At 38.2% G+C, this 144,179-nt stretch overlaps 1 protein-coding gene across 4 annotated transcripts; it reads right to left on the bottom strand.

Moving 5' to 3' along the window:
• Positions 1-41,019: 41,019 nt before the first annotated feature.
• Positions 41,020-127,558, bottom strand: ADAMTS20 (ADAM metallopeptidase with thrombospondin type 1 motif 20). Of its 4 annotated transcripts, none has more exons than XR_010438690.1 (39): positions 127,190-127,558; positions 126,533-126,879; positions 115,024-115,186; positions 111,654-111,913; positions 100,117-100,200; positions 99,284-99,408; positions 98,444-98,484; positions 98,033-98,138; positions 96,799-96,945; positions 96,014-96,155; positions 94,636-94,740; positions 87,734-87,879; positions 86,165-86,346; positions 85,932-86,068; positions 84,694-84,811; positions 81,039-81,134; positions 79,662-79,828; positions 79,423-79,552; positions 78,235-78,361; positions 77,494-77,704; positions 76,841-77,005; positions 75,996-76,160; positions 74,158-74,280; positions 73,202-73,309; positions 71,998-72,162; positions 71,483-71,770; positions 70,978-71,139; positions 69,356-69,532; positions 51,834-52,001; positions 50,474-50,647; positions 48,967-49,137; positions 48,092-48,292; positions 47,839-47,968; positions 47,590-47,684; positions 47,397-47,491; positions 46,861-46,994; positions 46,057-46,125; positions 43,258-43,362; positions 41,020-42,618 (listed from the first exon to the last, which is right to left on the bottom strand). XR_010438690.1 is itself a non-coding variant. In XM_064702576.1 (39 exons), the coding sequence occupies exons 1-38, from the start codon at positions 127,278-127,280 to the stop codon at positions 43,216-43,218; spliced, it is 5,685 nt and encodes a 1,894-aa protein (XP_064558646.1). In that variant the 5' UTR covers positions 127,281-127,558; the 3' UTR covers positions 41,020-42,618; positions 43,209-43,215. The 4 variants fall into 4 exon arrangements, 3 of the variants coding, with proteins under 3 accessions (XP_064558646.1, XP_064558645.1, XP_064558647.1); XM_064702576.1 differs by having other exon boundaries at positions 43,209-43,362; positions 46,057-46,148; XM_064702575.1 differs by having other exon boundaries at positions 46,057-46,148.
• Positions 127,559-144,179: the final 16,621 nt, after the last annotated feature.

Here is a 144,179-nt window from a genome sequence, read left to right as displayed (position 1 = left end):
ATATGCAGGTCTCTCACATCTCAGATAAGAGCTGTCCTCCTAGCTACAGATTCTTATGGGCATTGACCCAAGATAGTAATAATGAGTGCATAATTAATCCATACAAAATGAAAGAGGGACTACAACCTGCATAGCTACAGATTAGCAGTTTGGAGGAGGTAAATGGGAAGGACTAAAGGAAAAGGGGATTTGAACTTGAGTCCTGCTAAAGAAAGGACAGAAATCTAAATTTCTTTAACAGGAGATGATGATGATAGAAAAGATTTTTCTGTCTGCGTTTTATAAGAAAGTCTTGGCAAGAGGTCTAACCCCCTAGGACAGGCTGCACATCTGAAAAGCAGAAGTCTGTACTCAGAGATGTGACTCTCCAGAACCACCCTGTCCTCCACAGCATTTCAAGTCTCTAGGAAAGATGTCTACTCCCAGGTCAGCTTACTAAAGTTTGTGTGTTCTGTCTTTGATGCTAAATCCTCCTGTACTGTGTAATAGCCTGTGGGTCTAACTTAGTCTGTAAATTACAGTACAAGCAGAACATTTAACAGGAAGGTGCTGCCATAATTCAAATAATAAGGCTGAAATTTTCTTGAGGAACTATCCAAAACCATAATTTTACTCTTTTTCTTTTTAGTAAGAATGCCTGGTTTTCTAATACCAAAGACTAATTTATTTTCGAACTGGTGATGTTGACATAGTTCAATTTTCTAAATTGGCTTAAGGTGAAACCTGTAGCATGAATTCTCCCTTTACTCTAACCATTCAAAATACCATAGAACCGGCCCTACAAAACTGACCAGTCAGCAGCCAGGTTTAACCCCCGTGCAGAGGACTAGCAAAGCATAGTAGCAGTACTAAAGGATTTGTTATCAAAGACAGGTCATCTGTTCCTCAGCCAGCCTTTTTTCTCTGTTTCCTTCTACTGCAATATTGTCTCTCTCTTCAAAATATGATAAAGAAATAGAGTTAGAGCAGCAAGTCTCTATAAACTCATATCCTTTCTAGTCTAAAACAAGAACAACACTATTTTACTTTCCTTTTAGCTCAGCATAGCAGCCTCAGGCTCCAATACTTTGTCATGCTGTTCTGTAGCAGTCTAAATACTAGAAACCACAATTTTTTTAGAAATTATTTTAGAACTTGATCTTTATTTTAATAAGAGTATGGTTTTGTTCCTATTTTTCACATAAATCAACTGTTATGATTTCCAAGTTTAATATTATTTGGTATATTTATTTTTTCAAGTACCACAGTGAAAGCAGATCAGATATCAGAAACTGCATTTTGTTTCATCACCTTACAAATGCCAACTGTGCATATGGATGTTCCATAAGCTGTTATCACCAAAGCAATCATCTGTAATGGGTTGCCTTGTAAACACAAGTTGTGTGTATTTTTCTTTCTGAAGTCAGGTGAAGTTCTTTCATCTCAATTCAGATGTGATTTACTGTAAATAACTCTGATGTTGCTAAGAGACAAATTTCAAAACAAGTCCCGACTACAAAAGGATTAATATTAAAAACCTTAAATAGGTGTTCATAGTGTGTAGAACACACTTTAACACCCTTTGAAAAGGCCAAGTAACTTTTTATTTGTGGGAAGCTGACTTGCCAACACTGGCAGGTCAGAGGGCAGTGGGTCTGACAAGTTCCATACTGTACCTGTCACACACTCCAGGGATCCCTGCACTCCAGGAGCTGTTTCTCCATATGCCTCAGAGTGTGGGCTGCTCAAATCCAGAACACCGGTGCACTTGAGAGGCCTAGGGGAGGATCTTTCCTTACGTGTAAAAATTGCTTTGTCTTCAAAAGACAACGTTAATCTCACCATTAATGTGGAAGATAATTTGCTGCAACAAAGTTGTTTAACAGAAATATGGGAATCAGACACTGAAAATACATTGTAAGAGTCTGTCTGGTGCAAGGAGAAAAAGGACACTATAACTTCCAGATGGGGGCATTATATGTTGCTTTTTGGTAAATAATCTAAAACCAATCCTCCCTCATTTTAGCCCTTCTTCCTTTTCCCGTGTGTATGCAGCTTTGCCTGACCTGGGTAGGGAATAAGGAACCACCTTTTGCCTGCCTTAGGGTAACAATGTAGATGCTATTCAGGAAGAAACGAACAAGCTTGAACTCCTGAATAAGATGCGTAGTGGCACACTGATGGGAAAGACAAGAAAAAGATGAGTAAGCTCTCTAGGTGTCTGTGTGAGAGCCTTCAAGTGACAGGTGCTTTATCTAACACCATTCTAATATGTATCCATTCTGTTTTCTTGTACCCATTGAAGTATGATTGAGAAAGACACCTTAGCACTTATTCCTACATGCTAACTGCATGGATGCACTTTCACAAGACACTCCTTTTGATTTATCCAAAGGTGGTAGTTAGCTCCCATGAGAATGAAAAATTAACTTTTCACCAAGGATTTGAGAGGGGATTGAGGAAGCAGAGTGCTGAGAACCAAAGGAGGTTTCCTGAAATCAGGCTGTGGGCACTCAACAATCCTGATATGCCTCCATTCTTTTTGGAAGTTGTTGTTCATGTTGACCTAAATTGCAGAGGCAATTCACTTCACCCTGTTACTTTCTTTACAGATATAGAACTTGAACTTCTAAAAAGCAAACAGATATTTCAAATTTAGCATTTGTTAATACAAGTGTTGGGGCCAGGCAGATAATATGAACACTGACTGAGGGAGGGTGCAGCTGCAGCCAGGAGATCAGGGAAGACTTGGTTCCCTTGTTGTGAGAACAAACACATGATAAATGATGTACAGAAGATGAAGGGTTCAAAGTGATGAGAAGGAAAAAACTTACAAGAAAGATAAAAAGAGGAAGAATGGGAGGGTCAGACCGTGTTGCCACAATTTTAATTACACTGTCTATGGTAACAGTAAAATTAATTGGCAGTGCCTGCAATTAATGATGTTTGGATTGTCTTATGCCTAGAGACAGCGAAGCAGAGGAAGCAAAAGTGTGTGCAATTGTGGAGTGCTCAAATATCACTACAAAAAGTACCTGGAAATACATGAGAGGCCAGAAACATTCTCCACTTTTTACTATAGCAACAAACTTCATTTATAGTGTTCAAGTCAGCTGTGAAAAATGACAATTAAATTAACCCAAGTTAACAACATTGGACAGACCTTCCTGAGCTTTAACAAACTGGTGAGCAGGTACTTGCAGCCACAGTGATAGAGTGCTAACTACACTAAAATCTGGTGTATACTTTGGCAAGTGCTCCTCTACCATATGAAATGTTTAGGATGTTTTTGAATGAACAAGATTTCATGACAATCAGAATGAAACTAATTACATCTGTTTGATGGTAGGACCTACTTTAAGATAATTTGCAACAAGCTCCCTAGGGAAGTTCTCCCCTTTGAAGTGCTTCTTACTCCAGGGTTGCCTTTTGAAGTAGCTCCCCCTTCAGAGTGCTTTTGAAGTGCTACTTTTTCCTTTTTTAGGTCTTTGAGTTCTGCTTTGTTGCACCTTTCACATTGGAGGTTAACAGCTGAAGATCACTGGGTAGAAAGAGAGACTTTGATTTTGACCAGTTTCTCTCTCACACCATGCAGGAAGACCTGCCTTCATCTCCCCAGAAGCAACCAAACAGGGAGGATAGGAAAGCTATTCCTTCACCTCCTCACTGGCACCAGCTTCACATGTAAACTTGCCACCATCCAAACCAAGGTGCAGAAATGTCTCCAGCTATCTAAAATCACTGTTTTGCATGATTGCAGAAAAAACCCTTTTTTTTCTCTTTCCTTTCTCCCATCATCTTAGCTATCTGATTTTCTCCTCTTATTCCCTGTGGTATAGGTCTCCACCTGCCATGTGGAAAGCCCTTAGCTCTGAGTGAATTTGTGAAGCCACCAGCTATGAAGGATGTTTTGGAGACAACACTTTACTCTGGCAGTGAGACATTCTTTTCACTAGAAAGATATCAGCTCCCACACCTTCATCCTGACTTGAGGGTTTGGAAATGCTATGAACAGAGAGAAGGAAGCAAAGGTTTGAGGCTGCAGAAGGTTGTTAGGTCAGATAAGGCTGATATAAGCCTGAAATAAGGCTGTGTTTGGGATGTCTTTGCAGAAACACACGAGATCTATGAGTGACCTGAGAGGAGCCTCCCTATCCCTTCAAAGCACTCCATCACACTTCACTACATGCTGTGTACCATTCTGTGGGCACAGATTGAAACAGGGAAAATACAGGTTAGGTATTAGGGGAAATTCTTTACTCTGAGAGTGGTCAGACACTGGAACAGATTGACCTATGAGGGAGGGAGTGAATGTCCCAACCCTGGCAGTGTCCAAAGCCAGGCTGGACAAGGCCTTGGGCGACCTGGTCTAGTGGGAGGTCTCTCTGTCTATGGCAGCAGTGTTTCAGACTAGATGGCCTTTAAGGGCCATTCCAACCCCTTAATGTTCTGTGACTCAGTGATTCTATGCTGTGGCAGGAGCTCACAACATTTATGTTATTCTGCATGGGATATCCCATCAATCGTTATCCCAGCCTTTATGCTCCAGTGGTTTTGGTTTCCACAGTTTGGAAACCCTTTTTGTCTCCAGACGAGATGTCCTGGTGTGCAGTTTAGAAGCCCTCATCCACTCTCATCTCCCAGAGTAGCAACCAGCTGTGCAAACCGCTGCTTCCCTCCGTGACCAGACACAACCACCCCTGGCTGCCCCTGAAACTGGCCTGGGTCTGGGAGCACTTGGCTCTGCTGCTACCCCAAGGCCAGAGGAAACAGGATACTTTTGACATGGCCAGAGATATTTCCGAGGCAGAAATTGAAGGCAGTTCCTCATGGTTGTGGAACTCAGGAAAGCAAGGGTAGATAAGAAAGGCATAGATGCTATGTGGGGATAGATCTTGGGTAGCTGTCCCCTAAGGCATCACTTCCCTTCTTCTTCCCTCCAACCCCTACTGCAACCTCCTGAGCCATTTCTCCCTTCTCCTCTGCAGGGGCCCTGGTGTGTGGTACTGATCACCCCAGCCTCCACCCACACTGCTCTGAGGGAAAGGTCTCTTGTGCTGCCAGCAGAGAGGGGCAAGGTCAGCCATGGAATTGGACCAACACTGCTGACATCAGGCACTTTGCAACCTGGCCAGAAAACCAGTGTGGAATAGCAGTGCACTTCTTAAAGACAAACTGCTCTTTGAACAAGACAGCAAATTGACCACCTGTCAAAACAGCAAATGTTTTAGGGCTTCACTAATAACACCTTCCCCAAGTAATGTCGAGGATATGAAACTGGGCTCAGCAGTCTGGGCTGTAGGTGTAAGAACACGAAAAGCTGGCTGACGTTAATTTAAGAACACAGAGCTGTCTAAACCAGATTTTAACAACTTACAAAATGTTTTCATTTTAACAGGGTCATAATTGAAACAGAAACAAATGTGCCCCACGAGCGAAGCAATCCAAAAATGTGAGAATTGGTAATTTTTTTGGCTCTGCAGAGAAACCAGGTTAAATTAAATCAGCATAGCTGAAAATACTGAAACAAATGGTAAAGAGAAAGATTAAATATTATATAAAATGACATTAAATCAGTGGAAATTCCTCTGCAACACTGTCATTCTTGTTATTGTACTAGTAAAATAGTAATAATGAAAATGCCAAGGCCTTTGAAACACAGAAGGATGCTGACAACACCACACTCAGAACTGAGAATCTCCTAATTCATCTAGTCAGAGATCATAATTAGCATCAGTATAAAATTGTAGACAAGTTGTTATCTTTCTACCACCATAATGACTATTTATTAGGTATTTCTGTGGTTATGTCATAGAAAGTTTAATCATTAAAACTTCTATATTTAAACTGAAGCTTTAGTTTCATGTTGTTTTTCCTGGTACTAGTGTCAGTATGAGGAGATTTCCTCCCTGTCACTGTTACCGTCCCTGCCTTTATGCACTCTCACTAGGTTGAATGAAATGTTTGCAGGTCCACAAGAAAGTCAGTGAAGTAAACTGATGCTTTTGAGTTGGGGGTAGTCTGAAAAACATATCCCTGTGGCAGTGTCTCTCATCTCCAGGCTATGAATCCATAGCCTCAGAGATTATTCAACACTCTCCTTCAGCATTTGTCAGGCAGGGATACATGTGCGTAAAATGAATGAATTATCTATTGTCAGGGAAATTATAACACTTTCTGGGCCACCCAGGTTGAGGTAGAGTTTCAAAAGCATTTTTGCATATCAAAAGCTAACATTGAATCAAGCAGCTTTTCACTAGCAAGAAGATCATAAATTGATAGCCTAATTAAACCAATTATCGAGTCTTTAAGCTACAGGAAATTCCAGTGTGGCATTTACACTCTGTTGAATTCCCAGGGAAAGCATGAGTTCACCAAGCTTTGGCACAGTCCAGGGGGATGACATTGGAGGGATGAGACTGCTCAGGAGCAGGGCTGTAGGTGCCCCTGGGCTGGTGCCCAGCTTGCTGAGCAGAGGAAGGCAGGCTGTGCCACCCTGCATCCTGTGCCCACACCATCCATCCATCCCTGCTCCCTTCCGCTGCCCTGGCATCCGCAGGACATCCTGCCTAGCCAAAAGACCCAGCTACAACTCCAGACTACCCTTTACTGCCTTTCCTCCTTCTGGGATTCCTTTTCTGCTGTTTTAGTGAGCTAAATCAGCCTGTGAAAAGCTTAAGGAAGGTCCAGAGCTCATGCAAGAGATGAACAGATGAGTGGCCAGGGGCAGACATGGGGAGGGGGTATGTGAGGTGAGAGCTGCTCCTTGATTCTTTGTACCTGCTTTCCAAACCTAGAACACTTTTAAGAACTATTTCTAGCATAGCACAATGAAACTTGTTTTATTTTTTCACCTCAGCAGGATAACCAGTGAAATTCTGCAATGTCATCCTGCACCAGGAGCAATGTGCAAAGAGGAATCCTCTTAGGAGTGTAAGCCTTATGTACTCAGGAATTTTCCTGCCACTGAGCTGACAGGATCTCCTTAGAGGTCTCTGACACTGACAGCCAAATTGTGGGGAGCAGACCATCACTGAGATTGCTTAGACAAACTCAGAGGCATGAAATCAAATGATGGGAATGAGTAGCAACACTGAGCATAAGGATCTACCTACTCACTTGTGACACGACCTGGTCAGCTGTCACGTTGCCCAAAATGCTGCTGTTGGCCCCGTGCATGCTGTCCTTGGTGCTCCTAACACACGTGATGCTGCAGCAGTAACAGCAGGAGGAGGAAGGACTGCAAATCTTTCTGAATCACTCTAAGGGCCTCACCTTAGTTTCAGCCCGTCTGGGGTTAAGCACCAATTTCCTTGGCTTCCTCAGTCACTGAGCCATGGGCTCTTGCATTAACTGCTGAAGGGGCCTTGGGAGGCAGACCAGGCTAGAGATCTGCCAGAGGTGCCAAGGAGAAGGGATATTTCCTGCTGATTCTCACATGTATTCCCATCCTGCACCTTCAGGAGGTTTGCACTGCAACACAAAACAGAACAAAATTTGCTTTCTTCCTTTCACAATCACTGAAAGCTGAAACAAATTGAGGTCATCCCTTGGACTAAGCACTAGTTAAAGGCAGAGTTTCAAAGCCAAACAAAAAGGTTCTGGATCTTTTCCTGATGATGAAATTATTTGAATGTATGAATTTGAATTATTTCACAAAATGGTTGAAAATGTATTTGTTATTTGTCTCAAGATATTGTGAATCAGAGAGCTGCTGACACAGGCCCTGGGACACATCACTCACCCTGGCCATAAAAAGCTGCAGAACAAACAGCAGCACTCATAAAGCATATCCATTGGGCTCTGGCCAAGCAGTCAGTGACTGTGATAAGGGAGGTGGCTGAGTGGGAAAATTAGTTTGATTAACTTTATCAGCAGGAAGGTGAGGAGTGGAAAATCCCTAAGCAGGAGAACAAAGGGGCAGAGGTGATAGAGCAGCAGCTTGAAGAGCAAGGTGGCTTTGGGCAAAAAAGAGGAACAAAGCCTCCATGGAGAGGGCTTTCCTCCCCTCCACCACCAACCAAAGAAACAGGGAACTAGCTGGAGGAGATTTTCTCTGAGCTTCAGGGAAATGATCATGTGGAGGCTGGGGAGAAGGGTAGATAAAGGGAGATGAGGGTTAGTGGTCTTAGTTGGTTTTCAAAAATTTCATCTCTGGATTTTCCCAGACATGCCCACTTTCACTCTCTGCACAGAAACTTTGTCAGGAGAAAAGGTGAGCTTTTTGGCCTGTTAACCGTGTCTGGCCATGTAAAAAGAAGGACAAAGATATACTTATGAAATGCCAGGTGTCTGGCAAGTCCCAGAAACACGGCCATCACAAAGGGCAGATTGACGACACAGCACATAAAACATGGCACTGGGGTGTCCCAGACAGACTGAACTTCACAAGTAGGCTCTGTATGGTCACTCTGCACATGAGCTCACCACCAGCACAACTCATGCTCCAGAGTGTACAAGTATCATGTATTGTCCTAGCAGATGCTTATAGGCCATTTGAAAGGATGCTCCCGAAAGGTGCAGAATTCCAGGTGTTGAGATCTGTTTCTCCTGTGCAGTCTATGGTCAAGTTGAATTGTGCCAGAGTCCTTCAGAGAGCCTGGGTGCCATCCTTTATTTCAAATTGCTTCAAATATCAAATTTCTTTACACATCAAATCAGAAGTTAAACTACAAATTAAAACTCTAATGCTATTTCTTTGATAATTAATGTTTTTTTCTGTCAAGAGTGTTATGATGGAACTTGGGAATGAATAGAGTATTATGGTCCATTTTCATGAAGACTAAGAGCACAAAGACTGTGCCCATGAAGTATAAGAGAGAGGCTAAGAAAAACAAAAATAAATGGTGCCTCAGTGCACCTGCAAGCATGAGAGCACATAGCTTGAGCATTCTCTCAGCAGACAGCAGGCTGACAGATAATTAGGAGGGGAAATTGTGTTACAGCTTAGCTAATTGCTTTTCATCAAGAAACATTAAATATCTCTTCCAACATGTGAGGAGAGTGAAGCATAGGACAGGGAACAAACTCCTCCAAGGTGACCCACTAAGTGAGATAAGAATAGATTCCTCATTCCAAATTCTCACACAGACTGACCTGCAAAAATCCATCCCTTGTGCAGTCACCTTAGCAAGGCTAAGGACACATCACCGTCACTGTGGGGAGCTAAAGGTTCAAGAGCACTTGAAAGACAGTGCTGTGACTATTGAGGCATCAGGCTCATGGGCTTTTTCAGACATCGCTGTGGAAAAGGAGATCTCAAGATAATCATGATTAAAACACGAATGGACTGTAGTGCACCAGCAAAAGAAATAAATAGCAGCATATGGAACAAATGCACTGGAGAGCATGACCTTCTCTTATGATGACTTAACCTGCTCCAGGGAAAAGTGTGGCACTGTCCAAGGCAAGCTGCTGCTCTGGCAGATGTGCTCTTTCTCAAAAAACACTTTTCCCAGACAGATTGCCCTTCTGAGGAGGATACTGGTTTGTTATGTGGTCAGTGATGCTGCTAGTTTTCAGCCAGTTGTCAGGAAAACGTTCTTGTCTTTCAGCTTGTACAAATGACCACAGCATTGCAGCCACTTGATTTCAGTACTTTTGAAAAGACATTTCACCCTGAGTAGTTCTCAACTGGCCATGCACATCCATTCCGGCTTGCATGGTGTTCTCCAAAGAGAGCTTTTTCCTGCATAGTTCTGGTTATACAGGATAATAAATTCTGTGCTCTGCCACCACTGAGGGTGAATCCTGGCTTTGGGTTCAGAAAGTTGCAGATAATTGGCACAAAGGGGATATAAAAAAGCAGTAAAATCAAGAACACATTCAGGACTAGGATGAAAACTAGCAAGACACAGCAAGCAGCAAGCCAGAGAAATATAGATGGACATGGTGCAGTTTACATCTCTGTGGCTCCTGAATTGTATGAAGACATCTAGAGTACACATAGTTACTCTCTGGTTTTGACAAAAGGAGCATTAGAGGAATGTAAAGACAGCAGAGGATTGTAAAGGAAAGTCCCAGGCTGGATCTTAAAGAGAACAAGGAGAGGAGAATGACAGAGACAAATCAGAATAGTAGAAGACTGGGTGAAGCTGGGGCCTCCATCAGCTCACAGGAGAAGGAGATGGGGTTTGCAGGCTCATACTGCTCATCAGATGTGGTGTGCACTGATCTGCAGCTCTGATCTCTTTGTGTAAATGGGTTGCTCAGAGAGGATGTGAGCACTCTCTGCAGAGGGAGCGAGATCATTTATTCCTGCAATGTCACTGCATGACACCACAAGGATAGTGTTCCTGCCTCTTGGCAATACCATTCTGCTATCAAACATCATAAATTTTTTTGATGAAGGGCAAGATATTAAGTGTGTGGAGCTTAGCTAGAAATGCATTAGAAGTATATGGGCGGTGTTCCCTCTTCCTGAGTTCTTTCCTGGGATGCCTGTGTAAACTTTCCTGGTGTCAGCTTTCCTGCAACCTTACGGTATCTTAGCAGCAAAATAAAATATTGTGGAGTGACTTCATTCATTGCCTTTTACCTCTGGGAGTCTACAGTGAATTTCTCTCAAGTCTCAAGATGGTGAATAGATGGATGGAGAACAGGTGTACTAAACTCACCCTGTTCTCCTTTATGTGCTTTATCCTAGAGCTGAAAGTGTTCAGCTTGGAGCTGTATGTCAACATCTCAAACCACGAAAATCTGACAGTCTGGGAATCACACACGCTCCCAGAGTAATTGGTTAGCCATGGTGATTATGCATGTGCTGTGGCTGGCAAAGGGACTTACAGGGACAGACTTTGGGAAGCACAGATGATTTTCTAGGAACCTCTCAAATGTACAGGATTTTGTTTCGGGTAGCAGAGCTGGTGCTGAAGTAGGAAATAATTTTAATGATAGCATTGTCTTCTGAGACTGTTCAAATAGTGAGTCCAGAGCCTTGGCCAATGCTCCACTTGAATGACTCTGGTTTTGTCCAGGTGAGTGCACAGTTAGGAATAAAGTCTTACCAAGAAGGATGGAAAAAATTATTTTAAAGTAGTTATTTCAACCTTTTTCAATAATCTTCATTCTTGTGCAAAACCAAATGCATTAGCATAAAGCACTGGCACTTTCCACATTGACTCTTTCAGCTTTGCGCTGGGCTGAAATAGATACAACTGAAAGAGTTTTCGGAGAAAATTTCTGCCCCATGGCTACTATTGGTGTCCAGGCTGCACATGGGAAGTTCTCCTGGACAGGCTGGAATTTTGCTGATGCTTGGCTCCTGCTTGCTTAGCAGGCACCATGAAAGTGGGGGCAGAGTTGAAGTTCAGAGGTTGAGGAGTTTGTTTGACTTCAAATCAGCAGCTAAGATGGGGCTTAACCAAGACTGTGGGCATCCCTTTAGCATCCTTTAGGGCTCTACAAATAAGTCATTAACAGGGATTTGTGTGAGAGAGTTGGGCTCTTGCAAATGGAAATGGAAATAAATATCTGTAAATAAATTTTGGCCAAATGCAAAGTAACACAACAGAGCTCAGAAAACCCTGCTTAGAGATGATCTGTTTGTTTTCTTCCCTAAAAATTATAGGAGATGCAATGAGACCTTTAGAGAGGTCTAAGGTTTAAGGCTACATTTCCTAAATGTAGCCTTAAAACAACTGTATGTGAATTAAAAGAGGTCTGTACCTTCACAGTGGGCCAGCTCTTGCCTGACTGACAGTGAACAAGCTGTGTGGCTCTGCAGGGGTAGGAAAACAAGGATTACTCTAAGTCTTCAAGATCAGCTCAATCTTCAGTATAGATGAGAGAAGTCTGTTCTGATCTTGCTCAGTTGATCATCAGGGCAGAGAAGTCACACACGTTTTTCATCCTGAAATTGAACTGACTGTAGGGATGCATTCTATTTGAGGACGGGCAGAAAGCCATCACCCTTGTGGTATTAGAGACCTCTAAATAAATTTATGTGTCTAGATAAATAATTTAGGTTCTAGATAAAATAATTTAGAGATTTACCTAGAGTAAAACCATCTGCTCATGTCTGATAAGGTCAAACACATTTGCCTCATCAATTTGGACAGTATATTTTTTGAAGAAGCACACAAAAATTTCATTTAGAACTAGCTGCATTTAATGTAAGACCTAATTACTTACTTAAAATTTTTAAACGGGAGCACTTGTATTGAGTAATATTTTGAATGTTAATTTTCAAGAAAGCTGAACTGATATGACAGCATTGCAGTTGTGCAAAAAGGAAGATGGTTAAAAATAGATGTAGCACTGTATCTGTAAATAAAAGCCATGTGCTTGCCACCTCCATGTCCAGCATGACTGTGCCAGTGCAACCACATCATTTCAATGCCAGATGGTCTGTGCAAGCACATGCTTGTGCTGAATGAGGACTAGAGCCCCAGAGGTAAGGGAATCCCAGAGATGAGGGTGGGAATTGCACTGCAAGAAGTTGGGAGGAGCGCTTTGTGCAGGGAAGGTGCCGCTGGGAGAGCAGAGATCAGCTACTGGTGGAGACCAAAGGTGGTCACACAGAGGTGGGGAAGGCAGTGCTCACCTACCTCAGGCAAGGTCTGTCTGGGAAAAGGATGACTGGAACTCAGGTCCTGGGGTTTTACTGTCTGTTCCCATGGTAGCTCCTCCATGCGCCTCGGGCCTTACACACCTTTGGTATGTAAAACTCTCCGTGGAGGTGGCTCAGTGTCTCACAAGACAAGACTAGGCTTTGTCCAGCATCAAAAACCACCACACCATCCTCCCTTTCTACTACAAGAGCTAACAGTTATTTCTTGCTTCACAGCACTCCTAAGTAATTAAATTTTTTAGCACATATCCACATGCTACCATCAAGAATGTTCATATACATGTAGAAACATATGCAGATGGAATTGTGTTCATTACAGTGTTTGGATGGTATGCTCTTTTGATGGGAAAACTACTTGACTTCAGTTTTATTTTCATGTTTCCTTCTCTTATTGCTCACTGTTCAGGACATGCCAAAGCCACCGCACTGTTTAAAATACTAAAGAGTTGCATGTCATATCTAATGATCTAGTTAATGATCTAACAAATAGATAATTAAAAAACCTTACTGTACACATTTGTGTTAAGGAGATGGAAATTGCAATCACCATCATTTTCATTTTCTGTTTTGTCTGAACTGAACGTATTCCACCTCCTCCCTCCTCCTCTTTAAACACCAAAGGAAAAAAAAAAAAACACATCTCCTTGTGTTTCTCAAAAGTCCCAATACAGAGAGTAAGGGAAGTTAGCTTCTGGTCAAAATCAGCTTAAAAGATTTATGTCACCAAATATATAAAGAGGGATCTTGGGGCAAGAAAATGATGAGTTGTAGGAAAGTGTTGGTTGTAAGAAAGTGTTAACACATTTATTATAGCTCTAGGGAAAGGTGTATTTTACATTCTTATCAGACCAGCTGTTAGACTACAAAGGCACTAAATTTTGCAACTGGGTTTGAACACCCAGACAGAGTCACATGATTGACGCAATGCTGAGATGATCAGATATATTTTTTAACTATCAAATGCCTTGTTACATTAGACACAAGACTGAGGACTGTGGTCATTATGGCCTACACACAACAGTGGTATTTCGGCTTGTATTAATTTTGTTTTCAAAGATACAGCTGTTGTAGGAAATATTTTGAATTTTTAGTACCATCTGGTGTGCTGAAAGAAGAAGAAATGCTTTAAACTTGGCATAAATTCATTTTGTAAGTGGGTAATATTGGTGCTTTGAGAAAGGGGCTGTCAGAGCAGGAGATGAGAGGAGTTGTTGTTTATTGGGGCTGTTTTCATTGCTCTATTGCACTACAAACCCTACCCCACCTCAATTAAAACAAACATGTTTATGGCTCTTACAGGGTCCTCAAAATGACTTGTCATTGCTAACTACATTTGCATGAAGCCTTTTTTTTCAGGGTTCAGGATTTAGCTATCTTGGGAAATGACAGACATTGGGATTGCAGAAGGCAGCAAATGGAGAAAGCTGAGACTTTACACTGAGGCAATTTTAGCAGCCTCCCCATAAGATGAATTTCATGGCCCCTCTGTGGTGCCTGTACCTCTATTTGCCTCTTCAAATTGTCAAGGCAAGCAAAAATCTTACTGCTTTAACTCCTTTTGCTGTGCAGATAACTGATAGCCAGATTTACCTTTGCCATATAATTAGATCAGAGAGACATAAATGAGCATCTGCAGGAATGTTGGATGCGTGTCTCTGTGCAGTGTCTCCAACCCAGAGGAATCTCCTGTGGGGATAACTTGGCTCAGAGGAGGAGCAGCAGCCCTGATGCAAGAGCACATTTCCACATGGGAGCCCTGAACTCTGCATTCACAGACTCTCCAGGGAAACTATGAACATTAAGACAATATTATAACCACAGAAACTGAAGACAACAAAAGTTAAGTAATTTGTTCCAGGGCAAAAAAATGAGATGAAAAGTCCCACGTGCAAATATTTTCATGCAGTCTTCAAAATCCTTTTGAGCAAAACACAGACCTCAGTTTCCAGGTGATTAAATCTCAGTGGACATCAAATTGAGTGAACATTATAAGTGTCAGTTCAGTGAGGGAGATTTGGCAGCTGCATGCTGGCAGGGTTGCATAAATCCATAAGTTTTGGGGTAAGTTGCTATAAACTCATGGAGATCAGTTTGATCTTGCAGCTCCACCATGGGCAGCATGTCTGCCTGTGTTAGGGGACACTCAGAAGCCACATCACCCAGAGCAAGGGGAGTTGCTGAGATCTGACTGTTTCTTTGTAAAAAAAACCACAACAACTTTAAACCAAAAACAAAAAAAAAAAAAAATACCCTCAATGAACAGTTTTTGAGAGTCATGCAAAAATTAAGTCAGTCTTTCTCCTTTTCTCTTTCTTTCTCTTTCTTTCTTTCTTTCTTTCTTTCTTTCTTTCTTTCTTTCTTTCTTTCTTTCTTTCTTTCTTTCTTTCTTTCTTTCTTTCTTTCTTTCTTTCTTTCTTTCTTTCTTTCTTTCTTTCTTTCTTTCTTTCTTTCTTTCTTTCTTTCTTTCTTTCTTTCTTTCTTTCTTTCTTTCTTTCTTTCTTTCTTTCTTTCTTTCTTTCCATAAACTACTGGTTTTGTATAATATCACCTTGTTGCACCATTAATCTTGCTAAAATATTAATTTTTTTTTCTGAAATACTACTGGACCCTGTTAGCATCATCTCTTGGTATTCCACGAGGGATTCTTTGTGCAGACAACTGGTTTCCTGAGACCAGACTTAACATCCTGCCTCTCTGTGGGATACTTTCTCCTTCACCAATACTGGGCTGTAATTTAACTTTATTGAGTCTACAGTTCAGAGGAGCTTCAACACTTAAACATATATTTTGTTTTCATTTCTATTCCCCTCCTTCACAAAGCCACACCTTGGAAACACATCTTTCTCACACAAATTGCTATAGTGGGGGAAGAGATGTTTTGACTACCATTTCTAATAAACATTTCAACTGGATGGTCTTTCTATCAGTGTTCAGTAATTTAAAGACTATCCAAATGATAGTCGGAGTGGAAGTCATGCCCCAGAAAACAGGGCTGAGGCTCATCATAATTATCTCTCCTTGGAAAAATACTTGGTCTTGCTCTGGCATTTTGTAGCAGCAGGAGACCATCTTATGATGCTCTGCCCTTCCACCAGCATTATCACTTAATTCCCTTCTTTTTGAAGGTTTTTATAGGGATTGGTGCAGCTGTTTTTCATCAGTCTCTTCTTATTAGAATTTCTAAGAATCCTGATTAATTTAAAGCCTGTTTCAACTGCTGCTTAAGGAGATTGAACATTTTGGCCTGCTTTCACAATAGCATTTAAAACATTGTGTGCAGTATTACAAATTTCCTTTTGTTGTTTTTGTGCAAATATATTCATAAACACATTGCTAATGGAGAAATTTGTCTTATTCTCAGGGGCTTAATTTTTTATTTCCTCTTTCCCATCTTTTGATTTCTTAAAATGTGTCTAATTTGCAGGATAGGACAAAACCATGAGGAAATAAATTTAAGCTCTGAGAGGACAGTTGCACACCTAATGCTGAAGATTGAGTAAAGCTAAAGAGCAGATCCATTGCCGTAGCTTGTAGGACCTTCCATGGTTCTTCTCCAGCTGGTTGACTGTGAGTTTTCAGGGATTTAACCTGAAGAAATTCTTAGGGGAAAAGGTTTCTACTTCACCAAATAGTCATTTAGGTGTCCTGTAAAGGACTTAAACACCTTTTTGTGTTGCTTCACTGCTGAAGATATTTTGCTCTCTCTTCTTGAAAATTGCTGTGGCTCTATTTGTTGCTGTAGCTGAAACCAAGCCTGAGGAATTGTAGTCTCAGGGCTTCCATCTCCCAGGACTTGAACTTGAGCAGGCTGACTGTGCTCTGAAAACCTCCTTCTGTCACTCTTGAGCCAAAAGGAGATGGGCATGGCACCATGAGAGAGGTTGCCAGAGGCTGAGAGCCGTGAGAGCACAGAGAGCCATTGGAGCACAGAGAGCCATGAGAACACGGCTGCAGTGAGTCATGGGCTCCCAGGGAAGGCTGGACAAGGAAGATGCTGTGCTGCACCTGCCTTTCTGGGAGCTTGTCAAGCATACACTGCTAAAATCTGGCCAAACTAGAGGGTCTTGGCACCAAGAACATCCCTCTGCTTCTGCGGGGTTGGAATACCAGAGGATGGTGCCTTGAAGACTAGCAAGGCAGTGGATGAGTGAAAATGTCAAAGAAACATCTCAGCAAGTGCTGAAGAGATCTAAGAAAGCTAATTGCCTGGAAGCAGGGACATAAATCCTAAAATATGCCTGTCTGTAGGTTACAAGTATTTCTAAAATATCTTTTTTTTTTTTAAATGGCAACTAACTGTCCTTAAAATACCCAAACAAATTAAAGACGTTATTTTGTTGATTTCCAGCAGGCAGTTACAGGGATAAGGAAAGTAATTTCCCTATGGAATCTAAAGACTTTTGGTTTGGTCCTGTTTTAGTTTCTTAACCTCACCCCTTAGATATGTTTCAGCAGATGCAAATTCTCTTCTCCAGAAATCCTCCTGATTGCTTAGCATGGCATGACCTTGTTCTCCCATAAAGTCTTTTGAAGCATTCTCCCCAGACCTTAAGAAGATGGTTTTTAAGCTAGTAGGCTCCTGAATTGAGTGAATTCTCCCTGAATCAAGGAACAAGTTCAGTGTTGGAATGCCTGGAAAACTCATTCACAAATGCATTTCAAATGTTGGGATTTTTGGTAATAAATGGTATTTCTGCTATTATTTACTGTGGTTTCAAGGCAATGGGAGTTTAAGCAATAATGATTATATTAGTACCCAACTGTTAGATAAAATGGAGAAATAGCCCAATTATTAATTAGGTGACATGATAGAGCCTGTATGCCTCAACTCAGTTGTCTTCTACCGTAAAAAAGCTGTATACTGCATAACACTTTACCAGTTTATTGGGGGAAAAGGATGAATTGAGGATGGAACACTTTTCTTCTTAGATTACTGCAAAGACTATACGCAAGATTCTTGTTTTAAGTACTGTTTATGGTTTTCCTAAGTGATTCATGTGTTTAGTAACATCTTAGTTTTTACGCAGGGTATCTAATCAGTCTCACACAGCAAATGTGTTATATGGAGAATACAAATGGTCTCTAAAACAGGAATAGGACCATGGGACTTGAGGTTCTGTATCCTTTTAGACCACATTTGGGGTTTCTAAATCTCAGTAATATAATTTCTGTCTAACTTTTCTCCCCTAACAGGAGTCTACCTCATTTTTGGTGTGAATGCACCAAACGTCTTGGTGTTGCTACAATGATTTCATTTTCTCATTGGATTGCTCTCCTGTTTTCACACCCCTGTGGAAGTTCCCCTAATAGTCACAGAAATGTGTAATATTCAATTTAACCGTACATTTCCAAACCCATCCTGTTAAAATAGGTCAGAAATTTACTAAATCAAGCCTGACATTTTTCCTTTTTCAAAAGGGAAAATGTGACCCTTGAGGATGTTAACACATTTGTAGCTAGGAGGTTCTAGAGAAAAATCTGCAGTAGGACTTTATTTTCAACATCAAAGGAGTTCAATGAAAAACCCATTCTCATATGACCAGTAGTTTAAAAAATTCAGAGCTATAATGCTATAACATCTATGCTTTACAATATTTCCTTATCTAACCCAATTTCACCTTCAGGTAATGATTTGATTCAGGTGTCTAAAGTGACCAGTGAAACTCACTTGCTTGGAAAATCCCAGTCTTGGTTTTAATGGGCAGTCTACAAAGATGTAGCAGGGAATGGGCGGATTTTGGAAATCACAATGCAGGTTTACCTGTGAAGCAGATACACAGGTAAAATTCAGAAAATGGTGTCCATTAACACATACCTGCCCCAGACAATTGCCTGATTTTGATTTCCCTTATTTGGTTGTAACACCAGAAGTTCTTCATTTTTACAGCAAAGTGCAATGGTGCAATGATGAGATTAATGGGAGAAGCCTTCAAGAGGCAAAAGAGACACAAGCATGGCTCAATTTACTGGCTCAAAATGAAGCTGAGGGGACCCTAATGGTGAGTGAAGGGCAGAGAAGGGAAGTTCACAGAGCAAGGCAAAGCTTTTGATTGACTGATATTTCCCTTAACTGAGCAAATGACAGTCTCTGGTAATTTACTTAAGCTGTGTTAATTGGAAGTTAATTCCTAGTTACTTGATTCCACTGTTTGCAGCAGGGGTATGGTTCAGCTCCAGTGGGTTGCTGATGCAGTGATATGGGCAGCAGAAGGGGCTGGTGGGGGCGCAGCAAACACTGTGAGGTTTGTACCTGCTGTGGTAACACACTTTCTGCTCCTTACAGCCTTTGGCAACCAGGGCTGTTAGACGATATTTATAATGCACAGTAAACTTTATTTGTCTATCTAGGTAGCTTTGGATTTTCTGCTGCTAAAAACAAAGAGGGACCATAGATGCAGGGCTAAGTTACTAACTGGATGTTTATTCTCCCTCCATCTTGTTTTACTTTGCTATCAAAACATATTTTGTTTCTGCTAATCTAGAAAGTTAAGCTGCAGTAATCTAAGGCCATTTACCCTGAATGAAACCATTCACATGCAGCTTGAATATGCTATAACTTACATAAATTGACTTCACACCTTTAGCTGATTGATTTATTTAACTTTCCCAAGTGACCCTGTGTAGGCAATCCAAAATGTTTAATTAGTTAAATGAGGACTGCCCTACAAGCTGTATCTCTTTCAGCTTCTCTCAGACCCTATCATGCAGTTTTTCATTACTGTGCAAATGTGAATTTTTGCAAGGGGCCTGAAGCCAGCTTTAGCTCACTGCTTGGACAGCACTTTGGACCCAGCCTTCTTCTCACTGCCATAGGATCTTCACTTCCAGCCCTGCTCCTGCAGCACTCCGTCCTCCCACCCAAGCAGATTTACGGGTCAGGGCTTCTGGTGTGGTGAGACAGGGTGTCCTCCTACCTTACCCACCCCCCCACCCACCCCCATTTTTCTTCTTTCCCTTTCTGACAAATTTTTCTGCTTCTTTATGGAGTTATGTTAATTTGGTATTTTTCCTGGAACCTTTTCCAGCAAGGACTCTCTCAAATACATTTCCTACCGACACTGCACAAAGCAAAGCTCTGATGTAGGAAATCTGTGAGTGCCCCCTCTCGTCTGCTTTCCAGTAAAACAATGTGACATCTTTTCCGTGGAGGGAGAGTACAATCATTAGGCTTAATCAGTCCATTTGCATTTTTTTACAGACTGAAATGGAATGAAATAGAGAAGTTCACAGCATGATAAATGTAGATGCCTGCACATACTTGCAGAAATGAAGGTTGGGCTGTCCCTTCTCCTGGCTGTGAAGGAGATTCAAAAGGCACATGCAATATTAGTTTTTCTGCCTACCCCACATTCCTCAGTTTTTTCTCTGCAGACAGAGAAATGCTTTTGGTATTGCTTTGATCAGAAAGATCATAGATGATAAAATATTCCCTTTTTTCTCAGCCCTGCTTGAACCTTGGGATTCACTTTTCCTTGAAACAGTTTCTTCAAAATGGTTACACTGCAATATGAAAAAGTCTGATTTCCCAGCTAGTCAGACCCATAAATATTAACATTCTTACAGCCCCTCTAGAATAATAAAGGAAAAAAATATCTCTATCCATTTGAAATGTCCTAGGTGATGAGAATGGAAGTGGCAAATGGAGGCCACACAAAGAGCTAGCTGGAGCAAGGATCCCCTGTGGTTACCATAGCTGGGCTGTCATCTTCAGAGCCAAGTCTGCAGAGCAGGGCTCTGTCAGGGCACTGAGCTGCAGGATGGCTCTGGACAGAGAAGGCTGTGGGGTAGGATCCCCTGGGAGGTGGATTCGTGCAAGCTGCACGCTCAAGAATGGCCCTGGGCTGAAATCATCAGCTCCTTGCTGTTAGACTAATATGGAGAATATGTAGGGCTTGAATACAAAAATCCTAAACTGTGGATTTAAATATTTCCCCCCAAAAGCCCTGAAATATTTTTGTATCATTAATTCAAAGTCTGCAATGCAGCCTGATTTTTGTTCTCTCTTTGCCTTGTTTTCATTCTCCTGCACAACTTTTGGTTTGCTGGCTGGAAAGCGACCCCTGGAGACAAAGTTAATCTTATTTCAGGAACTGTGCCCACAAAACAAGGAGATGACTGTTGAGTTCTGGATACTATTAAATTTTAAAAAAACTGCATTGCAGCACTGAAGTCTGTGTGAAGGCAGCACTGGGGAGCAGGGCCACACTGACGGTGACAGGGAATAGAGGCTCTGACTTATGCAGGTAACCTGCAAGCCCAATGCTGTTTTCCCACTAGCACATCTAGATGCCACGACTTTGTCTTTACCATGCAATCAATATGGTGCTGTGGCTGGCCTAATTAGCTCCAGTTCTTTATTTAGGCCAGCCAGGATGCTATGCTAATGGACCAGGCTGCATTGGGACTTCAGCAAGTGTCTCTGCACATCTCTGCACTGCACAGACCTGCCAGCTTGATGGGATTTGAGAGGCCACCCTGCACTGTGAGAGATGTGGACAGGGCACTCGTGGTGTTTGTTTGGTGCTCAGACCTTGCTGAAGCCCCAGACTTGATCTGACTGAGCAGCTTGTGTGCTTTGTTCCTGCTGGAGTTCTCTCCTGGGGAAGTGAATGATCCTGCGGCAATTGGCAGGACCAAAATATATTTCAGGGCTTTGCCTTAGTAATCTCCAAATAATTGACTCCTCAGTCACAGTCTCTGTCTCCTGGGTGGATTCCATTGAGGAGAGAGTTCATGTCTCACTCTTATTATAACCGAGTTAAAAATCAGTCATCTGTGAAAGGAGAGTCCACCAGAAATGGTTTGATGAGTTCCAGCGGCTTGAGAAAGGACACTGCTCCCAGGCCCACAGGATGGGCTGACACCAGCCTCCGCCTCCTCCTCCTCCTCCTCCTCCTCCTCCTCCTCCTCCTCCTCCTCCTCCTCCTCCTCTTCCTCCTCCTTCTCCTCCTCCTCGTCCTTGCCCATGGAGGCGATTTCACTTCTCTCTGATATAGTCCAGTTTTTTTTTTTCCAAGCCCTTCAATGCTAACATATTAATTTTATTTTCTTTACAGTTTTGTGATATTTACACTTTCCTAGGATACTCTTCCCAGATGAGGCTGCACTGCATTGCCTTGGATCTCTGCCAAAAAGAATTCCAGATGTTTCAAAGGAAATGTGCAGAAACCATGCAGCTGAAACAGAATAAATTATGCTTAAAATGAAGGAAATGTCCTAATAAGTGAGAAATGCACCAATTTCTCTGAGAACTTTTTTTCCCTGCCTCTACCACCTGTGTTTATTTTTGTTTTTTTACTTTACTATGCAGTACAGCAGATGGTTGTTTCACATGAAAAAGTCTGCATTAAGGCCAAGGTTTGAGAGGATTTTTAGAATTTCTGAAGTTTTCTAACTTCAGAGTACTTTACTAAAATTTGCAGATGTGTTTCTTTGTCTGTACAGCCAGAAAACATGGTTGTGGAGCAGCTCTTGGAATTGCAAGCCCTCCCTGAGAAACTACAGATGTAACACTTGATCCAGTCATCAGGCAGAGCCCCAAGTGTTGGCAGAAGCATCCCCACCTTGAATCAGAGGAGTGAAATGAGCTCCTGAACTCACCTGGATGACACATCTCATTTTCTATCTGCAACAGGCTGTGAGATACTGAAATATTAAGGGCTGTGATGACTCAAATGATCAACCTCTGCCAAAGCAGGGGAGATTTGCTGACAGGTGACAGCCCAAGACAGAGGGTGTGAGCACCCACCAGCAGAGGCTGCAAGCTGGGGTTAGAGCCAGGTAAGGACAGAGGCAGCTCCTGCCTGGTGGGATTGTGCTTTCACCATGCCAGTGTCCTCCCTTGCACCGCTGGCTCTGATGGGCAAACTCCCCTCTGGGGAAGGGCCAGGGCATTCCCACGTGGGCCTGGCCCCCTCTGATGGGGCACAACTGGCTCAGCTACACTGATGGGAGAGGCAGCTGTCATGCCATGTCTCAAAGCCCCCCAGAGTGCCTCCAGACTCATTTCTGGGGCCTTCCACCAGAGGACTGCCCGTGACACACAGTGTGGCATCAGGTGGTATAAAACTCTCTACCCTGCCCTGAGGGGGTACCTGGAAATTCCATAAACACAAACTTATATAAACCCATTGAACTCCTGTGTTTCACAGGCTTCCCCCACTCCTGATGGACGAACATGAGACCAACACTTCTACCAACAGACTTTGAAACTGCAGCAATCTCACTGCTGGGTCCACAGGTGGTGGTGTCTTTGTACTCTTATTTTCTTCTTCTCTTCTTTTCCTTATACATTTTCTAAAGTTATTTTTATGCTTTTATTGCTGTATTTCTACAGATAATAAGCAAAGTGGCTAAACACCTCCTTTCCATTTCAACCAGATCATTAGGAAATAAATCTGCTGATCACTTAGTGTCATTTCTCTCTAGTCCACCCCAAGGGACATATTTTTAACAAGAACCTCAGCTACCCCTGCTTCAGGGAGGGCTGTAGCACATGCTGTGTTCAGAGGGGAGCATCTTGGTCTTGCTGTAGCTGTATCCCAGGAGAAACTGCAAACCTGAGTGATGTCTCATCTCCTTGCTTCCCAATGATCTTCTTTACTTAGCAATGCCCACTGCCTGCACATAGATGTACTCCAACAATCTAAAATACTTCTGTCCAGCTAATTTTAGACTTTTCCTTTTCTAACTCTTCTTGAAAAGCCTGGCCCAAAGCCTCAGAAAACCTGGTTCAACAGAAGATGCCAGATTTTTACACCTTCCTTGCCAACCCACAGCTACTAATCAAGTATCTGATGGGATCATCAAGTCATTCTGGAGAAAAGGCATTTCTAACCATTTCAATCAGGAAAATACTTACATTAAAGTTTATATGAGGAGGAGGAAGGTATTTTTCCACACATTTGTACTTTTTGCTGGATTTTCCTCTTCTGTGTTTGATTTCTTTAATTTCTCATATTTTCATACTATCAAAGCTCGGGTTCCTGAAGAACCATGAGAGGCACAGTAATAACATTCATGAGATGAGGCCATCTGTCCTGTTATGGAAGAAAGCTGTAATTCCATTGGAATTTCATTGTAATTTAGCAAGCATTTGTGTCTCCTTATTTGAAAGTTTTTCTGGATAATGAATTGCAATCCCTCAGGCATTTCATAATAGTTCTTATTTATGTAATACTATACCTTCTGTGCATTTCTAATACCAAAAAAGTGCATGTCAAGCTAAATGATCAAAACTGAATGTAGTTTCCTCAGTGTAATTTAGCCCAAATTTGAATTCCTTTCTAGCTATGTATTTTAATTATGCAAACTAGGGACTCAAAGTAATTTTGTCATGTTAACAGAAAGGACAACTGATTTTCCCAATGTGAAAAAATGCAAATCTCCTCAGCCTTTGCTTGGTTCCCAGACTTACTATATTTTGATGCATCTTAGAACTCTGTTTACCATGTGCATAGAGCCACCTCTCAGGATGTCCCTGTCCTGGGCTGTAGATGTGTGATTGGGTTTTTGTAGTTCGTGAGTAAGCTATAGGATGCACATTGGTTTTTTGGTAACATGTGGACCCTGATTGTCTGGTCGGCATTTGGGAAGAAGCTGAGCTTTTTCTCACAGAAGTATTTGAAACCACTGGGTGGAAATGAATCCTGAGCCTGTTTCCAATGCTCCCCATCTACTCTGTAACACTGAGCAGTGTGCCCAGCCAGGGCTCCGACGCTGCTGGGATCTGCACATGCTATCCTGTGTCACTTCACACACTGCAGCTATTGTCCCCCCAGATTCCCCTCAGCAGCCACAATCATGCCTTCCCTGGCTCTGCTATCACAGCCACATGGATTGTTTTCCTTCAGACTCCAATAATAAGTCAATTAGGGCAGGATTAGCCTCTGGGAAGTGAAACCAGTTAGTTTCTCTCTCCCAGAACGAGGACCTTAAATGATCTTCTTGAACATTTTGATTCCCTTCCTTTTTCTTTTTTTTTTCTTTTCTGCAATCCATTGAATCCCTTCTCTTCTAATTAGCTTGCCAGTAGCCATCTATCAAGCATTTCTCTCATTAGCTTACAGACAAAAGAGTCCTCTGTAGCTATGTTGTCAGGCTACAGCCAAATTTGGTGTCTGGTAGAGCTGGAAAACAAAGACCCATCCCACCTCCAAAAATACTCTGCCTGACCCTGTGCTAAGTTTTCACACAGGAACAAGCTCATTTTCCTCCCTGGCTGACACTCCCATTTCACTCCTCTAGCCATTGGGAAGAATCATGGTGATCTCTTATAAACACCAGCAGGCCACTGTTTAGAGATGAGGAAAAATTTCTGGTCATGATTTTAATTTCCTGGATTAAGACAGGCAGAAAAAATGTGGTTAGCCAATAGAAATGAGTTTTGGCTTTTTTTTCTGTGTTAAAACGTAAGCAAATTCAAAATATCAGCCAGTTTGTTGCGGCTAGAATTTAAAGGATCAGCACCAGCTCCTCGACATCACATCCAAGCCTTGCTCCAATCCCCCTCCTGTTTGCCAGGCTGATTTATGAGGGCAGTGGTTCCAATGGATTGGCATTTGCTCTGGAAGACCCTTAGGGTTATGAGTTTGTCCATTGCCGTTTCCCAGAGCCTCTGCTCCCCCAGGCACAGCAGCTGAGACTAGGAGTGGCAGCTACAGGAGAGGCATGGAAAGCGCCAGGGAAGCAATCCAGCTGTGAGCACAGCTGTGTGAGGTCTCCCTGTATCCCCTGCTACTGCCCCAAGCCATGCAGGGATTTCTCCATGGTGTTTGGAATTTTTGCACTAAGTTTCATACAACATGCATGATGCAGGTTTTGCTGCAGGGCCTCAACCATTAGTAAGGGAGAAGAGGAGGCAGAGCATGAGACCAAAATCTGCTGGGAAATGAGTTTCTGAGGAATTACTAAGAAAAAACCTCCAAAGACCCTGGAGCCTGGCTCTGGACCTCTTTTAGATGTTTCCTGTAGAGCCATAGAAATTATGCATCTTGTTTCCAAACCAATCACTGCAACTGTAATCTGGCTGTAACATGGGCCTTGATTTATCAAAGAGCATATCAGAAAAATATAACTGAATGACAGCAGGGATTTTTTCAAGCAAACCTTTTAAGAAAAGCCAGTTGTTTTCAAATCTGGTAATGCAGCTTCTGCTTTCAGCTTTTCTACCTGCTGGGTGCAAGGGGCTTGCAGATGTAGCTGGATGCTCTGGGCGCTTTGCTTGGGACTGTGTTGTGAATTGCACACTCATGAATCCTCATCTTCTGCACTGCAAAATGCATCCTACATTTTAAACTTAATAAAGCAAATATCTGTTGACAGGGAATGAGAGGGTAATGCCAGGTAGAGCCAGCAAGAGAGACAAATGTAGGGATGTGCACACAGAAAACACCCAGGCAGCTGCCAAGCACCCCGGGATCGGTTCTGCTGGCAGCTTTGCACAGAGCCTCCAGCATCACCAGCGCCTGCCAAGAGCTCCCAGCCATCCAGGCTGGGCTGCCCTGCAACAGGCTCTCCTCAGCATCCTCCTCTGGCACTGCAGCTGGGATTAACAGCCCAGCCAGGCTAGGCCAGGGGCCTCTTGATGTATTTGGTATTTTAGAACAAAGCCATCATTCTCCAGGGCTCTTGAATGTGCCGTAATGAACCGAAATAAGGCAGAATGTAAAGGCTGGGAGATACAGGCACACTGCTGGAAAGCAAAGTCATTAAAAATAATGAGCAGCCTTTCACTTCCTTCTTTTTATTAACTTTCTGCAGAGGACAACCTGGCACTTTATTTTTAACACAGTCTCCACTTTACTAATATCTGTCAGACAGATGGCTAGTTTTTTTTCCACAACATGCTCCAAAATATTAAGAAAAGAGGAAGGGAAGGGAAGGGAAGGGAAGGGAAGGGAAGGGAAGGGAAGGGAAGGGAAGGGAAGGGAAGGGAAGGGAAGGGAAGGGAAGGGAAGGGAAGGGAAGGGAAGGGAAGGGAAGGGAAGGGAAGGGAAGGGAAGGGAAGGGAAGGGAAGGGAAGGGAAGGGAAGGGAAGGGAAGGGAAGGGAAGGGAAGGGAAGGGAAGGGAAGGGAAGGGAAGGGAAGGGAAGGGAAGGGAAGGGAAAAGGAGACCTGAGCTCCCCCCTCCCAATTTCTTCTTCTCTATATACCTCAGATGGCTTCTTTTGCAATAACCCTCTGAATTCAGCAACTCCTGCTACACTTTGTGGCAATCACATGAAAAGCAATGCAAAAAGATGCCACACCCAGCAGCATTTGAAGCATGTGTCTATTAACCACCAGTAACAATTAGTGAAAATTTGAATGAATGAAGTTTTGCAATCTCTTCCTTGGGACAGAGGCATGTCTGTAGCCACAGACAGAGCCCTGACTTCCTGACTGGGTCCTGGTGAGTCCTGCTCTGCAGAGCAGAGCTGAAGCAGGCAATGGCATCCACCAACATTGCATGACTTGGGTTGAAGTGGTTGCTCAGCCACAACTCCACAGCCCTTAGAAAGGTCAGAGCATCAGAAACCAGGCTGTTAATTGCTCTAGCAGCTCTGTCTTCTCTTATAACCACAGAAACCTTCAGCCCTAGCTTGGAGCCATGGGTTCAGACCCTGACCCCATTCCCTGGACCAGCATCCTTGGGCTCCTCTGCCCCTGCCAGCTGTCCCCCAAGGCTCGTAGCCCTGGGCAGACCCTGAGGCACCAAGTGCACTGAAAGTGAAGCTTAGCAGCAAGCAATGCTAGAACATGCCATTGCTGTAATCTGACATGTGGCTCAAATCATTGCTCTGGATCTAAAGAGCTGTTGAGTAGGATTTAGACTTCTAATTTACACTTGCAATTTGTCTTTGTTGCAGCTTTAAACTGGGGTGGTAATTTATTACTGCAATTCTACCATCTTGCCCAAGGCCTCCTGGAATCCTAAAAAACAAGGCCACTCCCCAGGCCCCCTTGGGTAAGATTTGTCCCTGCTGTCCCTTTAGATGGGTTCTTAATTTCTGCACTCACACACAAAATTATGTGCTTGGATCACAAAAAAAATCTGCCATGAGGCCAGAAATTAATATTTCAGAAGGGTGTAAGATAAACTGAATGAAACATCAAAATGAAAAAGCAACATATTTGCATCAGACTTGAGAAGGGGGTGGGTGGGAAGGGAGAGGGAGCTTGCTGAAGATAGACAGCAATATCACACAGCCCTGAACTACCTGCTGGCTACAGCCTGAAATGCTGGGAAAGCCTCAGAGGGAGAGCAAAAGGAGCCATGAGGAGCATTTGAGTGCTCTTCTGGTCTGCTCAAGCAGGAACAACCCCATGCAGAGCCTCCCACTGAATTTAGCTTCAGAGGATGGCATTCTGCAGCCACAGGGGCCCAAATCATCCTTTACAAACACCTCCACAAACTGCTGCATGGTGATTTGGGGTGTATGGTACAAAGGTCTTTGTACAGGCATTTTCCTACACAACTGTAGCAAAGCTCCAATAGTTCATGTCAGCCACGTTAGCCAGGGTTTACAGGGCTGTCATGATAACCCAGTGCTGATCCCCTGATAAGAGAACAAATATTTAAGTCTGGCTTGGTTGCAAATATTTGCTCTGAGTTGTGCTTCCCAGCTGTAGTTGATAAAATGAGTGCTGCCATTTCTGTCCAGGAAGGTCTGGTGACATTTTCTCGATACCTTCCTGAGGGATATCTCTGTGAGCTTGCAGTCCATACTCTGGCTACTATTACAGCCCCTTCCAGCAGCAGCAGCAGAGTGGACATGCCCATACACTGGCAGCAGGTCTGCATTTCAGATCAGGTGTTGAATTTCCTAAGTCAAATATTTTTATAATTTCCTATTTGTGTCTGTGTTTATACGTACAGCTATGTGTAAAGATATGCCTGTCCTGGTTAGGGCTGAATCAAATTTTTTAAAAATCTTAAACTTTTTGTGAGCAGCATGAGACAGCACAGCCTTTGTTTCTGTCAGTTCACTACAGAGGCCAGAGGAAATTCAGTTAAGAGAAAAATATTCCTTGTGCTTATATATCATCATGTATTAATCGTCTTCCTCCTGTTCCACAAATTGCTCTGGGCTGTACTGGTATACAAGGTATACATCAGCTGAGGATTTGTTTTTGAAATCCCTTTTGGGTTTGCACTCCAGCAGGGCCTGTGCCAGAGACTATCTCTGACAGCTCAGAAAAGATATGAACTGTAATTGATTGTGCCCCTGAGAGCTTTTCTTCCTGTTTGTCTGTGTGTGTGCATGAGAGAGAGAGGGAGAGGGAGAGAGAGACTGTCTTTTATCCTCTGCCAAAAGGGGCTTTAATCCAGCACTGAGCTTTTCTTCTTCACTCATGTTCTGAAATGCTCAGCATTATGTGTTTTCAGGGTGGGATCAGAAAAACGCAGCTTTCAGAGAACATCTTGCTCCAGAAATTTCAGAAAAAACCCTTTTTCTTTAGTTGAGAGGCAAGGGAAGCAGCAGCAGTGATGACAGAGCTCCTTTTTGAAGACATGGAGAGAATGGCATTGCCACACCATGCCAGGCCTCTGCCCCATGCTGAAGCACTCTGCCAGCAGAGCATGCCAGACCCTGCCAGGGCAGCTAGAGGGGTCACAGCTTGTCCCTCCTCTGCTCCTTACATCCCCTTCCCAAGTCCCTGTCCTGCTGTCTGGGATGCTGTGGTGTGGAGGACTGGGTTTCACCTCCAGCCTGCAGCCAGTGAGGTCAAGGCTGCTCTTTTCCCCAGGCTCTGACAGGAGGTGGAAGGACATGAACCACTTTCCCTGCTGCTGCATCATCAGCCCGTCTTAATGCCTGTAAATCAGAATCATAGATTCATAGGACATCCCAGGCTGGAAGGAACCTGAAATGGTCATTTGATTCAACATTTAGTGGGAAAGGGAGATTATAGATGTAAGTAGCACCCTGATAAATCATATACTGAAGTTCTCTACCACATCCTGGAGAGGTTATTCCAATAAATGATTGCTCTCACTGAAATAATTCTTTCTGCACACCCAGATGAAACATCTCAGTGCCACTTGTACCTGGTGTCCCTTGTCTCCCTATGTGGCTCCTTGTGAAGAAAGAGACTCCATCCCCCTTGTAGCTGCCTTTTAAATATTGGAAGGTTATGGAGCTGCTCATTCTGGAAGACATTCCAAAGAACATAAAAGATGGGAAATGTTTGGGAACAGCCAGAGTGGAGTGAGTGATGAACAGCCTGGTTGGTAATCTCATCTGTACTGAGGTGATTGGGAATCAGACAGGGGAAGAGTAGGACATGCTGTTTTCTTAGACTAAAGCAAGGCTTTCTACAGCATCCTTGGAGCCAAACTGGTGAGGCATGGGCAAGGCCCTTCAAGTGCAGGATATGTGGAAATTGATTCATTGGATGCTGACCAGCAGGGTTTGTTTGGTCCAGAGAAGAGATGTTTTTGGAGGGACCTTATTCCTGTCTGCAAAAATTTAATGGAGTCATAGAGAAGAAGAACCCATATTCTATTTGGAAGTGTGTAAGGCAGCAGACATAAATTGCAACACAGCAAATTCCAATTAGATAGCAAGACAGAAATTTTTTCCTCAGTGTGAAGATAGTCAAACACTGGTAGAGGATTTCCAGAGACTGTGAAATCTCCATTGTTGAAGATATTCAAAACTTAAATATCCAATTGGATCCTGAGCAGCCTGATCTACTTGGCCTTCTAGTTGGAAAGCCAGCTAGGAACAAAAAGGACTCTGCATTTTGTGTGGTATTTTTCATTCCCATCTTAATTATTTCCCCCCTTCATTCTTGTATAGGGCCAAGAAGTAGCCCCTGTGGGGCCTGATTTTAAAAAAGAGTAATCTGTGGGTGTTTTCTCTTCTACAGTTACATTTCCTTTGCTTCTGCTAATGAAAAATCCCACAATGATTGTATTAAGTGTTCTTAAAGAAGTCTAAATAACATTATAATCTTAAACATTTATAATCTTAAACCTTTATAATCTTAAAACCTTTATTAACCTACCTTATTTTGTTAAACCTTCTGTGTTAAAATAGCTTGAAAGATGATTCTGTGTGAGCCTGATGAACTGTTTTCCATAAAGCCAGATCAAGTGGCACAGTTGATAGCACTGAGCTGCAAAGAGAACTTTTCATCAGTAACTGATGTTTTGCCCAGGATTGATGGCAAGCCCAGAAGCCTGTTTCAGATCACTGTATTTACGCCTTTAAAATAATGGCACACATTAAGGTCTTTCTTACAGGCCTCTGGAAATGTAAGCCAAAACTTTCCCACCTGGATGCCAAAGCCTGCACATTTAAATAATGTTTGCAAAGACCATGAGAATGGCAGATGCTTAAAAATAGGGCATGTTTATTTATGTGTTGAACATGGGTTTTGGCATCTAGCTTCTTATATGAAAATTACACAAGTGTGAATAGCCCACTTCCAGACAAGCATGGTTATGCTTGTGATCATCTTTGCTCCTATGCAAAAACATGCTAAGAGTGGGTGTGGACAGCAGGAACTCATGCAGCATGGTTGTGCCAGCAGGGCAGGGCAAGATTTCCTCCCCCATCAGGTTTCAAATGCATGAAATGCATCAAACAGCAGCAGAGGTGTGGAACATACAACATGGGGATGCACCTGCGTGGGAATTTGCCACGGAGCACGTATGAGATGGAGATTATTGGCATTTGAAGAAAGTGATATGGAGATGCAGGTAGAGGGAGGGAGAATATCCCTTAAAATTAGATTTAAAATGGGAAAATGAAAGTCCTGCCAAGTCCTACTATGGTACTGGCGCTGAGGACAGGGCTGTCCCCAGGTTTAAACCACTGCACTCGCTGCCACTTACACTGCCATCAAAGTGTGCTTTTCCAGCTGGCTGCATTCCATCTCCCAGTCCAGGAGTTACATACTGCTAAAAAAAAAAAATCTGTCTGAAACTCAGTGGTACTGTTAAAAATCATGAGCATATCACAATCAGCCTGTGTTGGTTGTGGCCAAAATCCATAGGAAAGAAATTCACAGCAAAAGTCTTTGCAGTGCAGAAGGTGGGAGGTGAGAGTTTGGAGGCGATCTAAGTGCACGTCTCAGCAGGGATGATTTTCCTGCACAGGCTCATGTGGGTGCATCACGTCTGATAGTCAAACAAGCCTGTTTGGAACAAGCTGAGCCTCTCTGCACAGCCTGTTTTATCACAAAAGCTTTGGCTCCGGCATGCATAAATAATTTTAAAGTGGTACATCTGGCCAGAAATGGAATATATTTAGAGACCAAGTTCATACTTAAATCACCGAGAATTAGATGACTGAATACTTTTGAAAAATCTGGTCATGTGGCTTTCAAGTCACTGAAACGCCTCTCAGCCAAAGGATTAATCTGATCTTGTCACCTACTGATAGAAACTCACAGGTACAGCTAGGAATGTATTTTCCTCACAATCTTTTTCAGGTTCTGGAAGGGCTGGAACCATTCAGTCTTAAACTCAGCTCCCACGTTGACCAAAATAAAGAGCTGGTATTTACATTGTACCTTGAGAATGTAATTTTTATTGTTTCTAAAACAGTAGGACCCTGGGAAAAAACTGTTTCTAATACTGGACAATACTGTCACTCTTCAAAGACCAGCAGTTTGTAATGTGGAATGCATTCTCCATCTCTAGTACCCAGTCTGAGGGCACAACTATCAAGAGGAAAATTCTGCAGTTCAGGTCCCATTCAGTTCCTCTGCTTAGTTGCCCAAAGAAGCAACTATCCCAAACTGACCATAGTTAAATATAAAAAAAGGTCTAATAAAATATTTTGGTACTAAGTGTAAGGGAGAATGTTACCACCCATCCCTAGCACCTCACTTCTTGTAGCACCTCACTTCTTCCCCACAGTATTTGTTCCTGGTCTTGTCTCTGGAGAGCACTGCTCTTCAGTGGCTACCTTTCTTATGCCTAATGTACCATGCCACTTTTTCAGGCTTTATTCAGAAATGAAGGAATTTATTGACCAAAACAAATTTATTGACCTCACACAAAAAAAAATTTAAAAAGTCATTGGAGGGGCTGGGAGGGCGGGCAAGGGGAGGGAAAGGAAGCAGTCTGGCAAAGGGACAGATCAGAAGAAATAAAAGTTTTCCCTCTCCACCATCCAGTGAACATTGTAATTCCTAATGTGGAAGGACTGAAACTTGGTATGTAGTCCTGAAAGTAATTTAAAATACAATCAACAAAGTACTTAAAAACAATGAAATCTGCCAAATGAGTAACACATTAAAAAATGCCCAAAATATATTATATAAAGCAGACTTTAATGCATCTGCATGGTAAGAAAATATTTGGAGTCGCTAAGACTGTACAGAGCACAAATCAAAATGATGTGTTATTAGAATTGTTTTGTCACCATCTTGTGGGACATTAGGGTAACATCTGGCTGGCTCCTGATTTCAGTTTGTGGGTTCCATGAGTGCGGAAGAAAATGGTGAGAAAGTGACTGCTCTAATATTACACTGGTGTTTTATAAGCACACCATGCTGCAAAATTTCAGATCACTTCAAGTGCACTTTAGGGCTCCTGCAGCTTTATTGTTCTGCTGAGCAAACTTTCCAATTTGCAGGTCAAATAATTCTCTCAAAGGGAATATGCAGATCCTTATAAAAGTTAGCACAATAAAAGGGGGAGAGAAATCAGATTACTAATTTAAACAGCTATGTCTTCTCAGAGAATGTCTTTGTTTCAGCCATCTGATTTCAAATGCTTTCCTTAAGCCCTAATTTATTACTTCAGATTCAGAAACTGTGCCTAGTATGAAGATGTTTGAGAAATATGCTCTCTCTCTCCATTGGTCCAAACAGTTGCTGTCTGATGCAGACTTTTCTGGGTAAATGTGAACCAGATGTTTCCCAGTCCTAATTTGTGAACTTCTGCCCCAGGTTTCTATGCTGAGGCAGTGCAAGAGAGCTGCTCAGCAGCAAAGGGCTGTCTGGGTAAGTGTGCTGTTCCAGACACCCTTCAGTGTTGGAGCACTTTTCTTCTTGTGCTTGGCCACCAAAACACAAATGTCTCTCTTTCTAGGGCCACTGAACAGCACCCAGCATAGCAAAATACATTTGTAGTGGGCAAACACACCATGCTGTGTGTTTCTAGGAGAGGTGCCAAGCCTGTGTGGGCTCATTATGGAAACTCCTCTGTGCCAGCTCTGCCCGTGGAAACCACCTCACAGGCTGCTGCTGCTGTGATAGCCAAGGACATCACATCTGAGAGGTCTGTGATAGAGAAATCTGGAATCAGATCATATTTCCCAACTATTAATAAAACTTCCCTCGAAATAAAAGTAGAGGATCTGGCATCACTTTGTGTTATTCAAAATCATGAAATCCCCTTCTCCCACAGTCTGCCAGACTCTTCTGCAACTTCTTAAAAATTTGAGGTTTTCATCAAGTAAGCAACGTCCCCTTTCAAAATGCACCAAGGAAATTTAGTGTTCCAATTTAGCATTGCTGTTTATGAGAGGAGGTAATGCTGATATTGACCCACCATGCACTGGAAATATATTAGCAGGAGTTTCTTCACTGTATTTACCCCACCTTTGCAGCAAATGTTTCTAGGAATGATGCTCTGGGGCCAAGGTGAAGAGTGTAAGCTGTATGTGAGAGGAACAAGGAGAATCTCTTTGCTGTCACCCTCAGGTCTGTTCCTGGGCCACCAAATGAAACAGAGCTGGGACATTAGGTGACCTCTGTCTTTCTGGCTCTGGCATTAAATTATTGACACATTTCTTGGTGCTATTTTGGCCTCTACTGTTCTGTGGACTGTGTGTGGGTGCATTTTGGAGCAGCATGTGCCAGAGGTCCCCTGCAGCAAGCAGGGACCTTGGAGCAGGTATAGATCTATACCTATAGACATATGGAGATGAACTATGTGTGCTGTGTTGTGCTACTGCTTAGTAGGGCAGATGAGGCCATCCATGTACGCAAGAGTTGAGTTGATGCCTCACAAGACCTGTTCAATATTTCTTGTCTGCATTGAGTCACATTTTCTTGTTAAGAAGAACCTTTGGCCCTAAATGCAGCTATGCAGAGATCATTTCCCAGATTTTAACAGCATATTACCTTGTGTCTTTCATTGCTCAGTGTTTTACAGCCCCCCTGTCCCAAAGCCTCTGGGTATATAAAATAGACCACTGATGTCAGATGGAGCATCTTGTTATTAAAGTAAAATTACTTGTAAAATTTGTCACACGTAATAAATATTACAAGCAGTCTAGGATCCTAAACCACCCAATTTGAGATTTGAAGAAGGCATCTTTCATGTTTGATGTGCCTTTCTCTTTCCAATGAGCTGGAAGGCTGCTGGCTCCTGGCCTTCAGCAGGTCTGTCCTGCCTCCCACCTCACGGCCAAGCCCTCACGATGACAAAGAATCAGCACATTATCACTGGAGAAAGGACAGGGTCACTGAGCTGAGTGAGGATCGCTTCCCACATGAACAAGCAGGGATTTTATATATGCAAGGGGGATTCTTGGAAATATTCTGTAGTTCAGCAAATGGGATCATGCTTTTTTTTAGGCAGAAGATCTAGATTTGAGATTGTCATCTGCTAGTTGAAACTATATAGGGATGACAACCTCTCTTCTGCATCCCAAGAGGTCATTTTATTGTCCTCATATTTATTATTCTGGTATCTTTAGCACATACTTGGCATAGCACTGATCTCATCATTTAGCTTTGGCTCGTATGGTAAAGGCAGCGTGAAGTAGCAGCACAGTATGCAGTTAGATCTTTAAAGCAAAATGTGCCCTCAGATTCGCATGAAATTTCTGCTTTCAAAGCAAGTGATTCTTGTGTAGCTATGGGGAATTTAACTGGCAACCTTTCAAATAAGACAGAAGTTTCAAATAGCAACCCCTGAAGAAAAAAATACCGCATGAGTTAACTATGTTACAACATTTTTCCTGTATTTCTCTCGGCAATAGCACATTTTGAAAAATAACAATTCTGAAAAGTAACCACATGCTTTGTCCTGAACAAAATACTAGAGGAAGGTATATGGCTGGGAAAAAACATCCAAAAAAACCCTAGAGCCTGAGGTCTCAAGCATGGGGAACTGGATCCTCATGGAAGATCTGTGCACCAGTGCAGAATTACATGGGTATTACTGGGGCTCAGTGAAGGGCTGGAAGTGTGGCTGCTGCGTGACTTGTGGAATCAGAGCCAGAAGTCTTTTCTTGCACTGAAGAATGGTCATGCCAATTCACATACTTTTTTTGTAATGTACCATGTTACTAAGAAACCTGAACAATTTTGCCAGGCTGGTACTCATGCTTGAGCTGACTTATGCCTTTTGATATAGAAGATGCCACTGGCTTGATCAAGAATGTAAATGTGGGTATGAGTAAAAATATTTAAATACTAAAATAGCTGGTTGCTTGAATGTGTCTTTCTAGGGCAATATCATTAAAATAAGAGACCTCACTTTTTTCAGGGAGTAAAGCAGAAAGAAAAAATTTTTAAGAACTGATGTCTGCAGAAGAGTTATTTTTTGGTTAGAAAAGTAAAGCACACTCGAGAGGTATGAAATAACGTTTGCAGCGTACAGAACAAAACAGAGAGAAAAAGTCGCTGAGCAGTGCAAAATTGCCTGTAGATACAATTTTTTAATTAAAATTTTATGGTTCTGACAGCTTATATATAATTTAATATGGCAGCAAAAAAACAACGCTGGTAACAATGGTGAGGAGATTGCTTGCATAGGTAAGCTTTTCAGGCAGCCAGAAGCACATTTCCTTATTACAGTCCCCTCTCTCCCTCTGCTTTAGCAGGGTGTAAGTTACTGCTGGAAACAGTGCTCCACTCTCCACTTCCTCTGCTGCTTGGGAAATCCTCTGAACATTGAATTTCATATGAGGCAATGCTGTCGACAGCTGGTCAGACAAACACATTGCAGGAGGCTAAGCTCCCAGCCCAAAGAGTTCCTCCCATTTTTATGCCTGCCTATCTGCATTCTCCAGAGACCTGTCTCAAAATAATCTCTCAGTAAATATTTGGCAGCATGATACCAAAAATTCACTTGTCCACAAAAGAAAAGCAGCAATGGCTCTAATCCTGCCACGGAAGAGAGGATTCTAGAAGCACAATAATGTCATTCTTCGCTGTGCGCTTTCTGGTCCTGCCTTTATATCAGCTTACAGGTTGTGTGGTTTCCCTTTGAGGTAACAACTATGAATTTACTTCTTTTCCCTTCTCTCTCAGCAGTTAGAAGCGGGAATTCAGCTAAGGAACTGGAGACACACTTTTCTGGCAAAGGTAGTAATAAACCCAAGACAGAAAACAATAATTGAAGGGCAAAAGAATTCTTCGTTAAATACCTTGTAAACCCTGATGAAAGGGGCTACTGGTGGCAGCCTTCTTAGCCCTGTCTGATTTGCAGAGCTTCCAGGAATACAAACACTACCAGAGTTGCTGTTTTCTTTACTGAGGTGTATAATAAATGCTTTTGCAACAAGCTTTTCTGCAAGATGTTTTAAATACAAAGCACTAAAAAGAAACTTTCTGCTCTCTGGTTTTACAAGCACAAATTTCAATTTGTGTTCTGTGCAACCACATTATTAATTATTCCATCTTCCAAAAGTAAATTCAAAAGCTCATGGACAATGATGAACTGACCATGAATGTCATTACCATGGTCAGTAAATGACTGCCAGAGACAGCTGAAGTGCAAAACAGGATTTCATCCTACAAGGTGTAAATATATGCTGCCGCTATGAATCACTCTAGTCTTCTGCAAATAGAAAATTCATGAGCTCTCCTTGAATGTTTCTTGCTTCTGTAAACCAGACTGCAAAATAAGCCCATACAGTTATTTAAAAAAAAAGCCTTTCAGTATTCATAAATGAGGAGTTTTGCTTTCCAAAATAAAATAGTAATGATGAGCAAGACAGAAAAAGCTTGGTTTATTTCAGTTCTTTAGAGAGAGTCATTTGTTACAATTTACAGCTCAGATTCTCCATGTTGCATGCTTTGTTTAATTATGCAAATAAAATTTGAAAAACATATGTGGACAAGAAAGTTTTGTTGCAGGAACAGAGATAAAACACACACACAGATTAAAGAGGGAAACATTTGTTTATTGAAAAGGAAAAGGTTCTGGATGGCAGCACAGAGTCAGACATGAGACAGATGAATGCATGCACAGCTGTTCATGTTTAAAGGCAGAATATAGACATAAATACAGTTAGATCTTTGCTCTGCTCTGCTGCTACAGTATTTTTATACAATCAACTCAAAGGAATATCTATCATAACTGAACACAAGGAGAAATTTATCAGAAACAGAGCACAGATTGCTTCTTTAAAGCTAGGATAAACAAAGCCCAGAAAAGCCTCTCAACCTACAGTATTGCAAAATAAACTTAACTGTGCAAAAGCAAACCACCTTCTGTGGAAGGCAATATTAAATATCAGATCCAACTCCAAGTCAGATAGCTTGAATTTCTGTTTGAACAAAATGCAGGTAGTTTACCCTGCATTACCCATTTTACTATCACAGTTCTGCTCTGTCTCAAGTAAAGCCAGTACTGTGAAATAGGAATGCCCTTTACAAGCAGTATCTTTTTCTATGATCTATAAAGCTTATTTTCAAAGCACACCAGAAAGAGAAAGGGCCTCCCTCCATGTTTTAATGATTAGATTATGATTAGTGAGACCATCCTGAAAAATCATAAATGTTCAGGAAATGATGGTCAAATACCATAGGAGAGCAAAACAGGCCACACAAGAGAGACCATAAGAAGGTCTATAGATACAAATACTTCTCCAGAGTTGCCACTTTCTAGCCTTTAAAGGACATTTTTCATATTGGTTCTGCCATGGTACCTCTACTCATAATTTTTCTGCATCAAGGAAGATACCATGTAACTGTTCAAGGCATTTAAGTGCAGCCTTTAGTATTTCATGCTTCAATTTCTACAAAAGTAGAAATATGGAACATCATATCATGAAAATTTATTATTGAAAAATGCTTTGACAGGCTTCTTTGGTGTGCAGTAGGAAATTGTTTCAATTTATAAATAAGGCCAACATGGATTTACTGTCAACACGGATTAACTGCCAACATGGATTACTTTGAAATCTCAGTTGTGATGTTTATATATGATGCTTATTTTAATGTTCCTTTATTTAAATATTCAGTTATCTTACTTCAAAGTTATTTTTGTAAATTGTTTTCCTTTATATTTTTTAAGTTAAAGTAAAAATACTACAGCATATTTCTGATCCACTTATAATTCAAGTTTAGTTTTGATAGCTGCAGAACATCAACTTTCACATATCTATTTGTTTCTTTATGGAAACTGTGAAAACAACCCCACATACTCCTTCCTAATCTTATTTAAAGCTTTGCAAGTTATAGAAAGTGCTTGCAATATAGCAGTATTTTATTCATATTCTGAATTTTCCAAGAATCTCATGTTTTACTGCAATAAAAATGCAAAGACACAAAGCCTCTTCCCTGTTACATGGAACTGTCTTTTCAAACAGCCGACAAAACACAGAAGTTACACTCACCATATATTCCAGGTTAAAGAAGTGGAAGAAAACCCCAAACATTTCCTTCATCTTGTCAAGTGTGTCTTGGATATTAAAGCCTTTCAGTCAGATAAGAAAATCCATGACTGTCCACCAGAAGCCTGCATGTGCTGAAATCACTCAATCACAGCTCTGCCCACAAATGTCAGATTGACTGTACAACACCCATGTTCCAGATCAAACACCTGGGCACATCCTGCTTCTCTGCAGAGCGAGAGTGGCACAACAGGGCAGTAGGAATTCTGCTAGAACAGACAACTCTTAGTGTACCCAGAGCCCAAGTTTCCATCTCCTCTGCCTCCTCCCACATATAACCTTTGGGGAAATACAAGAAGAAGACATCTAGAAGATGAATTCATCAAGAGAAGTCACAGGTACTGTCACACATCAAGTGACATGTGAGATACAAGGTTTTTCATACCTAGTCCCTTTTTGGCACTTAATATTCAGATAAGCATTAAATATGTGTGTGCACACACAGAGGTAAGTCAAGTGCACACACACAGCCAAGTGCAGTTCTGTCACCTAATGTGTAATGCTGCCATTGATGGGATTGAAAAGATCCTAGAAGCCATCTAACAAAGCATTGTTACAATCCTCTTTAGCCATTACCATTTATCTTTTTTTTTTTTTTTCTCTATGGAATAGTGATAGGGCAGTTTCACATTTCATTCCTCAGCATGACCCAAGCAGGAGCGCCGTGGAACTGTGACAGCCACGGCAGCTCAGCACATGCAGAGCCCACAGCTCTGTCATGGAGCACCCTGCCCTTCTGGCCAGCATCTTGGCTGCCCAATGGGATGGAAATACAGAGCAATTTCAATTAAAGTATATGGAAACATCTTACTGCAAGTGCAACCCATCATCCTCTTTTTTGTTTGCATGGCCTCCTAACATGTCATCAAATCATCTTCAAATCTCCAGTTTCTTCAGAGCTGATCATTAGGCTTATGTCTTTCTTAAATTGCCCTCAGGACAAAAAGTTAGAAACTTGAAATTGGGATGACTAATTGAGCCCTTTTTCCTCAAAAAAAGAAAAAAAAATCTTGCACGGGGAAGTCACAAAATGTCAAAACATGAGGACTACTTTTTCCCTACAGTAGGGTGAAACTCTAAATCAAGGGTATAATAAAGAAAAGATGCAAAAATCTACAATATAGTGCTGTTCTATGCAAAAGTTGGACCATATGATATCCTAGAAGTATAGAAAATACATTTTTATTCAAAAATACATTTTACCATCCAAGAAAAACATTATATATTGAATATTGCATTAAAAGTCACTTTGTTTGGCAGTGGATTTACAGAGTGACTTAGTGGCAGCAGACCTGAACGCTTTGTAGCCTTTAGATGAGCTGAAAAGAAAAAAGCCCTCTTGGGGACAGAGGCAAACTGCAGTTGCCCTTCTGCCAAAGCAGCAGGCAAGGGACCATGCTATAAAAGCTGGAGATAGCACACAGAGATGAAAACTATTTCAGATTTCTACATTATTTCAGTTAAAACTTACAAGGCAACCCCCCCACAAAAATATAGCTAATCATGGGAGGATAACTGGAAAGAGCAGACAGACATGGAGTTCTTCCCTCTGAAGCAGGACCTGCTTCAATATAAATTATTACTGTAACTATAACCTCCAGTTATTCCAGTACATGTCAATATATACCACTGTAGAGGAGCATTAAGAATGCAATTATTCTGTAAATTATCTTATTTCAGCCTAAAGAAGCTGAAATGCTTTTGCAACATTTTGTACTTAGAGTACAATACCAAAAAGAACCCAAACAAAATTACCCTGGTACCATTCACACAAGCATATTTATTATATAAATATTTTATAAATTACAAGATTTTAATTGCAAATGTAAACACTTCTAGGAAAATAATGTTTTATAGTCTTATTAATGTTTACAACTATTATAAGGCACATAGTGCAAAAATACATTTCTGATGCAGAGATCACAAATAATTACCTACATGTGTTATCTTAAAAGAAGCTGGATACACTTCTGTGGTACAGTATTGTTTTTAATTAATAAATATTGCTAATTCATGGCTAACTTTTGTGGATACAAATGTAATACAGCTGCCACTTGATCTACCAATTATACTGGCTTGCAAAATAAATATTTGGTTTACAAAATATGTGTGGTCAGAAAAAACATGTATAGTTATTTGGTACATTATAATTATCTGGTACAATAATATACATTATTATGCTGGTAGAAAATTTTATTCTGAATACCTGAGAGTTGGCCCTAAAACACATTATCTGTATATGCATATATTTCTACAGTTCTGGATTGTAAGAAAATACAAACCAAAAAATCAAAGAGCTAGATCATTTTTTAAACCCTGTAACTCTTCTTTAAACAGCAGATGTTAGAACTGTATTTACAGACATTGAAAAACCAAACTGAGTCAAAGATGGACACCAAAACCACAGCGGGTGTTGTCTCCATTTAGATTTTTCACTAAGGTTATTGAAAATGATGCTGAATCAGGCTTTGAAGGATGCAGACTACTGCAGCCTTTACTAATGTGCCACTGGCCAGGGTAAAGGAGTAAGGTGGATATGGAAAGTGTTTAAGCAAATACATATTTGTGCAATTATACACAAGATCCCATGGTAAACAGAATGCACTGCTTTCACAGTATACTTGGATGAGAGGCAGCGATTTAAAATCAGGTTTTGAAGCAATTTGTTTCCATATTTTCTTTTCCTGTAACCACAGCAAACCTAAGACCTGATGTTTAACATGTGCTATAGAGACTACAGAGGTTAAACCACACGTCTCAGTATTTCTGCAAGGATTTGAGCACCACAAAGAATATAATGAAAGGGACGGGGAAAAATGCTTTTACTGACAGAGAAACACACAGATCTATAAAACTATCTCAAGCGTTTTGGCTATGTACTTTTCAGCTGCAAGTTATTGACAGATAAACCCTACAAGTTTGCATAAAATTGGAAGTATTGAAATTTCCCGTCTCTTTATATAGCAGTAAAGCTTTCGATTCTATATTTTAGCACAATCTGTCATAAAAGATCAGTAGAGGAAAAATTTTACTGAATACTGCATAAAGAATTATACTGGTAAGTTACAGATAAAGAATTACAATTATGGTAAAATTTAGAGTGTTACCCATGGAAGTAATCCCAGTGCAATTTACTTGTTAGTACATACTGTACTTTGAATAAATGCTTCTCCTGTAAAACCTGAAGGTCTCTGATTGTGATTTATGCGCTTGCTAGCCCATAAACAGATAATACAACCTTGAGTTAATCCTGAAGAAAACAGGAATTCTTATTAGTGAACGTTATAGTAATGATCACTACAGACATGAAAAAATTACAATATACACATACAGAGCACCTACAATTTGAGCCTAAATGGCAAATGTCCCTGCTTTGATGCTCCTAGTACATCAGAGTTCTCACTGTACTTGAAGTTGGAGACCAATAATTGTGTTAGGAACACATTTTCCACAAAATCCTCCACATCTTCCATATATTTTAGTACCATCCTAGGAATTAGACAAAGAGAAGAGTCAATCAAGAAAAGTGATTGAAATCACAGTTGCACAAAAGGCTTCTCGAGGTTTGCACACAACAGACCTTTTGACAAATCATACCTAGAAACACTAAATCAAGAGACAGCAGCATTAGCAAAACAGGAACAGAGATCCTTTATCACTACCACTCTACACCTTGCTCCCAGCTTTCCACCATTCCCAGGATTACCAATGTTGTCTTAAACCAGGCACACTTGCTGTTCTTGTTTAACTGGTCTTTTGGTTTTCCATGCTAATAAAGATCAGAGTAAGAAACAAAAAGGATAATCTGGAGTAGGATGATCTTGAACAAAATGTGGAGGCTTGGGTGTTGCGTTTGTGTATTTTGCAGAAGCATATTCAAAGCCTCTAATAAACCAAATTAATACAATAACCTGTTAAAATCAGTTAAGTGAAGGGTAGACAGGGACTGCTAATCTGATTTAGATACTGGACAGTATGATTAAACATTCTTGAAGAAAACTTAAATGAGTCAGAGACTTTGAATGCTATTTCTGATTCACAAAAATCACTGTAGCTTTCACTACAGCCAACATTTGTACCTCTTGTTCAAGCTGTAAGAGCAGGTGAAGGACAACAGCATTGACTCACGTGGGATTTGTGTATGTCAGCAGTGGCATAGTTGCCCTGAGCAATCCATCTCACTGTACTGGATAATCTCAGACCTGTACCAGCCAAGTTAATGCTGAACTGGCCCTAGGAAAAAAAAAAGTAAAAAATATTACAGACCTGATAAACAGGGTTCAAAACACTAAGAAACTTTATATTAGCATAGTTTAACATATTGCTTGGGATATGGCTAAACATGAAGTACTCAAAGGTGTGTACAAAATATGGGTTGGATATGCTGCCTTGCACCCTTTCTATGAACATTCACAACACAAAACCAACTTATTCTGCAATAAGCACCAGCTGTGCATCAGCTGATCTGCAGCATCTGAATATGAAGACAAAACTAACATCTGACAACTGAAATTGTTTTTGCCCTTCTACAAATGAAATTTTAATTTACAAAAAGTACAGACTTTCAAAAGCAAGAATGAAGCTGGTTTTCTTGAATGACTATTTTTTTTTAAGTTCCTGAATTTTTTGGAAATAACTTGATCAAAACACACTGCTGCCTGTAAAGACAAATCACTTGGACATCTAATTTTCAAATGTTTGCACACTGTAAGATGATGTAAGCATCATCATCTTACCATGTTCCATTGCTTTTTCAGTATAATAAATAACACAACTGAACAAGAACATAAGTGAATGTTAAAATAAATATTTTTAAGTGGAATGTTTTGCAATATAAACCATTCACAACAGATATAGAAGCTATTGATTGTAAAACATTTGCCTACACAAATATAGACTGAAAACTAGCTTCAGTCAGTTGCTAAGAGAATAGGAAATATATTAAAAGTAACAAATTGCACTACCTTGGTAAACAAACTGGGATACAGAAAATTATTAAATTGCATTCACAGAGAAGTGCAATATGTTACAAAGAAGTACTGCCCCCACAAAGAGCCTAATGATTAGTTCAGGCAGCACTACAACCAGAAAACTGCACACCTCTGCATTATTCACTGAAAGCCTGGATTACTGTATTCAGACCTAGTAATTTTTTATTGCAAATGGTAGCTTCTGTGTTTTATTGCTTAATAATGTCATACATATATAAATATATATAGCTTTTATTATAATGATTCATTTAAATTCTGTTGCAAAAATTCAGTTATATTGCTCAGCGTGGCAGATTTATTTTGAGAGCACTTCTATGTAAAGATGCTGTGCTTATAGCACTCATGTAACTCAGGATGAGCTAATAAAAACTCATATGGATAGGGTAGGCTGTTCTTCAACTATCCTCATAGTGGAAGACTTCCATTTAATGAAGGAAGAAATTCATACAAATGGTGTGGACTGATTTCCATAATTAACAGTCCCAGATTAACTTCTTTCACAGTGACATCATTTTGCAAAAATAAATGAGAAACGCTATTACAATTACAATGACAGCTCAATAGCTGTCTGATGTATCATACAGCATGTGCAAGGCCAGGAACAGATTTCAAGGACTAAAAGCACAGGAATGGAAATGTTTTGACTGCATCAAAAGTGGCAGCTTCAGTCAGAACTTTTAGATGGAAATAAATGTGTCAGTGCCAAGCCATGTAAGCAGAATGAGCTCCCAACAGAGGCTACACACAGCAAACAGATCTGTATCACACTGCACCCAAAGCACTTGCAGGTTGAAGGCATCCAACACTGTAATGAACTTCAACTGTTTTCTTATCAGGAGTTTAAGTCTGCCATGAATTGCAGTAAATTGCACATGAATTTTCTCTAGCTCCCCTTGGCTGTGCCCACCCGCAGCTGGTCCTAAGTTTAGGCAACCAGGAGAGATGGACAACAGTGCAACTTCCAAGCAAGCATGAGGCAGTTGGTCTCAATTCCTTTATAACCAGTGAAAAGAAATTCACTTCCAGAGGACAGCTGACCTCATCCTAAATTGTCTAATAGTGTAAGGTAAGCTGAAGTGTTTTCTAAGGAATCCTGTTTCTGCCAGGGGGCTGTGAAGGTTGACTAGCTCAGAGTTGGGCTATGTCTGCATCATCAAGGACAATGCAGTATAAGCAGATATGTATAGTAAAAATTGGCCCAGAGAGCCCACTGGGCTTGTAGACAGTGCACCAATAAGGGATTTATTTTGGACTGACTCTCCCCTAGTCCCAGTCCTCAACAGCATTAGAGTATATTAAGATCCCTCCTCTGAAGCTCATTGCTGTCTTTAGCTTAATCCAAAAGGGATCCTGTTCATGTCTTTCCAAACTACTCTGTGATGTGAAACAGCAAACAGAAAACTGGGACAACATAGAGATTAATCCAAAAAGCACCACCCAATAAAACTAGAACACTAATGTAGACACTACAATGCATGCGGAAATTTTAAAGTAAACTGCTAAAAAAAATTGATTTCCTCTGGTAATCTTCAAAGACATGAAGCGTCAGGAGAGAAACAAAGAAAAGATTAGGAAAATTATTCAGGATTATAGAAAAGTCACTAGAGGAGAACAAAGACTGAGAAAGCATTAGGGGAAACAAAGGATACATCAAATCCAGAGAGAGGCAGAGCAGTACATGAAACACACAGAAAGCTGGAGACACATACATGGAGCCTACAGGGAAAGGGTGTAATAAACAATTTGAGGGAAAAACTGTGAGGGGGGGATGGTGGAACAGGAGAGAAGAGAGTAAGAGGAAAAATACTTATTAATGTTGTACACTGACCTCACAGAATAGGAGATTGATTTAGAACCTTACAGATCTAAACAAGTCACACATAGTTTTTTCCTCCTCTTATGTAAACATTTCAAGGGAGCAAGAAATCATAAATACCTGTGGACATCTGGCTGCACTGTAGCAATCTCCAGCTGTAGCAAATGGTACTGCTCTCCCCAATATAGTCTGAGCAAAAAGAAAATCTGTAGCTAGAAAACAGAAAGTTACTCAACACTAACTGCTGCATTTGAAGTTCAGAGGGAAACAGGGAAAAGTGTGAACATGGATGTTTTATTGTTTGCATTGGGTGGGTTTTTTTTCTTTTTTCCTTTGGAAAGGAAGGTTGTGTGTTTTGATTTGAGAAACAATGGTTTGAATTTTGGTTATTGCACCACTAGCCCAACCTACCAGGCCAGATTTCTCTCTGAGATATGAGTGGGTTAGGAGGAAGATGGATGTGCACCTGGACACTGCACCAAGGGAGCTGGGCCAACTTGCCAGCTTCAGGCAGGGGCTTAAAGCACTGCAAGATTCCTTGTCCATTTATTTAGTGTCTGCCAAGGTCTGAGAAGGAAGCAGAGCACAGAAACAAAGACTTCCACAGGAAAACAAAATGCTGTGGACTAAAATAAATGAAATAATGGGAACAAAACCTTAGAAAATGAAGGTAGTTCACATACAAAATACGAATCTGTGAGATTCATGCCACTTGACCACTTGGGAGAAATTAACAAGGTAAGGAGTGGTGTTCTTTCTTTTTTTTTTATTTTTGACATTGAATTCTTAAATTAAATAAGAATTTTGTTTGCCCCAAGATGGCACAGCTGGATCTGTAAGTGGATCAAAATATAATTTGGCAATTGTGACCACATACAATTTCAATAAAATGCTCAAATTGGCTGAAACTAACAAAATGCTTACTTTTAATTTGCATAGATGCCACATCAAATCTTATTTTGCTAAAAATCGTAAAGCCAGCTGCAAGGTAATCATTTCGACAGGCACAGTCTTGCCTTCTGCTTCCATTGAAGGGACATTCATATGGATTCTGCAACCTAAAGAACAGCAAATATTTAGTTTTCATTTTGAGATTTTTTTCTTAATATCATAGTGAAAAATAAGTGTATTGCACTATGCCACATAAAAATATTAAACAACCTTTACTGAACAACAAGCTCTGCTTTTAATCTTGGCTTAACTGAAACACTAATGTGGACCAAAGTAATTTCTACCAAAGTCAAGACAGAAAATAATTATAATAATTTACTGCAACTAACATAATTTCAGGCTTGAACTATCCATATTTCTGTAGTGTGCTCACATGCCTGGATATTTAAAATAGAAAATCAACAAAAAAATTTCCTACTCTAATTTCTCACAAAAAGTAAGTATTATTTTATTATCTTACTTTGGAAGGAATAAATGCACTTCATAATATTACAAAACCACTTCTGTACCTGTATCCATATACTTCAGAAAAGTTTTCGGCTTCACCTTTTACCAATGTCAAATATTCTTTGGGATTCTCTAAGTTCATGCCTGAGCAATAAATCTGGGAGAGAAAATGCAACCCTTTAGCAAAATTTTTATTAGAAAAAAGTAATTTCATAAAAATATGTACTCATAAAAACTCATAAATATTAACAGTACCTTTATCATCCTTCCCTTAACGTTAAGTAGGTATTCACCATCCCTTCTCATCCCTTTTTTAATCTGCATATCTTTGCAGGTGGTAAGAATTTCACCTTCAAAATGAATTATTAAATCATATTAATATTTCAGGAACAGAGCTTACTTTTAGGACTTAATTTTCCATAACTGCATTCCAAATATATTTATAGCTTTAATATAAGTAACCTGGGAAAACATTAACTGCATAAAATCACAGCTATCACTTACATTCTTTCTCATGGCAGATCTTTCTGGCATCTGGTTTTAAATGGGGCAGGCACAAGTCACTAGATAAGCCATTTTCAGTCATACACTCAACTGTCCTCTGCTTTATCCCCACTCCACAAGATGCTGAGCACTAGACATAGATAACCATTAAGACTCAGTTTAGAAAGAAGCAAATAATTAGCATCATTACGTCAGCAAGTTATTCTTGGCATTTATTCATGCTATAAAAATGAGCTTGCACATCTGTACTCACTTTGGTCCACTTCCCCACTGTCCAGGTAGCTGCTTGTGAGCATCCTTTGAGGTTGCATCTGTAAATGTAGGGGGATGGCTGTACCGGGCACTCTGGGTACGCTACAGCTCGAAGGCCACGCATGCGCCGCCTTTGCACAGAGTGGACTCCAACACAGTAGGGGATCCTCTGCTGGTCACCAAACCCACAGCTCTCTGAGCACTGAAACAAAATCCCCAAGCACTGACGTCATTGCTGTGAAAGGTTCTGGGACGTTTCTGCAGAATTGCATTACAGGTATGTCAGCTCTGAGCCTTGCTCTGGCAAAGCCTCTCATTGGAGGCACAACGCCTTGGGCTAGAACAGCAGTGCACAGAAGTGAAGGTCTGCAATTGTTACATGTGCAAGGAGCCACAAAGCACCATGGTGCCCTTTTCTCAGAGGCTCCAGAGCCATTCCCTCTCAGCCGTGACCCATGCACAGACAGTCATTCCCTCTCAGCTGTGACCCGTGCACAGACATGCACACAACAGGCAGTGCAGATGTGCAAGGGAAACAAAGCACGGACCAAGCACTTCACAGAAATTGAGGAAAGCTTTTTGGTTACTTCATTGAGGTCAGTTTGCAAGAGAGTTTCCTGGGAACCAGCAAAGGAATCCTGCTGTAGGGGCAGCTCTCTAGTTTGTGATCATAGGTCCTGGGTGGTTAAGGGAGGACTCATAACAGCCTCCACAATAAGTCATGGTTGACTTGGAAGGTCAATGTGGAGAAAGTTTAGACATGTTCAAATGCAAATAAACTTCTCTACACACATAACCTACATTTCACAGCAATATAACATTCTTAAATGTAAAGATATATAAAAGATGTGTGAGCAGTACAATGTATTAGTGTACCTGTGACAGCTCTCCTGTAAGCACAACATATTTAGAGGGAGATACTCCACAGGTTTTGGATGATGGAGGCTTTGTGGCACGATCACAGAAACTGTCATCAACTTGGAGCTGGTTTTCATTCACACATTTTACTTTCCTGTAGATCTCCTTTCTTCTAGATGATGCTGAGCACTAAAAGTGAGAAAATTAATCACAGTTCAACTAGACATGTATAGAATGAAGTTACCTACTGATAGGCACACATCACTAAAACCCAGACAGCAATACCTTTTAACATCTGCCATCAATGTCAGACTAAATTATTCACTGAATCAGAGTATTTTAGTTTGTTTTCAAAGTGCTTCTAATCAGCTGGGAAAAAAACCAAAAAACTGCACAGAGTAACAATGACACAGTAACTGTTGGGTGAGACGGAGGAGAAAGTGAAAAGGTCAAGCCAAGATAACAGGTTGAATGTAAAAACCCTTCCATAAGAGAAGGAAAGAGACAGAAAAGGATTTCAGTGAAATATGAAAGCAGTAAGTTGGTCCTGAAAACAAAACAAGTTGATCTTGAAAACAGAAAAAGAGGGAGAGGGAGATGAACAGGGAGAGGGAGAGTCTTGAAAATTTAGCATGCCAGATTATTAATATGACACAAATGCACAAAATGTTTTTTTTTTTAATGTTGGAGAAAGGCTCTTCTGCACACCATTTCAGGTATTATACATAATTTTGGGGTTTTTTCTGTTCCGCAGCTTTATGTGTTTGCATGTTTGCAAAAATAACAAAAGTTATTAAATTTTTTGCATGTAGAAAATAGTAATTACACCTTTAGAAGTGACAGCTCTTTCCTGAAAGTATCTGTAAATTTTTTTAAATATGAAAAAGCATATTTGGTAAGAGAATGCTGAGGTTTTTTTCCTTATCTTGCTTCCTCTTTGGTAGGAGTATAATGAGATTTATTTTGCTTCTTATCTTTTCTCTAACAAGAAAAGATGTTTCATGTTTTTAAGATGTTTTAAATCTTCCATATAGAACTTCTTATAAACACTGTTGTCCAAAGATTTTACCTCCATGGTATTTACTTCTGCATGACATTTCTTCTGCATTTCTATTCTTAAAAAGCTGCTTTTTAAAAAGATATTTCATAATAAGGATCTATTATACATCTTATGCACTTTGTTGAAAAGTATGCAGAGATAGTCCTATCAATAAATACCTGCTCAGAACTCCACCAGAGCTTTTGTCTACAACAATAGACAAGCAAATCCTGTAGAGACTATAAAAAGACTATATAACTATATAACTATATATAGAGACTATATAACATTTTTTGTCACTTTTGAAGTTTTGCAAGCCTGACCTTCAAAATTTCCAGCATGGTCATTTGTTATTCTGCTACATAACAGCTACTAGAAATACATCCAAATGTGGGGGAAAAAAATAATTAAAAAGAAGAGAAACCAAACTCATAATGCCATATTACAGAGCCCAATGAAGTCACAGCGGTTAGAAGCCTTACTTACCTTTCCCCACGGCTGTGCCAGCCAGTGGTGCTGTGGGCAGGGGCGCAGCTGGCAGTGCCTCATGCTGGTGGGACGTCGGTCGCGGCTGCACAGGGCGTCACTCACCCGTGCCAGGCCTGACACCTGGCAGGAGATGTCCCTTCGCTGAACCCCCACTCCACACGACACAGAGCACTGAAAGTGACCAAAATCAGCTGTGTCACTGTGAAACGGCACTCTCCCCAGAGGGACTACTGCTGTCATTACAAGTTCTTAGGATATTATTTCAAATAAGCTTCACAGCCTTTGTGATATGAGTACAATACCCGAAGAAATTGATGGTGAAAATGCAAAACTATAATTAAACATTTTAAAAATACAGAAAATAATTGCATCTGAGGTACCTAACTGAGATCTCTGCCTACCTTAATTCACAGTAGGGATGATCACTACAGACATGCAAAGCAGAAGTTTACATTTTTGCAAGATCAGTGATTGAAGCTCTAAGTTTACATCTTGTCTATTAGAGACTGACAGTCTTGTCTGGTTTAAAATACAAATACTACAATAAAAGATAAAAAACTCAGTGTTTCAGGTGAGAAAATCTTGTTGAAAGTGTAATATTTCAAGGACACTATCTTTGCAGGTAGTACTAACAATTTTGAACCCTGAAGAGCTTAAATGCCAAATGCCTCTTTTTCTTCTTCTTGGCCAAAGGAATTTCACCATCCCACTAATGCCTGCTGAGATAAATCTAATTCCCTTTTACCCCAGGCAAAAGCACGATTATGTTCCAAAGCCCACCTAAATGCCCAAGCTCAATCAAAGTTCATATTGTTCTATCAAGCCTGGCCAAAATGTGGAGAGTGGTACTGTGTCCAGTGTGGGGAATCTTGTGTTGAAAGAGTGAGTGAAATACAAAATATTGCAATGTGCTCAGTTACACACAATTTTAAAACAAGGTGACAGATGTTTTATAAGACCAAACCAGGGAAAAGGCCAGTATTTGTGCCCACAAGCCCTTTTTCTTATCCTTTTCCCATAAACTTGGCTCCATTTGATACTACTGAATTCATTCCACAAAGTAAGAAGTAAATTTTAAAAATTTACTATTAATTTATGAGGTAACATGAAGAAAGTCTTCATCTTAAGTAGCTATTCAGTACAAAATTCAGATTAGCAAATAATTTCAGTTTTCACAGACATTTCTTTTTCAGCACTCTTAAAAGAAAGAAAAAGAAACTACAATTAAGTGCTTGCTAATTCATCAATTTCATTGCTATGCACATACTGACAATTTTTCCCAGTGAAGCAGTGTGTCATGAAAATGATACTGTCCTGTATTTTCATGGAGACCATAATTATGGATGCTTTTACATACCTCTTTCCATCTGCTGGCCTTCCAAGAAGGACATCTTCCAGCTCTACATATTTTGTGTGTTCGTGGTTTTCTCAAATGTTTGCAGTTGTCCTCTTCTATTTTTGTTTGGAAGCTGTTAATGCAATGCACATCACGAAACTTCAAACCTTTTCCACAGGAAACAGAACACTGAAAAGAGAAGTGTTATTTCACTACTTTGCTAAAAATCTCAGAGCAGTAAGAAAACCAGAAGAAGCTGTGGCCTCACCCAAAATGGACTCAGCCATTATAGGAGTTTCTGTATTATGACACAACATCTGCTGTATGTGTCTGAAACTTCCCTGTGAGCTCTCTCATACTGAGCATTACAGATCAGGTGCCAAATATCTCTCACATCTTCATTAATGTCATCGTTGAGAAATATCTGTGCTCAGCCATCCATATCCATGCAGGAGACAGTTTGATACTATGATCTCACAGGAACATACTCTAGCAGCTGTTTCCAGAATGTGTACTGCTATTTTCATGTAGGCACGATTCTTATCACAAGCACCAAAGACAGAAAAATGCAACATCATGGCTATGTGGGTTTCTAGCTAGTAGGCTACAAAGTCATGTTTGCTTGGCAACTCCCCTCCATGAGCTTTGGGTATCTTATGGAATGTGGCAAACAGGCAAGAGAAGAGGTATGAAGTAGACACTGCCAGTTTTCAAGTGATCCTTGGAGGTGTGGACTTGCCACACACCCCCCTCAGTATCCCATTTCTTCAGAAAGCTGTTACAATATACAGAGCTGGTTCTAGGACCTGCCTTCCTGCCTTCCTGCCTTCCTGCCTTCCTTCCTTCCTTCCTGCCTTCCTTCCTGCCTTCCTGCCTCCCTTCCTCCAATGTCAAACTGTCAGGGCTGCAGGTTTGTTCTGTGAAACCCTCCCTGGCAGAGCACCCTAGCCAAGACAAGAGCGTGCCTGATGGATCAGGCTCTGATGCAGAAATGGCCATTCCTCCGCTAAACTGCTGGACTGCTGCCAGACTTCAGTGAGGTTGGATTTTAATTCATCACATCAGAGACCTCCTACAGAGCACCTACAGAGTATGGCTACAGGGCTTAGAGAGCTTTCAGTCAAACAAGGAAGTCAATCAGCTGAACTTCTTCCACATTAGGTGGCTACTCAGCTGAATTCTCTTGAACCATGAACAACGCGAGTATAACTACTTTAGTGTTTCCTTATTAAATATTGTCATCAATCCTATTTTACATCATCCTATATAAAAGTTTAGGTAAATGGAGATGATTTTGTTCTGTCTGGAAAGAGAACATGCTTAATTTGGTCTAGGACTTTATCCATGATTTATTTTATGCTTGAAAAAGCACTTCCTATGGGAAGATAATTGATTCAGGTAGAAAAATAATAGTCCAATAAAATTTGAATTTTTTAGTGGATATGAAAAAAAAATTAAATATAGATTTCCTCAAAAGAAATTAAGATATTTCTCTTCCCTTTATGTCATTTCATCAACATCTACATCATTAACTTTACATGCTAACTTAACAAAGCATTTTTGAATACATACATCTTCTATTTTCAGGACAGGTCATTGAACTTTCAGTACAAAACCTAGTAAATATTTGCCTGAGAACAACAGGTGGATGAAAGTTTTTAAAATAGAGAAGAGGCAGCTGTAATAAATTAATCTGCTAGGTAATAAACATTTTTGTTTACCAGTTTGTTAAACAGAATCTCAGCTTACTCAGTTGTCCTCAATATCACAAGGATTTCTATATCTTTGAACATTTATATGTATAATCTTAAAGGTTTAATTGAAACTGGCACTGTGCTTAAAATTAAAACTTTGCAGAATGAAGCAATACATTTGTCACACAATAATATGGGTGGCATTTTTATCTTATGCAGCAATACTTACAAAAAAGATAAGGACTTTGATTTGGCCACAGTTTGCCTTTTACATGTCTACTCTAAAATCTTCATTAAAAGAATGCTTGTTCCTAAATTACTTCATTTTGCTCTCATTAAAACCCTTCAATGTATCTTTTTAAAATAATGTTCTTGTAGTTTTACAATTTATGGGTTTTTTTAATTTAGAAAATACTTTAGGATAGGAAAATAACAAAAAGTACCTGAAAATTTAATATATGACTAATGTAGGTCATAAAACTTAAAATGTTTAAATCATGTCATTATAAAACCCTTTCAGAAGACTTAGCTCTGAATTCAGAGGATTTACTTACCAAAGCAGGCATGATAACTTGCACAAAAACTAGAATTCTGTTAGTATCTGATAACTGACTCTACCTTCCCTTAAAGATTTTTTCAAGAATTTCAGACACCAACTATAGACATGAAAGACTCCTAAACTCTAAATATTCTTCCCTTTAATTCTTTAGCAAGAAATGAAGCGCAGGTCACAGTTATTTAACCGCCTCCTATGATGTGTCAGAAAAATCCTACACGTCCTTCCTTCCTCAGTGGCCTCCTCTGCAGAATAAATCAGGCTCCAGAGAGCTCCCAGGAGAGCTCCTCCTGTGGGACAGCATTCCAGGCTGAGAGCTGGAGCCATAGAAACTCTCCTAAGTCTCCACTTCAGGAGGTGAGGCTACCACTACACAGAATAATCTCACTGCAGGCCACAGTCTCACTCTAATTTGTTGCCCTCAACATTAAGTACTAGGACAACACTTTTCAGCATATACATTTATTTGATTATATTGTGCAGATCTATTATATTCAACAGAAGTTTTATTTATTGTACAGGGTTCATAGGCTATGCATTATGCATAGCAGCAATAGACTATGCCTTATGCATTATCTTATCCTGCATCCCAGCCTTAGAAAGATCTTTCCATATCTCTATTCACTAGATACAGCATTACACATTTACTTCTACACAGGTGAGAACTTGATCTGAATTTCTGTGGTTGGCCTGTTTTTTTCTCTTTGTTGGTTCAAATTCAACTGAGTTATATCTCTGTTATATTTAAATGTCCTTATCTGGATCTTTATAATGTCCTTATTTGATCTTTATAATTTGTGCTATTACTTCTAAAGAAAAAACTAAAGAAAGATTTTTGTGTTAATTTATTAGAAGATATAATTACCAGTTCCAAAGAAATGCCTGCTTCTCTTTTATAAGGATGTTCTACTTACTTTTGTAATTAGAATACATGAATTAAAAGGGGGAGTTCAGAAATGAAAATAACGGCTTAGATGTTTAAAATAACAGAGGCTTTATGAGCAGTTATTACAAATACTTCACTTAAATACTGTTTAGCTTTGGTGACTAAAAGTAACTGAAACTTAGGTATCTTAATGTAAAAATACAGAAATTCAGATGAAAGATGCCTAAAATCTGAAGGCATAAATTACTTTCAATTATTTTAAGAATGTTCATATTTTTAAAAACTAAAAAATATAGGAAATATAAGTTATCTTTTCAGTAATGTAACTTGTATAAGTAAACTGATCTATTTTTTTCTTTGCTGCTAACTCATATCATGTAAATATCCACATTTAAATAACTTTTTCCAGGGAGATTTTCATTCCATATCAATTTAATGTTATGTTTAAAACTCAAAAAGACATGTTCAACATGTTGGGACTACATCAAAAAGCATTAAATGCATTAAATACTTAAAAGTGTACAGAGACAATATTTCTGCAAATAGATTTGCTATCTCCTTTTTTCCCATTTTCATCAAGATCTGATTCTCTGTTCACATGTATCCAAACCTTCTGTTGAATATATCTTGCACTGATAAAAAGGACTGTCACTCTGCAAGAAGTGATTCACTTGCATCCTCTTATGGGTTTCAACTTAAGCGCTTTTCAGCTGGGGATTTTTTGTGGGGTTTTTTGTTTGTGTGTTTTTGTTGTTGTTTTGTGTTTTGGCTGGGTGTTTTTTTACTTAATTCATGAAAGAGCACTGATGTTTAATTCATTATATTAATGTGATTTTGCTCTGATGGAATTAAACTCCTGATGCTTGTAAAAGCTAGAAAACCCCATGGACATTAAGCATCTGTAAACTTCTGCTTAAATATAATTGCCAAAACTTAAAAACAAATAAAGCACTAAACTAAGATGTGCCTCCAAGCAGCTTTGCTACAGCCAAGTGCTTGGGGTGCTGCATCACCTGGAATTTCATGGATCAGCTCCTGCCTCTTCAGAGTGGTTCCACAGTGCCAGATTCCTACATCTGATGCAGTGACCATCTCCCACCTATCACAGTGTGAGGAACAGAAATCTAAACATCTCTAAAGACCAGATCCTTTACAATTTCACTGGGACATCAATGAAATTTAGGCAACTGATTTAAGGACTGTTATTCTTAAAGCCTTGCAAACATATCAGTTACAGAAGCACCTAGATTGCTCTGAGCCACAGCCAAGGACCTTAAAAGAGTTATCTTAAAAAGTGGTAAGAGTCTAATTCTATGTGCATGCACAATCTTTTTAACAGATTGGCCAGCTCAGTGCTTTACAAATCCATAAGGACAATTAACATCCTGAAAACAGATTTCCTTCTATTTCTAATAACAAGCTAAAGAAAGAAATTGATCTAAGTGTACACTGAGTGCACAGCAGATGAGTGAAGCACACTGCAAAACACAATAAAGGATATTTAGTGCAATTGAAGAAAAATAAATGCTCCAATTTTATTTTTTTTAACGTCATGAAAAAGCTAATACACTTGCCATGGATGAGAAGACTCAGGATCATCAGCGGAAAGTTTCAGAGGTTAGATTACTCTGTATGTACAGTATTCTCCTGAAATTTGGTATATTCTGGCTTCATTCCTTATACAATATATAAAAAAGAGTTCTTAAAAGGATCACTTCCTCCCAAAGTGCTTTGGTATCATATGCAGGCAGGCTAGAGAAGACTCCTTCAGTCCAATACACTACTACAATACACTATATTACCTACTTGGTCAGGGAGACTCCTGATCAAGTAGGTAAGTTTTGCCTGGCCTCCATTACAGAGAACAAATAGCAAAGACAGAACACCAAATCACACAAATGCTGAATAAAAACTTTTCATCAATATCAAGTGGGGAATGTCTGCATTTCTGCGTGGACAGAGCATAGATCTGCTCGGTGCCTAGAATGAAAATATAGATTCCATAGAAGATCTGAGCGGGATTTGAAATGCCTAAAGGCATCTAAATGCAGCTTACAGGGAGATATCTTGCACTGACCTGTAACCCCACCAGTCAGTTTTTCTTTAGAGAGCTGCATACTGAACACTGAGCTAAGACACCTGCCTACCTGCCTGGCCTCCCTTCAGCACTAATGTCAGTAAGAACTGTCAAATTCTCACTGGTGCAGGAGCAAGGCCTTGTTCTGTGCTCAGGAACAGAGTGCTCTGTGCCTGTCCTGTCCTCTCAGTGCATCAAGCCCACAGTGCATCTCTTACAAGGCTGAACCTTCCCCTCCATGAGCCTGTGTTCCTTCCCGAAGCTCTTCCGTGTTATTGCACACTCTCTGTGGAATAAATTCATCTCACTGCTTGGTGCCCACCCTGATGTGATGGGGATCTTCCTAAGGTTTCACTCTCCTGACCAGGGAAAGCAGAACTGCAGCAATTCTGGCTGTTTGACCACCCTCCACTCAAACTTGAACATGGTCCTTGACTACTTGAGCGTGGTCCTCACGGCTCGGTTTGTCTATAATGTGGTTTCATTGGTATAACACTCTACATAACTGGAGGTTTATGGTGAGAGAGCACAATTTTCCATATATTTTCTGCAGATTAACCACATAGGAAGAAAAAATCCATAAGAACATAAATCTCAGAAGAAATATGAACATTTCCTCCAAAAAATGCAAATTGAAAAAACCCCATCCTGTAACCATTTTACACAGAAATTCTAGCACTTGTCTCAACATTGGATAAAGTAATATTTCCCATATGCCATGTTCTTTTAAAAACATAAATCTGCAGTAAAAGCTGGATTTCATTACAATTGTTCAAAGTCATTCCATAACACTGCTAACTAGGATTCATCTGTTTGTGTTTTCTTCATAGCAATAAAGTTCTGTAGGGATCAGCCTGACAAAACTCATGCTTTCTGTGGCACAGATGGACTCTCAGACATACATGCCATCATCAATTCCTACCAAATTAGGGCTCTGTCTGCAGCAGACATGCAACTTCACTAAAAGATTTTTGATTCTTTTGCTATTATTATTTCATTGAAAAGTTGAAGACCTTGTATTATTTGGCGGATTCAGTACCAAATTTCCATAACCTTTTCTTTATAGGAAGTGCTCTGTGTAGTTTAGCTGGTAGCCTAGTGGCCTTCTGGATACTAAAAAACAGACCAGTAAACAGAAAGCATGTAATAACTTCTTTTTGTATTTGTTTTAGATATACAGAGTGTGACTAGAAGATGATAAAGGTAATTTTCTTCATAGTAGCTAGTGCAAGATTTTGGATTTGTGTTGAAAACACATGGAATGGATGCTTTAGTTATTGCTGAACAGTGTGTGACTAGAAGATGATAAAGGTAATTTTCTTCATAGTAGCTAGTGCAAGATTTTGGATTTGTGTTGAAAACACATGGAATGGATGCTTTAGTTATTGCTGAACAGTGTCACACAGTATCAAGGATAGCAAGAAGGCTGGAGGTGCAAAAGTTTTGAGGGGATGCAGTCCAGACCAAGTAATGTCATGGTCAGCAACAAAAGCTGTGGGGAAGAGGGAGGAAGCAGAGGCATGTGGGAGATGGCATTTTTCTTCCCAAAAAAATGATCACTCATGATGTAGCCTTGCTTTTCTGGGGATGGTTGAACACCTGCCTGTCCATTGGAAGTGATGAATGAATCCCTTGGTGTTGGTGCAGCTTTGGCATAACCCATAAAATAACTTTTCTTAACCCATGAGTTTTTCTACTTTTAACCTCCCAATTCTTGCTCCCATCCCACCAAGGGGGAGGGAGGGATGGAGTGGTTGTGTGGTGTTCAATACCTAAAGGGGCTAAGACACAACAGCAGCACTGAAAAAGGATAAAACATATTATAAATGTTAAAAGATATTTTCTTCTTTTTTCTGCCTTTTTTTTGGTCAGGGACTTTTGTGACTGGACAGGAAGTTCAGTTTAAAATGCGATTAAACATGGTAGTTGCTTGAGTTGTCTGGCAAACTGCATTTTCATGATCTCTAACTGGCCCAAAAGCCTGTTTGGACTCTAAATATTCTAGAAGTAGAGAGGGATCTCTACTTCACAATTAATAAAACAATATCTTGAGCATTGCCTAGTCAAGAATTGCTTTCAACTTTTCATTTGCTGTATTCGAACTAGATCTTCTTTGTCTGCCTTCTCTGCTTACTTCACCTTCCCAGGTGTTGTTCTGCAATGCTTGAGAACAATATGCATTTTTCAGATAAAAGCACTCAAAGAGTTGTTTATTGCTTTAAGTATGTTTACAACTGTTAAGAAGCAACACAGATTCTGTAATTAAATCCTGCTGAATTCTTTGATTTAGGGTCAGTAATTCTTTGCTAAAACAAGTACGAACATTTATGCCATTAGCTCATTCCCCTAAAAAGGACCAAGGATCAAACATCCCATCACTCCTGAGAAAGAGTGGATTGAACCCCAAAAATGTGTGTATTATTTACTGTTACGTCTAAGTTACACCTATGTCAACTACAGAACTTACACTGAAGAATTTTTAAGTTCTCTCTTTGAGTATGGCTTGATTTCAAAAATTCAGGGTTATATCACATTTCTCTGATGTTCAAAAGATATGTTGATTAAGTCCTCCTTCCATCTGCAGTCTGTAAGTCTGCTTTGTCACTTTTCTGACTGTGCTTTTGCAGCTACAGAAATTGAAGGGGGGAACACCAAGCTAAGAAGGACCTACAGACATCATCCAATCCACAATGCTGCTCAGTTTGAATCAGCTATACACGGACCATTCCTGACAGCAGTTTGTCAGTCTTGTCTTCAATGTCAGGGATGCTACATCCTCACTGGCATGAAGTTCATCTTTTGTTCTTTCTCAGGCTTTCAGCAGAGGGAAGTCAAAAATGTGGATATTCTTCTGTTCAAGCTCCACAGTGAGACTTCACAGTACAAGCTGCCAGCTCTATGCCACAAAAAAGGCATATTTTTTACCTGTTGCAAGTGCCATCACCTAAAAACTACAGATTTAGATTATCTGTCCTAGACTGAACCCTCAATGTAAAAGCTGCCTGATAGTCCTTTCTGAATCCTTGTTAAACCTGGATTATGGTTCCACAATCACCATACCTCACCTTAATTATTAAGAAAAATTTTTACAGACTCTGAAATTCATTTTTAACCCCAGATCCTTATACATCCAATATCAGCAATATATTGCTGTGAGCTGCAGGGTATTTTTACAAGGAAATGTAGGGAAGCTTAAGAGACCCAGAGTCACTTTATTCTAACATAAGAAGAAAGCCTTCCTCTGTGACCTGAGTTATTTATAACTAGATTCTTCAGATTGCAATCATGTCTTTCTAGTTAATGTTGTCCTAAACCTCATCCAGAAAGTATCACTTTTTGGACATTATTTTTGCATCAGAATTGCAGTACTTACAATAACACCTCTTCTGTATTCAGATAGCTTTCAAGTAAGAGTACTGCTCTGTGTTAAACATAAACTTGTATTTATAAGTTATATTTACAAACTTATTTATAGTGTTACTTCAAAAACATATATTTGAAGACCACCATTCAGGACACCTCCCCAGCGATTTCACCTCAATTACTTGTAATTAATAAAAAAAATCACAAGTGTAGTGTAGTATACATGACTTTTGTAATGGCTTTCCTACTGTTGAAGGTCTGTTATCATTATTTGTTATAAGGGAAATTTAAAATTTTCAGAAGCCATTATCTTCAGCACAGGAGCTCGGGAAGAACGGGCCCTGTGCCAAGAAACTGCCATTACCTACTGCCCTGAGTGGAATGGACCAGAGGACAAAACACTCCAAGTATCATCATCTAATATTGGAATTTTTTAATTCAGAAACAAAAGAAGGCAGTGATCCTTTTCTCTAGTCAGCCCAAGAGGGACTTCTACATTTTTTCCCCCTTTCAGTCTACCTACATATTCTGGCTGTGTAACAAGTGGAGAAGCAGGCACACACCAAGTTTCTACCATCCACATTGTTTTCTGAGGCTTCCAGGTTACTGGGGATGTTAACACCAGAGTGGACTGCAGTACAACCTCAGAGCTATTTGCAAGTGGCAGCTGAGCACAGAGACTGCCATGGTTCTCTGAGGTCATCTAGCCTGGCCACTGTCCCCAGCCATACCTTTTCTGTCAAAACTGAGCGCTGTATGCTCCTTAAAAAGCTGCTTCTATTGGACTACTTTTCAGATAATTTTCTTTCAACTTTCATCTTAGGGGTAACAAAAACTCCTGAATAACCATTTTCCAAGCATGCCAAAGTATATCTATTTAACAGATGGACATAAATGAGAAGTTACATACATCTACATATAAATACAGAAAAAGCAGGGATGATGGGGGAATAAGAGGATTAAAGGCAGATTTTAGGATTGATGTGGATAACAGCAAGGAAAAACTGCTGAGAGGATATATCTGGCATCTACTAGGAATGTGCAATTACTCTTAAACATAAAGACATCTTGACTAAAACAAAGTCAGAAACATCAGCACATACACTGAAAGTAAAGGATTTCACGTCTGAAGAAGCTACACTCTGCTGATGATGCTGAGAAACTTTAGAAGATATTTTTTTAAGTTGACACCACATGGTCTGAATTCTTTTGTCCAGTGCAGCTGGCTGTATCCTTACTGCCAGAAAATGGCAATCTGCCTGGATGTCAGATGAACAACCATACTCTTTGCAGCTGTTGGAAAAAATCAAAACCAGAATCCTTGAGATTCCACTTAATGATTATTTACAGAATGTCTTTTATTCATTCCAGTTATATTTGTGAGTAAGTCTTAATTTGGCCTATCTTTCTGACATCTCAAATACTATGCATTTCTCCAAGTTCAGAACAAATAAAACAGATGACCAGGTCCTTCTCTGAAAGCCCTATCATGTTTTTCCCCCTCAGGATGAACACCACTATTCTGCCCATCACTGCCTAAAGCCTGAAATCCTTCTTGATGCCAACTACAGAGCATTTGAAAACCAGACCATGCTCATGGGCAGACCAACTCCCCATGAGTTACTGTGCTCAGCTCTCCACCTACTGAGATGCTCAGACAGGCTCCACTGTGCCTTGTATTCCTACACTGTCTACATGTATTCATAAATGAGACTGAGCTTTTCCAGTCAGCAACCTTCTCTTTGTTTTACCTACATGACTCACATGACACTATTAGACTTTCAAACAAGCTTTTAGCTATTACAATAACACAAGAACAATGGATTATGGAGATGTGAATGTGGGTGGAAATTTAAAAATAATAATCCTATTTTCATGAGTTCTCATTCAACAGTGGTGACACATCACATTTGCTATCTCATCTACCTCTTCCTATATATCTTCCATTTCATCTCTCAATTACAGTAAAAATTGAATTATCTAGTTTTTCTTCCTGTCTTACATGCTCTTGATTTGAGTCTTTGTCTGGTTACCACCTGAGAATCAGGAAACCAAGAGGTATTTCTGCCTCCTTTCAGCAGCCATTTGGCAGGCTCAGTTACCTCATGGGCAGTCTTAAATTTGTCACTGAAGGTTCTGCTTGTATCTGTGCTAGAAACTTCACCATCAGCTCTCATTCAAGCAATATTGAAACTGTCATTCATGACAGTATATACTAAAACAATGAAAAGTATGATCAGCTTATTAATTGCTGGGAGTGAGAGAACACATAAACTACTGTGTTCAGCCAGCATTCCTGCAGCAGCTTATCTGGTATGTGTACCTTTTATCATCTTTCAGCTGAATGACATACAACAGACTGAGACAAATCATAATTAAAAATACAGAAACATTAGTAAATTAAAAAACAAAACCAACACCCCTAAAAAATAATTCTGCCTTACCTTTCCTTCTGAAATCAGTGGCAGTCAGGAACAGAGCTAGACTCTCACTAGGTCTTTTTGAAAATCTAATCTATAAGTATAAATTTGTGTCAAATTTACAAAATTGGAGTCCTGCCCTGTGCCTTTGATACCTTCTCCAAGAGCTTCAAATAGGCACTTTCACCATTACAGAATCACAGACATCAAATTGCTGACTTGGCCAGACTTCAGCAAGACTCATCTTTCTGCACTCCACAGCCATGAAGCACTAGTAACACTTCTAAGCAATTACATGAAAGCACTGGAGGCAGGGAGTAAAATGCAATCATCAAGGTTGGCAGAAATGGAGACAGGAGACCTTAAGGAAATCCATCACAAGAAAAAGAAATGCAGGTGTTTCTCTCTGTTTCAAATAAATGGATAAATTTCCGGACACATTTTTCAAATAGAGAATAATAGATGTATCTGCGTCCATCCAGCAGCTGTGTTCAAAAACCTCCATGAAAACCAAACAGCAACCCAAAATTAGTCCATTTATTGCTTCCAAAAAGTGGGCACAGTTTAACAGACTCTGTCACAGGTAGTTTAGCCTCCATCCTCCTGTGAAGCTGGGGAAAACAAATAAATGCACAGGACTGACATAATCTGCACTCTCCCTGAAAAGTAACTTGGCCCCTTTGAGAGGGACATTTTGTTCACAGGTCTTCACAATAAAAGTTGGAGCACATTTTTAATATGATGGAGGATGATATTATGGAAGCTACATTTCCACAAAGGGGTTGCACAGTTAAAAAGCCTTTTCTTGTAATATTTTAACTATTTAAAACTTCATTTTATTATCTAAAAGGATAGGGCCTTTTCAATTAACCAGTGACAAAAGTAAGTAGACATAAGACAGTTTTACCACAGTAGATGAATTTGTTTCAGCTAAGTAGGCAAAAATCTAAAAATGAGCAAAAGAAATACTTGTTCCCAGCAAGTGCAAGCTCAGATTTATCATTTTTCATCATGTTAGCAACAGCAAAAGAGTAGCTCAGAAATTAAAGGAATGGCAAATACATAAGCTGTATGTGCCTTTCCGTTTTATAAAAAACACCATATCATATAAATTTTTAAATTTGATTAAAATGTAAGATTTTGTATTTAAACTTTTAAAAAACTTGAAATAAAAAGCAATATGTGCTGGCACAATATGGTATTGTCAGAAATTTTTTAAACTTTTCAAAAGCATAGAAAATACAACTTTTTTCTATGGCACTTAACTAAATATAACAGTATAAATTAATATCCCCCCAATTTATATTAAATATTATTTTAGCATGAAAATATGAGTCTATTTTGGATGAGAAATGCAACATTTTACCTACCTTCACATGTTGAAATCCAGTTTCCTTTCAACCTAAACCACTTTTCTGTATATTTTCAATTTACTAACAATATTTCCAACATTACATTTCCTGTACATAAATATGAGCAGGCATGGAAGCTTCTGAAGGATTGATTCAGCAGGAAATCTAAGTGTTTAACCCTGCTGTCACTGAAGGGAAAGGGCCACAAATGCTAGAACACACACTGATCAACAGAGCAGCCTGTCATAGGGGAGTCACCAGTCCACCACAATTACTGGTTTTCAAAGAAAGGACTAAGAAATCATACAGTACAGAACATTGTTCATTTCCTAACTCATTCCAGGTAATAAAAATATTTATGTATGGACCCTCAAAAATGTTTGAAAATGCTAATACTTTAGCATTTATCTAATGTTAAATCTGAGTTCCAAAACCACTTTGAGCCAATATTTATGAGTTCTGGCTGGGGTTTTTGAAGCTGCCATACACACAGGCAGCTCAGAATGATTTTCACAAGGATTTGACCAACTAGAACCCTTCAGCGTTTCTGAAAGTTCTAATAAATACACCAGTAGCTTCACATTCCTTTCATTCTCATTAAATGGCTTATGTATTTAGGCATGGTATTATGCATTAACTGCTTCTTTTCCCCTTTCATTATATTCTGGTTGTTGGGGTTTTGTGTGTGGGTTTTTGTTTTTTTTTTTTCTTTTTTTCTGTTGTGTGTGTGATTTCATTATTATTATTATTTACTGGTTTTATTTTGACTATGTCCCACTCTTGTTCTCTTTCTAAGTGGAAGGCCTGAAAGTTCTGCAAACCTCTTCCTGACAGAAGTATTTTTGGAATTTAAAAACCATGTTATGTCTTTGATATTAAGAGTTGAGCATTATATTGTGATCCTCATTATTCTCTGTGTTTTGTCACTCACTAAGTGGGAGAGGACTGGGCCACAAAATTACAGCTCCAGCAAAAGATTCAGGGGCTAGGATCTTTCAACTTTACCATCAAAGACTATCTATCTATTTCAGTCCAGTAGGTCAATGGCATAAACACTGCTTGTATCAGTAACAATATTTTTTGTGTTCAAATATAAGATCTTTCCCCATGACAACATCACTGAAGTATAGTATGAAGTTAATATCAACACACAGGTTAAAGAAAACTCTCAGCAAAAGTGGTTAGTATCCGGCCCACCCTTTATTTTTTAAGGGCTTTAAACATTAACATTCCTTAATAAAGAGCACAATAAATATAAACACAAAGCCACACAACATGCATGAAAAAAAAGGGTTAAAAAGCAACTGTATTTCACAGACACAAGTCACAGTCATTAAATTAAATTATTATACATTCATTATAACTTATTTATTATTTCAAGCTATACAGGCAACATAGCACCAAACAGGAGATTTTCCTCTCGATGAACATTACACAAATATTTTGTTTTTGAATTCTTTCATTTTTATCAGAATGACCTGAAATAAAGTTCACTACCCCAAGACTGTTTTATGACATTATTTGGGCAGTGACATGTGCTATCAGTTATCTCTGATAAGGCCTACCTCCCATTTCCAAAGTTTCAAAAAATGAATAGCAGATGCTAACATCAAGATTTCAGGCAGTGGGATATTAATTTAATGTGCTGTATTGGCAATGAGGTATTTTGAAGTTCAACATTAGGCAGCAGCAGAAGTAGAGGTAAAAAACTGAAGGTGGTTTTGAAAACCAAGTTCACTGATTCTGAATTCCCTTTTAATATAAAAGATTATTTTTAAAGATATAAATACTTTTTACAAATTAGAAAAAGTGAATGAAGGCACTTATCATACACAGCAAGAATTTTTGCATGAAAATGAAAACAAATAAATATTTTACATATGAAAATCTGGCCTGCTTCTGCTCCTGAAGAAGTCAATGGGATGCCTGGCAGTGACAACACTGGAAGGGAACTGGGACTATTTCTACAAAATAGATTCATATACTTAAAAATGAATAGCAGATTTCTTCCACTACTGCAAAGAATTATTCTGGAGCAAGTAAGTAGAAAACTGAAGCACTAGAAAGACAGCTGGTTTAAAGACTATTACATTATGTGTCTGAAGGGCAGTAAGAAATGACAGTAACACCTTTCTGAGACTTTAGGGTAACTTTGAAAATAATCCATTCTTTTCATGCCAATATTCTCTGAAATCACAAGTAATATTTATGAATTACATACAAATCCTAAGAGGAAAAGAAAAAAACCCCTTTTTCTAATAAACATTTCAGACACAAAAAAAAAAAAAAAAAATCTTTTGTAAGGAGCTATCTATTCTTTCTAAAGAAACAAGAAAGGACGAAAACCAATTATATTTCAAGTTGAGAAACATCTGGTTAAAATTTTCATGATAAAATTAGGTAACTACCAACACTCATACAAGAACTGATTGCCCAAATGAAATACAAGGCTTCCAAGGCAACATCAACTGCTACCACCAACTGCCTAAGCAGAAACCTTGCTGCTTGATACCTGGATCTTCAAGAATTTTTGCAGGCACTGAAAAAGTACAGAGGGCCAAAAATAAGATCAAAATCCTAGTTGTCTAAAAATGTGAGCAAACTTTCCTCACTATGGAAAGCCTGAAAGTATTCTTTTCCCATATATAAACAGTTTATTTTACTCCTCAAGTGTAATTTTGGCCCAAGCTTTCTATAATCTTTAGAAAATATATAAAAATTAAAGAAATAAACCTTTAGAATTTGAGATTTACTTTCCTGACATGCATTTGGAGAACTGCAGGAATCAGGAACAGAGGAGCACACAGCCTTTAAGCTTTGTGAGGGTCAGCTCCAGTAGCCACTGACAGACACTATATAGTGTAACAGCCAACAGCTGCTAAACTGCAGAAAGCATCAATCAAAATTCTGGCTTCAAATCATAAACTGAACCTTCTTTGCAAGGGTCTTTTGTGCATTTACAATACAGGTTTTATGTTAATCATGTTGTGTAAAATTAATCAATTGCTGTAATAATAAAACAAATTTAGAAAGGATACTGCTAAAAGTCCTCTGTTCTTAAATATATAACAATAGCTACTGGACAAGTTAGAATCACAGAATCATGGAGGTTGGAAAAGACTTCCAAGATCATCTAGTCTTGTGTGACAGTTTCTGCTTAGGTTTTAACACTGGAATCCCACTAGCAGACACAAAAGCTTGATGCATTGCTCACCTGGCACAGAAAGATTACTCAATACTTTTATGAAAAATATAAATAGTTACTTTTCTGGTTCTTGCAATCTTACAGGGTGAGACAGGCTATGTGACAGGCTTGAGGACTATAGCAGCCAGGCAGCATCTAGCCATTAACAGTTCCCTATATTAAAGTATATTTTATGCCAGAAATGTGTAAGATAGGTAGGGCCATGATCTATTATCAAACAAAAAAATCACGAGTCAACCATGGCTAAAAAAAGATGTTTGTACTAGGCTACAACAGTATTCCTGTGACTAAAGGTTTACTGCTCCTTCCTAATAGTCATTCTTAATGAATAAATTTTGCTCTGCTTCAACAGCAACAAAAACCAACTAAATCTCTGTGTTGGCAGCATTTAAGCTAGTTAAATTGTTTAAATGACAGCATATATAATATGTGAGCCTGCTTTTATTTCCTGAATCTGCTATATTTGTTTCTGCAGCATGAGATGAAATTAAATCTTTTATGACTTAACCATACAGCTTGCAATTATATATAAAAGAGGCCTCTCTGTCTGATAAATAGAATCCATTCTAAACTTAGTTTTTGAAGGATTAAAAAGGCTTTTTATGTCACTTGAGAAATAAACTAACATGAAAATCTTTATAAAACGGAACCATACACAACATTTACAATTCAAGATCTTACAGGCAATCTATTAATGTAGGGCAAACTGGATTACTCAGGGAAGAAACAGGTTGTGAATAATTCTTGATCTAAAAGGAAAACAAAGATTGAGCTGAAAATCAGTTGTATGCTGAACCCTGCTTGTCTTCTCAGCACCTGATGAATTTTAATTAGCGAGTCACCACTAATTATTTGGAAAATGGCTAGATAAGATACTCTGGTGTTTGCTAAACACAAACCCTAAACTCTGCTTTGTGTAGTGGAAGAAAGAGATAACTGTGGTAAACAATTAAATCAAACTTACATTTTACAGTCTCTTTGCAATAAATTATAGCTTATATAGCATTAGCAATTGTTATAGTTGATATCGGACTTTTTTTTAAATGCTGCCATATTAATTCAAAGAGAAAAATTACATAATTTTATTAATAAAAAAATTCAAATAAGTGTTGTCCCAGACCATCTCTCAGAGATGTCAATGACAGGTTTTTTGCTGATTTTGATGGAACCAGAACTGGATCCAATCTCCTTTGATTGCCTTTATTCCCCTTAGAATTTTGCACAATAATCAATATTGTTGTCAAATTCACAGCTTGGGAATTGTAACGTGGTCTATACTGCAGAGCTTGCAATGATTACTTCAGTATGTTAATAATCTGCTAGTGACAATTTTAAAGATTAATGGTGATTACAGTAGGCATTTTTACACATTAATAGACAGTGACATGTAGACAATAACATATTATAGTTACATACATAATTATACATAGATAACTTTAATTGGTCCCTGTTTTAAAACAACTAATATAAACTTTTATACACAAATGTACAAATATGGAGTAAAATGTTTGATGACAGAATATAATATACATGGATGTGAGTTATTTTATACTTAAATATACTATAGGAAAAATTATGCACTAAAAAGTTTAGGGTGTTTTTGCAAATATAAATACATAGATAATACTACAGCATAATTTACAGCATAAACTTGTAAATTTAAACACATATCAAATTGTAACCCTTCCAAATGGAGCACCTATTAGGTACTGTAATGAGTTATGATGATTTCTGGTAATTTTCAAAATACTCCCTATGATGTTTTACAGACCATGATATTGTTCCCGCTGAAGGAAATGGCTGCTTCTTATTCAATTCTATGACTGCAGGAACAATTTCTTTATAAAACTACATTGACTACATTCCACCTGAATTATTATTTCATTGTCATGAACTTTAAAAAATGACATAAAATCTTTTAAAAGACATGGGGAAATAGAGTGACAGAAAGAACAAGAAAGCAAAAAATATTATTTGAATGCTATCGTACCGATTTCCACGGTCCCCGATGCCAAGAAACATCACCAGGGCAAGAATGCACATTACATTGTGCCATGTTAGGTGGCTTGTCTAGAATTTCACAGTTTTGATCGCCCAACATTTGGCCAGTAGGAAGCTGACAAATCACCAGTCTTGTCTTTATTCCATCTCCACAAGTCTGAGTACACTGAAACACAGAATTTTATATGCAATAATTGTTATTAACAGAGTCATCACATACCATCAAACCAAAATATATAACAATCATCAGTACATCATATTATTTACTATGTCTATTTCCATATTCCCTGGACACTCTATTCAAGAATAAGGACTTAAAGTCTAATCTCATGTAGTTCCCTCACCAAAACCTTTACCAAATGACACTTTTATGGTTTATCAAGTGATTTTCTGCAGAAAGTCTCAGTAACAGATACGCCATTAAGGAGAATTAATTATGAGAATAAATGCGCATGTATCTCTTTCTTTAATACAAGGAAAATACCGAGATTTTTCTTGAAAGTAGTTTTCCCTGCCAAAGAGTGCTAGAAAACTCAGATACTGGGCACACTTTTACACAGTCCAGTTTATACAGACTAAGTGTGAAATACTTATAGGATTTGTATTTTCTGGGTTTCTGTTAGCCTGCAATTCTTCATTACCAGTTCTCATTCCTAATGAGCTCTGAAAGTCAAGCCATAATAGTTCAAACCTTGTTATGGTATTCTCATTGATTCTAAATTAGGAAAAAACTGTATAATCTGCATGAACTGTATCCTGAGTCTATGGCTGTCGACAGAAAAAATAAGATATTTGGACTGACCTTGAGAACTGAATGGCTAAATCTGGCTAAAACAAGGAGAAAAGAAGTAAAACAAAAAAGCCACTCAACCAATTTTTCTTCTTTTTTCTATTCCAGTAACTGATTTCCAAAAGTAAGAAAAGTGAGCAAGAATCACAAGAGATTAGATTAGAATAAATGCAAAAATAATCAGCTTTAACTCTTTCTGTAGCATTTGAGCAGGAGTGTGTGGTCAAGATATAACACCACACAGCATGGAGACTAACATAACACCAATAACACCAAATGTGTCATCAAAATGTTCTAACCCAGGCACAACTTTTAGACGCATGATCCTATCTTGATACTCCTAATTTGTAACTACAACCCAGTAACCACTACTACTTTCAGTTACTATTGTTAGTACCTATGAAATTACATGGAATAAAGTTTCTCTACAGCTTCTTATGCTCATTTTTTTTCTCAGACTAGCAATTGCACTGTGGTTTTTCTGCATACAATCCAGCGTTTTGTAACAGAATATAATTTTCTGCATCTGAAGATACATGTTGTACAACAACTATATGATTTGTTGATGTTGTATATCCTTAGCCTCACACAATACTTCTTCTGGATGTATATTTACATAACTCATATTTCCACTACAGTTCTGGATTTGATCAAAGAATAAAGTTTACATAAACAAGTCGAAACTCATTCTTTTTAAATTTTAAACTCTATTAAATAAGTAAAAACAAGGGGTTCAGTTCCACTCACAATCACATAATTATGTTTCTACTTCTAAGCTTACGTAGTAAACAAAGTTTCCCTTGTAAGTGAAAGGCTCTTACTTCTCCCCAGTTCCCAAAGTTCCATTGTGGGCAGGGTCCAGAATCACAGTGTCTCGACTCTGAAGGTTTTGTTGCCTCATCACAGTTACTGGCACTTCTTCCTTCCTCATCTTGACATACTACAACTCGGCGGTGAAATCCACCTGCACAAGTACTAGAGCACTACCAAAACAGGTAAAAATACATTTTGCCATTGCATGATCAAAGAAATGTAAAATATGTTGGTTAAAACAGCAGCTTGGCTTTAAGCCTTAACTCTCAAAACTGAACTTTTCAAACAAAAATTACTACTATGTAGAAGTATTTTAAATTTGAAATCACAGAAAAATTACACTTAGAATTTAATATATTCTGAATAATAATAAGAACAAGAATAACAATACTTTTTTAAATGAATGTGCTCTTATTTTGACCAAATCTGTACTGCAATAACATTTCTAAAAATATTAACACATTAAATGTTAATGTGACAGCACAAATTAATATATCTAAAAAAATTTCTTACTGCTCCCCAGGGTCCAGTTCTCCATTGATATCCTCCCACGGAAGGACGGTTCCACTGGTTTAAATTGTCTTGTGGAGGGTGTATTGGGAGGTAACCTGTTTCTGGAAAATGGCTTGGATGGTCATGTAGTTTTGGAACATGATGATGAACTGGGCATGGTGGCATGTTACATTCTTGTTCCTTAGGAGGTCGGCCTTCAGGATCACAGTAATTCTCACTGATTTGCTGATGATAATTGACACAGATGACTTGTCTTGTTACTATTCCACTGTCACATGTAACTGTGCACTGACCAAAAGATTAACACAGTGTTTGTCACAGAACATTGATGATTAATAAATATAAATTCATTTATATTTACTTTTGACAAGAACAAACATATACTTTGTGTTTTCAAGGGATGCAATTTCAATCATGCTTGCAAAAAAAGGAAAGATGAACTCTCAATTTCTAAACAGAGATTTGGCCAATAATATAAATACACACATTAAAAAATTGTTACAATTAATACTTACAGGGGACCAATTTCCAACTTTCCACTCTCCACATGGGCTAAAGCAGCTTGAAATTTCAGCGGGTCGTGGTAAATGAGCACACAAAGACTCGTCTGCTATCTCTCCATGAGCATCTCTGCAACTCACATAGCGAGCACGATCGCCCTTCCCACAGGATGCAGAGCACTGTCAGGGAACAATTCAAGGTCATCCCTTTTTAGGAGACTAAAACAAGATCATGCAAGCATCTAAAATATTAACATAGTTTCCGTTGGCCTGGAACTGAATTGCATGGCCTTAATTCTCATGAAGCATTTCAGTGTGTATAAACAGATAGCATTTAAACTATAACATAGAATAATTATGCAGTTGCAAGAAGCAACAGAAACATCAGTAACTTCCAGAACACTTTAGTTGTTACACAGGGCTGCAATATTTATAGGAACTGTTTAAATAAAAACAGATATTAACAATCCATTCGCCATTATGGTTTGTATTAGCAGATTCCATTGAGCCCCTTCTGATGCCTTTATAACTGAGAAGTTCAAGGTGTACTTAATGAAGAACTTCTGAGTAGCCTCAGTTTATGCACCCTTTACTGCTATTCAGTTAAAATAGCTGTGCAAAAATATAACTGCATCATATGCTTTGTTAAATATCTCAAGGGATTAACAGACACATCCACATTTCACAGAAATTTTTAAATTTTCTCATCGCTATCAAGTAAAACTAATTTTTAACATTATCAAAATAAAAACCTTGCATTGAAGAAAATTCATTTAGGAACTGTTTTACTAATGCTTATTTTACAAAAAAATGTCAAATTAGATCTTTAATGACTCCAGCTGTTTAGTATTACTATCACATAAAAGATTTAAATAATATTTTAACATCAAAGATGTTCCAAATACTTAGAAACTGATCAATTACATTTAAAAAGTCACTTCCTAGTGCGCTGCCAATGATAGAAAAACTATTTCACTCAGAACCCCAGCTCCTAGGATTCCACTTTTATTCCTATTATTTTTTCTGGTTGAATTTGAAGCCCAGAGTTTGCTGGAAGTGTCTATCCGCTCCTTAAGAAACAGTTTCTTTTCTTAAGAACTCCTTTTTGATATATCCCAAGCAGATTTCAGTCTGAAAAATATCTTCATGAAAGCTCTGTGGAAAAATGGGTGAATGAGTGGAGGGCTGCCCTGCAAGGTGTGACTGCTATATTACATACTGGGGTCCATGATCCATATCTCCATTGGGTCACCTTCCCCACATGAACTAGAGGAAGTGAAGTAGTCCATAATTTTGTATTTTCTGGACAAGAGGGCAATTCACATTCCTGTGGGGTGAGGAAAAAAAAACTTTTGAAATATACATTTTGGAAGAGCCAAATGTAAAGCAAATGGTTAGCATTTAATTAACATGCAAATACCATCTTTTACATTTTCCCTGGAATTATTCAAAGACCTTAATTGAATTGCTTTGTTTCATTTTAAATGGAGTGTTACAGAAAATTTATTTGCTCTTAAAACTGCATTAGCAATAACTAATAATATTGGAATTTTGAGAAAGAACAGTTTTGGCAAACTTGTTGGAGAGAAGGAGCATTGACATTACAGTTTCCTGCTTCAGAGCCACAGGCAGCACAGAAGGATCAAGCAAAGACAGTGGTTGTGCTGTCCTGTCCTTTATCCCTTCAGCTACTGAGAATATAAATTTGCCCAGTTTCAGTCAGTAGCTAACAGGTACCACAATTAAAAATGCCAAGGATAATCAAATCCAGTGTTTGCACATCTAAGCAGAAATAAACTACACCAATTAACAGGCTTTTATGTTTAGAAGCTTATTAAAGAAGCCAGTTGGGTACTATTGATTAGGTAGGATGGCAAGCAGTGTCCTCACAATATTCTACATGTTGGAGCTACTGCCAAATAATCACAGGCCTTTGGATTCCTTGAAGCCATATACTCTACCAACATCACATATCAACTTTCAAACATCTCTTAAAATTACTCTCCTTTTACTTAATTCTCTAGGCAAAATTTGACTTTTGTGAAGAAAAGCATATTTCAGTATTTTGTTCTCATTTTAGAAGTGATGCCTTCCGAGTTCCCACACAGAGTCAGCAGAAAATAATTGTATTCAGACACTTTTGATAGAGAAGTAGAGAGGTGTTTTTTAACTTACTTGGCTGTCCCTAGGACGAGTGGCAGCATTGCACTCCCTGTCGTCGCTCAGGATTACGCGGTATGTCCCAGTAACACATTTGACTGCGCGCACCTGGTACCCGCGTCCGCATGTTATAGAACACTGTTGAAGGCAGGAGTTTCATACACTTGAAACAGAGCTATTTATAACCAAATTTCATTTTTAATTACATTTTCTACTTTGCAACTCTTTCTAGAATGAATAGGAATAACTACTGAGATGGTGTTAACTTCCTTTGTGGCAGACCATTGGGTACTTAAGCAGCGTTTGTAGCACACCAATGAACAGTGCTTGTGCAGGACAAAGGCTTCCTCTCTTTCCCCTTTTCTATCCCCTGCAGTGAGGAGGCTGGAGGTTGGGCAGGAGACTGGGAAGGAACACTTCCAGAACAGCTGACCTGACCTCTTTAAAGGGACAATTCATACTCTATTATGTCATGCTCAGCAATAAAAACTGGCGAAGAGAAAGTAGAAGAGGGGAAAGAGAGGAAAAAGGAGTAGCTTCAAATGAATCACTAACTGCAGCTATTAAATGTTTTTCCCTTCACTACAAAGTTTAACCAAAGTGCACTCAAAGCTGTCACCTAAAACATTAGATGGCTGAAAATATTATGACGCAAACCCTATCCCTATAAATGTTGTGGTTCAAGGACAAGTACTTGTAAAAACCTGGTTGAGAAGGGCCGTTACCAGGTGGTACAGTGGAAAAACTGCAATGAAAAGTTCTACTCCAGTGACATAGATTGGTAAATTACTTATACAAGCTATTTCAGAAAAATATTTTTATTCCTAAGGATTCTATCATGGGACTGAATTAATATTTTATTTAACTTTTGCATTTAGCTTGTAGGAATGGAAATTCACAGTCCTGTGATCACAAGATTACATTTTGTTAGATAACAGTATGCTTATCTCTAAGGTAAAAAAGTAAAAGAAATGTCTAAGTTAAAAATATACTTAATTTCCAAAGGTATATTTATTCTGTATTTTAATAACAGGTTGTATATAATAAGACAAAGATCAGCTGCTATTTGGTTATGATTTCCCACTAATATCCAAGAAACATTGTTTCTTTACTGTTGGTTTGAATAACCTGATCTTATAAATGCCACATGAAGTTGAGTACCTCATATTTTTAATTAATTCTCATCTATTTACTGACAAGAGCTTCCTTCACAAATTAATTCACTTTTTCTTAGTGTTTTAAATCCACTTTGGTTTACATTCGATGAGTGTCACAGTGTCACACAGGAACATGTTTTTCAACAGCAATTTCACATAAAGAGATAGCAGATCTTATATTACTGAAGATAAAAGCAAAATGTAATAATAAAATACTAAGTCCTTTTCCCTGCTATTATTAGCATATACATTTCTATGATTGATTGCAGTATATTGTAGATTGAAGACTGATCTGTACCAATTGAAATATATTGTAGATTGAAGACTGATTTATATTAATTAAAGCTATCACTTGAATATGCTCACTTACCTATAAATACTTGGTCTTTTACCGTTCTCGTTCATCTGAACAGTTTGCTACCTCATTTTCATTATTCTGGTGATGTATTACACTGATGTGTAAAACATCTTTGATATTAAGGTTTAGGACCAATTACTATTTTAGGGATTTAACTTCTATATGGGCGTTCCTAAATCACAAGTTAGATAGCCAATAGGACCCTGCAAACAAATACGTGAATCAATTCAACTAAAACAAATGCATAAGACTCAAGTAAAATGTTTAAAAGGTATTGTTTCGTGATTGCTCATAGCCTGAACTATAAACCAAGAAGCCAGAAATCCTTATGTACTCACTGATCCCCAAGGCCCTACTTGCCAAGATGCACATTCATGAAGTTCACACAGTGTTACTGACTCTGGTCTGTCATTTGGGTTACAGAAATCATCGCTCAGTTGTTCATCATTAAGTTGGCACCAGACTTGACGATGCTTCATTCCTTTGCCACATGTCACAGGGCACTGTAAAATTATTATAAACACCAGTTTGCAGAGACATGAATCTGCATTAGGGCTTCAATTTCTTTTAGTAACTCGTTCATAAATAAACAACATAAATAACAAAAATATTCCATGAATGTCAGTAGTCCAAAAAACCCTACTTTTTAATGAACTTTTCATTTCCTGTTAAGTTCAATTCAAATACTAATACAAAGAAATTGCTATTAAGATTCTAAAGATGTAAATTATGAAAACTGTGTAGATAATTTATTTCCAATACAATAATAGTGCATATATCACAGCGTTCACTGGAAAAATGTTTAAACTGTCCACAATTCTTTTATATCCATCTAACCTATAATAAAATTATTACAATTCAATTAAACAGTTGGCTGTATAGTTGTCATTCTTCATAAAAAAGGAAGGTATGCAAATTACTGCAAATATATTTACTTTACATGTCTTCACTACCTCATTTTAATGTAACAAAATTAAGGAGAATATAAATTCTAGGAGTGTTTTACAGAAGTTCTCATGCCAGTCGTAGATGTGTGATGTGTATCAGACAAATCATAGGACTTAAAACTTTCATAACCATGTGGCCCAAAATATAAAACAAAACCCCTAAGCACTTAATGCAGCTTATTTTAATACTGATGACCAGGACCAAATGTACTTTAAGTTTTACAAAGTTTCATTACCTCACTCCAGTCAGTAACAGACCAGCTTGGACATAAGAATTCATTGCAGCTCTGTGTTACAACCCTTGGAAGTTCCTGGCATTCTCTGTCAGGAAGATGACGTCCCAAGTTGTTCATACAAAAAGCTTCTCTGGTTCTGACACCTCTTGCACAGCTCCTGGAACACTGCATAGTTATGAAATAGGAAACAAGATAATAAAACCAGGCCAAAATACATTACCAGTCTTAAAGGTAAAAAGATGTTAAGGATTGCACTTGACAAAAGTGTCCTCCATTTAATCCGCAGAATGCTAATATGTTCATCTGAGATAAATTCAGCACTTTATATAATAGCTCCAAGATAAAGCTCTAACAAAAAACAAAATCAAAATAGTACAGAATTAAATTATTAAGCAAATAAAATATACACCTTTAATTACCAGATCTTTGCTGCTAACATCCAAAACCAGGCTGCAAACAAGCTGCCCATTTTTATAAAAATATAAGGAAGTTGCTGAAATATAAAGGCTGGTATCAGATGATTCTACATATCTGTACTTGTCAAACATTGTTTCCTCTTAGTTACTAAAGTAAAAACTCACAGAGGATTAAAAATTTTGTGTGAATGCTAACCAGAACTGTAATGGTACAATTACAAAGTTTTAAATCTGTACCTCTGACCATTCTGTATAGTGCCAACTTCTTAATGTACAGTCACCATGGCAAGGCTCTCTGGCTGGTGGTTTCTGCTGATCAGCACAGTACTTATCCTCCACTGGAGCACTGAGTCCTCTTGCAATAGAGTACTTCATGCAGTGGATCTCAACAGACCGATGTCCTGGGCCACACTTGGATGTACAGTCACTTTTGCCAACACTGTGCCACCTAAAATGACAAACTGTTACAGAAAGCTCAAAGAATGTACCAAGAATCATAATGTAAATATAGATATGCATTTTAGGGAACAAATAAAACTGTAAACCCTATCTCATTACTGGATTTTGAAAGCAATATAAAAGAATTTGACTCATAGGCTTAAAAGAAATTTTTTAAATTTAAAGGATTTCTTATCTTAATCTCCTAGGTGACCTTGAAAAATGTAAGGTATAATTCTAACTCTTCATCATCTGAATATTTCAGTGTGGGCTATCTTGGAGTGCAAAAACACTAGTCTGTTTCAAATTATTTCCAGTTGTGGATACAGTTCTGGTGGAAAATGTATTTAATGCAGCAATACAAGTTTTTGTGCCAGAATATACAGAACAGATTCACAATTCTAACAAGAGATCTTGTAATTTACCAATAAAAATTAGAAAAGACCCTACTTCTATGTGGACTTGATAAAAGGTGTAAATATCATGTATGTGTGTTTACAAAAGGTAATAACCCCATCAGTTAGGAACCTTTTTTTTTACCTTAATTCACAGTCTGTATTACACTGCTCAAAGACACTTGGGACAGTGGGTATAAGTTCACATCTTTGATCAGACACTACCACACCATCACTTCTACGTATACATGTCATTCTTCTTCTTCGAATACCTTCAAAAAGCATCAGAAGAAGTAAATAAAGGGCTAAAATAAGAAACTGCCTTATGGGTTCCATTCATCAGCCAGGAACTGAGATGCCCCATTAACACAAATTGCTGTACACAGCAGATACTGCATAAACACACTCCTTTGTGCATCTCACTACATTCCAGGTGGAGAATAACCTTTCCCAATTACCTTCCCCACCTCCCAGCTGTCCTAGAGTGGTCTCACAGGATATCAACTTCCAGAGAACTACAAAAGTGCAACAGTCTATTTACTTATCAGGCTAAGTATTCCAAGCACATCATGTATGTTCTGCTAATTAACATATTCCCTAAACCACCATGTTAACTTAGACGTTGTGATCCTTTCCCTTAAAGAAGCAGAAAAATTGATCACCTAAAAGATCTGGAGTTCTGGGAGAAATACCTCAGTTGACAGCTATTCTGCTTCTCTAGAACATGAGCATGTATACAACCAGAAGAAACTCATCATTACATATTTTCAGGCTTTTTTAGCACTCACTAAGAAGAGTATTTGTCAAAAATCTGTGTACGTACACTTTTATATATACACATTTCATAAATGCCGTGGCTTTATTTTTATACTGGAATGGCCTAGAGTGTAACAGCTTAAAATAGTCAAATATATCTTTAAACAGCATCGTCCCATTTAGCAGATAAAAAAAAAAGACAAATAAATTAGTATGAAAGACACCAGACAAATCAGTGATCACCTGGAAGTGGTATAATGGAAGCCTAATGAATATTAATAGACATACAATACCACTTTATAAGAATATATTAGATTTGATCCAATTGCTTTTTAATAAACTGCTCCTATGTCTCCAAGTGTAGTTTTGAATATAGAATTGTACTGCATAAGCAGTAAAAATAGCCAAAAAAAATCAGAAGCTGTTCTGTCCTTAAAGGCTCTGTGAACTTGAAGGATACTGAGGGTAACAAGTCTCTCCCTTACAAGTAATGGTGAAAAGTCAGAGAACTTAAGATGAGTCCCTTCATAAATCCCATCAGGTCTTTGGCTCTGGTGAAAAAAATACTTCACAGTACCTTGGCACATCCTGCTGCAATCTTGCCAGGGTCCATAAGGATCCCACGTAAACAGATCACTTCCATCTTCTATCGGGACATTGAATGAATAACGCACATCAGGGTTGTATAAATTCCCTACACACAAAACCTTGATTGAGATAAAATAATAGCTGTTTTTCAGTGAATTTGAACATAAAATTATGAACATAATGATCATGTAGGAAATTTTCAAACTTCTGAGAAAAGTAAACATGCACCTGTAAGGTTAGTTCTTCTTCAACTTTATCAGTGCTGTTAATTCGTTCTATGGTATTGTTCGAACCACTGTACTCAAAAATGGCTCCTTGTACATTGATTTCTCTTTTTGACATGCTTACAACAAAATTTCCATTCAAGATAAAATTTCCATGGGCATCTGATAAAGCTGCAAGTGAAATAAAATATTGGAAATCTATTTAGTTAAAAGGTTCTATCAATAAAGCCTCACCACCACTTAGCTTTATTGTAGCCAATGTAAAAAGTTATATCAAAGAGTTCAAATTAATGAATTCAACTCTAATAATCAGTACCTTTCACCTGAGCAGTGGTCATGGATTTTTTAAGTCATGCATTTTCTCTGCATTATAGCAATTAAATAATATTTTTTCTGCTGAATTGCTGACTGCAGTCATAACTTGTTAATATGACTAGGTTCTGCCACTGCAGAAGGAAACAGTAGTCATTGGTATTTCTGCCCTATTCTACAGCCCACATCCTTGTATTTGCTATAGCTACTTCTAGTGAAGTGGGTTTTAAAAGTAAATTTGAAAATAAAAATAAATTATTAAGCATTTGTGATAGTAATTTAACACAATGACCTATCTGCAATAATAAAGATTAATGACAAATTAAACATTTTTAAATAAGGTAAAATTTGTAGTACATGATGCTATTCAGGCATTACTACATTTGAAATGGAAGCTAATGTCAGGGGTGAAAGGTTGCTTCTTGGCAGCTGGTGACAAGGAAAACATTTTGAGAATTCTGAAGTTTGTTGGCTAGGATGACAATGGAAGAAGAGACAGCAGGCAAATATGCTTCAATATTTTTTCAGGCACTTCAGATACAATGTAACTACTGTGAAATAGAACAACCAAGATTTTTGGTAGGATGTACTTATGAGTTCTTTGTTGCCTACACACACGTGCAAATCTATCAGCATGCGACAACCTTTGTACTCTTTATGTCCCAGACATAACAGAAAAAAAGAAATATGAGACAACTGGTAAGTTTGCTGATGGTCAGACTGTTTTGTTCACAAAGTAAATGCTTCCAAGATTTAAAACAACAAACACCTGCTTTACTCCTGAGCTCACTTGTGGCATTCCAATTAACATCATGACAACAAAGTAAAGAATTGACAAAACGATGCAAAGTGCTATAATTCTTATTCTCTGATGAATGAACGCACTCGTCTAAGAACTAGAAACCTTAACATCCTACTGATTTACAGAGAGACCCAGACAAATTAATTACAAAACAATTAGATATTTTCTCCAATGTCTTTATCAGAATTCTCCTAATATACATCCAGAGCACATCTCTGTCAAAAGCACAAAACCCATTCATCCATGTTGTACACAGGAGGCTTTTACCAAGGTAGTTGTCATCCTCTGGTTTCCCTGAGTAGCTGTGCTGTTGAATATCAATGTTTGTTGCTCCTTTGGGAATATTTACTACAACATTGTAACCTGCAAATTAATTATATACAAAAATAGTCAAGTATTAGTAAATATGAAAATAAATTTTCATTCACAAAACCCTACAGTGCACTAGAGATAACCAATGCCTCTGAATGACTTTACATGTTACGTTCTGTGTTTAGATATGTGAATTCAATTCTTCACCACTAACATAAGCTCAATCTATTCAGAAAAATTCCTGCAGAGCAGAACTACTCTAGAAGGCAGTCAAGTAAATCAAGAGAGACTTGGGAAACACTGTGACTGCTCACAATTTAAACTTCTACAGAAATCTGGGTAAGTCACTTAACAGGAAACATCTCCATTCCCTCTTTACGAGTTTTTCTCTCCAAGAGAATTCCAGCAGGCTAAAGAATGAATCCTAAATACTAGGATAATATTGCAGTGTTGCAGGTCATATGCATAGGTAGATACAGCTGTTAAACTAGCCATGCTTGATTCACCTTCTTCTGCTTAAAATATTGAGTGCACTCTCTTCAAAACACAAATGCTTCACAAATGAGTCACCATTTCTTGCAGTATCTCCAAGTAATATTATGGTAGCCTTGCCACCAGGTAACAAAATAATGTGCATCAAGATCTACTTTTTAAAAATCGTGCTGCACATAAATCTAGGTTAAAAAATCCAGACATGTTTCTCACAGATGCTAACCATGAATTCGAAATACTTCCAGCTGAGAAAAACTGAGTACAGCAAACACTGGAAACAACTAACAAATATAAACATGTAATCTGAGGTATTAATAAAAATTTTGATAATTTTTCCACTTATTTCACTGTGTTTAACAATATTACTGTGGCTTTAGTTGATGCACCTCTGTGGGTAAAAATTTAAATGGCAATATCCTTTTCATTTTGTACTGGGTTTGACTGGGATAGAGTTAGTTTTCTTCATAATAGCTGGTAGAGGCTGTGTTTTGGATTTGTGCTGGAAAATGTTGATAATTCAGGGATGTTCTGGTTATTGCTGAGCAGAGCTTACAGAGTCAGGGCCTTTTTTGCCTCTCACCCCACTCCATCAGTGAAGAGGCTGGGGGTGCACAAGGAGTTGTGAGGGCATACAGATGGACCCCAGCTGACCACAGGGATATCCCAGACCATATGGCATCCTGTTGGGCATATAAAACTGAGGGAAGAAAGAAGGGGGGAATGTTCAGAGTGACAGCATTTGTCTTCCCAATTCACTGTTTTGCATGACAGAGCCATATTTCCTGGCTGGACACCTGCCTGCCCATGGGAAGTGGTGAACTAATTCTTGCTTTCCTTTGTGTGCTTTTGCTTTACCTATTAAACTGTCTTTATCTGAATCTCTCTGAATTTTCTCACTTATATTCTTCCAGTTCTATCTCCCATCCCATTGGGAGGTAGTGAGTGAGTGACTGGCTGTGTGGTTCCAGTTGGGGTTAGGCCATGACAAATTTAATAATTCATTAACTTCCTAGTGCTTTTAATCTATTAAAACTATGCCATGCATTTAAATGAAGATTTAATCTAATTACAGGTCCATCACATTTACCAGCTGGGGGCAGCACTGCAATTGCAAACTGACAAGATGCATGCTTGGGATAAATACAGGGTTTGGCCAATCTTTCAACATACTAGGAAGAAAACCAAAACACAGTTAAAAAAGCCCCTCATCTCACACACTGAAGACTTTGTCTTTGAGGTAATAGAATGAAAGAAGAAAAAATACAGGAGGAAACTATTAACAAAACTGCATAGCATGTTGTCAAGGATACACAAAGAGAATAAATCACACACTAGGATGCTGAGAATGACCATTGTCCAGGAAAGCCTCAGATACTCTAATTTGATGCAATAATAATAGCCAATATAGTAATACTGTGTACATAATTAGATTACCATCTCCTAAAATGGAAGCCAAGTAAATTAGTGTTTTGCTGTAATGGATTTTTGATTATTTCTTTACTACTGTTTACACAGTTACTGACAACATCGTAACTGCATGACTATAAGCACACACCACAGGCTGCTATTATCAATTCCAAGTTCTGCCGTAGCAAAATGGCTCATTTTAGTTTGAAAGGGAACCAAATGAAGTTAAAAGAAAAAGATCAAGTGCATATCAACATATTTAGCTGGTGATCCTAATTCAGAATTTTTTTTGAAAATTGTATTTCCTCAGACAATACCTTCAGTCATTTGCCTAGGGATGTCTTAGACCTCCCATGGACATGAGAGTTTTAGTGATCAGCTGAATACAATTTATTGTTTGCATGGCTGTATTCCTACTTGAGCACACCCCGGGATAATCCCAAATGTTCAGCATACTGTTCGTTGGTACAACTCAGTATTATCTCTTATATGCTATAATAAGAATATGAATATAATTTAAAACATTTCACTTACTAGAAAACCAAATAATAACTCAAGGCTTTCCTTATCCCAAAACATGGGGGCTTTTTTCCCCTTCAATTTGAAGCAAATAAGTCTGTGACAATGGGAAGTCATTAAATCAGAGTGATAGTCTTGACCTTATTTGCATAATGGCAGTTTCACATTATGGTCACTTGACTTGTAACAAATGCGTGAGTGACAAAATTCATGTGCTATCTATAAGCATCTTCTTAGGACAGACACAAGAAAAAATACATGTCATTCTATGGGACAGGTAGTGGTATAAATTTTTTGGTAATTTTCAATGCATCTGTGCCTTCTGCCAGGGGAAAAGAAAATCCAGCAGGATACTTGGCATACTTTCCTCAATCCCTCTGTTCCATGAAGATCCTATTTAGCAGCTCTCCAGGTATCATTTTCACTTCACCTGTGGTCTCTTTCAACTAGTGAAGTGTATGAAGGAGCCTCTAGGCAGATATTAACCTGGAGACTTCTGTCCTTATGTTCTAAGCTCTAACTACTTAACTGCACTGCTACACACACAGTAGTCTCTACACACTTCACAGAAAAGACTACATATAGAAGAACTATCAGTAGCTCTTGTAGAGAAACTAAATCAAATCAATAAGAAATACCAGGGTTATTCAGAACTTTCTCAATCACTACTTGTCAATGAGGAGGAAAAAACATAAATATTGTTACCCCTGTTCTCTGGAAGGAGAAGGGTCACATTTCATAGGCTGTATTTTTCACTCTAGGAGAAAAGGAACCTCATCAGCTGCTCACAACAGAAACTTCTTTCTATCTCTTTGCACAACCACAATGAGACACTGGGATATGTTCAGCTGCAAAGTTTCAGACCAGAGAATGCAAAGTACAAAGCAGGAAACATTCATCCTTTCAAAGTACTTTTACTCTCATAATTTCTTTTATGTTTGGCTTTGACTTTTGAGGAGATTGATTTTTTTTTCACTAGAATGAGTTAGTATGTCACAGTGCTTGCCTCTGTATCCTTGAGATGGAATGTGACTGAAAATGAAAGATATTTTTGTTGATAGAGGCCCTAAAGAACATACACTAAAATCCTTAAATGTAAAGAATAATTTCTGCTTCCTTAAATGTAAAGAATAATTTCTAAGCCATAGTGAAGTGTGTATTAAGATTAAAAAAAAGGCAAAACAAACCTTACCATAATGAGCACTGTTGAAAGTACCTGCAAGTGTCTTACATGAAGAATTATCACCACCACAGATTCCACATTTGTCTCTCCTTGCCTTTGAATTCAAAACGTGATCACAGCCTGCTTGCTACAAATAATAATAAAAAAAAAAGGCCCAGGGTCACTCAGCCCAACGGAAAACAATGAAAATAAGTAATATAAGCTTCCCACTACCCCAAAATATTGTTGTTCACTGTATATATATCTAGTCTTCCTTGGCAATCCATTAAAAGCCATCAATGGTTTTGGATTCTGCAATGTAAGGATAAAATAGAGTGTTGCAATCCCAACAGATTCCGTATGTCAAGATCTGCATAAGAATACATAACAGTACATAAAAATTTTGTACTAAAAATCAATATAATTTATAAATTTTAATTTATATTTACATTAAAAGTCTTGGAAGTCTAAAAGCCATATGTATATATACATGGTCATCAATTCATTTAAACTCTGTCATTACAGAAAAGAAGCAAAGGAATACACACAGACTGTGCTGGTTAAACTAACATAAGCACAATTTTTGTTTATGTATCTTTACTTAAATTTCCAGTGGTTTTTTGAACTACGATAAACAGGACAATTCTCTGGCATTTCTTTTTTATTCAACCATATAAAAATAAGCTATATTTCCTCCTCATTCTGAATTCGCTCAGTTTCACTGCAATCAGCAAAAGCTCAACAAGGCTCTACAAAAAAGTCTTGAATTGTTAAAATATAGCACCTTGCTTCTCCCAACAAAATCTTGTGGCAATGCCATAGCTGCTATTAAGCAGAGTGCTGAATTAATTTAAGGGTCAGGTCCTCCTGATTTGATAGTAAAATAATAATGACATAAACCATTTACCCTTGGATTTTCTATTTCTATTTACTTCTTTGGTAGCAGATACGCAATGCTAATTTCACAGCATGCTTCTTTCCTCCCTTTATCCTAATTTTGGATCAGTTTCTCACTGCTCACTTGAACAATATTTACTCTTCCACATGTGAGGCTTAATGAGGCAAGACTGTGGGTCTTCTGATTCAACTATATGTTTTTAACTTAATTGCTTCCATTTCCAGATCTTTAATTTGATAGGTAATAAAATTAACTTAAGTAAACTCAGAACACCATATTTTCAGTAACGTTGATTAGTATTAATATTGAATATGTACTTTACCACTTGTTAAAATTGATTTTAATAATTAAAAAGTTTAGATTTAAATACCCTGCATAAGCCTTGAACACAAAGGTCATTGGTTTCTGCTCCACAGGGAGTACCATCAGCAACTCTGTCCTTCAGCTGATAGTAGGAAGTTGTTCCAGAAACTCGGCAAAAAAGTTTACAGCGATCTTTCATAGCAACTGGAAAGAAAATCCAAGAGGTTTCTTGTCTGTTTTAAAAGTTTAAATAAAATAACATTTTTATTGTGTTAATTGAAAAGATGTGGGATTACTTACTACCACTGTACTTTGGAAGCCAGCGAACAGCAGAGGTAAGACCATTGATATTGAAGTGTTTGCCATCAAATTCAGAGCACTGTTGCTCTCGAAAATCTTTTTTGCCTTTTGGACATGAATCAGTATTACATGACCGAAATTTCATCCTGCGACCAACACAGTACCTTCCTTCATTTCTTGGCCTAAGATAAAAGTAAATGTAAAACACACTCATTTTCTAAAATTGCTGTTTTACACAAAAAGTGGCCTCAGTCACTGATCTACAGAGGAAAATCTCACAAAGCATCCTGTCAGCTGTGCAACTGATTTACACATGCTCAGCTTCTACTGTGCATTCAATTATACCCAAAATAAACCCAAACCTTGTGAAATACTGTTGCTGAGATGGTAATCTCACTGAGGATGTTCATTAATACATTATTACTTTTACTTCTCTTAGCTATAACTATTTACCCTGAGTAAAAGCATTAATAATTTTAATGCTTTTATCAATTTAGCTGCGATTACAGTCATATTTCTAAACAAGCGGCACCTCCCTCAGTAATTTGAAATTATTACTTTAAGAGTGACAAAGAAAGAGGACAATTAGAAGCTAACACAGTCTTTTCTGTACTCTTAATATTGGTTTCACTTTGGGGATCAGAAGAATAAAAAAGGGAAATTGTGGAAAACGCCTCATTTACCATAAAGTCTAAAATACATTTTAACAGTTCTAAACCAAGACACAAAATAATTCAGAATTCATATGTTCTTTGGGAAGAAAAAAAGAATAAATCAACTGCAAATTGATACTATCAATCACAAGAGACTGAAAGAGGCATTATCTAATGGCAATCTAGTCTACTGCCTCTTGCTCATCAGAGAAAATAAAATAACCTGAGCCATTTGATTGAATTTCATTTATCCTACTGATAACATCAAGCTGACATAACTTCCTAGAAAAACACTGAAACTACTCAGGCACCAGCTGTAGTTCTGCTTCTGGACAAGTTAAGGGTAAAGTTCTCCTTTACTTTTATTACAGAGAACAAAATCCACATGGAAGTATTAAGTCAATGTAATTTTCTAATTCTAAAGGGAAGTTTTAAATGCCTCTGTTATAACCACTGCTCCTTGTGGGTTGTTACTGGTGGTGATGTTGCGGAAAAGCCTTAAATCAAATCAAATCAAGTGTTTCACTAAAGAGATTAGTAGGGAATACATGTATTTATTTTTGAAGTTCTTACTGAAAAAAAAGCATCTTACGTTTAAAGAAACCTCAACAGTTAGAGTAAACCTAGGAAAAAAACCCTGCCAAACTGATTTTTTAGAAACATCTGCACGAATGGATAATATTGCAGAAAGACATAAGTAATCTAAAGGTCCTCTGCATAATAAAGTCTGTAAACTTATCTCTTTCCAAACATGGTTGAAACAAGCATTTTTGTTGGAGACTCAAACTGATTTGCACAGCCCACAATACCTCTATTTTATTTTGAGCCAATCCATAATTTTCTAATACCTTCATTATGTAAATGTAAAACACATTAGAACATAATAAAAAATGTGAAACACAATAAAAAAACATACTCTGGTCGATTACACAGCCTGGTGGTGCTCTTGATTCCACCTCCACAAGTTCTTGAACATGAGCTATATGGTCCCCATGGTCCCCATTCTCCATCTACAGGGCGCAGCTCCATTTCTTTGCTCACACAAATTCCATGGCGGCAGTGCTGCAGTGTCGACAAACAAAATAAAATTTGCAATTCAGGTAAAAGCTTACGGCCTATTTTAGGCAGAAAAAGAATAAAATTTAAGCACCCACTACACATATCTGGATCTGGATATTTCTAAAATGTTCAATTTTCCTTCAATATAACTTCCACAGTAGCCTTGTTTTTAAAAAGCTATCCAGAGTACTTTGATTGCTAGGAAATCTACTGGATATTGAATACTTATCTGTCTTGTCACTTTATTCAAGTATCTCTAAAAAATCTTGAATTCCTGCTACATTTTAATAAAGTTCAAAAATACACCTGTGTCTTATATACAATATTTTTCAGTTTAATTTTTAATTCATACTGATACAAAAAGTGAAAAGTTAAAAGAAACCACCAAGAAAATCAGGGTGTTTTGAACGTCTCAAAAGCTAACTATCTAGTGGGACTGTTTGGGAAAAGCAGACAAGCATCAAAGACCTTGATTATGTAAAGCAAGATAATGCTATAGATTCATACTTGAACCTAGAATTTCATACCTATAACAGAAGGTGCAAAATATTTTAATTTATTAACATTTTATGCATTTTTAAATTTACTACTAATTTAACAAAGCTATTAACATTAAAAATAAATAGTTAAATTTTTAAAAAATAGTAAAGAAATAATAATTCTTAGAGCAAGATACTACATTACAATGCCTATTATGTTACTTTACATCTCATTTTCAGTGAAGAATTACCTATTTCCACTAAAAAATTACATAAAGGAGGAATTTTCATTTCATCTGCTGGGATTTACATTATTAAGAAGACAAAGACTGCAAGACTATTTTGTTGTGGTCATGCCAGTTATGAGACTTTACCACACTGTAATTGTACATTTTTACTGTTTATAGAAAGTAATTATCCTTTTTTCCGCAGAAGCATGAACTTCTTGCTTCTAAGTATTTACTATCCCTGTTCCTGACTGCCTATGTTTCCACTTCAGTGCTTATTCAAAAAGTACATGACTAAAAAGTCCAAATAAGAATCTTATGATGGGTGCATGTGTGACTTTTTCCAAAGAACCAACAGGAACCACCAGGACTAATCCTATTGATGGCTTACAGCAGTTTGAATTCTAATTCACTTGTATCCTTTAGAAAATCCCAAGTAGTATATTTGATCACAACACAGTGGAATAGTTTACATACTAAAATACAATATTTACGAGATACTATAATTTCAACACTACATATCCTGCTGACTTCTTTGTGGGAAACATGTCAACTTTGTCCTTGACTTCAAACACCCTCTGAGGCATCAAAGACTGCCCTCATCTGGAGTCAAGACAGTGGCCAGGACTGAATACATGGGGTCAGTCCTCAAACATAATAGAGAGAATTCTTTATTTTAGAAGTCTGTTTGCAGACTCAGGATTACATTGTCCATTAATTAGGTTTGTTGTCAGGAGGGATTCTGCTAGTTGTATTGACAGGGAGTGGCTCATCCCATCTTTCCCTGCAGGAAATAGTATGGATCAGTCACCAGAGCAGGTTATATCAACTCAATTGCTTGTTATTTCTAAAGCCTAGGCTTTGCCTCTCTGCAAGACAAAACAGCCTCAAATTACCTTAAACTCAAGAATGATTTTGATAAATAAGGTCTCTGGCACATAAAACCTTTTAATAACCTCTGATACACAAAAGATTAAATAACAGAACAAGTATTAAACCTCCTATTTTTTACAATTAGTTTAAATGTTACATAGAATTTCTTGAGAGTTATTACAAATTTATTGCAGAAACTACCAAGAAACAAGTTTCACTGAACACACAAAAATTGTGTGTACTCTTTCTGAATATAGCTGACTGGCACAAAATTCAAATCTTGTGGGTTTATCACTGCTTAAAATAACTCCTCAATTTTTTTTTCCTTATTAGTATATGCTTTTGTTATATTGATACTTAGGTTCACATGCTATCAAACATTTTGTTCTCAAAATAGGATTTTTTTACAGAAACAGGTTCTCTTTTCAGGCTTCTGCCTAAGTTCCTAATCAAACTTGATGATAAAATTGCTTGCCTGAATAATTCCTTGTCACACCCACTCTTGCATATAGGCCATATCTTTTAATCTCTGTATGTCTTCCCCTAAGAATATGATCATTCCAATTCCAGTTGACTCTCAGACCCAAAGCAAATGCATAGAACTGTGTAAACAATTCAGTCAATTGGCCAGATCATCACTTAATGCTAAAACTAATGCTTTAACCTAAAACCAGAAAGCCACCATTATTTCACTGCATATGAATTCTCACTGGAGTGCTTACTGTTAGTCTGTATTATTTTTTTTCAAGATGGCCTTCAGGTACCTTTACATAGGCCTTCTAATACCTAATGTCAAATCCCTAGCAATCAATCGTAGACTTTCTACATAGTCCATCCATAATAAGGAACATTAAGAACTTGCCTTTCCAAGAACTGTCTTTAGCATCTTACGAAATAATTTTTTTCTACTATAGGCTGAAGAGTCTAAATCTTCCTTTACAAAATGAACACTGCATTCTAATATAGACAGTGATCTAGCATTTAGGCTCTTTGTCAATCCAGAAAAACATTTACAATAACTTGAAGGCAGATTTCAAGAAAAGAGTTTTTAAACAAAATTTTATAGCCTCAAGAGTACAATTTTGATCCATAAAAATGCAAAGCATATGCTTACATCTGGGATTTTAATAGCTTATTCAACAAACTTGTCTCAGCTATTATTCGGCTGCATTCCTACAGAAGCAACATGATGAAGTCAAGGTAGAAAACTCCTGCACCAGACAGGTTCCAGATGTTCCTCTGTGAATTCATTTGAATCATTGCTTCACTGAGAATAGTATGATACACAGAGCTTTCATAAACTTAAATATAATTGCTAACAATTTTTTCTACATTCTTATGGCAAATATAGCATATGTAAAGTGGGTATGACACATAATTCCAAACATACCAATTGCAGCAAGGCTGCTCTAGTCAAGATCAACACTTGGTTTTCTGTCGAAAAACCTAGAAATGCTTCAAATTTGGAATCAATAAACCTATGGGTACCCAAACTTGTTTTTATTAATAATCTCCTTATAAAAAGCACTTGGAGTCTTTCCTAGGATTAACCTATGACTAGATAAATTGCTTTTGACAGCTTTCAATTTATCTCTAACTAAACTTTCTAAATTTCCAGGAAAGCAATCTTGGAAGAAATTATTAAAGCGTTACTTGACAGGCTATGCTCAACTTTGACTGAATGAAGGAGAGGGGTGGATGCATGCAGAACAGGACTAGAGCTCCTCTGAAATCAAGCACTTCCCACACAGCCCACCGAGATGAGAAGTGGGACCCTAAGGTACATAAAAGAAGCTAAACTAGAGCTAAACTAGAGTTAATAAAATGAGTATACAAAGCAGAAGAAATGGAGCTTGGAAGGACATCAAACTGAAGGTGTCACCACAGCATCTCAGGTCTTTACCTCAGACAAGTCTACATTTATTACTCAAATGACATTATCTACAAAATCCACACTATTTAAGTTTCTTCAATGTTTTCAACTTTTTTTTTTACAGAAAAATTGCATAATTTTTTTCTCCCTTGAAACTTCTAATTTTCTGAAATTATAGCTCAAAGAAAAATATTTCACAGAAATCCCAGTCTACAGAAAAAATTTATGGTTTGAGCCCATACTTTACTCTGTTCTTATAGTTCAAAAAATCTGCTGCTGCTTTCCAGATGGTGAACATATTCCCCTATCCCCAACTCTGATAAAATCCACATGATTTTTTAATACTTACTTTACATATATATACATTGAAATTATTTATTCTTTCGGATTCAATATCTTCATGTTTGACGAAGTAGTCATCAATGCTATGTCAAGCTATGCAACAATTCTTAATAATAATCAATGACTGGGTACTACCTACCAGTCAAGACAGCAAATATAATTCAGAATTAGATGGGTATTTCTTTACTGTTCAAAGCAATTCTTTGTTGCTCTGCATTCTCATTCTCAGTTATATGTATATCCCTGTCTTTTATGCCAAAAGGACTAGGATGAAATCTTAACTTATTTGATTGCTATTCTGAATATTTTTAGATGCTATCTCAATATACATTACATATCTACAGTGAATAGAATTGATTAACATGTCTCTAAAACACAGAAAAGCACATTCTTTCCAATCCAGTTGTTACTTGTACTATGTGAATTCCTTCTTGCTGTTAAAGAGATTTTTCCAAACTTCATGGACAGTTAGTTTTTTACAGCGTTCAAGTAGCAAACTGCCATTATGCAGAACACGGGGATATCCCCAGGACACTGAAAAGTTTAGGTCAGAATCATATAGCTACGTCCTACCTCTCCATTCCAATGCTCAAGGAATCCAAAGAATATGGGCATATTTCTATACTCCTCAGGAATCCAGGAAGGACCAGAGTGCAACCTTTTGGAGCGCCTCAAAAAACCGATAATAAACAACTCATACTTTACTGGGTATTTTTGCTGTTATTTTCATATCAATAAAGACTTTTTCTGAGAATGCCACTCCTGGAAGAGAGGTGTTTTCAACAATTTTTCTTCTTTGGAGGTGGGTTTTTTTTGACTCAGATATGCTTCACTAAATCCAACTATTAGAGCAGTCCATAGAGCAAGATCCAATAATACAACACATGATGTTTGAAATCTGAACTTAAAAAGTTGATACTAAAATAACAAATGCCTTAAATGGGTCTTTTCTGTATCCATCACAGCAATAATGTTGTAAATGCTAAAAATAAATCAATTTAGCTTGCTGGGAAATATTAATTACAATTAATAGTCACCATCTCTTATGCCCATTAACATCAGTGGCAACTTGCAGTCTGAGCTTGAGAACAGCTGTCCCTTAGTCAGGAACAGATGACAATTTGTCAGATTAATTAATTGCTGTTCTTTCTTACATCTTTCAGAGGTAATGACCATAATTAGCTCTTTACTTTTTAGAGAAAAATGGTTCCACTGTGCTAATTACATAAAAAAGGTTTTTGTATTCTTCTATAAAAGAAGTCCTCTGATGTTGGTAAATTAGAGTCAATTTAACTGAAGGTGACAAATGAAGTTTACACAAAAGAAGAACTTCCTTTCTGATGAGTGACTGACTGAAAAATGGGTTAAACATTTTAACACCAACGGCATGCAGAGGCTACAATCAAGCAAAGCTTCCACTACAGCCTTCAAGTAACTTTTTCTAATCTTGCAAAACAGAAAGAAGCCATTTGAGACAGTTTACCCACTACATTTGTTTTCCATTAAAACACTATTTTCAAATTCCTCATTAATAGTGTCTTACCAAACATAGAATCTCGTAAGATTAAAAGTTATTGGGGAAAAATTAGAAATAACTGAGTGAAATGTAGCTGTCTATTATACAAGGAAATTAAATTAGAGCTTTTAATAATTTTTGAACATATAAAATTATTTTTAAAAAAATTAAGATTGCTCCCACATTGCCCCCTGAAGCCGCCAAAGCACACTACTGTATAAAAGCAGCTCAACATAATAAACCACCCACACTTAAGATAATCATTGTCATACCTTACCATGTAAAATCTCAAAAAAATTTATTCTCACAATACCCTGACAAATAAGAAAACACTTCTGTTTGCTGGTGGTGAAGTAAGACATGAAGAAGACAAATACTAGACCAGTAAAGAACTTAAGCACCTTATTTTTATTCACTTCCCAAACCACATACAAATCCAAAACTAATAGCCGCAAATCTTCACTGGAAACTGGATACAACTAGTAGCCTCTGCCATTGCTTCTGTTTCTATCGAGGTTCTGTAAGTGCCTTGACTATATCTAGTAATAAGATATTCATGACCCTTATGGACATCCCAAGGAAGGCTATATTGTCCAATTTTACAGATCAGGATTAGAATTCAAAGACTTGCAAATGAAGAAGCAGTGAGTAGCACCCTTATCACCCAAAAACTCCTTACCAAATAAACCAATGAGCAGAATATAGGAAACACAGTTTCCACTTCTTTTTCTTTAATCTGTCAAAGCATTTAATCTTCAAGCAGCCAGGAAGTCTTACACATAGGGGTATAAATGAGAAGAGAGCTTCTGTTTCTAGCACTGAACAGACCCAAATATCCTGAGTTATGTTACAGTAGGAAAGAGAAAATGAACATGAGTTATGTGTGCTAAAGGCACTTCCTGGAGCGGGTGAAGAGCTACTGACACATGTTTTCATATTTTCTCTGAAACAGATACAGTGCAGATATAAATATCTGAGACCAGAATCCAAAGTCTCCCTCTTACAAAAAGCATACACCTGTACCTAAGTGACTCATACTTAATTTGTGCTGGTTCGATAAACAGCCTCTACAAGATGAACTGGGGGAAACACAGCTTAAGGATGTCATATTTCAGATAATTTTACTTTGGACCCTACCAATCAGGAAAAAAACAACGTATGCATGAGCTGAACATTTCAAACAGAAGGAAAGATGTCAACTTTCCCCTGACTTCCTTCACCTATTTTAAACCAGTGTGGCATCTGTAAACTTTCATAATTACTCCGAACAGACAAACTGCGGGTTTTTATGTCACAAGATTACAGAACTAAGACAAACAGCATGTAAAGTCAGGTAGGCAATTTTCACACCATCAGCAGTCTATAGGCACAGTATTGCCACAGAGCAAGCACTCATCTTTCTTACCTACATCCGAAATTGCAAGTACTGAGAAACAAAACAAAGCTTACCATGCCTATACCACAAGCTGTTCCATCAGCCAAAGGCATGTGCTGAGTACGACAACCCTTGTGAACACCCTCTGTGCTTGTGCACCATAAGCGTTTGCATTGTTTCTAAAAAGAAAACCAGGTTATTTTTTTTGCACTGGCAATATCATTTTAGACATTAGTTGTGATTCTTTTATTGTTTTATTGATTGTGTTATTTTTATTTTCTCACACCATGCAGGCTTAGGGTTTGCTATTGTACTACCATTTTTTCACAGATAAAGTCCCACAGAACCAAAACAGATTTTGCTTAAGACCAAGCAGGAATGTGGAATTTCTGAAATTGATCCCATCAGATTAATAGATAACTTCATTTTCTACTTCAGTAGGAAATTTATTTAAAAGTGTAAGAGGTTATGGGTAATACTACACACAACAGTTCCCATTGAATCCCTCAGAAGAGGACCCTAAATGTACTGTCTAGAAAATTAAGCAGAAAGCCTCATTTTCAAATTGCTAAAAGACTCTTAATAGACAAATAACCCTTACAGATTAAACAAATTTATAAATCAGCTTTCAGTAACACTATCTTCAGGTGTTTGAAATCCCCTTTTCCTTTCCTTTAATATTTTCACAAAGTCTGATCCCTCTTTATACAACATTTTACCTCACCAAAAAGCTCCACTTAATTCAGTTTGAATTTGAGCTTAAATGCTCTTCTTTAAACAGCTCCAACAAGACATACAATGCTGGTAGAGGAATTTTACAAGTTGCTCCAAAATCTAACTCTACCTGAAATCTTGTCAGCAGTGAATAAAGTGCTATATTTGTGTTTATATTGCAACGGCCACATTAAGTTTTCAAGATACAACTTAAGTTTCAGTACTAAACTGTTTGAGTTTTCTCTCAGTTTTGTATACAAAACTGTCAGGCATGAAAATATTTTTGGACTCTGACAAAGTAGAGGGAATCTACAATTTGGAACAAACATTTAGAAGAAATGTTTGAGATAGTCTATTTTTAAGTTGTAAGTTTCTAAAAAGCATTAAAAGAAGCAGAGAAGCAAGACATGCTAATGTAAGATATTATGAAAACATTTTCAGGAAGTGCTGAAATAAATTCCTTTAAGTTGTTGCAGGAAACTTTAGCATATGCAGCTTTAGATATTTTAAAAGAATTCTCACATTCATAGATATGGAAATCAAAATTAATTAAACCTATTTTCTATTGCTATAGATTTCTCATATGTGAAATTGCAATGCTGTATACTGAACTCTTCCACTTCAAAACAATATAACCTGAAATTTTACTTATTTCAGGATAAAATCATTCCAAAACCAGTACTTTTCAGTAATTTTTTTAGCCTAGATTAAGCATAACTTTGTCTGTTTTTCACTCACCATGTAAGGGCATACTTGTGACCCGATACCAAAAGTAAGCTCACACTGCTTGTTGACATCATACATTGACCCAGGCAGCTGAGAGGAGAGATGGTATGTTTCTCCACTAGGTTTGTCTAGGAGGCACTCACCATAACCAGTACTGTTGTAAAACAGGAACAAAATGTGAATAAATCACTCAACTCATTGGGAACCTTCTCACTATTCACACAACATTTGACACATGCATATCTCAGCAGAGTTATGGGTTTGCATGCCTACTTGCCTGTATAATGACTTTAACTGAATTAATGAATATAAAGAAATGTACCAGGTCACTTGATTTTCCTTTTTTGTATTTTGCATTTAGATCCACAAATAAAATTAAATGGGGTTTTTCCTCATGTTTTAAAAAAGGAAAAAATGGTACTACCTAAATTATACCCATCACTTATTTTTAAGATAAAAACTTTAGAAAATAAAGGGTGCCTTTTCCAACCTACTAAAATAATCCTAAAGGTATTTTCAATAAAAAATACCACTACATTAAAAAAAATTTTCCAAGCATTACATGTTCAGAGCAACTTTAATGGTTATAATTCACAAAAAAAGTTAAATACATGTATTTTTCTGGAGGACTGAGGCCCTGCAAGTCAGTGGTTAAACCAAAGAACAGTGCAAAAACTATATTTAAGCAATACCTTCAAAATACTTCTCAGAAATAAATGAAATTGGTAAGGGAAAAAAAAAAAAAACAAACAAGCAAAAAACTCCACTCCAAACCATAGCATTATATTGATACTTACTCAAGAAATTCAGTGATGTATTTTTGACTGCATTTTGACCAGGTCCATGGACTTGTATGATAATTTAAAGTTGGAGCCATCACATGATATTGGTGTTTAATTCCAGCTTCTTTACATTTGAAACTATCATCATGAGGCACATTAAACCTAAAAAGCAAAAGAGATAAACTCCAAAACAAATTCAGCAATTAACTGAAACTTTCTTTGCTGCAGCAGCAAATGCTTGAATTTTGAGTTTGAGAATGCCTTAAAATTTAATGGGACTTAATGCATCTATCTGACCTTTTGGCAATAGGTATCTTTAAAATGACTTACATAATTATCCCCTTATCCAAATGCTCCTAGTTGTATAGTGGTGGGTACAGGAAGAATTGTACAAGTAACATATTTTTTTAGCTTACCAGAAAAATTCCAGTGTTTTAGGAGTGCAACACTATAAAGGAACAACTCATGTCCTCAACTGAGTATACAGGACATGGCTGGTCTGTTCACAACATGCAACCCCAACACTCACATCATAACTCTTACTACTCAGAAACAAAAACTGCAGAGCACATCAATATCATACTCAATGCAACTAACATCTTACATTACTCTCTCAGTTCAAGTACCAAGACAAATAGCATGTGTCTAAGTGGACTTGCAGGCACAAGAAAATGAACAAGCTAGCTACTGAGCTCTGTACGGTCGTTGTTACCTACACTGCAGCATGCTCATGGAGCTAGAGTATAGCACCTTTCTGCCATCACTGATGAGGTATGCTTCATAAAATAAAATGCTGTCATCTCCTCTTATTTTTCAGTGTAAAGTATTTCTCTTTGTGTTACTCTACTGTACTCTGAAAGGATCAAACACAAGGAAGAATATTTCTGTGTTATATTAACAATTGTATTTTCTTAAAGGTAAATTCCTTACAGACTAGAATACGCTTAGAGTTAACAGGACCATGTTGTACTACCTAGAGTATGTCCCAGTGTCCAACCAGTTCGTATGACAAAAGGACAGAATTCATCTTTTGGACAGATTTTGCTAGAATTCAGGATACCAACCAAATTATAAAACTCACAATTTCCAAACCAGGCTCACTGCAAGGGGCAAAAATAATGACTCTTCTGAAAGGCCATATCAAACTGCACCCTCTTAGAAATGCAAAGCCCACTGCTGAAAATTGGTCACATTTAAAAGGAAATTTAAAACAAAAAAAAAAATTACCTGCCAAGAAATAGGTACTTACACATGTCCAAGCTCATGTGCTATAGTAAAAGCAGCACTCAATCCATTTTCTTCACTTACAGAACAACTGCGCAGTGGGTCACACATTGTACCTAGCTCTGCTAAACCTGCAAAATTGAATCCTTATATAAAAGCTTAAGGGAATGAATTTTCACATATTGCCATGCATTACATACATTATGGCACTCAAGTCAAAAGTTGTGCTTCAAGTATGCAGCAAATTTACACAAAACAAACACCCACCTGGCACCAAAGTATATGCCAGGAGAGAATAGCACCAAGAAATGGGAAACCATTATTTTTGTCTGTGTGGTTTAAATTTTGTATCTATTTTCTGACTTATTCCTAAACCAATATTGACACTGCTATTCTTATATATGTAAAATCATACTGATGAAAAAGAGTAACTCACCAAGAGTATCACACTTCTCTCTAGCTCTGCAGATATCTTCCCTTGAAAGAAAATATTTATTTCAAATCATTACAGTATATAAAAGAATATTTGAAAAGTATTTCACTGTTGCTACATTAGTTACAGCAATTGCAAATCTGATTCTCATTTTTTAATGTTACAGGCCATTCAAACCATTTGTATTCTAGTGAAAGAAGTGATTTAAATTCACCAGACTAAGCCCACAGTGATGCCTTTTATCTAGCATGCAAAGAATAAAAATATATTATGTTCTTTCTCTAGAAAGCAGAAGGTAGCTTAAGTATGAAATGATGCTGAAAAACATGCAAATTGCAGTATACTTGAAACCTTACTGAGGGAAAAATCAGTGAAAAAGAGACTATTCCAATGGATGAACATCAGAACCATCACAGAGGTGACTGGTGTACAGGCAGAAAAGATACTAATATTTATATGCTTTCCATTTTAAGCTTTTCATAGTTCTGATTACATCAGACTATCAGGAGCTGTCTGCCACTGCATCCTTCAGCTGACTCTAACAACACTCCTCCCCTATCACATATATGTACCAAAACTAGAGATTTAACTTCCTTGCAATACTTGCAGGTCTTATTAATTTCTATCACTAATGGAAGGATAATCAGATGCTTATCTATCAATATAGCAATGTCAGAGTAATTGCTCACATATTGATAATCAGTGTTTTGGAAGGGCAAGATAGTGTTATTCACTTATCTATGAATAATGTCAGTGGAATGGTTGAAAGATTATATTGTAAAAACAAAACTGAAGCATTTGTCTCACCTAGGTGGGTAACTGTGGCTATTTTAGATACTGTACCTCGTGATGAGAACAGCAGTATCGTGATGAGAAGGGTGAGTATCATCCAAAGTGTTTTGTGCTTGCTGCCATAAGCAAAAATTACGCAGAGTGGTAGCTGCATTAAAAGTGATAGCTGGTCCTTCCTAAGCAAGAAATGGCCAAAAAACATCAAATAAGGGCTTCAATATTCATGCACTTGTACTTACTGCATTGTCATTTGTGCTGATAATCTACAAAGTAATGACTTGTGCATGGAAAGAAGGTCAGCAGGACTTGACATAAGAATTCCCTCAGCACATTTTTTGAAGTGTCAGATCTGAATTCATCTACAAGTCATCAGTCATAAGAACCCATTATTATAACAACGTATGTGAGCATTTACCATGTGTTCAATATTAGCAAATATAGTGACAAGACATTTATAATAAATAAATATAAATCCACATATTTGAAAAGCAAGTACTTCTTACAATCTTAAAATACTACAGCTGTTAGGGCTGAAAGCCTTCCATTGAAACCCTCTATAAAAAGTGCTATTTTCCTGTCATGTTTCCATGAGCACAACCACACTACAGGTAGTTCTGCCATAAGCTTTCATATACTATCTGATTTATGTCAGTATAGGTCAAATGGACTTACTAATACAGACAGGAAAATACAGGCATTAAATACAGGCCTTGAAGTTAACATTGCATTTGACATATTGTTTCCTATTTTAAAACAAAATTATGTAGTTAAAAAAATATTTTATATTTAAACTAAAAAAAAACCAACATTGTAATTACAATGTAAGTTCCTGCATTTTGTTTCTAATATAAGAAAGAAATCTTTTAAACATTTCTTTTTCTTACCTGCTCATTGTGAATTACAATTAATTTGACAATAACTATATTTACAAGATTTCCAATACTTGAATCTTTATAAATAGCTGCAACCTAAAGAGAAAAAAAGAAGATTAGAGTATTAAACTCACCTGGTAAACTATCTCTTTAAATGAAACAAACAAATTACCAAAGCAAACCAAGCCACTACACAACAGGTATCTCATGCATCCAACTGTACCTTCTACCCAAGGACACGGTGACAAAAAAAAAATTTCTCAGTTTTTAATATGCAAATATCTTCACTATAGTCATTTCCAAACAGACAGACAACATGTTGAAATGATAATGTAAAAAGTACACTTATATAGTTTATTGATAAAATATCAAAGAAAGGAAAAAAGTACTGTTACTGTGACTGTGAGGCATAAGCTGCTTTATATGGATGATTTGCAGAATCAATGGAAATATTAGAGAGTCTTAAAAAGCAACTTTGAACAAATAAGTTTTTATCTTGCTCTTAATGAAAGCTAGACTGAGCTGTAAAACTGTATAAAAAATAAACATGACATATACAAAGGTATCTTTCTGCATTCATAACATTTGTATTTATATACCCAACAGGCATTTTTATACATACTCTTGCAGACAGATAGTAAAATTCATGAGTCAATTCCATGCAACTTTCAAAGTGAACTACTTTGAAAGTTATTTTTCATAAAAACAGTATAAAACATTTATGCACTCCAAGTAACAGCTTCAGATACCTCATCCATGTGAATTCTGGCTTAAAGCAGTAGTCGAATGACAGCCTTATGCAAACAAGAGTTGCCACCAAACACAGAAGTACTGCCTTTCCTCCCTTCAAGCTTGTGCTAAGGCTGCAAGGCTCCAAAGTGATCAAGGAACTGATACAACTGCAAATTTTGGGGGTTTTTTTAATCACATTATACTGGTCAATATGCTCTCATTTCTTGTGCAGTCTCCAACATAAGTGCTGACAGAGGGAAAGGGGAAGAAGAACAGACTTCTTTCAGAAGTCTTTTGAGCCACTTGAACTGGCTCAAATTGCTTGTGAAACCACAGCCTTGCAGTGTATAAATTCTATTTACCTCAGGTCAAGTAATACTGCTAAAACTTAGAACTGGGGCTCCCAACTCATGCCCTACCTTTCTCTAAACTGGGGACAACACAATATGCAGTACTGTCCTTCATTCCTTTGTTGACAAACAAGCTGGAAGTAGAGGATTCAATAAGAGTAGGGGCTTCAGAACCCATGTGGAGAACATATTTCAGAGAAGTACAGCTATTGTTTGCTTCTTTCCATAAAGACTCCTTTCTTGGTAACTAACCAGCAAGTAGCCAATTACTCTTAGGTGGGAATAAGGAACATCTCTCAAATACAAAAGTGCTGAATCCATTGGGCATGGACAAACTCAGAAGCCTTTACAAAAGGTATCTGAAATGCTCAAGCAAAATTTAGGCAGAATTGAGTGGAATAAACTATCATTTTTCTAATATCAAAATTACTTAACCACAATCAAGCTCATAATGTATTCTTCTACTTTGAAATCCACTTTGATAAACTTAGAAAGGATATTTCTGGACCTTTATCCTCTCCACCGTCAAAGTATGCTCCTATAGGAACTGCTGTTTTACAACAACACAATTATCACATCCATCTCAACTCATGTAACCTATATGGAGCAAATTTCTATAGGTTTGCTCCCTATGATGGTCAATTGAGAAGGAGAAGGGATGAACTATTCTGTAGACATGACTATCTAGAGATATGTATTTAAACATACATTTTCATACAAGACATGAAGAGCAGCTATTTCATTTCTTCATCCCTTTACTACGGAAAGAGAAAAGATGTTTAATTTTCAGATGTATGAGGCTAAGGCAGATTCATTCCAGCCCAGCTCTTTCAATTTTTACTTTTCTTCAGCAAAGAAGAAACAGAATATGGGTTCATATGGCATTCTAAAATCATGTCAGAGAGGAATCTGAGATGAGACCTGTGAGGATCTTTGGCTTATTCCAAGAACTGGAAGACACTTGTTCCAAGGATTGATTCTAATACCATTTAAGCTGCTATAAGAGTCACTTACAACTGAGAATTTGTTACAGTATAAACTTATACAAGAAGATTACATGTGTATAGCACTAACATAGACTTTTTTCACTGGACATGGTTGTTGCACTTGTCCTTGTAGACCTTCATGGATTCACACAGGCCCACTCCTCAAGCCTCTCCAGAAGGCATCCCTTCCCTCAAGCAACTCAACTGAATAACTGAACTTGGTGTCACCTGAAAACTTGCTGAGGGTGCACAAAATTATACTGCCAGTGTCATTGATGAAGATATTAAAAAGTGTTGGTTCCAATATGGACCCTTGAGGGACACCACTCATTACTGGTTTCTGTTTGGACATTGAGCCATTGATGATACCTCTTCGGACTGGCCATCCAGTCAATTCCTTATCCATCTAACAGTCCATGCATCAAATCCACATCTTTCCAATTTACTGGACAGATTGCAGTGGGGGGCTGTATCAAAGGCTTTACAGATGACCAGGCAGAGTTCTTTCCTTGCCCCTGGTGCAGTTACTCCATCACAGAATGCCACTAAATTAGTCAGAAACATATCTTAATTAACTTGTAAATCAGTCTAGTTAGTGTCTGGTTTTGGAACAGAAAGCTCTGAAGCTCAGGAACCAGATGCATTTCACTGGCTGTCAAGTAAAGAGCATGCAGGTCATCTGAGGTAGTTACACAATCAACAAAAACCAACACATGACTTGCCCAGTACTCTAAGGCTATATATATCAGGTAGAATAGGCAAAGGGATTGAGAACTGAATGGGAGAGTTAACCAGGTTCAGCCAACACCAAACAATGCCTGAATGCCTAAACTGTGACTTTCAACCTTCAGTGCAAAGTTAGCCTTAAGTTTCCGAAATGCCTCCTCTGCTATAGTAGAGATAATTTCCGCTCCTGGGTGATTAGAATGATCCAGGCAAGGAGTTAAGGCTGGAGCCTTCTTGTAACTAAAACTTAGCAGTTCTTGTTCATAGTTGTAGTAGTACTTATACCGTAGTTGATTGATGTTCCCTCATATACATTAATAGTTCTTTGAAAAAAATCTTTTACTGCTGTGCAAGTGCTTTCTGTCAAGGTTATCCTGCTGACAAAATCTGGAAACATAGAGGAGGCATAGAAACCAACACAAAACACAGAGACAAGAGTCCTCCATCCTGTCTGTTGACCTAATGTCCATTTAAAATATTTGAGCAAGAGTGTATCTTCAAAACACAAAAGTAGTTACTCATACCTCAGAGCTGCATCAGACTGAGTAAGTATATGAGAGAAAAATATCTCATTGCATGCCTGAAGAGAATCTGTTGCAGGACTTTCAACACTATATCTATGCACCATCTGAATTATGTGCTGGTTATCTCTCTGCAGAATAGCTGAGGACTGAAATAATGTCATGTAGATGCCAGAAGTCTGCAGTTCCTGCCAAAATCTGAAACATACCTGTTTCCATTATGAGAGAAACTAAGTTCATGCTAAATATAATATAACGCTGCTCTCATTAATCCTATGTTTGAGCCAAACTATGGATCCTTTGCCTCATGACCATGACCTCCAAACATTTAGTTATTATCACTGCTTTGAAAAGATCAAGAACAAGACTCTATGCTGATAACAAGATGCTCTTACCAGCAAAGTTCAGTATACATTCCCAGCATGTTGAACAACTGTGAAGAGAAATGTCCTGAAAACTGATAACCACAAATCAAACTTGAAGATTTACCTAAGGAACTAGGCAGACTAAAATAATCCACAGAGACTTGAAATTTTACAGTGATGCAGGAAACTGTCAAAGATCTGGAATATAAGATTCTTATTTTCAGTGAAAAAAAATTAAGAGGTAAGTACTCCCTTCTCCTGTATTCTAAGGATACCACTCTCAGTCATCTCTTATTGGAGGCATTCATAAAAACGGATGATGAAATGGGATAGGAATTTAATAGCATACACAATTTCTTTACAATTTCCAGATCCACTTGGTTTACAGTGATCTAAATCCAGGCTTCAGAGAAGTAGGAGATAATAGCCAAGATAAAGTGAAATTAGTTTCAAAAGATTTTTCAAACTCTTAAAACCAGCCTTCACATCAGAATACAACAGAGAATGGGGAAAAAATATAAATTAAACTAGTTACACTTTAGTGGAAGGATCACAGCTTTTATTTTCATGGAAGTGTGAAAGATTAGTCAGACAGCTGTGGCTGCCAGTTTACTGGAAGCAACTTGGTCACAAAGTTGAGTTTTTCTTGACAATCCTGTTGCAACTGTCCACGAAAGTGTGACTGAATAGAGGCAAAACACCCTACTTAGAAAAGGCACTGATAAACAAGCAAGTACCCCTAGAGGCTGGAAGGTAAGTAAATGATACATCCAAATCCAATTGGATATATCTTGTTTAGCTCTTTTTTCCTTCCTTTTTTCCCCCCTAAACATTGTATCACAAGATCTCATTTTCTTTCCTCTTGTCTGGTATACACAAGCATGGTACCAAGAAAATATATCCCCTGAAATTTATATCCCCTGAAAGAAACACAGCATCACTTCATAGCTTGGATGTCTTTTGAAGGCTCCAGAAACTTCTATGTATCACTGTAGTGCTGAAAGCATGTAAGATATCCAGGATCTGGGAGATTTCTCCTTCACATTTTCCAGTGTCATATTGATTCTATCATATACTTCATAAGACCCAAAAATTGTCTGAAGTAATGAGATATATGAGCAGCTACTGCTTCAGAGAAAGAGCCATGTTATTTCTGTTGGTGCTACTCCTATTCTGTTGCATGCATATTTCTGTACAAAACTGACTTCCACAAGTAGATCCTCACGGCAGCAAAGACTTCTCATGCAAACTTGCACAAGTATACCTACGCCTCAGACTTCCCAATTTTTTCCCCTGTAAGTTTTATGTCATCTACAGCTCCCTCACCCAAATCCCGTTCAAGCTGCGATCCCCTCAGTTAACCAAGTAGAGGTTCTACATGTCACCTCATGGAGTGCTTTAGTGGAGGCAAAAGGAAAGAATACATACATGCCTTTTAAAGCCTGAGTTGTCTTTTGTGTTGGTTTTGGCTAGGGTAGAAATATTATCTTCATACTAGCTGGTATAGGGCTATGTTTTGGATTTGTGCTGACCACAGGGTTGATAATACAGAGATGTTTTTGTTATTGCTGAGCAGAGCTTACACAGAGCCAAGGCCTTTCCTGCTTTTCTTACTGCCACACTGGGAAGGAGACTGGGGGTGCGTGGGGGGCTGGGAGGAGACACAGCCAGGACAGGTGACCCAAACTGGCCACAGGGAGATCCCAGACCATGTGCCATCGTGCTCAGTGTATGCACTGGGGGAAAGGAGGAGGAAGGGGGGACATTTGGAGTGATGTCATTTGTCTTCCCCAGTAACCATTACGTGTGATGGGGCCTTGCTCTCCTGGAGATGGCTGAACACCTGTCTCCCCATAGGAAGCACTGAATAAATTCTTTGCTTTCCCTATTAAACTGTCTTTATCTCAACCCACGAGTTTCTAGCTTTTACCCTTCTGATTCTCTCCCTGATCCTGTTGGCGGGGGAGTGAGAAGTGGTTGTGTGGGGCTTAGTTGCCAGCAGGGAACACTCCATCAGGAATGCCTGTGTTCTGTCTCACCTCTAACCTGCAACTGAGATGGGTGTAAAGATACACCTTTAATATTGCAGTAATTCAGAAGATGGTAACAGTCATGATCATCACCATCTACAACTGTTCAATGAAAATACGTACCACAGTTAGATCACATCAAATGCCATCATGTACAGCACAACGTCAATCCATCCTTCCATTCAGAATCCAAAAGAAACGACCTTAAAAGAACATTTCAGAAGACACAGCCATTGACAGGCTGTTAGAAGCTACTCAGAGAAACACAAGTGTTGCTTGGCAAGATTGTCTCCTTATGCTCCTCATTCCTATTCCTATATGAGATGGGTCCCAAGCAGCTTAAAGGAAGGCCTTTATCATAATTGGTCAGTACCAAGACTTCACCTTAGCAGCACCTCTTGAACTACTGAAGTGAAAGTCTTAGAGACAAGTCTAATCATTGAATCAACAACAACAACCACCACCTAGACAAAAATTGTAGTAAATAATAATAACAGCAGTGAAATGTAAAGACAGGCAAGTATGTGCCTGCCCACATACTGCAAAATAAAATCCCTTAGTTAGGAAAAGACCCTTAAAATTATTAAGTTCAACCAAACACTGCTAAGTCCTCTATAAAAACCTACCCCTAAGCACCATATCTGCACATCTTTTACTTACCTCCAGGGATGGTGACTCCTCTGCTTCCCAGGGCAGCCTGTTACAATGCTTCACAACCCTCTCCACCACATATTTTTTTCTAAACCTTCCTGGTCCTTCACTTGTTACTTGGGAGACAACACTGTTCCCCAACTCAATACAATCTCCTGACAGGTAGTCATACACAATGGTAAGGTTCCCCTGAGCCTAATTTTTTCCAGGTTAAATGCCTCCAGCTCCCTCAGCCACTCCTCATATGACTTGTGCTCCAGACCCTCCATCAGCCTTGTTGCCTTTCTCTGGCCATGCTCCAGGCACTCAGTGTCTTGGAGTGAAGGGCCCAGAACTGGACACAGAACCCAAGGTGCAGCCTCACCATTGCTGAGCACAAGGGCACAATCACTGCCTTGGTGCTGCTGGCCACACTATTTCTCATACAAGACAGGATGCCATTTGCCTTCTTGGCTACCTGGGCACTCTAACATCTCTGTATTAGTTGGTCAACTTCAAGATGTAGTGAGGTATCATTATGACATTTCATATACAGGCATCCTGGAGACGCAATTAAAGGACAGTCACAACTAAAGAATAGCTGGCTTTTATACCCCCACAGATACCCACATGTCAAGATAAATAAAAAGGCCAGCTTGGAGAATTTATATGAATGATACTTTGAAAATAATTGTTTCCAGCTATGCATATTTATTGGTGAATAAATAAATACCCCTTTCATTTTAACCATGCCAAATGCACAAGATCATGGGGTTTTTTATATACACAGAAGAAACATAATAAGGTATACCCTTGGCTTGTGCCAAGAAAAATATGCCTTGTGCTGGCCTTCTAGATTTTACTGGATAAGAGATAAAAAGCACTAAACATTCCTGTAGCTTTAATACTAATGCAATGATCTGAATGAGAAAGGGGAAAAATACACTACAGAGGTTCAAAAGAACAGATACAAGGAACAACATATTCACGTCTAAATTTTGAATGTAACTATATTCATTGCCTTTCAGATGGTAGCAATACAAATTAAATTATTAACACATAAACTATTTAGGTCTACTGCCTATTTTTAAATGATGACTATAGGCAAAATTAGTATGCCAAAGGCATCAATGTTTTCCCAGTGTGTTCTGAAAAGACGACCTGTTAACTATTTTATAGTATGAACTGTGAAGTATAAAAAGAGTCTTTAAATTCACCCCATATATATTAAGATAAAATAATTTGTCTGGTTTTAATGATGGCACACATTGGTGCACACACAACCTCCCATATAGGAAATACTTCATGATGATTGCTGATCATGATTGCAAAAAAAAACCATCAACAAGACTCTAACTAGAAAAATTTTTTACTGTTAAGACCTACTAATCACTGCCTTCTATTACATATGTCAGTAAAAGATGGTAACCCTAAAACTTTTCTAAAGTCTTTGTCTTAAGGAAAATCAAAAGCACCAGCTTTTAACACCATATTATAATAGTACTATTTTACCATGATACAACACCCTTTAGGGCTGGCTGCAAGTTAAATGACTTAAATTCATGTTGTCTCAATCCTCTCGTTGAATGCATGGCTCTCCCCTCCCATGCTCTGACTTCAGCATTCCCATGACTAGGCAGTCAGCCAAGTTCACAATCTGAGCAGCCCACCACAGCCCTACCACAGGTGGTTTTATATGTCATGACTTCTTTTCAAAAAGGCAAAACTACAAAGATTTTCCTGCAAGCAGAATAAGAACGGACCTAATAGGCTTTTTTTAACTATCAAACAAATTCTATAAGCAGTACAGTACTTAAAAGCATGTCAATAATCAGGTTATTGATTCAGAAAATGAGGACAGTACCTCAAAATGTTTAATGGAACCAAATTTCAGGTGGTTTTGAATTTTACAGTAAACTCCAGTGTTTTAATGAATTATCTCAGTTGCTAAGATCAAGCCTTCATGTCTGGGGCTCTGAACTTTCAGAACATAGTCTAAGTCCTCCAGTTACTAAATCTATTCAGGCAGTGCCTACTGCCTGCTCTGCTGATACAATACTTGGAGGAACAAGAAGAAACTGTGCAAGTTAAGCAATTACAGTATTATTATTGTTTTATTTATTGTTTCACATTAAATAATGCCACTCTTTGTGTTGAAATACAATAAAGTCTTTCATAAAATCCTATGGCAAAGGTACTCCTCCTATCTTAAAGTACATATTTCAATCAAAATGAGTAAGTATTTCCAAGATATAATGTAAGTAATGTGAATACTCATATTGCCAACATTCATGCAATTTTAAAGAAATGAGATTTCTTGCATGCTGAGAGCTAAGCCTTTTCAGGTTGAATTGGATGAGTGACAAGATACTTAAAACCCTAAAAATATTTAGCAGTATATTTCAGTTCTTATTTTCCACTCATAAAACAGCAGCAAGTTTACTTTGGTGGCTTTGTTGATGCTAAAAAAAGCCCCAAAGAAAATAAAAGAAAAATGGGCAAGGATTCAAAGGTTCTTCTGGGAGCTAGATGTCTAAGTTGCATTAAATTTAATGTGATTTATATGCTTAAAGTTTTTAGGTTTCTTTAATATCCAAGCCAGAACCAAATAACCTTAAAAGTTTCAGAATTATTACAAGAGTAAAGTATAATGCTTCAATTAAAATGCCAGCAACCTGACAATTTCCCATAACAGAAGTTGCTTGACCAGATACTAGTACCAGTAAAATTTAATAATCAAAGCTATCTGTATAATGGAAGAAAGGATAAAATTTAAAAGTTTCATTTCTTTCCTTTATAGGCTATCAAATAAGACTAAAAATGGTTCCATTTCAAACACTAAGAGGCTGTGGGTCAAGAAATGACCCACTAGCATACTGATAAATTCTAATGCAGATTACATAGCAAAGAATGGTAGTCACTTGTTTTCCTATCCTTCACATTTTTTTACTAGTTTACAGAAAAATAACTGTTATGGATAAGAAGTTATAGAAGGCTGTATATTCATTCACATTATTTGTTTGACTAATATCTATATCAGGAGAGGGTTGAATTAGATGACTTCCACTTGTTCTGTGATTCCAAGCCATTGCTGAAAATGCTTGGAAGGAAGCAAAAGGGAAGGGATACAAGTTGGGATTTGTATTCTGTGGGGGAAATGGAGGCAGGAGAAGGGAGAGTGAATGGAATTTACTGAACTGTAAAGAAAATATTTTAAAAATAAAATCTGAATTTATACTTTTTATATCTGCATTTATAAATGCTCAACGTTACTAGAAATAACATCTTAAGAAATTTTTCTTTCAAGAAAATTTTTCTTTTACTGTCTTCTGCATATATATATATATTTTTAATATATATATTTTTATATATATGTGGAATAGAGCTGCCAACAGATGCAAGCAATAGATCTTACCACCTTCAGAGGCATTCAGAGATATTAAATTCACATTAAAGATGTGGTCTATTGAAGGCTATTACCCCAAAGCCAGCAATAAGTGTCAAACCCTAGTTTTACAGTACAGATAGGAAAGCACAAGAAAGAAATGACAAGTTTTTTAGAAAAGAACAGGTATTATTTCACTCATACAGTATATTTTAAATACTAGATCTTAAAAACAGTCCATGTATAGGTTATCTTTAATAGCAACTACACAATGCTTATATTATTTACCTAGAAGTCCAATTGTGTAAGTAAAAAGACAAATATGGCACTGTAAGGAATAGTAACTTGAATGTACAACATCTATAGATGCAGGAACAACGTTTTCATCTTAAAAAAACCTATCAGGAATTACATTACCTATAACACAACAAGGCCTCATGAAAAAGATATAATAAATGTCCCATTTCATCTTATTGTAAAGTTCTCTAAAAAACAGCTTCAATTTTAAAGCAACGTCTTTACCACTTTACTTTGTTTCTTAGTAAACCTCTTTAATAAAGGAAGTAACAAAAAAAACTTGCATCTTAGGGATTAATTGTTTCAAAAGGAATTCCAAACTGAGTCTGTACTGTAACAGACAATAGAACTTTCAATATGGATTTTTTTGGTAATACATGAACTTTCATACCTTCACAAGACTAAAAGTAGAAAAATTCAGAAGACTTACAATAACATATGCTAATGTCCCTTAAAACATTATTTTTCTTACAAACTAATTAAAAGAAACTCTATGTTCTCAATTTACATACCTACATCATCTGTGTAACAGATGGCAGCAGCTCTAGTGTCATCAGCTGGAGATGAGGATATCAGAGTGAGCAGAATTCTGCTCAGTTCTCTAAGTGCCTATTACCCAGCGCCCCTTCACACACTATAGGTTATCAGAATGCACAACTGGCAGATGCAACACGTTTTACATGTTTTACAGGGGACTTGCATAGGTTGGTGAAGCAGCAGCTGAGGCCACATCAGATGTTCTACAACATCCTAAAGGGCATAGGGCACTTTTATGAAGCAAGTTAATTAATCATGGTAAAACTACAGTGCTATTCTGTTCATCCAAAAGTAGATGTATGTAACTGGTCAAGTTAAAAGCCATCTAAAAGCAGATGTCTCTATAAATACTTATGTGATAGGTGCTTTAATTTGCTACCCCACGCTAGACGCAGTTTCATATAAATTAACCTTCCTGAATGGATGTAAGGACAAAAATCTAGGAATAATTACAATGCAGAATATGTTAGCATGCCTTTTCCTAACAGATGATTCAAGTGATGTAATGGTAAAACTTTTGATTTTAGAGTTTACTGTACTATATTCTGAATAATTTCTGGTTCAAGAAAGAATTTACCATATAAAGATCACAAATAAATTATACCAACTCTAAGTCTGACTCATATTAATTTGAAGTCTCTTCAAAAATTGAAAAACTAGGATTACTATAACCAAGATTTTTTTTTCACAATGCCATTTAACATCTGTCTGCTGTAATCAATTATGAATTTTTCACACACTGAACCTTAAGAATTCTTCTAAAGCAACAGAAAATCAGGAAATGGATCTCATAATTTCAAGTACACATGGTATACAGCATTAAACTGAAAAGATCCATAATCTTAAATTTTGACCCATCTTTTTATTTATGTTTATGTAAACTCTTTTTATTATACAGAATTTTATCAAACCAGAAGACAGGAAAGTTGCAGAAAAGAAAACAGCAGAACAGAAATAATTAAAATTCCTAATGCTTAAGAACTTACTTACTATTGACATCAGTGTTAGTACATAGTGCTGTAAATTCTGCCCATGGTGACGAACCATTTTGGTGTCAGCTGTGACCATCACTTCTACATATCTTGGATAGGAAAGAAAACGTTTCTTCCTGGAATGTGGATTGCCACCATCCTCTACAGAGATGTTATTTAAAGCATACTCTGAACTGAGAAACTTCTGTAAAATGCTGCTCTTTTCATCTAAACTGCTGAAGGTTGGATGTAATAATGTGCTCTTCTGCAACTCTTTCTCTGTAAAATAAAAAGATTTATTGTTGAATGCAGTTGCTAAATACAAAGGCAAAAGGCTGCCCAAAAGAGAAAAACTTGTATCTATGATCTTATTTCCAAGAGAAACTGTGGAAACATTAAAAAAACCCCAAAAGCACAGAAGACTGTAACAGGAACACCAAATGAGATGTTCTATCATAAATGGATTATTTGTTACAAATTAGTTAAGAGACAGCAATACTACACAGTTCCTAGAAAGCAGTATAATCCAAACAGGAAGGCTGGAAGGAGATAAGCACTACAGCTTACTCAGTACAACAAAGGACACAAGTTAGTTAAACAAAACGCATTTTTATGCACAAACTTTTGGCACCAGAAGAACAAATTAAAATCAAACTACTTCCAACTCCTGAATTCAAGTCTTTACTGACTTTCAAATTCACATAACATTATATTTAAATAAATATGGAGTTTAACTTCATAAGCAAGTACACACCAAAAGCCTTAAGTGACCTCTTTGACTGTTTTGTAAATATTCATTATGTAGAATCAGGCTCTAGGAAATACACAATCTACTCAGATATCTTCAACTAAGTACTGTAATACTTCCAATTATATTGCATAGTCCAACCAACAAATGCTTCTGATGCCTGATACAGAAAAACAATGCCTTTACCAGAGTCATCTTAGCTCACATAAAAAATACCCAACAGAGAAGCATATCTGAATTCTCACTGCCCTCTAGCACTTCAGCAGCTAACTGGGCACTCCAGCCCCTTCAGAGGAAACCTCCACTGTCTTTGTGGAAACTCGATTTCCCTCTTAAAAAGTCGCCAAAGGATATGTCTCCTAATCATTTTATTCTAATGACTTAGTGACTACAGCACTGACCCAAGAATTCAGAGGCCACACTTCTGTCACCCTCAACTTGAGAGGATTTAAATCTACACATTCCATTATTCAAGGGAAGAGCCCTCATGTCTAAAATTTAAGGTATTTTTGAGAGATACATAGTTTGTCTTCCTTAAAGTTAGGGTACAATATGGCAAGAAAGAAAAACAGTAGCAACAACAGCAATTACTTTACTGAGTAATTGTTTAAAAATCAATCACAAAATAAAGCTATACTAATCATGAAGCCATTAGCACTAACAATGAGGGGAGAAAGCAGGGGCTGGCTCTGAAGAGGAACTAGTTCAAGAGTATCCACATATACTCTCATGTGTTTAGACTAAGTTGGATGCACTGAAGAGAATTGGCTGAAGCAGTTTCATATACACAATCTTTACTAGGTCACAGAAAGTGTCTGACATTCCAGAGTACTGGCAAAATGGGAAATAATACTCAGATTTAAAGGGAGAGTTTAAAGATTATCTAAATTTATGGATCAAACAAATCAAGAACAAATCAAATTAATTTTACCAACACCAGAAATCAACAAGTCGATAAGTAATAGCTATGAGACTTATCCAAAACCTATTCTGGCAAACTCTGATGAGCTTCCATGTCTAAAGGAAACAGAACTTACGGACTGAGGAGATGCAATAAATATCCTATCCTGACCTGAGTAAGGCATATATTAAGGTTACAAAAAATTTCTTCATTGGCAAACTAGTTTTAGAAGAAAACAGTACGAAGAGGAGAAAAGATTTGTTAGACAATTTTAGAATTACCATGGCCCAATTTCAAACTAAAAATATGTATTGTCTGGTATGTTCCTCCATATCGTCTGTCAAGGTTCCCTTACTACAGAAAGAGAAACTTTCATGATTCCAAGTAGTGATATAAGTTGTTCCTCTGTGAAGAACAGATATGAATAACCAAACAAGACTAGCATTAAAGGAGACCCATCATTTTTAGAACAGAAACATAAAAACACAAAGCTTTTCTTCATAAACATTTCCACAGCTTCTGCCCCCAAACTGACAGTAAGCCCTAGCTCACAATCTTTTATAATTGTTCCAATAAATGAAAAAGGAGAAAATGACTATGTTCTTAATGCTTGAAGCCTTTTTGTCACACTAGCTTGTTTAGATTAAAGAAAAAAAAGACACAGAACAAACTGAAAGACCTCTAATTTGGTTCAGTACATATTATTTATCATTTAATAAAAAAAGGCATAGGAATAAGAACATTTGCTTGAAGTAATGATTATTTTCTGGCCTTAGTATCTATGGGAAAGCAAAATTCTCAAAATAATGTTTTCAACTATAAAATATGTTATAAAAATTTTCCAAAATTAATAACACTAATCACCCAAGTTTTTTTTTAATCTTTATGTTTTTAACCATCTACATAGACATTCCTCAAGAAGAGTTCCAGTGAAAGTTCCCTGTTCAGCCCAGGAACTGATCAGGGAGCTGATCTTCCCTGCTGGCTCAGTTTTCAGCACATAGGGATGGCATTCCCCGGGCTTTCCCCTGCACCTGCAAAATTTCTTCCTTAAATTATGTCCAGCCTTCCTGTTCCCCTTTGTTATTAAGGACTGTTTCCCAAGGGACACTTTGAACCAGTGCCCTGAACAGGCCGAAGTCCACCCTCTGAAAGTTCAAGGCAGAGGTTCTGTTGGCCCCCTTCCTTTAACCTTGAATAATACTAAATATTATGAATATATGGTGTAAATAAATTATTAAAATACGCACAAGGACAAACATTTACAATAATGGGTAAGATCAGATTGTATTAAATTCATGAGTAATATTAGATACTTCCATTATTAAGGAAGACAGAAGCTCATGTATTATCTGCTAGACTTGCAGTAAGTTCATTATCTTTTATTATCTGCTAGAATTACAGTTAGTTCATTATCTTTTGTGAATATAAGCAACAGCTCCTGTGGATCTATTATTTCAATGTTTACATATGGGACAATGTAGGACAAAGCAAACCCCACCAGCGTTCTTGCAACATCATGGGTTTTTCTTATACATACATTCAGTCCTACTTTTGAATTTGCTACTGTCACAAAACAAAAGGAAAAGCTGACAAGCTTATGTCAAAGAAATGTGTAGGTTCTAATGGCACGATGTGGAGAAAAACTTTTTATATATATATATATAAAATCTTGCTTTTTTTTCTTTAGAACAACTGACATTTGAAAAAGGCACAATGAAATTTAAAGTATGACTCTACCTGAAACTTCACAAGGTTTATAGGATTTCTGATACTCTTTTTTAAGATCATCATGCCTGTATATAAGATGTGGTTTGTTATGTTCATCTTCATGTTCACCTCCATCCACTTTCATCAGAGGTTCTAAAATGTATTCACCATCATGTGCCTTGAAGGTGCCCATCTGAAAGCAAGAGAAGTAATTTAGTTATTTTCCACTGAAAATACTGATGTAAAAATAATGCTCATTGAAATAAAAGCTATTTATGGTAACATTTTGAGGTTAATAATCATACACATGCATGTCAGACAGGGGAAACTCCAATAAAACCTGGAAGGTAAGGCAAGAGAAGTTTGCTTTCAGGGACTTAATCCACCAGAATAACTCACATTACCTCACATATTAACAATGTATTAAAGGTAATTACAATAAGAGTTATGAAACAAAGGAGATCACAAAAATATAGACAAACCAGGTATAATCAAGCAGGACCAGTTGGGAACTGTGCAAAGGTGTTGTGGAGAGCAGAGGCCACCAAGAAATTCAGAATTTGACTGCTGTCAATTGACTGCTGACTGGACTGATTTGTTGCCTTCTGTCCTTAACATAATTTATATAGTATTCTTCTTCCAAAATTGCATTTCCCCCATAGATTAGAAACAGTGTTAACATGGTATTATTTTTGAAGATTTTTAACTGGAGCAGAAGTCAAAGTTGACACCATTAAAGTATCTTTTATCCTTGATTCCCCCAAAACACTCCCCATCCCCGGCCACCACAGGCACATATGGTTAACGATGTAGTGGGAGCCACAGTAACTTGATTACCAACAAAAGCACCGGCACATACACAAAGAACAAAAATTAAGCTCCTTTCCCCCTGCCCCATAATCCTTTCAATTATGAAATCCTAAAGCAGACTCTGTTCTTTCTCACTGCACTTCTAACCAAATTCATAATTTCCCATGGCTTAACTACTTCACCTCAGGAGACTACGAGGAGGAAGAAAGAATTCCATCAAATTATTTTCCAACTTTTTAGCAACTTCCTGACTTCAGCCAATTAAACACATGAAGTGAGTAGGTACACTGCATCCTGATAGATGTTTTGCCACTAAAGCATAAGATTGACCAAAAAGACAGAAGCAACAACATACATAATACCGTTTAAGAGATTAAATGTTCATGTCAGCCTTGAAACTCAGGGTTATAGAGAGAGTGGCAGAGCAGGATAAATGAGAACAGAATCAAGAATAGGGCTTTTTCAAACAACCCACTAAGTTTTCTAACCTACTAACTACTGCAGCCTACTTTAGTGTCCAGGGTATTGTACTGGAATTATAATTTCCCCTTGAATTTGGGATCCTTCTAAGCAGTTATCAGCTGTCAATCTGTAAGAGTCTGTTAGTCTGACACATGGCTGAAGCCTATCTGCAATCTTGTCTGATATATAACACTATTAGAGATAATGTCAACACATTGTGGATGAATCCTCTGCACCAGCTTTGCTGCAAAATGAAAAAAGACATCTAAATAGTATTTTCATTTCAAGACTGTTTAAATCTAACTCACAGAAGCACTTTTCCCCCTCAGTTTCATTTAAATTCTTTGCAAGTAGTCTTCATGCTGGATCCTTTATACATTCAGTTTAGCCTTCTCACATGCAGTGTTTCCAGGGAATGTAATTTGTAGAGGACAGCAGATCGAGTGTACCAAGAACAGCCTGGAAAGGGCTTCAGGAAAACAGACATGCCACAGCTTGTCAGTTAGTCTTAAGGCACAACCTTTTAGGTTTGTAATGACAGGGACAGACAAGAGCCTGTCACTCAGGGACAAAGCATCAATTCCCGTTAAGATTCATGTTTTATTACATATACTATTATAAAGTCCCAGTTAACAAAATGTCATAAATCTGACCCTATACTATTTGTCAACACTCACATGCTAATTAATTATTTTCTCCTGATATACCAAAACCCACATTTCTACATAATAGATATTTAAAGTATGTTCTTCCAGATTTAAGCAAGAACTTTATTGTTCCTGCTTTATTTTCTACATACATTTTATTTCCCTCCTATTCTTTCAAACAGGTGGAGCAGATAATCTGGGTTTGTTTCTTCAAGATCTTTTCCAACAAACAGACAAGGAATGCTTTCAGTTACAACACACAGATTATAAGAACAATACCCCGGAATTTACAAGGAAAAAGTTCGTACTACATTCTAAATTAAACTTTCAAAATATCAGACTTCCACTGGAAAAGATAAACCGCAGCAACAAGGCGATATTATTTTTCTATGATTTCATTCTTAAAAAAAAAAAAAAAAGTAAAACTCCCAAACAAAACATAAGACATATGTTTTGACTGAGTCTCCTCACTTCAAAACTTCACAATAACAGACCACAAATTTACAGACCAAAAAGTTAGGACAGACAGCTGGATGGACAGAATCCTCCAGTATGATTCCTGGCCTCAAAATTATTCCTAGCTTTTTTTTCACGTCAAAAGATTAACACAAGACAGTATATTTGTGTCCTAAAGACTAGAGAGTCCACCTCTCCAGATACTTGGGACAATCATTTTAGAAAAATGGATTCAGCTGTCAAGCTTCCTTTTGCTCACTCTTTGGCCCACTGATTCTCACAGAGTATCCCAGGATCAATGGTCTGTTTAGATATAGAAAAAATAGCTGAGCAAAAATCTATAATGCAAAAAGCTTTCATTCTTTCTACAATGAATTCTCTTCAACAATGCATGGGTAAAGAAGCAATTACTACCACTGAGTAGTTATGAAGGCCTCCTATCTGTAGTCTATGACAAATTTTTGCAAATCAACTGAACACACCATGTTTTATGGGAGAAAGAGCAAAAATTAAGAGATCAAGCAGTGTTCTGTCTTAAGAAAGGTATTTGATATTTGTCATTCAAAGCCAAAGAAGGCATTGAACTTGTAGCCACTGATTCCACTCCTCCAAATTTGCCTTGAAACTACATGGTTTGCTCCTTATTTTCCTAACACATGCATCTACAAAAATTCAGTCACCAGTTACACTGTCTGTTTACAGTCCTCCAGCCAGGAAAGTGATACTGGTGACAGATTCTGCTGATACAAATGAAGCTATTGCTGCATCTTGGACACACAAGGAAAAGAGCTGTGAGATCCAAATGAAGAATACTTTTGGTAAAATGAAATAAGAAAAGTCACTTAGGTGTACAGAGGTAGGTTGCTGAAACAGGAACACAAGCATTTGCAGGAAATTAAATCAGAAATGAACTGGATTTATTTATCATCTACAGATGCCTCTCAAATTATCTAACATGAAAGCTGCCTGAATCATTCTATTTCTGTTCTTCAGATAAAGAGATAAAAGCACATTTAAAGATCCCTTCAGTAGAAGTAGACTACAAAATTGAAAACAGTCTCCTGCACATCATAAATAAATGGTCCAAAGAAGAAGTGCTACCCAGAACTATGCATATGCATAGATTTGAGAAAATTTATAAGAAAGCCCACATGAGAATGACAATTTATATTTTGGATTTAAAATATTATGAATGATCTAGACACTTTAGATTAAATCAAGGTTCAGGAGATCAACACATCTACTCACTATATGGTATGACTTAGTGGTTTAAAGTGGCTTAAAGCTGTATAGTCTTAACCAATATTAACTCTATTGCAACAGTTATAGAAGTAAATATTGCAAAATTATGGTTAAAGAATGTACTATGCTCATATACAAATTACATCTTTGTCTACCAAGTTTTCAGAACACATGGAGAACATAAGGGATATATAGCAGACTTCAGAAATGAGGAATCAGTATGTTCAACATCACAATTGGAATTGTTTCATCAAAACTGTAAAAGAACAAATGAAGCTCTGGAAAACTTGACTCTAAACTGGCAGACTCTGTCCCAGGTAAGCTCCACTCCTGTGCTCAAGTACTTCTCATGCCCTTAAAGTATGGCTTCTTAACTCACTTGAAAACCTGTAAGTAGTTTATAGCAAGAGCACTTTAACAGTCAAAGTAATTTACAAAATCCCTTCCTTTTATACTGCTCTCTTCCCCTCTGCTATCCCTCCTCTTTTGATTATTCAAAGCTCTTCAATCATATAAGAATCCCTCCCCCTTTTTCTTCCTGCTTCGCTGTTACAATATTTTATGATGAAAGACTTAAGAAACATTGCTTAATTAAAGAAAAAAGTATTACAGCGATCATAGTACACTGTCAACATCTGGAAAAAGTATTTCTGCTAGAAGATAATTCAGCTAGAAACACAATAAGAGATAGCAGTTCAAGCTAATTTATTAAAATCAGAGCTAATATAATTGAAATAAGAAAATAGTAATAAAATCATAATTTTTTTTTCCCTCACCAGGGAAGAAATATCTAGCAAAAAATGTTTTCTGGTAGGAAACATTTTAGAAGTGATTGAAAGCAACATTATGTTTGAAGTTCTTAGAGAATAAAATTCTAAAAGTTTTTTATAGGTATCTAACTACATCTTACAGTTTCTGTGATGTTAAGATTGCATGAGCTGACTATAATCACACCACTAAAATAATTGATGGGGCATTCACCAGGAAGTGTCCTGGTCTGCCAAGACACCTGAGCTTTAGTTAGATAAAATTTCTTAATTCCAGATTGAAATTTAAGTTCTGTGTAACTGCTTAAAGGGATTTTACCAATTTGTATGTTTAGACCTTTCCTTACCAATAAACATATGATAACCAGGAGTTTCTAAATAAAATTTGTAGCCAAAACAGAGGGGCTAAACAGCAAAAATACTTGAGAGAATGTCAAAAAAAACAATCTCAAAGCCACCAGAAAAGAGCATTGGTTCATGGAAATAAACAAGATTCAGTGGAGTGGAAGAAAGAGAGAAGGGTCATTTATTTATTCATTTTTATCTTTATATACAATTCACAGTGAACAAGCTAGACAAGCCAACTAAAAATATGCATAACTTTTTTAATAGATATATACATGGAGATTCCATTACAGAAAAGCAGTTATACAATGCCTGTTGACATTGGCAAAACAAAATGTATAAATACATACAGGGATTTTCTTGCTTGTTTGGGGGTTACTTTGGGAGGGAGTAAGTTGTTGGCTTTTATTTTTGAGTTTTAGGGGATTTAGTTTTAACACCTCAACTATCATCAAGCCAAGTATTCTGACAGAACACAGATCTACAGGATCCATACACTTTATCTTGAAGGACACTCCATCATATCATCTCTCCTGTCTCAGAAAATGTCAAGCAAATTTACACTTGCAACTTATCTCTGTTTAAAGAGAACTTCCTAGTTTGATGTTTTTAAGTAGATGCAGAACCACCTTTTTATCTCACTGGGAGATGAATAGCTCCATACAGTCCTTTTGACCTCATAAGCACCATCACAGGCAGTTATCACTCAAGAGCACACAAGCTATGGTTACATTTTCACACTAGTCAGTCACACAGTAAGCTACCTTGAGTACTTCTGTAAATATGTGCATTCCCAGAAGATATTAACTGTTCTCAGTGTCTGGCTTTGCTATCTTAATTGTGCCATTTTCTACATGAGGGTGTGTCTGAAACAGAATGAGAATTGAGACTATTGCAGATACACTATCTCATATGGGAAGCCTATCTATTCCCCAAGAGTACAAAGTTTCCTGAGATCTATGACAGCTGAATGTTGACTGCCTCCTGGACTGGAAGCATTAAGTTCAGACAAAAAAAGAAAACCCACACACAACCCCTCCCCCCCACCTATTTGCACACCAGTAATTTAGTTTAGTGACAGCAAAGGGCCATATGTTGTGTACTCTGCCCTTCCCTGACACAGAAACTTCTGTGTATTTCCTCAAAGTTTAATGAACATGTGTTTGTGTATATATATAAACAGATAAAAGTAAATCAAAGTTCCTCTGGCAGCTCAGAGCATACCAGCAAATTCACCTGGGTCATATAGATCCAAACAATAAAAGCAGCAGTTGAGAACAAGCTACAGCCATCAAAACAATTTATCTGGCCAACATATGGGCAAAGAATGTGCTCAAGAAGTCACCAAGGAAAGGCCACTAGATACAGGACATGGGCAGAAGGCAGCCCAGTGATGGCTCAGCAACCTTGACATAAAATGTTACATAGGCACATCCTCTCTGTTGAGAGGACAATTCCTGCAGAATTTTGCTGGTGAACAAGTAGACACATACTCAGGTCCTACTGCTTTAGATAAAAGATTTTCGGTGACAGACCTTCAGCTGCACAATCTGCAACTCCACATATCTTTTCAGTTTATAACTGCAATTACCACCTGTATTTGCTGATCTGTGCTGGCCTATGTGTGAAGGTATAGCATCTGTGGAAGCATTTCCAGGAAAAGTTGAGATGCAAACAGCCTGAGGAAACGTACTGGAGAAGATTCAGGGTTTTTAAAACAGCTGTAGAGGGGACCTAAATTGTCTCACTATTTTGCAACAAGCCAAAAAGAAAGAAGATTTTATCTTAAACTTGCAAAGTAAAACCTTTTACTTAAAACCCCTTTGTGCTGATAGAGACAGAGCAAATGCTCAGGATCATAATGGAAGCACTGAAACTCTTCCTGTTTTGCAAATCCAGAGCCAGAGTCTCACCTTATATACATGTATGACACAGAAAACCAGAACTACCACGTGGAAGTCTTCAGATCACCCAGCCAGTAGTAGTAAGACTTTGTTTGCTCAAGCAAAAATCAATTGCCTTGAGCTGACATTTTAATAGGATTGTTTTCCTAGCTTCTGATGGAATCAGTATATTAAGATAAAAAAACTATGAAATCCAGTATGTGCCTTATGGATATTTACAGCATTATAAATGTAAACCAAATACGAAAACTATCCTGCATTCCAGATTTAGAAAGTATCTTTTTTGAAGTGACAGCTTAGAAGTTAAAGCATTAAATTACCTCAAGGTAAGCACATTTTCTAGTTACAAGTGTTAAAGTTTCTTGGAAAAAACAACTTAGTTTCACTCACTGAGGTTGTTAGTACTAAGGAGCACAAAACCAGGGAGCAAATATCTGGGGTTTGTCACCTGCACTAGATCTGCACAAGAAACTGGATGCTGGCTATGCTAGCAGTAGCTTCTAGCAAGTTTTTGGGATTTGGACTGTTGGATTTTTTAACCAATTAAAAATCACAGTTTTTTAAGACAAATTCCAAGACTGCTTACTTTTCCCTAAAAGGAGCCACTTTACCAATCCATAGCAGCAGACAGAGCTGTTTTCAGAACCTCTGAGAAAGGTGATTCGCTGACCCGGATTAATAAAAAATAAACACAACCTCCTGTGCTGAGGATTGTGAAGACCCACACCTAGGTTCATACTCCTGCCCTTCTCCAAACTAAAGTAAGTCTGATGTGCAGTAAGGGAGCATTGCCAAAGTGCTCCCTTGAGCTGCTAAGACACTTGTCACACTCCAAAGCTGCATTAGAACAAAGTGGCCCTGCCTTCCTGGACTGCAGACAAATCCACACAAGAGAGATTCACGTGCACTTTTCTACTCCTAACTACTGCCAGCCAGTGAGCATGTGAAATTGCTCTACACACAAGAGACCAGACACCCAAAAGAATGTATTTTTTCCTTCTTTCTTACCTTTTCATCTCTCACAATAGTCACATAAAACACCTTTGGCACTTAAGCATTCTTCTAGCTCACAAAAACTGATTTTAACTGTTCTCAGCATCAGCCAACACCCTCCTAACCCCTGATAAAAAAATATCAGGTTTCTCAACAGACTAAATAAGCCATTTCTGTAGCATTCATTTAGGATGATGAAAAAAAAAAAAAGCCAACCAAAAAAAGTTCCTTTCTTTAGATGGGCCCTGCTAGGAATTGAAGGTGCATTCTAGTTAAAATAAGGGAGTTAACATCATTTATAAGACACTTCATTCACTGATATTAGCTTGTATTTGTCATTAAGCTCATGAATCACATGTTCTCAAAAGTGAAATGATTTTTAACTATTTGGGGATTTACCTCTTTGATTTTGCTGTCTGCCCAACCTTTGAAAGGTATATTTAGTCTACAGGCATCCAGGGACATCCTCAGCAGATCCCATTCCCTGTTTGTAGGAAGCTATAACTGACTAAGGCAATAAAAGCAAAAAATATGGAACTTCAGAAAATAAAGTGAAATACAGCATGAAATCTCAAAAATTACTCTAAAGACGCAAGAAATATGCCTGTATGTGATCAGATGTTCAGCTAGGCACCCAGGCCATCACTCCAAATGACCTTCTGCCTTTGATGGATCCCAAAGTTCCCTAATTATACTCTCCCTCCTTGCAATTACTACAGACTCCCCGCTGACCTTCTAACCTGCCTGTGCCATTTGCACCCCTGAACCCAGGGCATGCTCTGAAATGTAACACAACAAAACTGCAGACAGGGTGTCAGGAGCCATTAAGCAATGCTCCATGGGTACTCTGGGTTGTAGGTGCTCTTAGCACACACAGGAAAAGGCTTAATGGAGGGGGAAATGGCAAATCAGGGTGGAGGGGGACAACACACTCAACCTGAGAATGCAAAGAAAGGAAAGAAAGAAGGAACTTGAGGAGAACTGAAGCTGTGATGAATGCAGTCAGACCTTGGGGATAGATGCCTACAGGATAAAGTGAACACAAGTTCCTGGTCTCACTTCACATGACTCAGGCACATATCCTGAGCAATTTTTAAAATTCCATTGTTACACTCCCTATACCTTTATAACTGAGTACAAGTCATTTTGTCCTGCCTAGCTTTTACAGCTTTGGTCAAATATAAGCAATTCTCTTATATATGCAAAGCTGGAAGACAGTTCAAAGCAGTATCATAACTTCCATACACTAAGCTCAAGTTCAGCAATCCTACAAAGAGAAAGGACTTTACCTAAAATAAATATAATGCAAGGCTACTGAGTCACAAGCCTGGCTTCTACCCTCTTGCTCCCAATAAATAGTATCTGACCTCAGCAGCAGTCAGACTTTAAATGTTTGGATGCACTCATGAAGCATGGCACTGATCATTGAAAGAGTAATAACTGACTAATGTATTTTTTCAGGTACATTTGTTGAATGCACAAACCCATGAAATTTTAAAAGCTTTGAGGATAAAAACATCTTTTTACTAATTTTTGAGGATAGTCCTATCTAGGAATAGGGAATGCATTCAGGGAGGACAAGATCTCACAGGATAATTCCACATGGTCTGTAGTTCCCTCTTTTCCCATTCATTCCTCTCTAAACTCCAAAAAAAGTTTTCTCCTTTGGCAGTTGCACAAGGCAGAAAACAATTGCTTTGAATCCATGAGGATGAGGAAGAACATTAGCTTGAAGGTTCTGAGTCAGGTTGGAGGTCACTCTGTGCAGTTACAGCCAACCAGCTGGCTGTGCCCACCACACAATCCCTCCTTGGAAAACTATAGGCACATCCCACAGAAGTGCAACAGCATCCATGAAGGCTCTGCTTCCTCTTCTGAAAACCATCACCACTGAGGGGAAAGCAGACACAACCCTGGCTGTGCTACATTCCTTCCAAGGCTGTATCTGCCTGGGCAGAAAGTGAAATGAGAGGTGAGGGAAAGCCCTGAGAGCAGCAAGACAGAGAGGTCTTTGCTGGTGGTCAGACCAGGCACTCTGTGAGCCAGGCAATGACTGAGGACATGAAGCACAGCTGGAAGCTGCAGTGACAAGTTCACACAGCTCATCTAGAAGAGGGAAAGGCCTAATTTAAAGGCACTCAGGGATTTCTGACCATACACATACAAGATGATACTGCAATGTATCAGTAAGGAAGAGCGGGGCGAGAAATAAGTAGTGAGACATTCAGCCTGTTGCAGGCAAGAAGATGATCCTGTGATTAAGAATTTGAGAACTGATAAATAAGGTATTTGAGACAACTTTTAGCAGCAGTAAGTACAGGTTTTGATGAAAAGTTACTTTTAATGCACGTGGTTCCTTCAAGTAATGCAAAGCAACAGTTTACAGGAATAGAATTCAAACAGGCAACAAAGATTGTTGAAAGTAGAAATTATTAGAACTTTTCATATTTTTCTGTAAAAGGTACGCCACTATTCTCAATGACATGACATTTGAGCATCTATTAAAACATGAAACATGAAAGAAATAAACCAAAACCAACCATATTTGTGATACCTCATCTTTCCCTCTCCATGTAAACATACTACTCTCTGTCTTAGTAAACCTATTAAGATATTTGGTATAGTTTTGAATTGGGCTTTGGATAAGATAGTCAAGAACCAATGACAGTCATTTGTAAAACAAGATATATAGATAAAACTTAGGATGAATACAGAATTACTGTTTTCAAATGCTTGCTTCATCACTAATTTCCAAGGACTAACCAAAGTCCACACACCTCAACCCAAAGACAAGATGGTATATATCCAAATATCCAAGAAGCACAAGAAAGAGGTGTTTCTTTCAAATAGCAGTTATTTCTGGTTCTCTCTTCTATCCTGTGTATCACCCTCTATTAATACACATCACACAGTCCTAAATACATCCAACCAATTGCATTCTATTTTGTGTAGGCTACTCGAAAGAGCCTAGTGTATGAAGTTGGATTTTATTGAGGTCCCAAAAATAGGAGTCTTGCACCTTTAGTTTCCTGAGTGACTGCAAAAAATGGAACAACACCAACTTCAATTCAAATAATATTTACAATGCTGTATTTCTACAGTGTGCCTGTCACACAACTTGTCCTTGGCCTTTCAATAAGAAGTGATGTGGCAAAGCACAAGGTATCAGTCTTCGTGTTTCTAGGCACAAAACTATAAAATTTAGCAACACAGTACAACTGTTTTCAAAGACAGTTGTGGGATGCTATTTCCCCTTATCACTTTGGAAGACATAATAAATGCTATCAAGGGATAAGTACAAAATGTATATCATTGCAGTGTTGATTTATCTACTCAATACAATTCTTAAGAAGGGTTTCACAGACGCACTTCCACTGAAGTTAGGAAATTTCCTATTCCCTTTTAGCAGAAATGTGTTTAGAGAGCACTGCTGCACACTTATTAGTATACAACATACCTTTACAGCATTGTTGAAAGCTGAGGAAGAAACTGATCAACACTAGCTCTTCTCTCACCTTCTCAACTACCATTACTCCTCCCCCACAACCACAATATCTGTTAAGCTACAAACACATAACTGATGCAACTGACAGCATCATTTTATCATGACAATAGCTTACTGTGTTTCTAGGGCATGCTTTTTCTCTCTGTTACAATGATCTTGGTGTCAGGAGTTACATCAACCAACTACATTACTGGCCAGCAAGAGATCCTTTGAAAGCGGCATTTGTATATCCCACCAGAGAAGTATCATCGTGACTGCACACTGCTGATGCCAAGACATCGCATTACCAACTACTTGGAATGATGCCCAAGAATTTCCAGCTTAGCTCTCCAGCAAAGGCATCCCACTACATTTCTTTCAGGGAGGAGAATATGAATGGAGACAGGAAGCAGTGACCAACATGCTTACCAAACCACCACAGATGCTGAAGACAGCCATGTGCGTTTCCTGGGCATTGACATGCCCGCGGTAGAAACAGTGCCGCAAATCAGAGGACGGCTGTTTCTGCGGGGCCCCGACGTGCACCACCGTGTACTGAGCAGCGAGGAATCCTGCATCAGCACTCAGGTTCAGCTGGAAGACCTGCCCGTACGCTCTGAGCTGGTAATGTGTTCGGAAAGCAGCGGGCTCCAGCGGTGCCTCCAAGCTCCTTTTCCTCCTTCTGAAGTGATGCGTGTGCGGGAAAACTTCTCCAAACTCATTCACTCGGACAGGTGTGACGATTTCGTAAGAGGAGAGCTGCTTCACCAAGGTCTCTGCAACAGAAGGCAGGACGCTCAGCCGACGCCGCAGCACAGCACAACGCCCCGCCGGCACCCGCACGGCTGCTGGCACGGCACTCGTGGCGCCAGCCCGGGCTCCGGTGACAGCCGGGGGCGGGGGGCTGCCGCCAGCCTGCCCGGCGAGACCCGCGGCCGCCCGGCCCCGCCACTCGCCGCCGCCGGGAGCCAGCGCTGCCTCCTCCCGCCCTCCCGCAGGGGAGCGGCGGCTGCCCCGGAGGGCACGGCGCCCGCCGTAGGGCCACGACCCCCGGGCCGCTCGCCGCCTTTGCTGCCGCTCGCTTACCTTGTCCGGGGTGGAAGCGGACTCCCCACGACGCGGCGACGAGCAGGGAGAGGGGGCACAGCAGAGCCGCCAGCCGCCTCGCCCCCCGCATGGCTCGCTCCGCGGCGGCCGTGCCCGCAGCGCCCCCGGGCCGCCGCCGCCTCAGCGCTCGCCGGCCGCCCGGGCCGGCCCCGGCTCCTCCATGCGCCCCGCGCGCCTCCTCGCGTCCCGCCGCCTCCGCGGCCCCGCACACGCCCGCGGGAAGCCGCCCCGCGCCCGCGCTCCCTCTCCTCCCGCCCCTCGCCTCCGCTCCCCCAGCTCGCTCTCCGCCGCCGGGGTGGGCGAGGGCGGCCCTTCCCTTCCCGTCCCTGCCTCCGCCTCCCGTGCCGCTGCCCCCGCGGCCGGCGGGGCGGCGCGGAGATGCCCGCTGCCCTCAGGCGGGGCCATCCCGCACCTCAGGCGGGCACGGGCCCGGCCCGCCCCCGGGACACGGGCCGCCCAGGGGCGGAGGGCAGCTCCCCCTCCGCGGCCTGGGCAGGGGCGGCCCCGGTGTCTCGGCCCCGTCCCGCCGCCGCCCGCCCTGTCTGCAGGCGGCGTTACCGCACGCGAAAGGTGTCCCTCCAGCCAAAATAGGGAGTTGTGAGGAGCCTGGCAACGCCGCATTTCCCACCGGGAGCGGCAGAGGCCGTGCCGGGAGATCCAGCGGTGTGTGTCCCACAGATTCAGTATCAACCGCAGCCCCCGCCGATCACCTGCCCCTGCGCTCAGCTCCGGGGATGCCGCTTCCCCAGGCTGCTTCCAAGGAACGGGATGTCCCGGCAGAGCCTGACACCACGGTGTCGACGGACAGGAGTTGTTCGGGCTCCAGGTCCCCTGTTTCGGTTGTTCTGTCTGGGCGAAGTCTTCATAAAGCTGCTTGTCCCAGCATTCAGGGAGCCCAGCATCCCTCGCATGGAGTGCATGGATTATCCGTTTTACCTGAATACTTTTTTCCTGAAATGAGGGAATGGGCTAATCAGGCCTTGAGTGAAGCTATGTAGCACTGAAACAGCCTTCACTGCTAGAATAAAATCATATATCCCTTGTCAAGAGTCCAGGATTGTAGTAGGAATACGTGGATTATTCCAATGCATATTGGCATCCAACATAATCTTGAGAATATTGAGTCTTGTTGTGAGTACCGTGTTTCTTCTTGAATACTCAGAAGACGGAAGCTCTCAGATGGATATTAAACTGTTTTTTCTCTGTGGGGTCACTGAGAAGCACAGTTATATGAAAAGAAAAAATATTTGTAATCTGAACAGTTCTGCAAAGAGAAGCAAACAAAAAGCTTATGTCTCCAAATACCATAAATATCAAAGAAATCCAACAAGAAGCAAGTATTGCAAAGTATTTCTTTTAAACTGCATACACCAGAGAAGACTGATCGTGATAGTTAAACATAACTCCACTTCTGAGAATTGGGTATGAGAAAGGAGGTGAGAGGAGAGAGGTCCATTCTGCCCACCACAGAAGCATGAAGATGCAAGATTCATTTCAGTACCCCGAGATGTCCTGTTGCAGAAGACACATGGGCAAACTAGAGTAGAGCAAAAGTAGAGCAAACTTTGAGTGCTTTGATTTTATTGGCATAAAATGTACAAACAATAGTAAAACATTAAATTGAGAGGAGCAATTGTTGTACATGCCTCTGATTTCTCCAGCAAATTAGAATTTCCCCATTTCTTGGATCTTACTCGTTGAAGCAATTATCAGAGTGCAGCAAGTTATCTCCTTCCCAGTCAACTTAAATGGTTGTCAGTGATGAAGCAAATATGTACTACTTCATTAAACAGAAGCAAATACCTACTGATTCAGATGTGATGTTTCACTTGTTTATTATTTTCAAAATTATTTTTTGTAAAAATAAACAGAAGCACTAATCACCAGGAAAGTCAAAGGTTCAGTGATCCAAATTAGAGCACAAAGCTTTGTTGTAGACCACTTCAAAGCAAATATGACTCAATTTTTTTAACAATGTATGTATTATTTAGTGTTTTAGGAAAGACTTTTGCTTCAAATGCAGATATTTTAAAAACAATAAAATTACTTCTCCTAAATCTCATTTAATTGTGTTTAAATTTCCCTGTATTCTATGTGAGAATGGAACCCCAGCTCTTCTACGGTAAACAGTGAAGGTCTATCTCTCTCTGAAGAGCGATTGTTTAGAACAATTTAAAATTGACAACCTTCATTTAGATTGACAAATGTTCCAGTAGCTCCTCTCAGTGACATGGACAAAACTCAGTGGCAGCTAAGGCACTTTATTTTTCCAAATTTTCAACTGAAACAAAAAGTAAATTTCTGAACATGAATCTAGCAATTCAGGCAATGTGAGGGCTCGCAGTTGAGCACCTTTTTACACTTAGCAGCCATTATTCCTTCAAAAACTACTGAAGCCTTACAGGTATTAGACACAAGTCTGATTTTCAAACACAGGATGGGTTAGCTGTGTGGGAGCAAAGGACAATAGGGCAGGGGATTAGGGCACTTCTAGCAGTGTTCATGTTACCTGAATGGCTTTGGGCAATAAGCTGCGGTCATTCATTTGACCTCCACCCATATGGCATCACTTTGAATCTTGTGAGGAGCAAATATAACCCTGTATATCAAAGCAAGAGGTACGTTTCTGTCACAAAGAAATAGAAATACATCAGAAAATTCAGAAATCATGGTAATAGTATGTTTGCTACAACTGTTAGAGGTAGAAGGGTAGCGACACACATAAGGATGAAGTGAAGAGGAAGAATTACGGAAGTTATTCAAAGAAGCAGGACCGCAAAAAAAGAAATATTAAAACTAAATTTAAAAAAAGAGTGGTAGGGACAGAAACAAGGACACAGAGAGGTGGTGCAGTCTCCATCCTTCTGTATACTCAAAATTCATCTGGTCAGGAAGCCCTGAGCAACCTGAATCAACTTTTAAATTAGTCCTATTTTGAGCTGGAGGTTGACCTAGGTGACCTCCAGAGTATCTTTCCAGCCCAGGTTATTCTATAATTCTGTGAAACAAAAAATTAAAAAAAGGTTCTTGGAGAAAGTTGAAAATACTCAAGTAGAGAGGGAAAAGGAAAGGAAAGTACCTATTGAAAGAACAGAGATGTAGGGGAAAATCAGGAGAAAACAGTCTTCAGCTACAAAGAAACAGAAGAAGAAAGAAGACACAACTGAGAATATTTAGTAAGATTTTTTCAAGGCTAGAAGTTATATACTGGCAAAGCTCCAGCTAAGGCAGTAGAACTATGCTAGTTTGCATCTGCAAATGCAATCCTCAGAGATGTAATGTATTCTGACTTCATTAAATCTGCATTGACATTAAAGCTTGCTATTGAATAGTTGTCTCTAAAATGCCTCCTACATTATTGAAATAAATCCATCTATTTACAATATTTATTCTGTTCACTTATCTCTTTCAGTTAATATGTTTGGAGTATGTTGCACCAGTTACTTTGCAAGTCAATGAAATAGAAGGGTAGTCCGTGCTTGCTGAAATAACTTGTCCTCCCTGGGGTTTCTCTAGGATTTCATGGACAAAATGAATTGCAATTAGGTCATGATTGTTGAATTATTTGCTTTGTGCATTTAAAATTCTGCAGTAGATTAGGCTTACCAGACAAAACAGTAGGATTTGTAAAAATGCATACTGAAAAAATAATACATTTCCTTCCTTAGAACCACAGATTAGCTTTTAAATCCTTTCACCTGGTTTTGGCTCCATTTTTTTATTTAAGTGGTCTTTTATAAGTGGTTTTGGCTGAAAATCATGAAGTGGAAAATAGAGTTATAAATGTCAGTCATTCAGAAAAGGCAAAGACAACATTTCACAAGTAAGTGAAATTGTTAAAAAAAAAGATGAACAAATTTTATTTTATAAAGGAGACTATATGAATAATACATTTTACTTCTTTATTATTATATCTTGACATTTTTCTGTTTTGCGGAATACAATTTAAATCGGACTTTCAGGATCTTAGTTACTGTTCTTGACAGGACACTAAGCACATTGCACAAATATTCCCGGTTTGCAATCTCTTCTCTTATTCATCCACTTGTCTCACACTTACCCTGAGTTATTAATACCAAATATATATATATATATATATATATATAAATATATATATATATATATACACACATACCATGGAGCCACCTGACCTCCAGCACAGGAACAAGAGTGGCCCAAGTCCCTTGGTCCCAAGGCTGCTGCTGTCAGGAGCAGGCTGGCCTTGTCCAGATGCTGAGCCCTGCAGTGAGCCTGGCTCCCTGCCTGTGCCATGGCCCTTCCCATCTGTGCCCCGCCGTGCCTCCTCCACAATGCCATCTGCAGTGAGCCACGGGATCTGGGCTTGGTGGAGGGAGTTGTCTGCCTGGGTCAGTCAGTGTTCTCTGGGTCTTGGCAGCTGGGCTGTGCCTGCATGACCAGACATGTGATTTTGATACATACTACTGGAGAAAAAAATGTTTTTTCCCCACAGTATGTATACATTTCTGCTGCTATCTGCATTCACATTATAGTAATTTTTCAACAGCAGTGACTTACTCTAAGGTTAATGTCTTTAAATTTACTTTTTCCATAATCAAAAGTGACAGAAGTTTCCTAACTTTTATATTATTTAATGTGAATTTGTCAAGTTTTATCCTGTGAAATATAGGTTTACACAGAGAGTGAAAAGTACTCAATACCATACCATGTAATTTAAATTTGCCTCACTTAGCTTTATTGAGATCCTGAATAATTTTTTTATTAGATATTTTGTAGCACTGTCTATTAAATACTAGCTTACTGGTAAAAAGAATTATTCACAAACAGATATATACTAGGCAGTCATAACAACTAATTTAAGAAGCTTATGATTGATTAATATTATTTCTTTGTGTTAACAAGTGAAGACAAGCACTTTGATATCATCACAAATTCCCCAAGAGGGAGAGCCTAGAGGCTCACCTAGCATTATGCAAGCAAGTACCTAGGATGTACTGGGGCTCAGTGATCCAGGACAGAGGCAGACTGATTTGTGCCTTCTGCTAACCCTGAGTCAGGAATCCTGCTCCAAGGCTCACCCCACCTTTTTGCTCCATCAATACAGAGCACCTGTTGTATTGGGTGGGAGAATTTCAAGGAGAGGCAAAGGTAGGTCACCACAAACTCCTACAGAAGCATCCACAAGAAAAAAACCAAAAACTTATAACCTGACATGTAGAAGTGATTCCATACAAGTAATTCAGAAAAATAAGAATTACTGTAGTGTGAAGGCAAAGGCATGTGCATGTACTGCCAAAAAGCATGTGGTTTGTTTTTTTTAAAGTCACAAGCACACTGCAGCTGTTACTCTGGCTGGAGTCAAAGTAAAGAGACATAGGGTCCAATTCATCTCTCATATCAACGCTCTTAGTTATGCCAAGGATAGTTTGGCTCACATAGCACTCTCCTAGCTACCAGCCTTTTTCAGAGTCCCACTCTTGTAGACCTAAATTTAGTCTACAAGAGAATATAAATTCAACATTCCAAGACACTAACAGCAGTCATAAAATTGGGCATCAAATTATTAATAGCAAGTGAAATTATTCTTAATTGTGCTAAATCAAACCCATTTGTCCAGTGGTACACTGTGTCAGTCAGAAATGCTGGCTTTAGCTGGAATTAGACTCCTCAAAACCAGAGATTTGCTTTAAAATATATGTCCATGTGGTGAACTGCAGTAAGACCAGGAAGATCCAGAGGCATCTGAACTCCAAACACTCTGCTAGGTGTGGTTCTATAGCATGATGGAAAGGATTACTTAGAGCACAACATAAGATATCCTCATATCCCAGTGCTGTGTTTCAAAAGGAGATGTGAGCTTGTTTTGCATTAATTTCACTGTTCTGACATTATAGTCATATGACACAAATGTGGGAACATCACAAATTCATGGATCATTACAGTATTATACTGGACCAAATATTGTTATTCATTGTTAGAACACTATTCCTGTGTTAGAACTCATAACTGACTATGAAATTGCTGAAGACAAAAGGAGAGGAAAATCATGCATAGTGCTAACAGGCTTTCCTGGAGAGAGCATATGCTTCATTCATTGCAAGAAACTTCTAGGAAAGAGTTGCCAGCTCTCTGCCAGCTGATGGTCACTTCATTAGCATACCAGAAACTACCACCTTCATTATGGGTTTTTCTCAGATACGAGATATTTTTGTCTTCCTTTAGACACTATTTTTCCCAGCTGGGAGACTCACAAGAAAAATACCAAACTGATCACCAAGGCAATGGATGAATGAGGGCTTCCATGGCAAAGCAATACAAAGCTGTGTGTAAAGAGCTATGTTGTGTTTCCATCTTTAGTAATTCAGAAATATTATCTACAGATAGCCAACTCGAAAATGCTGACATTGCTGAAATTTGCACCATTTCTTTTGTGTAGATAGGGCATCACTACCCTATTGTTAATGGAAATTGTCATTCTGAAAAATAAATACAAATTCAGAAGATTATGTCATCTGACTTTAGTTTTAGATTTACAAAAACCAGTTGAGGAGAGTTGTTTTATCCCATCCAGCAGTTACAGAATTCATTCAGGAGAAAATCTATGTTTAATACTGTTTCTTCCAAAGGAAATTTGATCTTGTTTTTCCATTAACTATTTAATAGAGTAAACTGGGCATGCTTGTTGCTAATTTTCTTGATGATGTTCCTCATACACTAAAAACTCAACATTTCACTATCAGAAAATCTGTGTAACAGATATATGGTGTGTAGCAGTTAGATTTGATTTCTGTTGCATAGATTCATATCTCATTAAGACACCAAAAGAAATGAATGCGAGGATCCCACATCATTCTTCTTGAGGTCTCTAAGTCAGAGTTATTGGGCAAAACTTTTTTTTCACGAGCTTGAAAGAAGTGGCATCAAGCTGAAAGCTTTTCCAGTTCTTTTATATTCTCTGGTCAAACATTTTGAGGACAAAAAATTTTATATTTAGTTTGAACAAAGGGACAAAAAAAAAATTGGTTCAGCCACTGGAAAAAAAAAAGTAATAACTTTATATAGTGCCAAGCAGGACCTAAAATGTATGTCTTGAATACTTACTGTTCTGAACAAATTTGAAGTTCATACTGCTGAATGGACAGGTCTTCGAGTCATTTATAAGTTGTGGAAATTCAGTATAGCAGTACAAGGATACTTTCCTCAGTGCTTTAAAAACTGATTTATTAAGTTTTCAGTGCTTTCCTGAGATGCCACTGTTTCCCTTTATGTAAGACCCATAGGGTGACTTCCAGCCAGTGAGAGGTACAAAACAGAGGTATTTGTCTAAAACCAGTATTGAAAGAGAATGTGTGTTTTCTATAACCTAGGTCACGAAGTTTAATGTTACCAGAAAATTCAAATAACTGTTATTAACAACTCTAAGACTTTCCTGCCAAGCAAAGGGTGTTGTGTTGCAGACCCTGGTTGCTAAACACTGAGGCAAAATCATTTGGTCATTTGATTTCAGACCCTGGAGAATCACAAGATGGACAATATTAAAATAACAGTAATTTAAACAAAAGTACGTTGAATTTGAGGCAACAAGACAGTTTCATTCCCTCCTTTTTCTTCCCAAGATTAATTCCCTCTTCTTTTAAGCATTTTCATTTCTAAAACCAGAGAAGTGTTAAACTTCTGTACTCAATAATGGATTTATTACGAAAGGATGAGAAACCCTTAGTTCCTCTGTAATCTTAATGTCTCCCACACATGCAAAAAGATAAGCTCTCACATTACACTTTGAGGCAATAATGAACACTTTTATTTGGTATTTAATACAATTGTAAGACTGTTCCTCAGACACAGAATAACCTAGAGGCCTCAAAGGGACTTAAGTGGTTGTCAGACCTCTGAGGGGAATATGTGTACTTTTCTCACATGCACATTTCCTCCTGAAAAGTGCTGTTATAAAGCAAGAAACTGTAGGTAAGTGTATATAGTGAGCTACCTAGAAATTAGCCATTCTTTAAAACTGGCCATGTCAAATCAGGGCTCACAGAGAGAAATTATACATGGTTCTGTCATGCTTGCATTCCTTTGAAACTGTTCAGGCAAAAATAGTAATAGTAATGGTCATTTCTGAATGGCTGCTTCTTTCTGTTTCTAGAAGGCATGGACATTCTACATCCTAATTTGTACATAATGAGGTGTTACTACAGATACTCTGCCATTTTCCATGGCTTGGCATTTTATTGGTAATTAACCCTATACTAAACCAAGAACAAATTGAGTAAAAATAGTTAAAGATCTAAAGTAATTTTGGTATTTGGATGTGGAACCAACCTGAATGATAAATAAGAAAAGCATAATTCTTAAAACCAGAGTCACCAGGCCCCAATTTTTTAAATTAATAATTGCAGAACTTTTAACTAATTAAAATTAGCAGAATAACCCAGGGGAAATGCCTAGATTAAAACAGAGGCTACAGAAACAGTTACGATCTTGTCACCAGAATGTCAAAACATCAGCTGGATTCCATCTCTATTCCATACAGCAGGTGGTGGAAGGAAATCATCTGATACAATGATCCCAAGCTAGCAGGTGGTGGCATCAGTCAAGCTTTGCAAAAAAAGCAAAATGTCCACATCAGAAAGTTTAACAGGGAAAAATACAATTTTTACAAGTAATTTCAGATATAGTTTAACTAGCTATGGTGTCTCAAATTATACAAGTAATCTTTAAATTTATAAAGTTATCACTATACATATGAATGTTGTTTAGCTGCTTTCCTTAGGGCTTTTTTCTAATATTCAAGCTATTATTTCCTCTTTAAAATTAGTATAAAGGCTGCCTATTGACCATTGCCCTGAGATTGTTCTCTCATTAGATTCAGTGAATCTGTGTGTACACACCATCTGTGCCTGCAAATTTCTCTGCTCTCAGATTGCCATGCTGGTAAATCTCCTCTTTCTATATGCATTGCAACAAGATAATTTTATTTTAAAATATCCAACCATATTTCATCAATGACACAATGTCAACTGCTCTGTAACCCCCATTTTCTAAAGAATCTTTTTACTTATAATATTTTGTTTATATTTATATTTATATTTATATTTATATTTATATTTATATTTATATTTATATTTATATTTATATTTATATTTATATTTATATTTATATTTATATTTATTTACATTTTTCTCCTTTTTTGCTGTTCATGTGCTTATATATTCAGTAAGCATACAAATAAGCAGATTTTGAAAATGCAATAGATGTACCTCTATGATTTTTTTATATATAATGCATTTTCCAAAAAATGTAACTCCATTTTCAATAAGGAATTTTCTTTAAACTTCTGTTTCTAAAGGATTTTGCTGATAAATATGTTCTCTATTTGCTAAAAGATCATTTTTGATAATATATGGAAACATTTTCTAGAGATTTTAGCACTCTGCTTGGACAGAGCTTACATTACCAAATGCCCAAACAACAAATGCTCTTGTCTTCACTCAATAATGAATTATATAATATTTCAGGTGTAGTAAAAAACTCAGGAACATGTCAAGCACATTATCTGTCTGGAAATAGAAACTAAATTGTGTTACTTGCATAATACTAATTATTATAATACTGCATAATAATACTATTATTACTGCATCTTATTCCAATTTGGAAAATAATTCTTTCCTTCCACATTTAGAGAGCATCCAGGACTAAACCTTTCTGTGAATTGTACCATACTTACCTAGTGAGCTCAGCAACCCTTGTATGATATAATTTTCATTTACAGACAGATCTATCATCTGATATCTGGCAGAGGAACACTTAAATATAATTACCTGTAACCTTATTACAGTGTCTTAGAGGTGGAAACTATTAGCTGCCAAGACTGACTGTGATGGACTGTTAGACAATCAGAAATCTACCTCACTTGGGTCATTCCTTTCAGTAAGCAATAAAATAGCTAGAATGTGTTTTCTCTAACCATGGGGGGAAATCTACAGGGCAGCAGATACATCCTTGAACTACTAAATCTGTATATATTGGGAAGATCTCTTATGGTGTAGTAATTATCAATGAGAACTGTTTATCATGCACATAGCAGTACATGGGGATCATGCTGCTTCAGCTTTGCTTAGCTTATTTCCTGTAGTTTTCCACTTTCTGTTACAAAATCTTCCAGTTTCTGAAAATGCCTCTGCCTATACACTGGCAAGTTGCAATCGCCCCTTTTAAATATATCCATTTGCATACCCATTTTTATATCCACGTATATATCCGTGTATATCTATTTTTTTTATCTTCATGTACTTAGACTTGTGTAAAACATCAAAATATAAAATAAAACAAAAACTTTATGAAAAAATAAATTATGTGGTTTATTTTTTTTTTAGACGAGTATTTCCTAGGTAGCATTATTGTATTAAATACTCTGGACCCCAGTTAATGTACTTTTTATATAAGTGGGCGTAATAAAATTTAGGTTGCAACAGAAAGATTCATATTTGAATGAAACAGAAAGATCTTAAAATTAGAGAATTGGAAAGCGGTGTCCTTTTGCAAGCAGTCTAAAAGTAAAAGTAGACACTAAATGTCATATATCCACCATGGGTTCTTGCCAACCAAATAGCCTGGCAGGAGATTAGAGGGATCAGCAGTTACCCCAGTGACCTGACAGAAGGCTGGTAAGGTGGATTGGCATCAGGGTGGAGGTGAAAATCAGGCACAGAGCCACTGGCCATCCATGTCAGGAATGAGAGGGCAGGAGGCCAGGCAGGACGACAGCATACTGTTCTTGCCCTTATTAGAAGGCAGGGCAGGTTGCATGCAGTGAATATTTCCTTCCAAATTGTCACATTCTTGAAATCAATGTGTGCACTTTTTCTTATTTGGATCTTCCTTGATTTGCTGCAGGGAGATATGCAGAAAGATGAGATTTCTCTTGTGGTGAAATCCTTTGTGCAAAGTGAAGCAGCAATGAGCACACATCAACGAAAATATCAGAGTTATCTTTGCCCTGAAAAACTCCTGCTGGCGCTTTGAAAGTTTCTCTCTTTAGAAATCAAGATAGAGGAGTGGCATGAAACTGTCTCTACTGGGGGCAGTTAATTCCAACCATTATGTCAAACTAAAGGACTTTGTTCTCCTCTCAAAAATCCAACTGTATACACAAAAATGGAGGGGGAAAACACTCATGCTGGGGGATCAGCAGTCTGGTGCCACCAAAAAGAGCAGCAGCCAGAAGGATTGCAGCATGGCCTGCTCCTCTCAGTGCACAGAAAGGCGTGACAGACAGTAAGCTGTAGTGCCAACATAAAGCAGTGACAGTGAGCAACAGCCCTGAGATCCTTCCAGAAGGGGATATGTTGTTTAATCAAGTCAGTTTTAGGTTGGAGCATAGCATCATGACTCAGAGCACAGCTAAAGAACATGCTCACAGTTCCCTCAGATACTCTACAGCACTTCTGGAGCAATGACAGCAGACTTGTCTCAGCAGCTAGGAAGAAATGATGATCTCCAGAAATGAGATGATCTCCATGTAGAGTGAATAAGTACATTTTCCTACATCACTGCTAGGTTTTTTAAATTATAGACTTTCAATCAATCAAGAGAGCCTTATCACATAAAATAGACATTAAAAAGCTGCTTTATGAATATCTGTTTTTACCTAGTCTTTTTAGTGCAGGGAGAGGGATTATCTCAGCTATTGTACCTTTGGTAGTGGCTCATCTGTATCAAATCTGAACCGTGAGTTAAGACTGCTCCTTTTGGGATGTGTCAAAAAGCACTTTGATAGAAGGAGATGGAAGATGAAACTTGGAAATGAAACATTTTATCAAAAACTGCCATCCACTAACCAATGCAAAAGCAAGACTGAGTAAATGTGAAACATCAAGTGGCAGTGGGCAGTGGGGGTGGACTGAAGGTGTCCCCACCTCATTTCAGGTGATCTGCTGAAGATTCAAGCATTGTGTCCCTTTCCCAGTAGCCCAGGCTGTGCTCACTTTTTGTCTCCTCGAAAGGTTACAACCACCAAACTGGACAGATGTATCCCATTTCACTCCCTGCTTGCTCTCTCACAGAGCAAGCAGCAGCTATAAATAGGAATTACTGTAAGCCTCACCCCATGCTCTGTGCTTTGTGCAGTGTGTCAGATCCACATGAGAAACCACACAAGAAGGAATTTTATGGGCTCAGTGCTGCTCCTGGCACAGGAGCAGCAGTTCTACAACTAACATCATGGACTATGGGATTGAATTAAGTGGGAAAGAACCCTAAAAGCACTCACATGTTTTTCAGAGAGATAATGCATTTCTGCTTGGACAAAATTAGTTTTGAATTTACCAGTTTACGTAAATAGATATAGTTTGAACGAAGCAGTAAATTTTGATCATTGTTTAAAAATTTACTCTATTCTTTCTGACTGAATATCATTAAATGATCAGCTAAGTATTTGAGCACAAAATTCACCAAGTGCACCAGACTGCATGAGGGGCTTGGACTTCCAAGTTCCCAGATGCTCCCAGTTCAATCTGACCACAACTTCTGAAATGCTGTTTACCTTGAAACGTACCAATCTCAGCAGGATTTGGGGATGCAACACCTTTCTGAGAAAGCCATAGCACCTTGCACCTCCCAATTTAAAGTGGGACCATTGGTGATGGTGTTCATCCTTGTTGAAGTCATGTAAGAGCTTAAATTACTTTTCAGATCTAATTAAACTTTTTGGTAGTGAGAGCCACCACTATAGCTATTTATTAAAACAATGCACAGATGTTGCACAGGGCTTGTACAAACCTGTGCCTATGAACAAATGAAAAGCTTTTAAGATCACAGAGGAGTGTTTGAAGTTAAAAATTAGCCATGATTGTATACACAATAACCTGTCACTGCTTCTACACTTCTGTAAAATAAAACACTGTCAAGAAGAAAGAAAGTGTCCTGAAGAAACACCAGAACTTAACTTTGCACTTGCTTAAAATGTGCTTCCAAAGATGCTAAAACTTGATTATTGAAGAATATATCTTGTTTTAAAATACCTATTTGTTGTCATTTTGTATTGGCACAAAAAAGCATGTGTAAGACACAAAATTACTTGCAGCACTGTAGAAAAGATTAAATTATAAAACCTTTTATTTTTAATTGATGATCCCAAAATACTAAAGCTAGTTTTCATAAAAAACTATGAAATATAGTGAGATAAATGCATGACAGCATTCATTACAAGTTTTCTGCTTTTTTAAATGTGACTAAGTATTTCATTAGTGAAAAACTTTTGTTCTAATCCTATTCATTTTCCTGTTTTTCTGGAATAAAAAATCTGAAATATTTATACAATTTTTAAGCAAAATTAAATTTTGCGGAAGGAAGGAAGGAAGGAAGGAAGGAAGGAAGGAAGGAAGGAAGGAAGGAAGGAAGGAAGGAAGGAAGGAAGGAAGGAAGGAAGGAAGGAAGGAAGTTCACTTGTGTCTTGGGAAAGGGCAAAAGAAGAAAGATGATGGAGGGAGGGTCTCAGAGCAGAACCAGACAAAGAGAGACAGAAGACACTGCCAGCAGCAGTGGGGACCCTCTGCCATCAGGGGACTGCTCCTCTAGCACCTCAGAGCCACTGTCTCCAAAGTCTGGTTTCAGACTCCCTAATACAGGCAGGGTGAACGTGGCTGCTTTTATAATCCCTGGCACTCCTAGGCATTTTCATTGGTCCCTTCAGCTGAGAGTGTAGGAGCTCTGCACTGGATGCTGATGCTTGGGAAGGGCTGTCAGAGACTGCTGTTGGCTTTGAATCATCAGAGAGAGGTGGCAGAAACAGGGATCAGGCAGCATTCCCCATCCCTGTGCTCATGCAAGAGGACTATGCTAGGGAGAGGCTGCTGATACCAGTGACAGAGGATACAACTCCTCAGCTTGAATGAATCCTTTTGCTAGATAAATACTGATCCAGCCTCTGCTTGCTGCAGGAAGCAGACCTGAACAACCTCAGCCCACATGAGCCTGACTGGAATTTGCACAGCCAGGTGCATCAGAAACCAGGACTAGGGAAAAGCTCCCTATGTTGTGGAGAGAATTCCTTACAGCCATTCCAGTTTGAATTGATAGTTTTAACAGACCTGGGTTTCTTTCTGCTGAAAAAAAAAAAAAAAAAAAAAAAAAAAAAAAAAAAAAGAGGCTGAAAAGCTTTTTCCAACTTATTTTGCATTGTTAGTAAACCAAATGCTAGAAGGAGTTATCTAGTATCCTTTTAGGAAAAGTGAGGATGGTGTACTTGCAATTTAATCAGCACAGAAGCTGCAAAGAAATAAAGCAAATTTCATTTGGCAAAAGCCTGTAAAGGGTCTATCTTGTATATTGTGGAAGTCTAGTGCAGTCTGAATTTTCAGAAGTTTCTAATTTGCCAAAATCTGGGAGAATGCAAAGGCCAATCCACTATGATATATCCAATTTCTTTGCTCCAAGAAAGTTTCTTTTAGGTGAGCAGCACTTTGTCAGCAGGTACAAAACTTATTGTTTGCATAATGAAAGTATCAGAGATGGCTACAATGTTTTATTTGAAATTTTTGAAATATAATCAGCGCAGAGTCTGGAAAAGATAAGAATAATGACAACAGGATCCTGCAAAAGTTGCCTTGTAAAGTCTCAATACTAAGTAACCAAAGAAGGTCTACCTACCACAGCTGCGTACATTACTAGAAAGTAAGTAAATAAGTATTTGATACTTTGGAACTTTAGACTGACAGAAGCTCTAGGGAAAAAGACAAAAAAAAATACATGACTCTGTATTTTTTTCTTAAACTTGTGCTAGCTGGTTCTTTTCCACTTCTTATGAAAGAGCATAAAGGTCAGAGCTGTCTCTTTTGTTTTATCTTCACAAACCAAAAGACTGATTTGATCTGTCAAAAACAAGACATGGAAAAGCTTCCTATATCAGTCTGACTGCTGGGACTGATCTTCCTCTGTTAAGGCCTCACCAAAACAACAGATTAGATGGAGGGTATATGAAAAAAAGACCATGCTAGTGAGCAAACTTATTTTGTTTTAGCTTGTGATGTGGGAACAGCTTTTGAATACAAGCCAAAAAAAGAACCACTCTTTTTTTCTCTTGTAAGGAGAATATACTTCTTTATGAAAAGATAACTGAATTTGGATCTTAAACTGTCTTTAACAAAACAGCAGTTCATGGTGGCAGTTACTGCACATGCATGCTAGAAACCAAATACTCCTGCTCAATTTCTTTAACAGCTGAAAGAATTTTTTTTTTTTTAATTTTGATAACAGCTGTGGCATTCCTTCGAACTTCCTCGTTAAGGTAGATAGGGCTTGCAGTCCAAGATAGCCAGAAAGAGCCACTGCAAACAAAGTCAAAAGGTATAAAGTAGTATCTAAACAATAACTGTAGCATCCCCTGAGAGTAAATAAATTACCCAGTTACAACAGTGATCACTGCATATTTATATATCAAATTCCATCTAGAGATTCCAAAACGATTCAGTGAAATGTTAATCATCACAACCTTCCTGATGAGCAGGTGTCATTATCCTTACTTCGGAGATCAAAACACTGTAACACTTCATGATTTGAATGACTGAATGCTTAGCTTCACTAAGGGAAACTGTGGCAGAGCCATGAAAGGTGTCTAGATATGAGGACTTCACATTTTAAACTGTCAGTTCAAAGTCTTACACTTTAAATGCAGCATGCTTTTGCATTTGATCTTCGTCCAGAACTTCAAACTTAATTTAAACTCCCATTTTGAAGCCCTACCATTTGTATGCTATGTGGCCTGCAGGAAAACTGTTCACAGAGTTGGAGACTTTGTTTGAACCTAAGAGGAACATACCTTTCCCACAAATGTCTTTAGCTAAATCATCAACACCTTGTTATTACATCACTCACTATAGTGTGTGTGGATCTCAGAAATGGTGTTAAAGTGAAGAGGGAGTGAGGTATGTGGCTCTGCATACTTTAGAGAGATACATTAATTTGTACTTCTAGCCTGAGCAAGACCACTTTCACACCCCTCTTTGAATGCACTGCAGGTTGTGTGGGGCATGCATGATGGGAGGAATGTGCTTCAGTGAGGTCCAAACCCCTGATTTGTACAGTTGTAATTCTGTGTAATTCTGTAAATCTGTGCCTAACCCCCCTCATGGTAAAGAATTTTCCCCTAATAACTGATCTAAACTTTCAGTTTGAAGCCATTGGCCCCTGGTGCTGTCACAAGTTGCTCTTGTGAATTGTCTCTCTCCCTCTTTCTTGCAGGCTCCCAGCAGGTACTGGGAGGCTGCAATTAGATCACCCCAAAGCCTTCTCTTCTCTGATGAGCTGTTACTTTTCTAAGTAGCTGCTTCCATTAGAAAAGGGAAAGCCTTAAGAGACTCTGAAAAGCTGAGGACTAAAATGCTGAAGACTAAAATATTGGGAAAGTACTTGGAACACTGGTAGAATTTCCACAGTTTTCTGACAGCAATAGTATAAACAGACTTGCCTACATAAGTGTGAGATACCTTGTTGCACCTTTTCTACACCAGTATTTTAAGTGACTGAAAAGGACACACTGGAATATGTTCATTTTCCCCCTCCTTGTCATGAGGTATCTATATAAGAGAAATAATGCAGCCCATATTGTGGCAGCAGAAAAATTAAATGGAACAGCCAAAGAAAGCTATACTGCATGATAGGCAGTGATCCCACTCCAACAGCAATTAAGAGATACCTTGCAATTAAGGATACCTTGTCTTGTTTGCAGAAGGAACCAGGACCAGCAAATAAGCTCAGAAAGGTGCCATACTGAAGATGTTTGTAGGCATTTAATTCAATCTCAATTTTTATGAAAAAAGAGTAATTCTGGAAATTATGTCAGAAGTGGATATTCATAGATTTGTATATTGTTGAGTAAACAGACAAAACCATTTCCTAAATTTTTCTACAGGAAGACACTGACAGCTGATGAACCAATCTTCATGGGTGACTGTAGAAAACCTGCTTACTATATCCTATTAAAACCAGCCCA

Source organism: Zonotrichia leucophrys, chromosome 1A, assembly GCF_028769735.1.
Source record: "Zonotrichia leucophrys gambelii isolate GWCS_2022_RI chromosome 1A, RI_Zleu_2.0, whole genome shotgun sequence".
Lineage (NCBI taxonomy): Eukaryota > Metazoa > Chordata > Aves > Passeriformes > Passerellidae > Zonotrichia > Zonotrichia leucophrys.
Note: the sequence above shows the minus strand (reverse complement) of the source record. Positions and strands in the feature narration are given on the sequence as shown.

Bases quoted from the DNA above. Each gene is read 5' to 3' on its own strand.
- ADAMTS20 (XM_064702575.1), bottom strand. From the start codon at position 127,280: ATGCGGGGGGCGAGGCGGCTGGCGGCTCTGCTGTGCCCCCTCTCCCTG. The intron at 99,409-100,116 runs GTAAGAAAAAGA...TTTCTTGCTTAG, and splicing joins TTGTAATTCACAATGAGCAG to GAAGGACCAGCTATCACTTT. The intron at 71,771-71,997 runs GTAAGTATTAAT...TCTTTTGGTCAG, and splicing joins AAGTTGGAAATTGGTCCCCT to TGCACAGTTACATGTGACAG.